General features: G+C 57.5%; 7 protein-coding genes across 18 annotated transcripts; 4 read left to right on the forward strand and 3 right to left on the reverse strand.

The window, feature by feature from the left end:
- Window positions 1-759: 759 nt before the first annotated feature.
- On the reverse strand, window positions 760-8,276 carry ERF (ETS2 repressor factor). 4 transcript variants are annotated; one of them, XM_033129102.1, is made up of 4 exons: window positions 8,098-8,276; window positions 3,478-3,712; window positions 3,010-3,125; window positions 760-2,903 (listed from the first exon to the last, which is right to left on the reverse strand). In XM_033129102.1, exons 1-4 carry the CDS (start codon window positions 8,117-8,119, stop codon window positions 1,618-1,620), a joined length of 1,659 nt encoding a protein of 552 aa, XP_032984993.1. In that variant the 5' UTR covers window positions 8,120-8,276; the 3' UTR covers window positions 760-1,617. The 4 variants fall into 4 exon arrangements, with proteins under 4 accessions (XP_032984993.1, XP_032984995.1, XP_032984997.1 ...); XM_033129104.1 differs by lacking the exon at window positions 8,098-8,276 and adding an exon at window positions 7,607-7,712 and having other exon boundaries at window positions 761-2,903; XM_033129106.1 differs by lacking the exon at window positions 8,098-8,276 and adding an exon at window positions 6,550-6,796 and having other exon boundaries at window positions 761-2,903.
- A 7,560-nt stretch (window positions 8,277-15,836) lies between these two features.
- Window positions 15,837-42,224, forward strand: CIC (capicua transcriptional repressor). Of its 6 annotated transcripts, none has more exons than XM_033127058.1 (21): window positions 16,646-16,768; window positions 19,206-22,004; window positions 33,373-33,522; window positions 33,606-33,840; window positions 33,921-34,050; window positions 34,144-34,326; window positions 34,408-34,573; window positions 35,417-35,619; window positions 35,715-35,940; window positions 36,342-36,445; window positions 36,674-37,898; window positions 37,981-38,168; window positions 38,536-38,657; window positions 38,756-38,922; window positions 39,024-39,320; window positions 39,417-39,742; window positions 39,986-40,239; window positions 40,338-40,492; window positions 40,567-40,698; window positions 41,008-41,139; window positions 41,236-42,224. In XM_033127058.1, exons 2-21 carry the CDS (start codon window positions 19,217-19,219, stop codon window positions 41,601-41,603), a joined length of 7,551 nt encoding a protein of 2,516 aa, XP_032982949.1. In that variant the 5' UTR covers window positions 16,646-16,768; window positions 19,206-19,216; the 3' UTR covers window positions 41,604-42,224. The 6 variants fall into 6 exon arrangements, with proteins under 6 accessions (XP_032982948.1, XP_032982949.1, XP_032982952.1 ...); XM_033127061.1 differs by having other exon boundaries at window positions 40,341-40,492; XM_033127060.1 differs by having other exon boundaries at window positions 39,420-39,742.
- Window positions 42,225-43,134: 910 nt separating this feature from the next.
- Window positions 43,135-45,769, reverse strand: PAFAH1B3 (platelet activating factor acetylhydrolase 1b catalytic subunit 3). Of its 2 annotated transcripts, none has more exons than XM_033127066.1 (6): window positions 45,444-45,769; window positions 45,278-45,371; window positions 44,995-45,084; window positions 44,240-44,356; window positions 44,039-44,161; window positions 43,135-43,462 (listed from the first exon to the last, which is right to left on the reverse strand). In XM_033127066.1, the coding sequence occupies exons 2-6, from the start codon at window positions 45,353-45,355 to the stop codon at window positions 43,175-43,177; spliced, it is 696 nt and encodes a 231-aa protein (XP_032982957.1). In that variant the 5' UTR covers window positions 45,356-45,371; window positions 45,444-45,769; the 3' UTR covers window positions 43,135-43,174. The 2 variants fall into 2 exon arrangements, with proteins under 2 accessions (XP_032982957.1, XP_032982956.1); XM_033127065.1 differs by having other exon boundaries at window positions 45,464-45,766.
- PRR19 (proline rich 19) lies at window positions 45,702-49,632 on the forward strand. 2 transcript variants are annotated; one of them, XM_033127063.1, is made up of 5 exons: window positions 45,702-45,840; window positions 46,268-46,438; window positions 46,535-46,602; window positions 48,391-49,015; window positions 49,103-49,632. In XM_033127063.1, exons 4-5 carry the CDS (start codon window positions 48,397-48,399, stop codon window positions 49,564-49,566), a joined length of 1,083 nt encoding a protein of 360 aa, XP_032982954.1. In that variant the 5' UTR covers window positions 45,702-45,840; window positions 46,268-46,438; window positions 46,535-46,602; window positions 48,391-48,396; the 3' UTR covers window positions 49,567-49,632. The 2 variants fall into 2 exon arrangements, with proteins under 2 accessions (XP_032982954.1, XP_032982955.1); XM_033127064.1 differs by lacking the exon at window positions 46,535-46,602.
- Window positions 49,633-51,433: 1,801 nt separating this feature from the next.
- TMEM145 (transmembrane protein 145) lies at window positions 51,434-59,919 on the forward strand. The gene is made up of 15 exons (XM_033129554.1): window positions 51,434-51,621; window positions 52,360-52,434; window positions 52,549-52,626; window positions 52,711-52,797; window positions 52,889-52,990; window positions 53,090-53,174; window positions 53,268-53,339; window positions 53,454-53,522; window positions 54,021-54,101; window positions 54,182-54,260; window positions 54,393-54,486; window positions 55,227-55,399; window positions 56,269-56,389; window positions 58,400-58,606; window positions 59,099-59,919. Exons 1-15 carry the CDS (start codon window positions 51,502-51,504, stop codon window positions 59,345-59,347), a joined length of 1,692 nt encoding a protein of 563 aa, XP_032985445.1. The 5' UTR covers window positions 51,434-51,501; the 3' UTR covers window positions 59,348-59,919.
- Window positions 59,920-60,430: 511 nt separating this feature from the next.
- MEGF8 (multiple EGF like domains 8) lies at window positions 60,431-97,433 on the forward strand. Its single transcript, XM_033127277.1, is given in 42 exon segments — window positions 60,431-61,216; window positions 61,218-61,251; window positions 65,922-66,085; window positions 66,335-66,541; window positions 67,272-67,452; window positions 67,533-67,621; window positions 68,172-68,587; window positions 69,019-69,164; window positions 69,290-69,412; window positions 71,320-71,474; window positions 71,806-71,925; window positions 72,309-72,453; window positions 72,538-72,701; window positions 74,342-74,542; window positions 74,922-75,122; window positions 75,533-75,769; window positions 76,636-76,754; window positions 76,833-76,964; window positions 77,063-77,176; window positions 77,846-78,094; window positions 78,580-78,779; window positions 79,110-79,320; window positions 79,416-79,665; window positions 80,206-80,338; window positions 81,807-82,054; window positions 82,136-82,246; window positions 82,400-82,518; window positions 82,845-83,052; window positions 83,560-83,740; window positions 84,291-84,454; window positions 85,201-85,345; window positions 86,737-86,968; window positions 87,892-88,015; window positions 88,140-88,353; window positions 88,470-88,684; window positions 92,430-92,637; window positions 92,778-92,937; window positions 93,282-93,474; window positions 93,912-94,082; window positions 94,175-94,305; window positions 94,779-94,911; window positions 96,012-97,433. Coding segments are annotated over 42 exon segments (8,370 nt in total). The 5' UTR covers window positions 60,431-61,063; the 3' UTR covers window positions 97,281-97,433.
- Window positions 97,434-102,532: 5,099 nt separating this feature from the next.
- On the reverse strand, window positions 102,533-104,802 carry CNFN (cornifelin). Of its 2 annotated transcripts, XM_033128620.1 has the most exons (5): window positions 104,749-104,786; window positions 103,977-104,098; window positions 103,420-103,530; window positions 102,843-102,979; window positions 102,533-102,749 (listed from the first exon to the last, which is right to left on the reverse strand). In XM_033128620.1, exons 2-5 carry the CDS (start codon window positions 104,011-104,013, stop codon window positions 102,660-102,662), a joined length of 375 nt encoding a protein of 124 aa, XP_032984511.1. In that variant the 5' UTR covers window positions 104,014-104,098; window positions 104,749-104,786; the 3' UTR covers window positions 102,533-102,659. The 2 variants fall into 2 exon arrangements, with proteins under 2 accessions (XP_032984511.1, XP_032984512.1); XM_033128621.1 differs by lacking the exon at window positions 103,977-104,098 and having other exon boundaries at window positions 104,749-104,802.
- Window positions 104,803-112,983: the final 8,181 nt, after the last annotated feature.

Below are 112,983 nucleotides of genomic sequence, written 5' to 3' on the forward strand. Positions count from 1 at the left end.
CTCACTTCTCAGATCCTATGATTTTGAGACCCTGGTCTAGATCCAACCATCCTAGCTTTAGGAGGAAAACTCAGGAGTCGAAAGAACACAGACTTCATTTAGTCCTGGTTGGGCTTAGGACCTTGGACATTAACTGAGTCACTTGCCCTGCTGGATGTTGGAGATAAATAACTGCAGCTCCTAACTAGGTACTTGGTATACAGTAGGTCAATCAACAGCGACTTTGATTAAGCTAGTCCCCATCTCAACTTGCTGGTGGAGGATGTTCCCATGGTTCCACAGGAAGATCACCAAGGTCCCTTGCAAGGTGTACATTCCAAGAGACTGCAGGCCTGTCCCCAAAGGACTCCCAGACTAAGTGCTCTAAGGAGAGTGATGTGTGAGAGGACACTAGAGGTAATGCAAAAGGAGCTCCAAGCCTTCTCCAGAGCCTGGGGACATGGGGAGGAATTCAGAGCCAGAGGGAAAAGTCATTTCAGGCAATAGGTGGAGTCTAAATGCTTCCAAGGACAAGTCGCCCCATGGGATAGGGAAGCAATCAGATGATGACTGGAGTATGCCTGAGACCTAAATCATTGAGCCCTGGAGGTATGTACCTCCCACCCCCACCCCCCCTTCAGGAGGTCACTTCCCTGAAACCACACATTCAGATGGGGTTAGGCCCTCTGGCCATAGATTCACTGGGGAGTCAGTCCAGGCCCCAGTCCTTCAGAATCCAACACAGGCTATGGTCCCTTGATGAGACAGATCATTCCACCCAAAGGTCCAAAGTTTTATTGTTTTGAATACATTCTCCAGCAGCCCCCAACTTCCCTCCGCCCCCCACCCTCAGTCCCCAGTACAGAATAAGGCTTAACCACAGACCCCACCCCAGGGGCCCCAGCCAAGAGGCAGAGGGTCTTCCAGTTTGGATTCAGGGTACCCCCTTCCCACCCCTGCCTACCTACGGGCTGGTCCTAGGAGCAGCTGGGGGTAAAGGGGTTGGACCGGTTCTGGGGTGGGGAGTAGGAGAGGGATAGCAGGCACTTGTAGAGATTTGTGGCCTATGGGTGGCACCCCTCACCCTCCTCTACCCCCCACCCCTCAACACAGAATTTTTGGTTCATCATAAAATGTCCCTCCCTCCCCTGTTGCAACCCTGTGGGGTGAGAAACCCAGGCACTCATGGCCCCTGGAGGGGCAGGGAAGGCTGGATTGGGGCTGAGGATGGCTGGAGGTGGACAGGGAGAGGTACAGGAGGCAGAGAATAGGGAGGGAGACAAGGCTTTACTTCCTAAGCGATTGTAATAAAAAAGTTCCTGGGCTTCGAGGCCAAAGCCTCAGTTCAAATATAAATTCCCCAGAGTGGAGGTGGCCCCCTTCACAACCCCCTCCCGCCCCCCCACCACCACTTTGCCCAGAGCTTAGAAACCCACAGAGACAGGGACAGCCCCCAGCCCTGGGCACCCACCCACCCTTCACCATTAAAAAAAAAAAAGTTAAGTTTTATACAAAACGTGGGGAGGGAAGAGGAGGCAGGGAAGAGACTAGAGCTGCCCTCACCTCCAGGGCACGGGGGACTTAAGGCAGCAAAAGAAGCACAGGGGGTGGGGCAACAGGGTCCCCTGCCCACAACCCTCAGGAATCTCGATGCTCCAGAGAGAGCTGGGCTGTGGCGTGCTGGAGGTCAGAGCTCACCCGCCTCGGGGTGAGGGGTCCCCCGGCCTCCCCAGGCCCCTCCCCACGCACCTTTTTGTCCTCACCCTCATCCTCCAGGCCCCCAGCAGGGCCCCCACCCCCCTCCAAGCGACAGTCTTCACTCCAGCGCCGTTTAAAGCGAAGCTTGAGGGGCATGCACTGCGCGGCCCCAGGTGCCTCGCCGGGCTCGGGTTTGGGGGGCGCAGGAGGGGCACGAGGCGTCTTGAACACCTCCCCATCTTCCTCATCCTCATCGCTGATGTCAGTCACCTCCACCTCCTCTGACTCGCCTTCTGAGATAGGCTCCACCTTGATCTGAGGCGGCGGTGGTGGGACCAGTGCCCCTGCCCCCTCGGCCAGCCCGCCTGCGCTGCCACCGCTGCCAATGGCACTGCTCTTGTCAGCACCCGCCGGAGCCTTCTCCCCAGCTGCCCGCTGCCGGCGTCCCAGCGGGGGCGGCTGGAGCTTAAACTTGAATGGGGAAGAAGAGGAAGAAGAAGAGGACGAGGACGAGGAGGGGACCGGTGGGGTCTCAGGTGCCATGGGTGGCAGCGGGCACTTGTCAGGGCGCTGGGGCTGCGGCACCACCAGCCCAGGGTAGTGCAGGAAGGCGCGGGGACTGAGGTGGTAGTTGTAGACGCTTTGGGTGTGGGCCTGTAGGTACCGTTTCATGTCCTCAGGGCTGAAGGAGAAGTGGGAGCCTCCCCCTGAGCCACTGGGGGCCCCGCCGCCACTGGGGTACATTGGGCTCAGCGTGGGTGAGGGCGTGTAGGCCAGATGGGTGGGCGTCATGGGCAGAGCCGGTGAGAGCTGAGGGGGTAGCAGGGATCCAGGCCCAGCAAGGGGTGACACAGGGAAGGGGCTCAGGGGCTCAGGGCCACCCCGCGGCCGGGGGTAGACACGGAAGACGCCAGGATCGTGGGGCAGGCGGGCCAGCGGGGGTCCTCGAAAGGCACCCAGTTCTGGAGGGCCTGGCGGTCGGGCCCGGGGGTCCTCTCCCAGTGGCTCCTCCAGCTCTGAAGTGCCATCACTACAGTCACTGACCGAGCCTCGGCCCAGGCGTCGGGCCACCACAGCAGAGAAGAGGGAAGATGAGGACGAAGAGCAGGCAGGTGGTGAGCGGGGGTCCTCGGTGGGAGACAGCACCTCGGAGGGTGTCGAGGGAGGGAAGCGAAAGTGGCTGCCACCCGACGGCACTGGAGGGGCACTCTGGGGCACTGCACCGCCTGGTAGGAGAGGGGAGATGTGGTATCAAGGCCCCTGGCTTAGTCCGGACATACAGACAGACCCTCTCCTCCCTCAGAGGCCATGCCTGCCAGCCCTGATACTCACCAGCCAGCCCCACATCGATGAAAGGGTAATTAACCAGCACCAGTTTGTTGAAGTTGAACTTGTAGGTGAACCGTTTCCCCTTGGTCTTGTGCAGAATTCGTTTGTTGTAATAATAGCTGTGGGTGTAGACACCATCAGATGATCAGTCACACGGGATCCAAGTCCAAACCCCATACCATGACACTCGTTAGGTGCTGCTCATGAAGGGCGACTGAGAAACCTGGGCCACACAAGGGCAATGAAATGCCCAAAGGGTGGGGACCAGCTCTCCCCTCAGGTCTGGAGAAAGGCTAGAGGCCACACCCATGACTATTCTCTCCTGGGGACACTTCTGTGTGACAAATGGGCTCAGAGAAGGGTTAGGACTTGCCCAAGGTCACACAGGTACGATTTGGAAGAGTCAGGAGTCAAACCCAAAACTTATTTCCAGGGGTCAGGGGCTCCCCAATTGGTGGGGGCTGTCCTCACCGCAGGGCCCTGCTCAGCTTGTCGTAATTCATCTGGGGCTTGCACTTGCGGACGCCCCAGAGCCGGGCCACCTCGTCGGGGTCCTTGATGACGAATTCCCCGTAGTCCCCCTGCCAGGCGATGACCCCCTGGTACTCCTCCTTCCGCAGCAGCTCCAGGATAAAGTGCCACAGCTGGATCTGCCTTGAGCCAGGGGACGACTCTGGCTTGTAGGCCCAATCCGGGAAGGCAAACCCTGGGAACAGAGGCAGGGGAGTGGCCCCAGGTCAGGGCTCCTAGTCCAAGGCTCTGGGTCCCCTCCCAGGGTCCACCTCCTACCCCACCCTCAATGCAGGGGAAAAATGTGTCTCTCCTAAGCCAAGTCAGGACCTGGGTGAGAGGGAGACAGTGTGTGTCTGTCTGAGTATGAGGGGTCTAGATGGGAGCTGGGGGGAGGGGAAGCTGGAGCCTGCTCCAGCGACACCGGGGAGAAACAGGAAACCGTCGGCGGCGGGTCCCGGGGCCAGTGCCAGGGGGCCAGGCACCAAGCCAGGCCGGCAGGCAGGGCTGCCAGTGGGGGAAGGGCAGGAAGGGGCACACGTGGCTAGACGGGTTGAGTCAAGCCCCCCCCATGTCCCCCCACTCCGAATCAGGGCCAGTCGTACCACCCCCGAACCCCGCCAGCTACTCTGGTCCCCTCCTAGGAACATATACTGTCTCCCTCCCAAGACCTACCAGAGCCCTTACTCCCACCCCAGGACCCGAGAGGAGGATTTTTTTTTTCTTAAAAGGACCAGGAGGGGTGGGGTGGCTGGTTGACGATGAGGTCAGCGCTTGCACACACAGAGGCTTCTGTCTTCCCTGGAGAGTGAAACCCAGACTGTCTGAGATTGGCCCCCCCAAGCCCGGACCCTCTGTGCTGCACTGCCCTCCCCAGACCCAGGCACACAGGCCCAACCTGACTGGAGGGCCCCAGCCCAGGCCTTGAGATTGAACAGGCACCACTGAAGCCTGTTCCATCTTCTGCCTTCTCATCCTCAGCTTCTTCCCTGCCCACCTGCCTACCCGCCCCCAGCATTAACCTTGGGTAGAGGTTGGTGGTGGGCTGGCTGGTCCCTGGAGGGGGTGGGCAGCCTGGGGGGGAGCAGGTGGGGGGGCTGCGGTTGTTGTCATTTCCCAAACCCCCGGGTAATCAGGGACCATCAATAATTCAGCACTAGGCAGCCGGTAATGGAGGGGGTGGGAGGAGGGAAGTGGAGGAAGGGAAGGAGGGGGAGGCTGGGCAGGGGCCCTGGTGCCACTAGAGGGAGAAGGCCAAGGTGGACAGCTAAAGATGGGCGGGGTCCCAAGTCTCAGTCGGGCTGCCTGGGTCAGCCTCCCTCCCCTGGCCCTGTGTCACATCTCAGCTCTAACAGGTACCAACCAAGCCTGGGGCAAAGCTGAGCCTCCCCCACACTCCACCCCAGTCTGGAATCCAACAGGGGATCTTTCCCCTTGGGGACACGGGGATCAGCAGTTCCTGCTCCCACAGGGACAACCTCCCTTTAAATCCAAAGCTGAATCTCTCCTGCACAGAGACTCAGCTCCCCACCCCTGGCCGTGGGTAGACAGGGATGACCAGCATTCGCCTGCCATTCCCGAATGAGTCCCTGCCCCATTCAGAAATCCCCGCCTCCAACCAGCCCCTCAGGGCTCCAGGGATTCGACCTCCAGCCCGCACTGACAGCCCCTGCTCCATTCAGAAGTGACAGCCCCTAACAACGCCTGCCACGCACCCCAGCATCATGGCCCCATCCTTCTCGGGAATCCAGGTGGACACCCGTTTGTCCTCACTCTGCTCGAGAACCCAGGCCCCAGAGGCCCTTGGGAACCCAAGTGACCAAACCACCAGCTCCATGTATCCTCTGACCCCCTCCAAAAAGCCCTTGGCCCTGTCAGGGCACCAAGCTCCATGCTCCTCCCACTTAAACTCCAATCTGGCTCTCAGCCCCAGGAGGGGGGCCCAAAGCCCCTGAGACATCAGTCTGGGGTTGGAGGGTGTACTGACTTCCACCCTCCCCCCCCAAATTAAAGCCACCCTTCCCAGCCCACCCGCCCCAGCCTCCTTGTCCCGGTAACCAGGCAACGTGTGTGCAGCGACAGTCCTGGGAGCGGGGGAGCAGGAGGCTAAAAATAAACTTTGCAGAAGAGGAGTGAGAGAGACTACATGCAACACAAAGGGAACTCAGAAGGGAGGTGGGGGGCTCTGGAAAGGCCCCAAGCTGCATGTTGGGGGTTGTCCCAGGCCCCCATGGGAAGCCCCCTCCCTAGGCAACCCTGCTCCAGGGCCAGGACCTTGGTTCCAGCTCCTGGCAGGGACCCACCCCACTGCCAGGCCCACCCCTACACCGGCTTTCCTCATCGGACATGGCATACATGAGGGCCTGTTCCAGGCTTTGGGGGGAGAAGGAAGAAGGGGGGGTGACGTCAGGGTGTCTCAATGGGGCTCTGTTCCCCAGGCCTTGGAGCCAGGAGCCAGGCACGGGCAAGGGGAGCGTGTGTGAGTGTGTCCTGTGTCTGAATCCACGTGCTTAAATCGGGGAACTACCGGGCCTGAACCAAGAAAGCTTGGGGGTGCAGGACCTCTGGAGCATGGGGGGACAGTTAGGCAGGGAGAGAGCAGCTGACACTGAGAGGGGTTCAGGACAGTGCGAGACAGGGTGGAGAGATGGCAGCAGACAGACAGAAAGGGCTGGGAAGGCGGAGTCCCAGAAGGCACACCTGGGTCCCACAGTGGTGGGATAGAGATTCTCCCTGACACACTGTGGAGACCTGGGGGAGCAGAACTCCTGGACAGCCCCCAAGTTCACATGACTGCCCAAACTTTTTTTAAGGGATTATAGGGGTTGGAAGGGAGGGGTGGTGGTAGAGAAAGAGCACAGCCGGCCTCCTGGGGGGCCCCACCACTTCCCCCACTCCAGGCAGCCCTCGGTGGCGCCAGAGCCGGGAAGAAAACAGGAAGTGGGAAACAGCCGCGGCAGAGGAGAGGCCGGGATGTAGGATCGGATGGAGGGGCGCACAGCGGCGGGCCAGGAGTCAGATAGACCCACTCACTGACGGAACGATCGAGAGGCCATCCCAGGTCCCCGTCTCTTCCCCCAGTCGGGGAACCCACTCGCCGTTCGGCCCCAAGACAGGGTTGGGGGAGCGGCCCAGCCGGTCCCACCAGACGAAGGCCCGTAGCAGGGAGGGAAGACGAGGCGGGGTTGTCTGGGCGCCTAGGCCCCCTCCTCCAGCGAGAGGAGGCTCCTGATGCCCCCAAGGCCCAGCGGCTCTGGAGCCCGTGGGAGCCGGAGAGTATGTGGGTCGCACGTGACTGACCCTACAGCACTCCGCACCCCTACCCCAGCCCCTCTCCTCGGCCCGGATCCCCAAGCGCCGGAGTCCCGCTCCGAGCCCTTTAAGAGCCGCCCCCACCCGCCGAGCGGGGGGGGGCGGGGTGGGTGGGCCGGTCGGGGCACACACCCGCACAGTAGAGCCCGAGCAGCGGCCGCCGCCGGGGGAAGGAAACAAGTTTGAACAGCGGCGCCCGGCCCCCTTCCCCCTCCCCCGTCCCCGCCCCGGGCCGGATTCCGACGGGGTAGACGGGCAGGGGGCGGCTGGGACCCCTCCCCCCCAGCACGCCCGGGCGCAAAGTCCAGCCCGCGCGAGCCCGGGGGCGGCGGGGGAGGGGAAGGGGGAAAGTCCGAGTGGGAGGGGGGTTAATCCCGCTGCCCCCCGCCCGCCGACCGAGCGGAGGAGGGGGAACCTTGGCCCCTTAAGGAGGAGCAACTTGGCGGGGAAGAGGGGGGCGGAGGGAAAAGACGGCCGGTTGAAAGAGAAGAGCTGGGTGAGGAAGGGGGGTCAGGGGGGAGCCTGCGCTTCCCCCCACCTTCCCCACCCTCCTCAACCCCCAGCCCCCGGCGGCGCGGGAGTAGAGTACCCAGGTCTCTACTGAGCCACCTTAAAGCCGCGCGTTCTAAGGTCGGAAACAAAAAGTTCCTTTTTCGAACGTTCGGGCTGCGCTTTGGAACTTTGCGACTCCGCGCGGGCGGGGGAGAGACAAGCCGGCGGAGACGGGCGGGGGAGGGGCGGCGTAGCCCGGACCCCGAGTCCCAGGCTCCCCACTCACGCCCTCCTCCTAGAGGCCATCCGTATCCCCCTCTAAGCCGGTACAGGGCACCCGCCGCGGTGAAGGTCACGGGCCGGATCGCGCAGCACGGAACCCGGGATAGCGGGCCCGATGGACAGGCCCCCCCACGCCCGGCACACGTCCCGGCCCCCAGAGTGCAACGTGACAGGGCGGCGGGGTGGGACCTGGCCACCCCTGATCCCGGGAATTGGGGAGAGCCCAGCTTTCCGCGTCCAGGCAGGGAGAGGACCAGGACCCGAGAGGACCAGGACCCGTAGTACCCACACCACTCCGCCCGGAGCCATAAATTGGGGGTCCCATGCAGTAGCCCCCGCTCGCGCCGTAAGAAGCAACAGGTCTCGAGTGCTCGGGGGTCCCCCGGAACTGGGGATCACTCGGGCTCCCCCGGAACCCTTCAGCCCCCCCAAAGTTTCTCCGCCTTGTTTCCCGGGGCAACAAGTCTCCCCCACACGTGCTGCCCCCGCCCCCACCTGTGTCCGCCGGGGTCTTCATGCTGGGGGTCCGGGGCGAGGCGCCCCGACTCCGGGCCGCAGGTCCCGGCGCCCGCGCTGCCCCGTCCCGTCCCGCGCCCGTCGGGCCGCCCTCGCCGCTTCACCCGGCCTCGCCTCTCAGAGCCTCTCCCCTCCCCGCCGCCGCCTCCCGGGTTAATATCGCACTCCGGGGCCGGGACGCCCACGCCCCCCGGCCGGCGACGTCACCGCCGCGTCGCCATGGAGACACTGCGCCCGCCCCCTCCCTGCTCTCACGCGCGCGCGCGCACATACACACACAAACGCACACACACACGCGCACACACACACACACACACACACACACACACACACACACTCGCCGGCTCGCAGCCACTGAGGACTGGCCGGCTCTAGGCTTAAAGGGGCCGCGCGACGGGGGAGGAAGGATGGTGGGGGCGAGGGTGGGATGGGGTCCCGGGGTCATGACCCTTCTCTGAGGCTCTAAGTCTTCAGATAACTTAAGTCCTCGACACTCGCAACCTGCCGCCCCTCCTCCTCTCCTGCCCACTGCAGGATCCAGAGTTTCTTTTGGAAGCCTGCAAGAGAGAAGGGGTAGACCTTCTGAGGGGGGTCAGAAACTTTTGTCGGGAGGAGGCCTGGACCTTTGAGGAGGAGGCAGAATCTTCTCTGCAGGGGGGCGGGGGTCAGGATCTTGGAGGATGATCAAGACCACATTTCCCAGCCTGGCTTTACCCTGCCCCCCAACCCTGAGCCTGAAGGGGGGCAGCTGTCCAGGGGTGGAGTGGAATGGGTGGGAAGAGTTTCCCAGCATCGGAAATGGGGAGGCGGCTGTGCCCTCTGCTCCTCCGGGATGGATGGGGTCTTGGCCTTCCAGATTGCCCCATTCCCAGCTGGGGAGGAAGTGACCAAAGAGAATGCATTCGGGAGCTCCCCCTCCATCCTCAGGCTGCAGCTGTCCAGGGGACAAGGCTGGCGCCGGAGGTACCCCACCTACATCCACCACGATGCCTGGGGGTTCCGGGGGTGGGTCCAGGATGCGAGGGGGCGACCAAAGTTGGAAGAAATGTGCTCCCAAGGGGTACTGGGGGGTCGCCCGGACAGAGATAGTCAGGGTTTAAGCATGAAGGCCGGTACGTAGGGCAATGTTAAGTCTCTGTTCTCGCAGCCGGGAGGAATGGATAGAGCTTGAGGATGCGGAAAACCGGAAATCAGCGCTGATCAGATGGCCAGCCCGAGCCGGCAGCGGGTAGAGGGCAAACAGAAGCAATACTCACAGACCAAGCCTGGAGACAGAGTCTCAGAAAAGACTCTGAGGTACCAGAGGATGGGCATATAGGGGGAGGGGGATGCTCAGAAAGTTTGAAACCCAGAAGACGGGCAGGGAGAGACAGACAGTCTACAGGAAGGGCAGGGTCAGCTCTGGGTTCTTAGGGCTTGAAGCCCGGCCTCCTTTGCTGGGTTCATAGCTGCATTAGAGCACTCCCTCACTGGTGCCTTGAAAGAAGTCTCAGCCCTCTTCCTTGGGGAGACCAAGGCCTCCAGAGAAGCATCATCCCCCTGGGAATTAATTATGTAACCTTGCCTACGGACAGTGCAGCTCCCCCACAGATATTGTAACCATCTGGGAGCAGTGTGGTCCGGCAATAATCATCATCGTCATTGTTGTTATAACAGCATCCGAATTCCTAGCAGTCACGATGCTTCAAACAATGGGCCAAGCACTGTCCCAGAGGTCTTCTCCCGTAATCCTCACAAAAGACCAAGGAGGCAAATTACTACTATTATCCCCATATACAGATTAAGAAAGTGAGGCTCAGAAGGTAAGTCAGTGTATCAAAGTCCTACAGGCAGGAAGTGTTGGAGCTGGAATTCAAACCCAGATCAATCCAATTTGAAACCACCACCTTTAATCACTATGCTTTACTGCCACCTTTCTTGACTGCCCCCCCCCACCCTAAAGACCATGCAAAGATTCAAAGATAGTGGATCTGTAACAGCCTCAGTGACCCCTGCACTGGATTGCAACCCTAACCCTGCTACTTCCTGTCTGTGACAGAGAGCAAGTGAGTTTACCTCTTTGAGCTTCAGCTTCCTCATCTGTAAAATGGGGATATTAACAGACCCTACATGACCAGGTTGTTGGGAGAAATCAAAGACATGAAGTAAATGCGCAATAAATACTGGTAATAATTATTGGCAGAGTAAACTATATACTCTGTGGATAATGTAAGCACCCCTTACCCTACAGACTCCAACCGTAGAAAATAAACACACAGCATCCACAGTATGAAGTTGCCTGTTAATGGCATAATCCCACCCTGACCCAGTGGGATAACTCAATCTCACTGCTTCTATGAAACACAATCATGGATGGTGGGCCTGCCTTGTGGGAGAGTCTGAACCAACCACAGAGAATGGGAGTCCCTGGTGAAAATGTCACCTGGGCAGTGTGACCTCTGGTGGTTTGTGAAAACGTCCACAGGTACTGTAACCCCTCGGGTCTGTGTGACTTCACCATAGAAGTGTAGATTCTTTTGGATAGTTCCGTTGCCTCGTGAAAACGAAGAGTCACCCCAGGAAAGGAGAACACCACCATTACCGTGTGAAACACCCAGAATTTGTGAACATGTGATAGAAAATTATTCATCACCATTGCTCATTCCTTGAAGACATACCACCCAACCAGGGCCATGTCCATTGCAGTGAACAAGGGGACTGCCGCTCCCCCCTCCCCCAGTTCACTATGGAAAGCCTCCACGACCCCCCTGGTGAAATGCTGGGGTTGGTGAAAAGCACGGCCTCTCACAGACCCAGGACAAGCTGGCGATGAACAGTATAACACTCCATGGAGAAAATTGGACGGGGAGGACACCCCCACTCTTCCCATGGACCTAGTTCTTGTTCCAGTTTATTGTCCTGACACAGAAAACATTTACCCAATGTTGTCAGGCTAAGGCATAGATAGAGGCTGCTCTCACAGAAGTCACAACCCTTCACAGACTTCACTCCTGGGAAGGAAACGGGATGATCAAAATCATAATCACAATCACAATGTGAGTAATAATGAAGTATTCTGCTCTATGAACATTGTAGTTCCCTTAGAAACAGTATCACACATCCTATAGAGAGTGTAGCCACCTAAGTGGGGCATGACCACCCCAGACAGAAAATGTAACCCCATGATGGTTTCACCCTTCCTCATCAACCTGACTTGAAATGCCAAAGGGTCCCCAGGCTCAGTGCCAGGTCCTCTTCTGTCCTCCATTACACTCATGCCCTTGACAAGCTTCACCAATTCCACAGTTTCATGTGTCATCTCTGTGCTGATTACACCCACATATCCATCTGCAGCCCAGGACTCTCCCCTGAACGCCAGGATCACACATTGAACTGCCTCACCGGCATCTTCATTTGGATTTCTCAAGTTTGCCAAGTCAAGATGGTCTTCCTGAGCTCCCCCAAACTGTCCCCACCTCCCCCCGCCCCCAGCCTTCCCCATCTCAGGAAATTGCAACTCTATTTTGCTGGTTGCTTGGGCTAAATACCTTGGTGTCATCCTTGACACCTTTCTCTCATCCGACATCCAATCTGAAGGGAGGTCTCATCAACTACGCCTGCAGCTATTTCAGAATCAGTCTTCACGGTCACCACCATACCCCTCCACACCCTGCCACCCGTCTGGGGTCTCCTCACTGGTTCTACTGCCGCCACTGGCCCCTACAGTGTTTGTTCCACCCACAGCCAGAGGGGTTCTAGTAAATCAGATGACATCCCTTTGCTGCCCCAAACCCTCTAGCAGCCCCTCTGGCCAATGAGAGTAAAAGCCAACTCCTTGCAGTGGCTGGCAAGGCCCTTCCTCCCTGACCCCACCTCTCACCTTTCCTTTCATTTCCTCTCCAGCCTCTTGGCTGTTTCTTGAACATGCCAGGCGTATTCCTGCCCCAGGAATTTTGCCCTTGCTATTCCATCTGCCTGGAAGGCTTTCCCCACAGAAGTCTGTATAGCTCTGTCCTTCATCCTCTTCGGGTTTTTACTCAAAATCCACCTTCACAATGAGAGCCTGCCTGACCTTCCTAGATCCCAGGTCCCTGCTGGGCACCATTTTTCTCCATAGTCCTTATCCTCATCTGAGGAATATTTCCGCAATGTATTTGCTTGTTGTCTACTCCCACCTCTATAGTGTCAGCTGTAAGAAGGTAGGGGTTTTTTTTTTGTTTGTTTTTTGCCTGTTTTGTTGCTTGCAGTATCCCCCGAGACTGCTAATCTGTAATAAGGGAATGAGCTCATCTTTGGATAGTGAACCCCATGTACCCAATGTGATACCACAAACGTAGTCCCAGACACACGGAGACACCTCATGGACAGCATAACCCCCTAAAAAGTCTGAACCCCGATGTGAATCCCATAACAGGAAAACCCCATAAAGAGTGTGCTTGTCCTACTGAGTGTCAGCTCCACAAAGACAGGGCTTCGGTCTGTTTTCTTAGCTGCTTTTTGAGCGGAGCATAGACCTAAGTCTACCGTAGAGCAGGCTGCTGATACGTATTTGCTGACGTGCACTGAGTACGCACACAGCTAGAATCACCCCATACCCCACAATCAGCAGAACCCATACAGTTAGTAGTGTCCATAACTGATATAAACCCCCACATACAGTGGGACGCGCATGTGGACAGTGGAAACCCCATATAGACAGCGCATGCTCAAAAACAATGCAAACCCCAATGTAGGCAGTGTGACCCTCAGAAACCTCATACAGACAGGGTGACCCTCATAAATGATATGAGTCCCATACAAACTGTGCAGCCTTCATAAACTGTTGTGAACCCTAGGGCAACCCACATAAATGGTGTGAACCCCACATAGGCAGTGTGGCCCTCATAAACAGCGTGAGCCCCAGATAGGTGGGGAGACAGCAATAAACAACGTGTGCCCCCAAACACATGGCATATTCACTCATTAGTGTGCTCTACCACACAGACAGCATAACTTCTTTGACACTGCGAATTCCTCTGTCAACAGGCTCAACTCCCATAACCTGGGGAAGCCCCCCCGCCCAAAACTGTCATATAAACAGTCACTTCCATCAGCTGTGTGACTCTTCATGTGAACAGGGAGCCCCATAATCAATGTGGCCTCAGACAGTGTAACCCATAGACATGTGCCCCCTGACTGGGTAGATCACTGCGAAGAATGGAGACTCACCACTGTGTGCAATAAACCCCAAGGTCATTATGTCCATTCTATTAAGGCATGGATAATGTAGCCCTTTCCCATAAACAGGGAGAAACCCCACGTTTCACTTAAACCCTCTGGGCCTTTATAACCTTCATATCTTCACAAAATTATTTTATCTGCTCCCCCAAAGTTTTAATTCTCCCATAAAAAGTTACCTAATACCCTTTATTTTCTTTCTTTTTTTTTTTTTTAAGGAGGGCTCAGCTCACAGTGGCCCATGCGGGGGTCGAACCAGCACAACCTTGGTGTTATTAGCACCACACTCTAACCAACTGAGCTAACCGGTCACCGCTCCCCCCACGCTCCCAATATCCTTTCAACACATACATAGTAGGACAGTATGACTCCCTGAAGGGTGGTGTAACCTGGACAATGAAGGCCATGAAAAAAGACAAAGAAATGGTGAATTCCTGAATGGCAGGGATTTCCTAGGGCCCATTAAATTCACCACTCATTTATTGAGCACTTACTATATGCAAGGCCCTGGATTCAACATCTCATGTCATCCTCACCTCAGCTCTATGAGGTAGGTATTCTAAATGATGCCCATTTCTCAAATGAGGAGAGTGAAACTGAGAGAGGTCACAGGCCCAAGGTTACACAGCTAAAAATCGTTATAGCTGGGACATCAAGCACTAGAACATAATGCCTCCTGATGGACTGATAAATGTCCCACAGATATGCTGAACCCTGGAATCCTTCCAAAAAGCATCACCACCACCACCACCACCACCACCAGTGACAGGACAAATAAGATAGGACAAGGTTATGAATAAGATTGTGACAGTATAAGCTCTTCAGGTAGAGATAAATTCCTTCTGAATGACAATAATTGTAACAATAGCTAACATTTTTGAGGATCTGTTCTGCTGGAGACACCTAAATGCTTTGCACGTTAATTCATTACATCTTTATGCATAGGGGTTTCTTGTTTGTTTTGTTTTTTTTATTATCCCCTTACAGATGTAGAAATGCAGGCACAGGATTAAGTGACTTACCCAAGATCACACAGCTGGGAAGAAGCCCAGCTGGGTTTCACCGCAGCAGCCTGGCTAAGCCTGTGTTTATCCTGCTTCCTGCAACATTACCCCCTCCCACCCCGCATGATAGTGTAATGTCAATGAACTATGTAAATTAACTACATTTTATGTAATTCTCCCAGGGACAGGGTACAGCTCCCTGTACACACCTTTTGTGGATGACAGGGGAAATAGACCTTGGACAGTGTGAACTCCCGCGGACAGGGCTCCTTCATGTATGGTGTAATTCACATAAGCAATGGGATCCCCCTGTGGACATTATAAACACACCACAGCCAGAGCAATCTGGAACGAACAGCAGAGACCCCTTTCACTAAAGCAGAGTACTCCCTCGGCGGGGTGAGTTCCTTGGTGGAGAGTACAGACCTCCCCACTGACAGTGTAACTCTCCCTCATAACTGATGCGAACTGACTGGGAAACAACACTCTAATCAATGGAAATCTCTCCCTAACACAATGTAAGCTCCCATAAGGCAACATGAACCCCAGCCAGTACGGCCTCCTTATGGACAGTCTAATGTGTTTCACACCCACAACAAAGTTAACATGAACAGTGCATATCACCACGCAGAGAACTTTCTGTGGCTATTGTGAATCCCTTTTGTGACAGCATGAACCACTCTCCAAGGGTCTACCTAAGTGGGCAGTGGGAACACTGATGAGTGTAAACTTTCCTCAGACTCAACACTACCTAATGCACACAGCACACTCTCATCGGTAGTGTGAGTGCTACAGACAGTATAAACCTGCAATAGGCTGGGTGCATTTTATTCACACGTGGTGTGAATCCCACGTCGACACTGGGAACCCAACACAGGCAGCAGAAGCCTCCCCCATGGCCAGTGTTTATTGCTCCCAATTATCCTTCATTCGGGCAAATCAAATGTGGAGAGTATGGATTTACACCTGGTATAAACTCCATATCCGGGCAGCAGGAAACTCCTACTGACAGAGCATACTCCTCTCCTCCCCACCCCCAGTGTGAACCCCCCTTAAAAAAATCTTGCTTCCCCCAGGTGTGAACACCCACAAAGTGCAGCTCTCCACGGAATGCAGTGTGAAGCCCCAGGAAGCGCTGCATTTTTCCATCTCATGTTCCCCGCCCATGCCTAGGAGGGGCTGTCAGAAAACTGCGCCGCCATAAATGTCAAAGTCTTGGAGGAAGGGAGTTGTCTCCAGGGCCCCCAAAACCCAGGCCGCGCACGTTGACTACATTGCAGCGCGCGCCACCCCACACACGCACGTTCTCTCCCCTCCTGGTGGCAACAGGGCTTTCCGCGGGGCCGCGCCAGACTTTCTGAAGCTGTTCATTGGTCGTAGTCCCGGCCACCCGACAGCCAATCAAGCGAGGGAAAGGTGACATCACTCTTTCTCCTTCCCTCCCCACCACCCCAAACTTCCCTACTCCCGGCTACCGGCAGCAACAACCACGTGGGGGAGGGGCAAGAGAGTAGAAGCCGGTGAGGTCATTGCACCGCCCCGGCCGCTGCTGATTGGCCGCGGGGCTCGCGGGTGGAGGTTGGCTGCTCCTAGCACCTCCCTCTCGTGCCGCTACCGCCGCTGCTGAGAGGAGCCACCCGCGACGACAGAGCTGGGAATCCGGGTGAGTCGGGGCCCTGGGTCTAAGATGCTCCTGGTGTCCAGTGAGACTCACGAGAAACTGCCCTTCCCGACTTTTTCTCTTCGCCGGGGTTCTTTGGTGCTCCAGGCACTCTGTCACATGGGAGTTGTAGTCTGCCTTATACTGTCGACTATGGGCGGGAGACGTAAGAAGACTACCATTCCCAGCAGGAATTGCGACTAGCCGGTCAACAAATGCTCAGGCAACGCCTTCTAAGCCTGCTCATTGGAGAGCCCGTCCCTTAGCACCTCCTTCTTGCATTTCATTGGCTACTGTCCCTCACAGAGGCTGGGTTCCGGCTTAGAGTGCAAGGCGACTGGGTACTGTATTTGTCATTCGGCACTAAGACGGCCTGCAATTGGTCAGTGCTGATGTCCATCACTTGTTGTGGGGCAGGGCCCTAGGCAGATCAGACGGTCGTAGGCTCAGGTTGGTGTCGGTCCCAGAGGGAGGCAGGTCTTGGACTTTGGCCCCGCCCCTTAGCGCTGCCGGGTGGGCGCGATTGGTCGTGGCGAGCGTCGCTCGCCGTCAAGAGGCGGAGCTGACCAGGGTGCGGATATCTATTGGTTTAGGACGGCGCCGGTCAGCGGGGTTGTGGCCGCTGATTGGCTGGCTGGTCCAGCTGTTGCAGGTCCATTCACCATTTTGTGTGTTGGAGTAAAAAAAAAAGGGAGAATCGAGAGGGAGAGCCGGAGGGGGGGCGGGGAGGGACCGGACCGGACCGAGCCGGGGCCACGGCCCCCCGCCCCGAAACCCTGCCGAGCCCGAGGTGAGGGACGGGGCCAGGGCTGACACAGCTGGGGGAATTTGGGGTGCTAGGGGCCGAGAGGGGACAGGTGGCAGGGACGGGGAGGGGGTACAGGGGAAAAAAGGTGGGTGGGATGGTGGGAAGCGGGGACAGAGTGGAGGAAGTGGTGGGGAGGAGGGGAGACAGAAGAGGGGTGAGGGGGAGAAGGTGGTGGGCAGAGAATGGGTAACAGGAATGGAGAGGTGACAGGACTAGATCAGGGTGATAGGGAGAGGGAGGGGAAAGAGTTGGAGGGGGTGACAAGGAGAGGTGATGTGGAGAGAAGGTGACAGGTCCAGAGATGGCTGACAGGAGAGTGACTGGGACGAAGAGGTGACAGACAGATGAGGATGGCAAGGAGGGGGTGACTGAGGAGGGGGCCTAGGGCCTGTGAGGAGAAAGGCAGAGGTGGTGACAGAATGGGAGAGAGAGTAGCAGAGAAGCTGGTGCCAGGAGGGCTGATGGGAGCAGAGGGCCCGAGACCCTGAAGAACCACGGCCTGGGCCACCCTGGGCTTCAGGAATTACTGCTCAGATTCTGAGGGGGGTGAGGGCCCACAGGGCCTTGGGTGGGAGTTATCCAGTGAGGAGTGGACAGGAAGAGAGTAGGCCCCAGGGGAAAGAAAGAGGCTTGGCTTCTAGGGTGGAGAAGTAGGGCTGGGCAGCAGGGTCCGGGGTGCCAGGCAGTGCTGTTGTAGGCCCTGGTAGGGTATGCAGAGGTCTGTGTTTGGGCAGGACTGGGGCGGGATTTCAGTCCCCAGGATGGTGCCCCAGCGGGTCAGTGGGGAGAAGGTGGTGGCGGCTGCCCAAACTCCTGGGCACTTGGGTGCCTGCCCCAGTGTGAGACGCCCTGGGCCCTCCAGGCTCTGCCTGTGTGGACCCTAGGATTGGCCCAGGGAAGGGGCAGCCTGGAACTGCAGGGTCCACAGGAACAGCAGGCCTCAAGTAGGAGAGCATGAGGTCAGGGGTCCCGTGGGAGCCTGAAACTTGAATCATGGGTGCCTCTGATTGTGTTTGGTTTATGGTCCTGGATCCCCCCACCCCGACACCCCAGGCTCCCTTTTAGCCTCTCAGGTTCTCTTAGTCACTTCAGAGTAAAGTTTTTTCCCTTTTCTTTTCTCAGGGCAGCTTGAAAGGGGGCGGGCAGTAATGACTGTTCAGGAAGTGGGTGAGGTTGGCTTGCTGGGCTTGTCCTGCTTTCTTTGACCTTTTCCCACTTGCCCCCACCTGGAGTCGGGGGGCATATTTGGGGGTACGAGGGACCCTCAGCCGCCCTGTCAGTGCTAGCCCAGCCAGGCCAGCCAGGGCGGGGATGCATGCAGGCCAGAAGAGGGGGGCTGGGCTTGTGGGTATCACGCTGGGTGCTATGGGGGGAGGGGCAGGCTCCTATCCAGTGGGACAGTGAAACCCTGCGGTGTAGCTCTGTGTCCCACTGTGTGATGACGTGTGTGCTTGTGTGTGTGTGTACGTGTGTGTGTGTGCATGCGCGTGCGTGCGCTCATGCACTGCCCTGTGGCAGCGCTGGGTATGAGCCCTTGCCCCAGACGTGCCCCTGCCTGCTCCCTGCCAGGATCTGGGAAGATGGCTCTACCTGGCAGGCCCTGGGTGCAGAGCAGAGTGGGCAGCCTTCCCTCGGGACTCTCAGCTGCCCACTCCTTCCCACAATGCCTGGCCATGCCAGGCTGCTCAGAGGGGTGGGGTGGGGGAGGTGGAGAGAGGCTCACATCTCAGCCCAGTCACCTCCCTTTCTGTGACTGTGCTTGTGCATGTGTGTGTGAGTGCGTGTGCATGTGCTCTCTGGACGGTGACAGTGCAAGGAAGCGTGCTCTCTGGATCATGTGACATGCGCACACTGAGATGGTTAGGAGCACAGATTCTGCAGCCGGAATGCCTGGGTTCAGACCCTGGCTCTGTGTTTTCTAGCTAGGTGAATTTGGACTAGACAAATTTGGATGAGTTGCTTGAGCTTTCTGTGCCTCGGTTTCCTCAAGTGTAAAATGGGACTGCTAGTCGCCCTTGCCCTCTTAGGGCTGTTGTGAGGATGAAATGGGTTAATAAAGGCAAATTTAGCCCCAGGGTGACACAAAGTGAGTGCTACGTAGGCATGAACCGTTACTGCTTCTTGCATCCCGTTGGAACAGTCAGAGTGTGTGTACGCCTGCTGTGTCCTCTGCAGAGGGAGCAGATGTATGTGAATGTTCCCGAGGAGCCAGAGTGAATAGCTCAGGGGACATGGGTGCCACTCTGTGTCTGGGTGCTAGCCAGGGGCACACTATGAGTTAGGGACAGCCAAGAAGGAAGCCTCGGGGATCATGGAATTGAGGCGGGGGGCCTCAGCGAGTGGGAAGTCCTGGGGGATGCTGGGTTTGGGGGATTCCTGAGTTGTGCCCAGTGACCCCCGTGTGCCCCCCACCCTGCAGGTGGACAAAAGATGAAGCCAATGAAGAAGGCGTGTGCTGGCCTCCCAGGTCCTGGCAGCGGAGGCAAGTCCCCACCAGCTACCAGGGCCAAGGCCCTGAGGCGGCGAGGGGTTGGGGAGGACGACAAGCCAGAGGAGGAGGACGACGAGGTACAGCAGCAGCCCGGCCCAGAAGAGGCTGAAGAGGGTGAGGAGGAAGAGGCCGAGAGGGGCCCCGGGGACGAGGGGGTCTCCCCGGAGCTGCGCCCCGATGACCAGGCTCCAGGCCCAGCTGAAGACCCCAAGGCAGAGGGGGAGGCAGGCCGCTGGGAGCCCCCACTCAGCCGAAAGACAGCCACGTTCAAGTCACGAGCGCCCAAGAAGAAGTACGTGGAAGAGCATGGGGCCGGCAGTGGCAGTGGTGGGGCAGCTGGGGCCCCTGAAGAGCGGGCGCGGACCCCCGAGGAAGCTGGCGCCCTGGGGGTTCCTCCCCGGCCACCGACCTCCACCCGCTCCTCCTCCACTGACACAGCCAGTGAGCACTCAGCTGACCTGGAGGATGAGCCGGCCGAACCTTGTGGGCCAGGCCCCTGGCCCCCAGGTGGCCCCAGTGGTGGCTATGACCTGCGGCAGCTGCGGTCCCAGAGGGTGCTGGCGCGGCGTGGGGATGGCCTCTTCCTGCCGGCTGTGGTGCGCCAGGTGCGCCGAAGCCAGGACTTGGGCGTGCAGTTCCCTGGAGACCGGGCCCTGACTTTCTACGAGGGGGCACCCGGTGGTGGCGTGGATGTGGTTTTGGATGCCACGCCGCCACCAGGTGCACTGGTGGTGGGCACGGCCGTCTGTACCTGTGTGGAGCCTGGTGTGGCTGCCTACCGTGAGGGTGTGGTGGTGGAGGTGGCCACCAAGCCAGCCGCCTACAAAGTGCGCCTCAGCCCTGGCCTCGGCTCCCAGCCCGGCCCACCGGCCACCCTCCCACAGCCTCCGCAGCTGCCACACCATGAGCCGGAGGAGGCCGTGTGGGTGGCCCGCTCCAGCCTGCGCCTGCTGCGGCCCCCGTGGGAACCTGAGGCCCTGCTGAGGAAGCCCCCCACGGGCCCCGAGGAGGAGCAGGCCAAGCCAGGGGCCACCCTGCCACCCTGCCCAGCTGCCCTGGACCCCAAGCAGCCTGAGGATGCTGAGGTCTCCAAGATCAGCTTTGGTGGCAACCTGGGGGCTTGCGACGAGGGCGAGGAGAAGCACCCGCCAGCCCTGGGCACCCCGGCCCTGCTCCCACTGCCCCCGCCTCAGCTCCTGTCGCCACCACCCAAGTCGCCAGCCTTCGCAGGCCCAGGCCGCCCTGGTGAGCAGCCCTCGCCCTGCCAGGAGGGGAGCCAGGGCGGCAGCCGTAGCAGCAGTGTCGCCTCTCTGGAGAAGGGGGCTGCACCAGCCGCCCGTGCCCGCACACCCCTCACAGCCGCCCAGCAGAAGTACAAGAAGGGTGATGTGGTCTGCACACCCAACGGGATCCGCAAGAAATTCAACGGCAAGCAGTGGCGGAGGCTGTGCTCCCGAGACGGCTGCATGAAAGAGTCGCAGAGGCGGGGCTACTGCTCACGCCACCTGTCCATGCGAACCAAGGAGATGGAGGGCCTGGCAGAGAGTGGCCCGGGTGGGGCCGGGCGGCCGGCAGGCGTGGCAGCCCGTGAGGGCAGCACTGAGTTCGACTGGGGTGATGAGACGTCGAGGGACAGCGAGGCCAGCAGTGTGGCGGCGCGCGGAGACTCACGCCCACGCCTGGTGGCCCCCGCTGACTTGTCACGCTTCGAGTTTGACGAGTGTGAGGCGGCGGTGATGCTGGTGTCCCTGGGCAGCTCCCGCTCAGGCACGCCCTCCTTCTCCCCGGTCTCCACGCAGTCTCCCTTCTCACCCGCGCCGTCACCCTCCCCCTCGCCGCTCTTCGGCTTCCGTCCTGCCAATTTCAGCCCCATTAATGCCTCACCCGTCATCCAACGCACTGCTGTTCGCAGTCGCCACCTGAGCGCCAGCACCCCTAAGGCAGGCGTGCTGACGCCACCAGACCTGGGTCCCCACCCGCCGCCGCCTGGCCCCCGAGAGCGCCATTCTTCTGGCATCCTGCCCACCTTCCAGACCAACCTGACCTTCACCGTGCCCATCAGCCCTGGGCGGCGCAAGACAGAGCTGCTGCCTCACCCGGGGGCACTGGGAGCCCCTGGTGCAGGGGGTGGAGCAGCTGCCCCAGACTTCCCCAAGAACGACAGCCTAGACTCTGGTGTGGACTCGGTGTCCCACACACCTACACCCTCCACACCGGCTGGCTTCCGAGCAGTGTCACCCGCTGTGCCCTTCTCTCGCTCCCGCCAGCCCTCACCATTGCTGCTGTTGCCCCCACCTGCTGGCCTGACCTCGGATCCCGGGCCCTCCGTGCGCAGGGTGCCTGCTGTGCAGAGGGACTCACCTGTCATTGTCCGCAATCCCGATGTGCCACTGCCTTCTAAATTTCCTGGGGAGGTGGGCACTGCCGGGGAGGTGCGGGCCTCAGGACCTGGACGGGGCTGCCGAGAGACCCCCGTGCCCCCCGGGGTGTCCAGTGGGAAGCCAGGCCTGCCCCCACCTCTGCCGGCTCCCGTACCCATCACCGTGCCTCCGGCCGCGCCGAGTGCTGTGGCCCAGCCGATGCCCACCTTTGGCCTGGCTTCCTCGCCCTTCCAGCCAGTGGCCTTCCACCCCTCACCCGCTGCCCTGTTGCCCGTCCTGGTGCCCAGCAGCTACACCAGCCATCCTGCCCCCAAGAAGGAAGTCATCATGGGCCGGCCTGGGACAGGTAAGAGGGGCGGGTGGATGAGCTGCGCGAGGGCTCATTTTGAACAGGGCCTCTTGATAACTGGCTCTCAAGACGGGAGCTCAAGGGGAATCTGGCCTCCTCTCTGCACAGGTGTTCAAGTGGGGATTCACATGTCAGGCAAGGGAGTGTTTTGGGAGGCTCCGAGCGGTGTTTCCAGAGGCCTCCTGGTGGGAACGCACTCTCGATGGGTTCGTCAGCCATGGAACCACTCCTGAGTCGTGCTGTTGGGGTTACAGAGGATAGTCATGATGACAGCTCCCGTATCTGGAGGCTGGCAGGGGCGATACGATAAGCGCCGCATGTGGGTTATCTTGCCGAACCCTAACACCCACCCCATGATGCAGCACTCACAGCGTATGGGCCCTGCTCTAAACGCCTTTCAGCTATTAGCTCCTTTAGGCTCCACAACAGCCCTACCAGGTGGGTGCTATGATTATGCTCCTTTAGAGGAAAACGAGGTCAGGTTAGTAACTTGCCCGGGGTCACGTGGCTAGTCAATCCTAGAGCCAGCCTTCAAACCCAGGGAGGCTAGGCCATAGTGCTGTTTATAGATGGGGAAACTGAGGCTTTCAGAGGTCCTTCTGCCGGGAGGCGTCAGGACCAGGACTGGAGTCCTCATCTTCACCATGGACCCAGTAAACATCACAGGTGGCAGTCAGTGCCCTGGAAGAGAGCTGGGGGTGTGCTGGGCGCTGTGCCCTGGTTTCAGTCCAGGTGTTAGTCTGGCTGCCCTCAGGACAGGGCGTGTAGGCCAAGAGTTGAAGGATGAGTTAGAACGAGCAACCGTGGCATGGAAGAGCCTCTTGGAGGCCAATGAGAAGGCAGCTTCAAGGCTGTAAGGAGCACAGCTGAGGAAAGCCGGTGTAGTGTGGCTGGAGGGCTGAGGCCAGGGGCGGGGAGACGGGCATTTCTGAGATGGTGCTGCAGAGCCAGGGGCCCTCAGAGCAACTCTCAGGGAGGGTGACAGACCCGTCACTGGCCTCTTCCTTAGCATAACTTTCTTATTTACTTATTTGTTAATCTACTGTTGACTGAGGGCCCCTTCTGTGCCTGGCCCTGTGCTGGTTGGTGCTGAGGACACCTTCCAAGGCTCACGGTCCTTGGCAGAGACAGACCTGTTCCCCAACAGTGGCTGCCCAGGGTGGTCAGGGTTGTGATGGGGGAAGATCATGAGGCTGTGGGAAGTCAGGGAGGGCTTCTTGGAGAAGGGGCCAAGGGCCTCGAAGTGAGTCCTAAAGGGTATGCAGAAGGGAGCCTGGCAAGGCCAACAGGAGAACCTTTAGGCAGAGGGAAGAGTTTGTGCAAAGGCCTTGAGGTGAAAGCAAGTATTTGAAGGAAGGTGAATCTGCAAAGACAAGGGCTGTAGATGGTGGGTGAGTGCTGGGATGTGCGACTGTGTTAGTGAGTGAGGGTCATATCACAGAGGGCCCCTGTGAGATCTGTGACCTCCATCCTGAGGACACCAGGGAGCCATGGAAGGTTTTGAGCCAGTCTGACCCCAGTTATACTAGAGGCAGGGAGACCAGGGAGGAAAGAGCTGCTATGGCTCAGGCTGGGGCAGAGGCCAACGTAGGAAGGAGTCCAGGCCCTGCCCTCACGGAGCTCCCGTCCAGAGCCAGGGCACAGGGACACGGGCCCTGCTTGCCCCTCATATTCATATACTGAGGTTGTGAGCTGTTTTAGCCCCACCCCTAACAGTTTTTACATTTGTTACTGTAGTCGATACGAGCAAAATTCCAAAGAAGTGGACACAGCAGGGATTTCTGTCCTTAGGCAGACAAAGAAACTAAAACAGGACTCTGACCACCCCCTCACCCCCCCACCCTCCACAAGCCTCCCGCTCCAGAGATTGCCCTCACACATAGCACCGTGTCACATGACCCTGACTGCTGCCCTATGGGGAGGGATGGCACTGATGCCGGTGGCCTGAGGCCTACTAGGGTAGGCCCATTTTCCAGATGAGGAAAAATGAGGCCCTGGCAGAACAAGAGTCACCCAGCCAGGGAGGGGCAGGATTGTACTTTGAAACAGGTCTTCCAATTTCCAGATCACAGGACTCTCACTACCAGAAGTTACAGTAATAATAATTTACCGAGCACCACCCATGCGTGTGCCTGGCTCACTGCTCAGTAAGTGCTGACGATTTACTCACTGAATCCTTACAACCTCCCAGGAGGTCAGCATGCTTATTATTTCCAGCAGACAGGAGGAAACTGCATCCCAAGAGGTTCAGTGACTTGCCCAAGCTCACCCAGCTAGGATAGGGAAGAGGCAGGATTTGAACCCAGATTGTCTGGCTCCAGAGCCCAAGCTCTTAAGGACTCTCAATAATGATTTCAAAAAATAATAATAGTAATCACTCTTTACTGAGCATTTGCCAGATGGCCAGCCTCAGGCGTGGGGCCATCTCGTCAGATCCACCCGCTGCTGTGAAGGAGGAATCCCCAGCCCTGTTGTCAAGGGGAGATCTGAGGTTTAGTGAAGGGAGGCCCCTTGCTGGAGGCTGCCTGGTCGTCAGAACTTGTCCAGTGCCTGTCCTGGCGGTTCTGAGCCGCGCCTCCCTGACAACACCCATGCTGAGGTATCCAGGTTGCCCTCAGGTTCCCAGCCAGCAGGCCCTTTTGTTCTTTTCCCAAAGGCCTCCCTAAACCCTTGGGAGGTAGGCACCTTGGGGCCTTTTTCTCTGAGGCCTAGATAGGGCAGATGGTACCCAGTGGCAAAGTGAAGGTGTAGTCTTGGACCCTGCTGCCTGTCCATGCCAGGGCCTGACTCTTGCTCAGGGTAGCAGGTGTGAGGGGGTGGCCCAGGGCCGGCTGCCTGCTCCTGCCCCCCCACCAGGCATTTGCTTCCGCTGGGGGACGTGCCGGGGCAGGCGGATGGCATTCTCCACATTCTGTGCATGGCCAGGCCAGCCAGCTGCCATTGCCACCTCCCTCTGACTCTTCCCGCCTGCTCCCCGGGAGAGGAAGCCGCCCCAGGGCCTGCAGCCCCAGCCCAGGAGGCCAGATGTCTCAGTCTCATTCCTGGCACGGCTTCCATTCCAGTTCCCAGTGTCCGCCTGGCTTCCCCGTATTGACAGGCAGTGCCCCTTCTCTTGGGCCTGTCTGCCCATCTACCTCTCTTTGAGCCACTGTATGTCTACCTGTCTCTCCCATGGGTTCCTACATCTGTCTCTGTCTAGGTTTTCATTTCTGGGGCTCTCCAGCTCTCTCTTTGGACTTCTGTCTGACTGTGAGTCTGGCTTTCTGGACCTTCCTCAGTTGGTTTTTCCCTAGACATAGTCCTCTTCTGAGCTTTCATCCCACCCTCCTGGTTTCGCCCCGTCTTGGGATTCTGTGTCTCTGGGCCAGCTTTGGCCTTTCCCCTGGCCCCCCTCCTCCCACTCTTTAGACAGACTTCCTGCCCACCCTGTGCACATTAGGTGCTCTGTTCCTTAAGCACCAGGTCCTCTACTCCCTTCTTGGGGAGTGTTGGGAGGTTGTCCAGGCCTGGGAGCCCCCTCTTGCTCCTTGACAAATGAACTGCCTACTGCTGTCCCTGAACACTGCTAAGAGGTGTCAGGAGCCATCTGCAGACCAATCCACATCCAAGCACCTGTTCCCAAGATAGGCAGGAAGGCGGGGGCTGTGCAGGCCAAGCTAGGAGATCCGGCTGTGGGAGAGCAGTAGGAAAGCAGCTCCTGTGCCCACCCACCTGCTAGAGGGCATGACCCAGATCACCCTACATCCCCCCCACCACCTTTCAGGAGACAAATTTGGTGCCAGCTCCATTTAACTGAGCCCGACATATGATCCATACCAATGTGTAGGACCTCAGAGACCAGGCAGTGCCCACCAACTGTTCTTGGGCAGGTGGGGAAATTGAGGCCCAGAGAGGGGCTGAGTCTCCTGATTTCCCAAATCCAGATTCTGCCCACCAGAATTTACGTTTTGTCTCAGTGAACTCCATCTTTACCACCAGAAGTCCCTCTTCATCCCTTCACCAGACCCAGGATGAAGTCCTGGGGTAAGTGGGTGGGGAAGGCAGCTGTGGCTGCAGGCACAGGCAAGGACGACAGAGGGAGGTACAGAGTCTGGGGAAGCCAGAGGACAGAGACAACGCTGTGGCTCAATGTGGGGTGATGAGGGAGGTTAAGGAAGGCTTCTCAGTGAAGGGGACATTTAAATTGAAGCAGGAGGAACGAGTAGGTTTCAGGGTAGTGAAAGAAAGGGAACGGCGATCCAGGCCGCGGCGGCCACGGGAGCAAAGGCCAGAAGGGTGAAAGTGCATAACCTGTGAGTGGCTAGTTGAGGCTGAAGCTGACACTAGAGCCTAGGTTTGGCAGAAGGGTGCCAAGAAGGACAGGTCCAGCCAGGCCAGGGTTGAATGCCAGCCCATGAAGAACCAAGAAAGGGTTTAGAGCAGGGGAGGGAAAAGGTTGGATCTGGGTGTCCAAGATCCCCGGGGACTGCCCTGGAAAGGAAGAAGGCCTAGGTTGGGAAGGAGACGATGACTTGGGTTTGTGAGGTAGCAGGAGTGAATCTTGGAGACTTCGTGGAAGAGCCCACCGCACAGGCGTTGCGAGGGGTCAGGCTGCCTCCTGGCGGTGGCGGGCGGCGGGGCGGCTGGTGCGCGCATGCGCAGCGGCGGGGGTAGGGGGCGCGGCGGCACGGAGTGCCGGGCGCCCCGGCATTAATGGCTCCATTAGTGGCCGGGAGGGAGGCGCATTAGCGGCTGCGACGGCGTCTGGCTCCCATTACCACCGGCGGCAGCGGCTGCACCGCAGGCGGCTGGACCCTCGCCCGCCGCGCCGCCTCCTCCGCCCGCACCCCGTCCCCTGTTCCCGCTTCCCACCGGGGCCTGGGCCAGGGAACCCTCGTGTCCATTTCGGCGGAAAAGCTGGTTGTGAAGCCAGGCAGACCTGAGTTCAGATTCCGACCGTGCTACCTCCCGACTGACTGCAACATCCTACACCCGTCTGAGTAGCGGGGAAACGGCGGACCGAGGGCTTTGTAAATCTGGACGGGCACCCCTAGAGGGCCGCGCCCAGCCCCCGCCGACGCCGTGGGGCGCAGGTTCCCGCGCCCCAGGGGTAGGCCCCCAGCGTCGGGCCTCGGTCCTTCTTATTGGCTATCGTCACGCCCGCCGGTGCCGATTGGCGGAGACCCGCTCCCCCGTCCGTGCACCATTAACCCCTGCGTGGCTGTGCCCTGGAGCTGGGTGGGGTCCCCCCCCCCCCGCAGACAGTTTGGGTGCCAGCTGGCCCGCTCCCCGCCGCGGCCCGCGTGGGTGTCAGGCCGGCCGGGTGCCCGCCCGCCCTCCCAGCACAAAGCGGCTTTGTGGGGCCCGTCGGGGGCTGGCTGAGGGCCAGGCAGCGAGTGGAAAATCTCGTGAGCGCGGGGAGGGGAGGAGAACGCAGGGCGGCGCCCCCTCCTCCGCCCGGGCTGTGGCGCCTCCCTCAGCCCGCGCCCACCGGCCTTCCCAGCCCTGGCGCCTGTATACTGCTCCCCCCCCCACCCCCCGCCTTTTCCCATCCCCAAACCCACATCCCAAGCTCCGTCCTATCCCGCCCATCTCCCAATCCCTGGAGACCCTCCCCCACACCTCTCGCTTGCCTCTCTTTCCCTCTTGGTCCCCTTGCCTACCCCAGCCCCACTCACACTGACTCACCCTGGCGCTATTTTTAGGCCCCCATCCCTCCCGAGCCGCACCAGCCCAATCCTGGGCTCGTTCCCCAGGCAACCCTGGCCCTCGCCGATGCCGCCCGGAGTGGGTGGGTGGGTGGGTGTCTATGTAGGGAGCGGGTGAGGGGATCTGGGGACATCGGGATGGTGAGCCTAGGTGGGGTCCCGGACAGGGTGGTGAGCCGTGGGAGGCGGGGGCGGGGTGCCCTCCGGGCTCAATAAACGGGCCATGAGTTCAGAGCATGTCTGACTGTCCCTCAGTCTGTCAGCATCCCTGGCTGTTTGCCCCAGGCCTCTGGGCAGGCCTCGGCCTGTGCCGCCCTGGGTGGCAATTGGTGTCTCCGTCTGGGCTCCCTGTCCCCAGGCTGTGGTGGGGTGGTGCTGTGGGGACTGTTTAGGGCCAAACCTTTTGTGGAGTTGGTTATGGAGTGGTACAGGGGGTGGCTGTACTGTAGTTCTGTTCAATACCTGCCTTGAGTGAAGGATGGCGTTGCATCCCCTCTCACATGGGGTTGGGGCCCTGGTTTGGGGAACCTCAGCATTTTTCAACTAGGGAGGCCCCAGTTAGGGTTGGGGATGGCTGGAGAGATGGAGCTGTGTACATATAGGACCTGCTCCCTCTTCTCCACTCCTAATCACCCCCACCCAGGGTTCCTCCACTCCAAACAATGGAAGCTAAGTATAGGGCTGGCCCAGTGCCCAGGGCAGAGGGGCCCTTCCTGCCCGGATTCCGGCCCCTCCCTGCCAGGCTGGGCCCCCACTTGGCTGTACCCTCCCCTGTAAGGGGCCTCTTCCCAACCCTCCTATGTGGGCACTGTGTCTTCTACCAGATGTGCAACCCTCCCAGATGTGTGGGGCCTGCTTTCTCTGCTATGCCAGGCCTAGCTTTTTCTCACCCAACAGAAACGGGGGAACATGGGGCACGGTTCCTCAGAGCTCTGTCCCTGGACTGCACTGCAGTGGGGAAGGGGTTAACTTGCCAATAGGTGACTCACCGGTGGGAAGAGGAGGGGGCAGCGGTGGGGAGATAGCAGCCACATTGATTTCAGCCTTGATTTCTGCCTCACATTGCAGTCCCTGGGGCAGTGAGGTAATGGAGGGTCTGAGTCTGGGGCTGCATACGGAGGAGGGGGCAGTCACTTAATAGTCCCTCTGGTGGCCCCTCCAGGCTCATAGCCAAGTGTCTGGCCCTGCAGTCTCTGGAGGTCAGAAGGCTGCAGACCTCCCCTTCCCCTCTGGGCTCAGGTTACCCGGTTTTTGCCCCTTTTCCATGCCTTCCCCTCTGTTAGTGGGTGGGGCAGGCTGTGATAAGGGTTTGTCTGCTCCTGTGTCTGACCCCTCCTGTGTGGGAGCCCAGGCTTGGTCCAACTGAGCCTCTACAACCTTTACCTGCCCAGGTGTAGCCCCAGGCCTCTGCCTCTACTGGGTGTGGCCCCATCCCCCTTGGGTGATCCAAGGCCTCTGCATTTCTGCCTCCTGGGCCTCAGACCCTTGCCTGTGTCTCTGTGTGTGCCCTCTGACCTTACTGTAGTTAACCATATTCCTGGACCTCTGTTTGGGACTTCTGCCTGTGTCCACCCAGAGTTTAAATTTTCAGTAGTGGGAAGAGCACTTGAGTTGGAGCACTGGGGCTGTTATGTCTGGCTGTGTGATCTTGCACAATTCAATTTCTCTGAGCCTCATTTTCTCATCTGAACAATGGGTATGACAGTGTTCCTCCCTAGGGGCTGTGAGGATTCAATGAACAAGATAACACATGTGAGCTCCCAGCCCAGCAGCCTCAGTGTTAGTTTCCTTTTGCCTCACCCTTTCCTGGAAATAGTGGCTCCCAGTCTAGGGTGGTAGGGCCAGCTCATAGTGGTGTTCTATGGCCCCGTGACTTACGCTGTGAGGTAGAGGGTCCTGGGTGGCTGCTGACTGTTAGGCAGAGTAGCTGAATAACGATGAATGGCCATGGCCTCCTGCACACCTGAAGGGCCAGGGTACTGAGGTAGTTAGTGCTCAGCAGAGTAAGTTTGTATAGTTTGTGGGGACACTATGATGATGTCTATGAGAGTTAACCTGTGTTGGGGATGGGAGTGCCACGAAGGCCGTGTAAGAGTGTGTGAAGATCAAAGAGTATGTGTGGTTGTGTGGGAGGGATATTGGGTGTGTGGGATGGACCGTGAAGAGGTGTGCAGGATCACTGTTTGACATGTTGTATGTTTTTGTATGATTCATGTGGGCCAGTGAATGTGTGATGGGGATATGCTTTGGTGACATGTATGACAAGGCATGTATGAAATGGTTCACGGGAAGATGGGTGAGAATGAGTGTGTTTGATGGTGGGTGTGGAGTGATGGACCGTGAGTGTGGGAGGTAGGACATATATGTGAGCAGGTGTACAAGGTTTGTGACTTCGTGTGTGATAGTGAATATAAGACCAAAGATACCTGTGACCGTGGGGTGTGTATGAAATAATGGGTGTGGCAGGAAAGTCTTGTCTATGAGGGGTGTGTGTGTGTGTGTGTGTGCGCGCGCGCGCGCGCGGACGCGCTGGTGTGAGAGTTGGTTTGAGGGCTCACGGGTGGCTCCTAACCCTACGTGCAGTTTGTCTGCCCTGCGGGGCTTTGGTCACCCACGCGGGCTGAGCCGCGTGTGAGCGTGTTCCTCGCGCGTACTGGACACACGGCACTACACACAACCCCGGGGCCTCCGCACCGCGGCGCCCTGAACCGCCGCCCCCCTGGCTCGGCGCCTTTACTGCAGTGCGCTCGCCCTGCCTCCCTCCTCCCGCGGTCCCGCCCGGGCCGGCTAGAGGCCAACCGGAGCCTGCCCCGCCCTGCCCTTATTTGCATATGACTGACGTTCCCCCGGGGCGGCCAATGGGGGTGGGCGCGGCGGGGACTGACCCGCGCGCGGCGGCGGCAGCCAATGGGCTCGCGCGCGGGGGGCCGGGCTTGCGCGGAAGGCCGCGGGGGAAGCGGGGAAAGGGCGGGGGGAGGCGCGGCGGGGGGAGGGGAGCGCGTAGTAGTGGCGGGGCGGGGAGGCGGCGGTGGTTCGGCGCGGGTCTCGCTCGGAGCGCACGGACGCACGCACGCTGGTCCGTTTGTCCTCCCGGGGCCGGCGTTCGACCCGGCGCTGAGCCGCGGGCCCGGGGCCCAGGAAAGCGGGGCGGCGGCGCCGGCAGCCGGGGCGCGCGGGGCCAGAGCCGTTACCCACCGGAGCTGCGAGGGAGGGAGGGAGCAAGCGAGCCAAAGAGCGGGGAGGGGAGGGGGCCGCCCCCGCGCACGCGCGCCGCGCCCCGCCCCACCTGCCCCGCCCGCTGGGCTCGGCGCGGGAGGAGGGAGAGGGAGGGGGCGGTGCCGATGGCCCCCGTGCCGCGCGCCCCGTGACGGCCCCCGCGCGCGCCGGGGGGCGGGGCGGGGCCGGCGCTCTCTGACCTCCCCCGCCCCCCGGGCGGCGGGAGGCAGGCGGCGCTGTGCGCAGGCGCGCCCGGCAAAGACCCCCCGTGTGGGGCAGCCGGAGGGGGGCGGCGGGGGGGGGCATGCGGCGACGGCCTCCAGCTCCCCCCGGGCCGGAGCGGCGGCGGCGGCCGAGGAGCCGGCGGCGGGCGGAGCGGCGGCGGCCGGTGAGGAGGCGCGAGCCCCGGCCGGTCCCTCCCGCGCCGGACCATGTACTCAGCCCACAGGCCCCTGGTGCCCGCGTCCGGCGCGGCCTCCCGTGGTCTCGGCATGTTCGGTCAGTAGTGCCTGGGCTCTGGGGCTGCAGGGGTCAAGCTGTCGGGGTGTTAAATGCGGAGTAACGGTGATGGGGGTATAGTGGGAGAATGGTAGCGGCAGAGTAAAGAGGTGATGGGAAAGTTAGATGTCTGCTGTAGTGGTGAGTGGCCGCAGGTCAAGTGGTTAGCGACGGCAGGTGGGAGTGTAGCGGAGTGATGGGTGTGGGGAGTAGCTGGGGTAGCCCTGGTATTTAGGTGATGGGGTGAAAGAGGTCCATTGTTGTTGGACGTGAACGGTGCAGAGTAACTGGCTTGGGGTATGGATTAGAATCCGTGCAGCCTGAGACCTATTGGCCCTAGGTGTGGACTAGGCAGAGGGAAGGGGCTGCTATTGAGTAGTGAGTGGGGTGGGACAGGGCTTGGGAATTGAGTGAGAGCACTTTCTTCTGAGTGAACTGAAAACAGTTGTTGGGCTGGGGTGTTTGTGGTGAGCTCTGGGAGAGAGAGACCCAAGATCCTGGAGGGTAGTGCACTGGGGAGGAATTCAGGAGGGACAGGTCCAAAGGACTGTTCCCCCATTGTCTGCTGGGCCTCTTCCCTTCCCAGCAGATGATGAGGAGGCCCTGATGAGAAAGATCTTTGTGAAGAGAGGGACAGATCCATGTCCCCGGGGACTGTTATGGGATTTGTGTCCCCAAGACCCTAGGTGTAGGAGAGGGTCATCATAGTGTCTTGATCTCCTCCAGTGCTGGTCTCCTTATTCCTCTCTAGTTGCCTTAATGTCTGCTTTTTCTTTTGTCAGCCCTTTGCAGATTCAGGTCTTGAGGCCAGTGCCTCACAGAGGGCTTCCCTCCTCCAGGCTTCTGAAGGCATGGGGGGGAACCCCAGGTCAGAGGAGTCTGGATCAGGGGGAGGCCTGGAATGATGGAGACCAGGGCTAGGGCGTTTCCCTCCTCCCTTCTCTTTTCATCATCTTCCCCTAGCAGGGGCCTCCTCTACTGGTTCCACTTCCCCCAGGGAGCTGGCAGTGAGCGGGAAGCCCACTCCTAGCCATGGCCCTCCCCAGGAGTCCAGCCAGCCACCCAGCTCCTGGGGCTAAAGGTGGGACCTCTGGGACCAGCACCTGGTGAGGGAAGTGCCTTCTTGTGCATATCTTCGAGGAAATACCTGGCACTTTTGCCTTCCCTGGGTAGAGACTTGTAACAGTTCTCTCCTCTTCCCCATTGTCTGTGTCTTTTCTTTGGAGTTTACCACACCCTCCTCTCAGGGCTTGGGGGCTGGACCGTACCCTAAAGATATACTCAGGGCTTGAGAGGGAGGGAGGCTAGGAGGTCTCTTCGTGGGCAATCATTCTCTTTGGAGTTAAGGTGAGAGATACTGGAGCCACCTGTGCCCAGCCCAGAAAGGGCAGGTCTGGGTTCCTGGGGCCTGTGGTAGGCAGAGGGAGGCAGGAAGAAAGACCTAAGACCCCAGCCTGTGGGTAATGGAGGGAGGAGGGGAGGGGAGACCGGGCCATCTGCCTCAGGAAAGAGAAAGGGAGTGTGAAGCCGAGGTGAGGGGTTATGTCAGATGGCAGCATGGGTGCTGGGAACATGGCATGGCTGGGGGAGGGTCCCCAGGTTTGCTGAAGTCTTAGGGCCTTGGGACTGCGGGATGGCAGTTGAACATGGCCTGATTTGTGACAGGAGCCATTGGTTCCTCTGGCCTGGTCTCTGGTGGCAGGGCTGGTGGAGGTGGGGGAGGGAGTGGCGCGAGAGCACTCTTTCCCTTCCCTGCTTCTGTTTTCTTTTTTATAAACCTAGAAACCTTTCAGGAAGGAGTTTTTCCCAAGTGATGCCGCATGCAGGAGCCCAAGAGGCTCAGGGTTAGGGGAAAGGGGTGTAAAGAAGGAGTGGAGCCACCTGATCCAGGGTAGAAAAAAGCTTGGGTGGGGGGTCAAGGCCACGCTTTCCTGCTGCTCAGCTCAGCTGGCTCCTTCCCACAGTGTGGACAAACGTGGAACCTCGCTCTGTGGCCGTGTTCCCCTGGCACTCCTTAGTCCCCTTCCTGGCCCCCAGCCAGCCTGACCCCTCTGTGCAGCCGAGTGAGGCCCAGCAACCTGCCAGCCACCCAGTGGCCTCCAACCAGAGCAAAGGTGAGGGGTCGGGGGCTGTGGGAAGCCATGGGGACGGGGCTGAGGTGGCCCGAGAGCCCGCTGATCTGCCTCTCTGCCCCCAGAACCTGCTGAGTCAGCGGCTGTTGCTCACGAGCAGCTACCAGGCGGGACTGGGAATGCTGACCCTGGGCGGCCCCCTGGAGCCACATGCCCTGAGAGCCCAGGGCCTGGACCCCCCCATGCTTTGGGGGGGGTGGAACCTGGAAAAGGCCCCCCTCCCACCACTGAGGAGGAGGCCCCTGGCCCTCCAGGAGAGCCCCGGCTGGACAGCGAGACAGAGAGTGACCATGACGATGCGTGAGTGCTCTGAGGCTTGGGACTGGGGGGTGGGATCGCCAGAGACATGGCCCTCACTGTCCCTGCCACTCCCTCCACAGCTTCCTCTCTATCATGTCTCCTGAGATCCAGTTGCCTCTGCCGCCTGGGAAACGCCGGACCCAGTCCCTTAGTGCCCTGCCCAAGGAACGAGACTCATCTTCAGAGAAGGATGGACGCAGCCCCAACAAGGTGCCTCATCCCCACCTGTCCCCAGCTCACCCTGTGACCACAAGCCTGTCTCCCCAATCCTAAGTGCCCCACTCGGGCCTGTGTGTGCTGTAGCGGGAGAAGGACCATATCCGGCGGCCTATGAATGCCTTCATGATCTTCAGCAAGCGGCACCGGGCCCTGGTCCACCAGCGTCACCCCAACCAGGACAACCGGACCGTCAGTAAGATCCTGGGCGAGTGGTGGTATGCCCTGGGGCCCAAGGAGAAGCAGAAGTACCACGACCTGGCCTTCCAGGTAACCCCTCCTCCTCTTGGCTCCTCCCCAGCTTTTTCTGGCAAGTGGGTGAGTAAAGGGTCTCCCTGCCCTCTGTGCTAGGTGAAAGAGGCCCACTTTAAAGCTCACCCAGACTGGAAGTGGTGCAATAAGGACCGGAAGAAGTCCAGCTCAGAGGCCAAGCCCACAAGCCTGGGGCTGGCAGGAGGCCACAAGGAGACCCGGGAGCGGAGCATGTCGGAGACGGGCACCGCTGCTGCCCCTGGAGGTTAGCTCTTTGGCTCTCCTGCCTTGCCATCTCCCTCCCTGAGAGCTGCCGGCGACACCCTTCCTTGCTCACCCCCCACCCCAGAAGATTTTTTCTCTCCCTGTCATTTTCTTTTGAGGACCCTTATCCACAAGGGAACTGGCACTTGTCTCGCATGAAGAATCCAGGGAGGTCCAGAGAGAGAAAATTCTCAATCTCATTACCAACTGTCTCTTACTGAGCATTTACTATATAGCAGGCATCAAGGAGACTATGATCTCTAGAATTTAAAACCACACTGCGTTTTCAGACCCCATTTTCCAGAGAATAAACGGACTCAGAGAGGCAAAATCACTTGCTTGAAGTCACAGAAAACTAGTAACTGGCAGAGCCAGCAGTTAAAGCCCAACTTGGTTGGCTCCAAAGACCACAGTTGGCAGTCCCTCATTGATGTTTCTATTGACTGAGGGTGGCGGGTGTGCCCAGCACTGTGCTGAAGTGCTTTCTGGAGCGATCCTGTGGGTTGGTCCACAACTCAGGGTGGGAACGTGATGTGGGAACTGAGGCTCAGACAGGCCAGTGGTTATTAGCTAGTTAACGCCATACAAACCTGTGCCCAGGCATTCTTTCTGTCAGAAGGGCTGCCTCCTGGGGAGCAATGGGCTTGCTCCTTACAGTCCCAGGGGGAGGAACCATTGGGAAGGAGATGTCGGGCTGATAGGTGGCCTCTCTTTTCTGCTGGGTGGCCCAGGAATTCCAACTTGCTTCTGCCCAGTACCTAGAAATCCCCGTGGGTGGTTTGGCCAGTCCAGGTGCAGACGACAGGCTTCGTGACTGCAGCATTTTTCCTCTTTCACTCTACAGTGTCTTCGGAGCTCCTGTCTGTGGCTGCCCAGACCCTCTTGAGCTCAGACCCCAAGGCTCCGGGGAGCAGCTCCTGTGGGGCAGACCGTCTGCACGCAGTCGGGGGCCCTGGCTCAGCCCGCCCTCGAGCCTTTTCCCACAGTGGGGTCCACAGCTTGGATGGTGGAGACGTAGACAGCCAGGCACTACAAGAACTGACTCAGGTCTGGGGTGCAGGACGTGGGGGTGGGGGAGACAGGCAGGGAGGGCTTCCCAAGGTGACAGCCCTGACTAAACTCTCCCTGCACCTGTCCTGCAGATGGTGTCTGGCCCTGCGTCGTACTCTGGCTCGAAGCCTTCCACCCAGTATGGGGCTCCAGCCCCCTTCACAGCCCCTGGGGAAGGAGGTGCCCTGACGGCCAGCGGGCGGCCTCCGTTGTTGCCCACCCGAGCCTCCCGTTCCCAGCGTGCGGCCAGTGAGGACATGACCAGTGACGAGGAACGCATGGTCATCTGTGAGGAGGAAGGGGATGATGATGTCATTGGTGAGCAGTTGCAGGGCCCAGACTCCTGCCCGGGTTTGGGGGGTGGGCAGAGACTGCATCCAGATTCTCAGGACCCCGTCTTTCCTTTCGCGTTCGTGTATGATCGCATGTTCAGTTCAGGCCTTACTGAGTAAGCCCAGCCCTGCCTTTGGGAAGGAAGCCCCTGGCCAGACAGGAAACCAGGAGGACCCAGGCATGGCCAGGCCATTGGGCACACGCAGTGTTAGGTGCTGTTACCCACATGCTCAGGCAGGTGGGCACATCCCGGGCTGAGGAATGGCCTTCTTGGACAACACTTACTGCCGGCTTGGGGCAGAGCTGAGGCCAAAGCCTGGCATCCAGACTGTTCCCCAGACCTGCACTTGACCCCTTTGCCAATGCTCTTCACTCTGCTCCCGTAGCTGATGATGGCTTTGGCACCACTGACATTGACCTCAAGTGCAAGGAGCGGGTGACCGACAGTGAGAGCGGAGACAGCTCTGGGGAGGACCCAGAGGGCAGCAAGGTGAGGGCTTGGGACTTGGCGCTGTGGTTCCACTCGGCTCCAGGAGGGGTAATATCTGTTGTGTGTGTGTTGACAGAGAGAGAGAAAGGCCTGGAGAGGGCGAACTACTTGCCCCATGGGGTATTGGGTCACAGCCTGGATGACTTTCGGCTGGCCTGGCGGGACGGGGGCAAGCAGGATGTGGGTATCCAGGCTCACTGACTCGGTCGTGTCTCTTCTTCCACCCAGAGCTTTGGCCGGAAGGTTTTCTCGCCTGTGATCCGTTCCTCCTTCACCCACTGCCGTCCGTCACTGGACCCTGAGCCCCCAGGGCCCCCAGATCCATCTGCAGCCTTCGGCAAAGGCTACGGGCCCACCCCATCTTCCTCCTCCTCCTCGCCTGCGTCTTCCTCGGCCTCCACCTCCTTCTCAGTGGGCTCAGGGACCTTCAAGGCCCAGGAGTCAGGTCAAGGCAGCACAGCAGGCCCACTACGGCCCCCACCCCCTGGGTCAGGGGGCCCAGTGACACCTTCCAAGGCCACCCGCTTCCTTCCAACAGATCCTGCCACCTTCCGGCGCAAAAGACCTGAAAGTGTGGGAGGCCTGGAGCCACCAGGCCCCTCAGTTATTGCAGCGCCTCCTGGTGGGGGAGGTAGTGTCCTGCAGACACTGGTCCTGTCTCCAAACAAGGACGAACGGGAGGGCAGCGGAGGCCGCATGCCCTCAGCTCCAGCCCCATCGCTGGCCTATGGGGCCCCAGCAGCCCCCCTGTCCCGTCCGGCCGCCACCATGGTCACCAATGTGGTGCGGCCTGTCAGCAGCACTCCTGTGCCCATCGCCTCCAAGCCCTTCCCCACCTCTGGCCGGGCAGAAGCGTCTCCAAATGACACAGCAGGTGCCAGGACTGAAACGGGCACTGGGTCCCGGGCACCTGGGGGCTCCCCGCTGGGCGTCAGCTTAGTATATTCGGACAAGAAGTCGGCAGCAGCCACTTCGCCAGCCCCACATTTGGTGGCTGGGCCCCTACTGGGCACTGTGGGGAAGGCTCCTGCCACTGTCACTAACCTGCTGGTGGGCACCCCGGGCTATGGCGCCCCGGCGCCCTCCGCTGTCCAGTTCATTGCCCAGGGTGCCCCTGGTAGTGGGGCCACTGCGGGCTCAGGAGCAGGTGCTGGAAGTGGCCCCAATGGGCCAGTGCCCCTGGGTATTCTACAGCCAGGTGCCCTGGGCAAGGCTGGGGGAATCACCCAGGTGCAGTATATCCTGCCCACGCTGCCCCAGCAGCTTCAAGTGGCGCCTGCCTCAGCACCAGCCCCTGGGACCAAGGCAGCGGCTCCTGGCCCTGCACCTACCACCAGCATCCGTTTCACCTTGCCGCCTGGCACCTCCACCAACGGCAAAGTCCTGGCTGCCACTGCACCCACTCCTGGCATCCCTATCTTGCAGTCCGTACCTTCTGCCCCACCCCCCAAAGGTGAGGCCTGGGCTGGGCAGCGTAAGGAGCGGGACACAGGCCTGTTCCGCTCCCTTGTAACCACCTCTCTCACCTCTTGCAGCCCAGTCGGTTTCTCCTGTGCAGGCCCCGCCCCCAGGTGGCTCAGCCCAGCTGCTGCCTGGGAAGGTACTAGTGCCCCTGGCCACGCCTAGCATGTCAGTTCGGGGTGGCGGGGCCAGCCAGCCACTGCCCCTGGTGAGCCCACCCTTCTCAGTACCTGTGCAGAACGGCGCCCAGCCACCCAGCAAGGTAAGGAAGGCCACCCTCGCTGGGGCCCCATCTGTTCCTCATTTCTCTCCTGGCTATTATTGGTGGCCATGGTTTCTGTCTCCCTTTCCTTTGGTTTCTCTTCCTTTTTCCTCCTTGTTGCCTGTCTGGGGGACTGTCTTGCCATCTTCCCTTCAGCATCTCTGTTCAGCTCGAGTCTGGCTTCAGTGCCTGCAACCTTGTTCCTTCTGTGTGTGACCACCACCTTTTGCTGACTTTTTTCACTTTGTTCCAATCCCAAGTTTTCTGCTGCTTGTCTTAACTGAGACCCATCCTCCAAGTTCTTGGTCCTCCCTGACCCTCTCTGGGTCTTCCGCTCATTGTAGCCTGTGGGTGCCCTTGTCCATAGATCATCCAGCTGACTCCGGTGCCTGTGAGCACGCCCAGCGGCCTGGTGCCACCCCTCAGCCCAGCCACGCTCCCCGGGCCCACCTCACAGCCTCAGAAGGTCCTGCTGCCCTCTTCTACCAGGTAATAGCAGCTGAGCCCTCACCTGGAGGCCAGCCCAGGAACGGGGGTGGGTAGAGCTGGCGTGCCTCACTCTTCCCCCTCTCCTCTCCCTGTGGCAGAATCACCTATGTGCAGTCAGCAGGTGGGCACACGCTGCCTTTGGGCACCAGCTCTGCATCCAGCCAGGCTGGAACAGTCACATCGTATGGGCCCACCAGCTCCGTAGCCCTAGGCTTCACCTCGCTGGGGCCCAGCGGCCCTGCCTTCGTGCAGCCCCTGCTTTCAGGTGAGGGGCAGCCTGGCAGGCAGTGCTGGGGACCCAGGGTGGGGCTGAGGCAACCCAGGTCCTAACTTGGACCCTTGCCTCTCCTGTCTCCTTTTCCGTAGGCCAGGCCCCGCTGCTGGCTCCTGGCCAGGTGGGTGTGTCACCTGTGCCCAGCCCCCAGCTGCCTCCTACCTGCGCAGCCCCAGGAGCTCCTGTCATCACAGCGTTTTACCCTGGCAGTCCCGCACCCACATCCTCAGCACCCCTGGCCCAGCCATCCCAGGCCCCTCCAGGCCTGGTCTACACTGTGGCCACCAGCACCACCCCTCCTGCTGCTACGATCCTGCCCAAGGGCCCACCGGCCCCTGCCACTGCCACTGCCACCCCGGCCCCTACCAGCCCTTACCCTAGTGCCACAGGTGGGTGTTGGGCCAACTCCGGGTGGGGTGAGTTGGGGGACCCAGAGGATGGGCTCCAGTCAGGCCTGGCTCAGCAAATGTTCTTCTCCTCACCAGCAGGCTCCATGACCTACAGCTTAGTGGCCCCCAAGGCCCAGCGGCCGACCCCCAAGGCCCCCCAGAAAGTGAAGGCAGCCATTGCCAACATTCCTGTGGGCTCCTTTGAGGCAGGTGCCCCTGGGCGGCCTGGCTCTGCACCCCGGCAGTCCTCGGAGCCTGGCACAGCCCGTGAGACTGCTGCCCCTGAGTCCGAGCTTGAGGGGCAGCCTACAACGCCAGCCCCTCCACCTCCCCCAGAGACGTGGGCTCCCACTGCCCGGAGCAGCCCCCCGCCACCTTTGCCTGCTGAGGAGCGGACCAGCACCAAGGCCCCTGAGACCATGGTGAGTGCCTGGCAGGCCTGGGGGCTCCTGCTGCTGCTGGGCTCGACTCCTTGGCCCACTGCCTGTTTTTCTGTCCTGCCCTTTCCTATACGCCTGTCCGAACTGTGCCCCGTTCCTCCTGTTTGTGTGATTGGGCCATCTCCAAGGCTCTGTCTGGGGCAGTCCGCATCCATCTCTGTTTCTGGGTTTGGCCCCAGCAAGTCTGAACTCAGTTCCTCCATCTCCTTGCCATCCCCACCCCAGGCCAGCAAATTTCCCAGCTCATCTTCAGATTGGCGCGTCCCTGGGCTGGGCCTCGAGAGCCGTGGGGAGCCTCCCACTCCTCCCAGCCCAGCCCCAGCCCCAGCTCCAGCCCCGGGTAGCAGCAGCAGCAGCAGTGAGGGCAGTAGTGGCAGGGCAGCCGGGGACACTCCTGAGCGCAAGGAGGCGGCTGGTACTGGCAAGAAAGTGAAGGTGCGGCCCCCGCCCCTGAAGAAGACCTTTGACTCTGTGGACAAGTGAGCATGGGCTGGGAACTGTGGCACAGCGTGTGGGGTTGGTGGCAGAGGGGGCGGCTACAGGCTGGACAGGGGAGGTGACCCTGCCCGCTCTCCAGCAGGGTCCTGTCTGAGGTAGACTTTGAAGAGCGCTTTGCAGAACTGCCTGAGTTTCGGCCGGAGGAGGTTCTGCCCTCGCCCACCCTGCAGTCTCTGGCCACCTCGCCCCGGGCCATCCTGGGCTCCTACCGCAAGAAAAGGAAGAACTCCACTGGTAGGCAAACTTGGGACCCCTGGGGTAGGTTGGGGACAGACTGGGACCACCTCTGAGCCTGCTTGTTTTGCCAGACCTGGACTCGGCCCCTGAGGACCCCACCTCGCCCAAGCGCAAGATGAGGAGACGCTCCAGCTGCAGCTCAGAGCCCAACACCCCCAAGAGTGCCAAGTGCGAGGGGGACATCTTCACCTTTGACCGCACAGGTGCCGGTGCCTTGGCGAGTGGGGCTGTGGGGGACCCAGGGCCTGTAAGAGGGATGGGGTCTTGGGAACAGGGTTAGAGATGGGAGAGGGGTGGGTGTTGCTGAGAGAAAGGACAGCAAGTCAAGGATGGATTCTAGAGTCCAACAGGCCACTATACTGCCACGTGACCTTGGGTGGGTCCCCTTTTGGAGCCCCGCTGTGAAATAGAAATCAGTGAGGGCTGGGTGGACTCTCAGACACTGGTGTGGGCGTGGGGTGGCCAGGCTTCTGCAGTAGTAGCCTTGACCGTGTTCCCTGCACTGCTCCCAGGTACAGAAGCCGAGGATGTCCTCGGGGAGCTGGAATACGAGAAGGTGCCATACTCGTCACTGCGGCGCACCCTGGACCAGCGCCGGGCCCTGGTCATGCAGCTCTTCCAGGACCATGGCTTCTTTCCATCAGGTAAGCATGTCTTAGAATCTTGGGGGGCACTTGAACAGGACCTGCCTGCCCATCTCACCCTGCCTTCCCCACCCCCCACCATCCTTCTGTGCCCAGCCCAGGCCACGGCAGCCTTCCAGGCCCGCTACGCAGACATCTTCCCCTCCAAGGTCTGTCTGCAGTTGAAGATCCGTGAGGTGCGCCAGAAGATTATGCAGGCGGCCACTCCCACGGAGCAGCCCCCTGGAGCTGAGGCGCCCCTCCCTGGACCGCCCCCCACTGGCACCACTGCTGCCCCTGTCCTCACTCCCAGCCCTGCTGGGGGCCCTGACCCCACCTCACCTGGCTCGGACTCTGGCACAGCCCCAGCTGCCCCACCATTGCCTCCACCCCCCGAGCCAGGGCCCGGACAGCCTGGCTGGGAGGGGGCCCCCCAGCCCTCCCCACCGCCCCCTGGTCCCTCCACAGCTGCCACAGGCAGGTGAGGGGCCCTGAGATCCCAGGACCCACAGTACCCCCCTCAGGACATGGATAGTATGTAGGTGGCAGGAATTGGGGGGGCAGGATGGTTACCCCCTCCCCAATAAAGCCATTTCGTCCTTTCGACTTTGGGACGGAATGAGCCTGCTCCTCTTGTCTATCCCTGTCCCCCCACAGTCCCCTCCCTGTGATGGGGGACAGCTGAGAGGAAGCAGGGGCACAGTGTCCCTCCACCGAGCCCCTGTACATAACCTGGAGTGTGTTACCTTCAGACCTTTTCACTTGTACTTTATGCAAAATGGCTCGCGTGAGGGCTGCAAGCGGAGGGTAATGAGGGCCTTGGGCCACAGGGAGGCGTCTGTGGAGTAGGGGGGAGTTCATGCACCCCTTTTTCCCCCAGAGGGGCTGGACTCAGGTTAGTTTGGGGGTGGGGGCTCCTGCACTTTGCCACAGGCACGGGGAGGTTTCTCTCCCCACCCCCCTGCCCTCCCAACTTGGGTTGTACTTTCTAAGAAGGTGATTCCCCTACCCTTGTCCCCATCCCCAGAACAAAACATGTTGATCATGTGCAATATTTCTTACTGTGCCGAGAAGCCGCAATGACGAGATTAAAGCTGTTTAACACACCTGTGTGGCTGCCCACTCTAAAGGGAGAAGGGATGGTGGTTGTACCAGCCCTGCCCCAGATGGCCATGGAGCTGTACATTTCCCCCCAGTGAGGTGGGGAGAGCAATGCCAGGACCACCCCCTCCCAACATCAGAGGGACCCCATGGGCCCAGGTCCCTGACTTAAGTGCGGACAGGGGAGCCCCTCTCCAGGCTTGGTGCTCAGGGAGTCCTGACACCTACTCTGCCTCTTTCCCAGCCATCCAACACACCCGGGCTTGGGGAAGGCCTAGGGGTGATGCTGCAACAGTTCAGAATCCTGAAGTTCCAGTTGGACCTGAGAGGTCTCAGCCCAGAGGTGGCACTAGGCTGGGAGACCAGACCCCCAAGTACTGCGGTGTCCTCGGTGACCCCCGCTGCCCCCATGTGGCCTGAGCTAGCACCACAGTCAGGCCAGGAGCTGCTGGGTTACACCCCTCTGAGCCTGTGGACAGTGCCCCTCCAGGAGACAGATGAGTACCCTCGGTGGAGGTTGCTGTGGGTGGAAGGGTCAGGAAGACTCCACAAGAAGTGGTATCTAAACTAGGATCAGCACCAGAAGTTCCAGCCAGGGAAGCAGCGTGTGCAGAGATGGGGGGCCTTCTTTGGGAGCTGGGCTTTGCCTGTTGGGCCACTGTTCCCAGAATAACGGCGTGACCCTAACCCGACAGGGTAGTGATGGCAAACTGCTTTCACCTAGTGTTACTGATTGGTAGTGATTGCCTGGGGCACTACTGTGATGGCAGAAAGCCACCGTGACTCCAAGAACCAGAGTGCCTTAATGGTTTGGTGACGCCTGCCCTGGGCAGAAACCGCACGTTGTAGAACTGCAGGGTCACACAGATCAGGGCTCAGATGGGCTTGGCCATGAAGCAGGAAATGGGACGGGAGACTGAAGAATAAGAATTTAATGTTGCAGGAAGGCAGATGTTTAGGGCGTGGGCTCTGGCAGGGGGACACCCTGACCCTGGTCTTGGGCCAGTAGGCGCAAAAGCAGGGAGTGCAGGGCCCGGCAGACAGGTGTGTAGCCCAGGCGGCTCAGGTGCAGGTAATCATACATGTCATGGTGGCTTATGGTGCCATCTGAGTGCACAAAGCCAGGGTCGGCATCTAGGAAGTGGGCACGTGGATGGCCAGCCAGTGCCTCCCGTACCAGCTCGTTCACCCGTCGGTTTTTCTCACGAAGTGGGTTAGGATGCTGGCCCCTCGGAAGTAGGCCCTGAGGAGGGGCACCAAGAGTTGTGAGAAGACATCCTACCAACATGTGGGTCTGATCAGCATCTCTGCCAAACTTTTCCAACCCCCACCATGAAGTCCCCAGCTGCAGAATACCCAAGGGATGGGAAACTGGAGCACTGGAAGGGTAGTTGTAGTGCCTGATGTCCTGTCTGAGCCAATTCAGTAACAACCTGATGCTAGCGTCTTTCTAAGTACTGCTCATAAAAATGTTGACATGATGGCGAGGGGTCAGCCCCTCTCTCAGAGAAGGAAATAACGTCCCAGGTAGAAGTGATGGAGCCTGGATTCACACCAGAAATGCCTGACAACTTGCGGTTATTCAAGAGTTTTTGACACCCCAGAATCTCCAGTGCTCCCTTGTGCAAAAGGTGCTAACTGGTCCCTGAACATCTCGTTATCCACAGCTGCTCTGATGGGTGTAGCAAGCTTCAATGTGAAATTTTGCCTGAAAGCCACTGCTCTGTGCCAAGGTGCCCAGAACTGTGCCCCCTGTGATTACACCGGAGGGGTCTCAGACCACTGCCATTCTTCTTTCCCCACCCTGCCTCCTCCTTACCAGCACCACAACTCGGGCCTGGGGCTGCCGCTCGTTCACCAGTTGCACGATGGCCTGGATGCCACCAGCCACCTGCTCTGCTGTGTGCCCATGGTTGTTGGTACCCACCCAGACCACCACAATCTGTGGAAAGAGAGGCGTGAAGCAGTAGTGAGGGGGCAGGCTAAGGGGGCTTTAGTTGTCCACCCAAGCCCTGCTCACCTTGGGCCGGATGTGTTCCAGCTCCCCATTCTCCAGCCGCCATAGCACATGCTGTGTGCCATCACCACCAATGCCAAAGTTAAGTGCATGCAGAGGAGAGAAAAGCTCCCGCCAGATCTGTAGGCAAGAAGTGGTGTGGGCACAGGGGCACTGTCAAGCATGGACCAGCACCCAGGGTCCAAATGTTAACAAAATGTCATTATGGAAGAGCCTCGTTTCATGGAAGCAGTCTGGTTAAATTTCACCTTGAGCAAATCCCAGTATGGTCAAACCTCACTTTATGCAAATTATAGTCTCCCATTCACAGAACCCCGAAGAAGACAGACTCACTTTATAGAAACCCATTCAGCTTGAGCGATGCATTGAATCAACAGCTGAACATCATTTTGAGGAAATCCATTACGGTTTAACCTTGCTTAGTGGAAAGATATTATAATCAAGCCCCCTTTGTGAAGAGCTATTACAGTTGGCCTTCACTTCGTGGAAAGGACAATAGCTTTGGAAATCCAAATCCATTAAGCAAACAATAAAGAGCCTCCTCACCTTAGCTCACTATACACAACCCCAGCCTGACATAGCCAGGGCACACATTTCCTTCTCAGTAGAATATTGTACCTTACACGGAGATTCTGGGTTCTGGGCGCTATCTGAGGATACTTCAGGTACCCCAGATCCCGCCTGGCCTGCGGTTTCATCCAAGCGCGTCAGTGAGAACCCAGGCCTGGGTGGGGCAGGAGGAGGAAGACGGGCCTCACCTCGCAGTGATGCATTAGCTGGACCAAAGAGTCCCCGATGAAGACGACTTCGGGTTCCTTATCTTTGTTGTCTGCCACGAACCGATGGTGCTGCGGGGACGAACAGGGGGGAGTCAGTGACACGCGCGCGCTCCTGGGCCCGCCCCGCCCTGCTTCCTTAGGCAGCACCACCCCAACTGCCCTCAGTTTTCCAATCAGGTAGTGACAGCCGCGGGAACCAGCTGAATTCCTGAGCCCTCCACCCCCACCCCGATTCCTGAGTGTCGCGGGTGGGTTCGCTCACCAGGGACATCCAGCGCCCGTCGCCCTGCACGTCCTGCACTGGCGTGGGCTTGCTGGCTGGGTTGCCCTCTTCGCTCATCTTGGCGCCGCAGCTCCTGCAGAAAGAGCGAGCGAGGTCGGCCCTGGAGTGTTCTCGAAATAGGTGGCTCCGCCACGCCCACCCTTACCCCTTCAGGCAACAATGGACCTTCCGGACGCCCTCAGTCCCGCGGTGGACGACTGCCGGTCCCGGGCGCCGCCTCCTCTCCAGGGGCGGAAGTCTTCACTTAGGAGGGGAGGTGGATCAGGAACGGTTGCTTCCCCCGCCGCGGCCGCGCAGTGAGCTCGTCCGGTGCTTCCCGCTTGGGCGCGTCCCACTCTCTGGCCTGGGCCGGGGCATCTAGCCTACCCCGGCACCTGGGGATGGGGGGAGGCGAGACCATCCACCACCCGTGGGGGGAGGAGGAAGAAACCATTCCACTGGAGTCACCAGTTGGAGTGAACTACCTGAAAGGCCGAGAGTGGGCGGGGAAAACCTAGTGCCCTGCCTCATGGGAAGAAACCATTTGCTGAAGGGCTAGAAATGTGAGGAAGGAACTACTTACTGTGTGTGTGTGTGTGTGTGTGTCCCATTCACGTATTGGGGGAAGGGGAGTGAGTGGACTACCTAGCGCGCGCGTGCGTGCGTGCGTGCGTGCGTGTGTGTGTGTGTGTGTGTGTGTGTGTGTCCCATTCACGTGTTGGGGGTGGGGAGTGAGTGGACAAGTCCATTCTTGGATCCCTTGAAGGGGTGGCTCGTATGCACCTGGCTAGGAGGGGACGCTCCCAGTTTTTACTGATGTGGAAGAGACTAAAGGAAGATGGCAAAATGTGAAAATTAGAGGCTCAGTTGTACGGAGACACTCTAAGGCGGCTCCAGGACTTTAGTGAGCTTAACTGCTCAAGGGCCTCCCCTGCTCAAAAACAGCAGTTTTGTGGCATAAAATCTAAACTACACGTTTTTGCATTACAGACATCACTGGCCCTGCAAGGAGGGCAGAAGAAGGTGCAAAAAACGAAAGGAAATTAGAGACGCTGCAAGGCCCAGGTCCAGCCTGGCGAACCTCCCGCAGCAGCTCATCTTGCAGATCTGTGGCCTGTGCTCCCCTTCCTAAACCTACTGCAGACCAACAACTTCAGCTGGGTGTGTCTGGGCTCTGAAACCTACATGCACAGCCAAGGCCACCTAAGGTTGAAGACTTGAGGAAGACCTTAAGTCTTCCCAATCTCCCTGTTCTAGGGGACCACACACTGCTAGACCTGGCTATATTCCCAGATGGGACCTTCCTTTCTATTCATTCCTTCTAGGTAGGTTGATACTGAGATAGATTAGTCTTATTTATGTTTTGCCTCAATCCACTTGCCTGGAAAAGGGCCTAACTCATAGTACCAAGTACTGTGCCTGCTCACAAGTACTTGTTAAATCAATATTAAATTAATGGGTTAGATCCTGGCCTTGTCCCAGTGTGTTGGGGGAGACAGATTCAGACACAGAGCTGAGAGAAGGATCAAGGTTGTGATTAAGGGAGGAAGTGGGGACCTCTAGGGAGGAGGCAGAGAAGGACTCTGACGGTGTGGGGTATCCTAGGAGTAGTATCTGAATTAGGTTTTGAAAGATCATGAAGGTTGGGCAAGCAGTATTACACAAGTAACGTAGTTTATTGGGCATGGGGAATACTCTGGCATAGCCTGCTTTTAAAGTCTACTGGGACAAGTGCAGAAAGATAAGTTGGAGAGGTAGAGAGGCAGTTCCTGAAGCAAGGCTTAGTGAGAAACAAAGCTTCGAGATATTCATTCACCAAGCGCTGTTTTAAGTTAGGTGTTAGCTCATTTCATACTTTCAGCAACCGAATGAAGGAGATACTATTACAAAATCCATTTTACAGATTAGAAAAGTAAGGCTTGGAGCAGTTACACAATTCTCCAAGGTCACACAGCTCAAATGTGGCAATCTGGGCGTTTGAACCTAGGTAGTATAACTCCAGAGCCTAGCTCTGAATGACGATGTTATACTGATTCTCTAGGTACGGAGTCCATCTTTGAGCACTGGGGACTGCCTGTGCACCGGGTGTACCATAGTCCTTCACGCCAGGCCTTCTCTCATGTTCCAGACAGAAAGTCCGCCCATAGATCTCTAAACCAATCAGCATTCAGGAAGGGGCGGGCCTAGTGGTCCTCACAGCCAATTGGTGGCTGGGAGGTGCCTAAGGACAAATGAGAGGTTTCCGAAAGTGAGGCTGGGAGGGATAGGGGTATAACCGGCACTCTAGGCCTGTGGCACGTGCCCCTGAGCCTCGAGCCTCGGAGACGCAGCGAAGCGAAAGGGCGTGGGAGGGGCACGCGCATGCGCAGGAAACCTGGCCTGAGGAAGCCCGGAAGAGTGCCGGGCTCAGTAAGCGAGGGTCGCCACCGAAAAGAAGCCATTGAGCCCCCACAGCCACGTGGGGTGGGCAGGGCGCTGGGTTCTTTGGGCAGGAGAAGGTGAAGTGCCCCTCCCCCACCTTCCCCCCACCAACCGTAACCCCCCCTTTATCTACCTCAAGTGCCCCACTTTTGCCTCTTCTCCAGCCTCACTCCCCCAACCCCCGTGACCAGGTCCCAGTCTGTGATAGCTCCTCTGTCACCCTTTCTGTGTCCTTCAGGCTTTCTCTGTCACCTTCTCTTTCGCTGTCACTCTCTCCTGTCTTTCTTTTTTTCTTGACCATATCTCTCCACTTTCTGCGTTCTCCAGCACCTCCTCAGTCCCAGGATTTCTCTTCTGTCCAGAATCCCTTTTTGGTTCACCAGATCCCTCCAGTCTCATGAGCCCTTTCTCGTCCCCATCCGTCAGCTATTTTCCTCACGTTCCTATTTCTTATTACTCTTTCTGTATTCCCTAACAAATCTTCCCCCTCACCGTGGCTCCCTTGACTACACCCTACCCCTATGACTCCTTCCCTGACCAAGCCTTTTCCCATCCCTCTTCGCACACTTCTTTCTCTCATCTTATTTCTCTAAATAGTACTCCCACTTCGCCCCAAGCCATCTCTTCTCACTACTCACTTTTAGGTCCCTGATTTATCTGCATGCATGCTGATGACTGTCTTTATCTTCCAGGACACCATGGACACCCGGGCACCAGCCACCCAGCCTTTCCAGAGGGCTGAGAAACCTGGTCGGGTCCGCCGTCGGAAGACCAGGCGGGAGCGTAACGAGGCCTTGGTGGGCAGCCGCCGGCCATTGGCCCGTCAGGATCCTCCTGTGGCCAGTCGGAACCCGCCTTTGGCCCTCCGGGATCCCGTGGCCCCTACTGCCCCCAAGCTGGTGGTCATAACCCAGGGCCGGCTGAGCAGGGAGCACCGGGGCCTCTTCAACCACGAGGTGAAATCTCTGGACGTGGCACGGCTGCTGAGCAGTGGGTCCCTGGATCCAGTCACCCCCACACTGACTACCAAGCCTTCCCCAAGCCCAGACAGGGCCAGAGAACCAGCCTTACAGTCAAGAGGCAAGGAGAACCAGGTGCCTGGAGGCTCGGGCCCAGGCCCACCTAGTCCTCCCAAGCTCCCTGGCTTGGGGCAGCTGCTGGCGGAGCTGCAGTGTCATCTGATTCTGCCACAGGCCTTCCCCAGGAGGAACCTAGTGCAAGAGGCCAGGGACACCATCGTGGGTACCTTACAGGCCTGCCATGGCTGTGTGCCTGACCTTATGGTGGTGCTCCGGGGCAGCCAGCCACCCTTGTCAGGTGAGCCCACCTCCTGTTCCTTGTGTTCCCCTTCCCCTTGTCTGTTCTAGCTCAGCTGCCACACCATGCTTCTTTTCTTTCTGCCAGGGACCAAGCCTGGGGGCCCTGAGAGACGAAGAATGACACCCTCTTGGGTCAACAGCCCTGAGCAGGCCCCAGGGGAGAGGAGGCGACAGGGGACAAAGGCATTCACCTTTACCATGCCTCACACCTCCAGCACTCCCGCTACACACAGGGTGAGCGTGGCACCACCAAAAAGTCCCTGGCTACCCCCATTGCCCTCAATGTCTTCGCCATCCGGGGTGGCCTGGGGCCCCCCAACTGCCTTTGACCTGCTGAAAAGCATCTGGCTGGTAGCCACACCGCCCCCTCCCCGGCCCTGGGAGGTTCGCTCACAACAGCCCCTGCCTCACCTGCCATCACCCTTGTTGCCCCGAAACTCTGCCCTGGACTGGAGTCCCAACCCCCCCGTCCTGCAGCCCAGCCTCTCCTGGTTGGTGACTCAGAGCAGCCCAGAGGCCTGGTCCTTTCCACCCATGAGATTGTACTGAGAAGGCTAATGCTGGGATGGGGGCAGGAATCCTGCACTTCTAATCACCTCAATAAAGTATCTTCTTCCTGGCCCGCTTGATTTTTAGCGAATGGCTGACTCAGGAGAGCAGCTTACCTTAGCTCTGAGTTCTGGGTCCAAAATAGAGGGGAAGGTGCTGTCACTTATCACCTTCCTAGGGCCTGAGGGGCCAGCAGGCTGGAGAAACCTGGGGCTTCAGTCAGTCCAAAACGTTCACCCACGGAAGGCAACAATGTGCTAGACTCTTGGCTCTGGCGATGCTGGGGTCCCAGAGTGAGTGAGATAGGCTCTGTCCCCAGGAGATTCCCAGTCCAGTGGTGGGTACAGACAGTCCCAGCCCCAGTGGTTGCAACTGGGAGAGAGAGAGAGGTGCAGGGGCTTGGGGAGTCCAAGGATGGAGTATAGGCTCTGCCCCAGGGATGAGGAAGGTCTTAATAAAAGAGCTGACACAGACCCTTGTATTTCTCAAGATTGGTAGAAACTTGCTAGTACAGGAGGAAAAGAACATTTCAGGCAAGGGGAACAGGATATGCAAGGCCTGGAGGAGGGTGAATAGGGGATGTGGGACCATTTTCATTCAGCCTATATCTGTAGACCATGCCGAGATCTAGAGGGTCACATCGGGGTCCTGCCCTTGAGGGGCTCCTGGTCTGCTGAGCACAAGAACAGTGTGTGAGCACGGTTAGGGCAGGAACAGCAGATGGCCTGAATCTGGCCCACGGGCTTTTTGATTTGGCCCATGATATATTTTAAATTTTTGAAATCAATTGCCTATTGTTATAAATCAGACAGTTTGCTTTTAAAAAAGAATCGCATTTCTGGCTTCTAAAAACAAAAATAGAAAGAAAAAAGGAAAATGATTTGGCACCCCACCTGTTATCCCCCCAGCAACAACTGGCTCAAGCCAAGGAGCAGAGGCCCCCTTTCATTGGGACCCACACTCTCCCTTGAAAGTGTATCACTCTCTTATAAGTTTCCTGCTTGGCCCCCTGGCTTAGAGAATTTAAAAATGGTATTTTGAAGAGCAGTAAATTTTTTGCAGTGGAGGGGGAGGGATGAAACTAGAAATATGTTGGAATCTGATCAGGAAAATCCAACCCAGGGCCTTGGAAGCTACACTGTAAAGCTTTTCCAGGGTTCCCCATTGCCACTGGGAAACTAGGTGGGTACCACCTTAGTTTGGAAGGGACTGGACTGGGAGATAACAGGGCTGTGACTTGGCTGAGGTCTTATGGCGAGAAAGAGGCAACGCTGTGATTTGAACCCAGGCAACTTATTTGAGTCTGATTAATGAGCTTCTTAACAACACCTCTGTCTCAGCAACCCAGTCGCACAACCTCCTAAGCAGTGACAGGACAGGGTCAGGCAGGGGGTGCAGTGGTTGAGGCGGAGGGCTCTCTGCCACCTCAGTGTTGTGTGACCCAGAATAAGTGGTTTTCCCTCTCTGTCTCTCTCTTGGCACATAACAGTGCAAGGGGTCTGGAATGCTGGCACCTCAGGTGGACCCAGCAGGGGATGGATGGCTTGGGGGAGTGGATGAGCAGTTTGTGGACTAAATTGCGGGGAGGTCAGGACAGAGTTGGGGTCTGGCAGTTGTGGGCCCTTTAGAGACGGCAGTCTGGAGGAGGCACAGCTTGGGGGAAGGTGAGTTTAGTTTAGGACACAGGGAGCCGGAGACTCCCAGAGGGGAGACTGCAGCTGGGCCTGGGTGGACAGGATGGGAAAGGGGCGTCCTCTCCCACGGGGATTAAAAAGGGGCCTGACTGGGCCACCTCGGAGGAGGGGGCGGGGAGCGCGGCGCCCAGCGGCCCCTTTAATCGGGGGCGCGCGCCTGCCGGTCCGCGCGCTCTCGCTGCCGTCGCCGGGCCGGAGCGGGAGCCGGAGCGGAGCCGGGGCCGGGGCCGGAGCGGGCGGAATGGAGCCCCCGCGCGCACCCGCTCTGCGCCGCCTGCTGCCGCCGCTGCTGCTCCTGCTGCTGCCACTGCCCCCCCGCGCCCGGGCCAAGTACGTGCGGGGCAACCTCAGCTCCAAGGAGGTGAGCTCGCCGAGCCCTCCCCTCCCACCCGTCGGGCCCCCCGGGGAAGGGAGAGAGGGAGGGGCGGGGGAGAGGGCCGCCAGGCCCCAAGCCGCCCCTCCTGGGCGGACCTGGAGAGCCGCTGGGGTGGGGGTCGGGGTTGATGGGGGACTGGGTCAGGGTTGAGGCCGAGGGGAGCCGTGTGGTCGAGAGGAGACTCGGCGGTTGTAGGAGGGACATGGAGGTCAGAGCTGGGTGGGGAGCAGGGCCGGCTTGGTAGAGTCGGAGTTTGGGGTGGGGGTGAAGGGACGCCGACGTGGTGCTGAAGGGACAGCACTTTTCACTCCGCAGTGAGTCCAAGCTCCTGCTCAGGACCAGGAGAGGGCCTGGAATATTTCACAGCGCAGGGTGGTCACTGGGACCATCGTGGGGTGGTGTGTGGATTACGGGGGATACCAGTCGGAGGGTGTCTGGGACACAAAGTGGCGGGGATGGGGATCTGGGCCTCCAGGTCTTTCTCAGAGAGCCTGGGATATGGGAAAGTGTTTGAGGGAAGGGGAGGAAACTTGGGGGGCATCTGAGGCAGGAATCCTGGACCGCAGGTGAAGGGATCACAGAAGAATTTTGGAGGTGACTTGTTCCCCTTATGCTTCTTGGGAAACTAGGTACTGAGGGTAGGGAAGAAAAGTTGGGGGTCTGTGGAGTCAAGGAGAGTTCTCAAAGGACTCGGAAGAGGGTCTGACTGGGCCCCTTTTTCAGGACTGGATGTTCCTGACGAGATTTTGCTTCCTCTCGGATTACGGCCGATTAGACTTCCGTTTCCGATACCCTGAGGTGAGCCTTTTCCAACCACTCCCACACTGAAGCTGGACACTCCCTTGGCCTCCTGAGGCAAGGGCTCCCCCCGCTCCCCACCTCCTCCAAACCCTGAAATCTCTGGGTCTGCAGGCCAAGTGCTGTCAGAACATCCTCCTCTATTTTGACGACCCATCCCAGTGGCCAGCCGTGTACAAGGCTGGGGACAAGGTGAGGGCTGTGAGCAGGGCATACAAGAAGGGGAGAAGGAAGGTCACAGCTGGTCAGGGAGTGACCATGTCCCTGCCTCCCCAGGACTGCCTGGCCAAGGAGTCAGTGATCAGGCCCGAGAACAACCAGGTCATCAACCTCACAACCCAGTATGCTTGGTCAGGCTGTCAGGTATGGGCCGAGCCTGGGGGACTGGGCAGGTGCTGAAGGTCAGGGGCCCGGGGGTGGCAGACACGGCCTTCAGCTTCTCACTCCTCCCCAGGTGGTGTCGGAGGAGGGAACACGCTACCTGAGCTGCTCCAGTGGCCGCAGCTTCCGCTCAGTGCGTGAAAGGTGGTGGTACATTGCACTCAGCAAGTGTGGGGTAAGGGGCTGAGCTGGCCACCTGGACTTTCTCCTCCTTGCCCTTCTGCGGACCCCCTATCTGCCCAGAGCCCCCCTTAGGCTTCCACATTCCTCACAGGGAGATGGGCTGCAGCTGGAGTACGAGATGGTTCTCACCAATGGCAAGTCCTTCTGGACGAGGCATTTCTCGGCTGATGAGTTTGGTGAGCATAGGGGGACCCAGAGCCCAGAGCTGGGTGCCTGCTGAGGGACACCCAGCCCAAATGAACTGTTTCCTCCTTCTACCACATGTACAGGGATCCTGGAGACAGATATGACTTTCCTCCTCATCTTCATCTTCATCTTCTTCCTCTCCTGTTACTTTGGATGTGAGTCCAGCACATGGTGTGGGGAGGCTAGGAGACACGGCCGGTGAGGGGGAGAGGAGCTGCTTTCCCATTCTGTCTGTGAACAGCCACAGCCTATCCCTACCCCTGTTCTAGATTTGCTGAAAGGTCGTCAGTTGCTCCACACAACTTATAAAATGTTTATGGCCGCAGCAGGAGTGGAGGGTGAGGTTTAGAGTATCTCAACTTTTGAGTTCTGTGAAAGTAGGGACTTGGGGCCCAGATACCCAGGCCTGAGGGAAGAAGGGCTGGGAACCTGGACTCCTGGGTCCTGGGAGAGGAGGGCTGAGGGCTTGGACTCCTGGGTCTGAGGGAGGAGGGGCCGGGGGCCTGGGCTCCTGGGTCTGAGGGAGGAGGGGGCTGAGGGCTTGGACTCCTGGGTCTGAGGGAGGAGGGGCGGAGGCCAGGACTCCTGGGTCTGAGGGAGGAGGGGGCTGGGGGCCTGGGCTCCTGGGTCTGAGGGAGGAGGGGCTGGGGGCCAGGACTCCTGGGTTCTGGGAGAGGAGGACTGAGGGCTTGACTTCTAGGTCAGTGGGAGTAAATGGTCTAGAATCCTGATGGGGACAGAGAAGGGTTCTGGTCACCTGGATCACAGTGCTAGGGATCAGGGATGCCCCAAAGACGGTTTCTGTCCTTTCCTCTCTCTGCCCATCCTCCCCTCAGTCCTAAGCCTCCTGTTTTTCTGCATCTACTGGGGCCAGTATGCCACTGATGGCATTGGCAACGAGAGTCTGAAGATCTTGGGTGAGAATGACGGGGGCCAGGGTGGGCACTCGGGATCCTCTCCGACTGTGTCTGAGCCGCCCTCTCCTCCCTTCTCCCAGCCAAGCTGCTCTTCTCCTCCAGCTTCCTCATCTTCCTGCTGATGCTCATCCTTCTGGGGAAGGGATTCACGGTGACACGGTGCCCAGGCTGGGTTGGGAGGGAGTGCTGGGGATGGGAGGTGGCTGGGCTGGGAAGAGGGTCTGGGGGGTAGTCGCCCGCTCCTCCCTGACGGCTCCACCCCTGCCATCTCCTCTCATGGCCTGCCGCCAGGGGCCGCATCAGCCACTCGGGCTCTGTGAAGTTATCTGTCTACATGACCCTGTACACCCTTACCCATGTGGTGCTGCTCATCTATGAGGCCAAGGTGAGTGTCACCTGCCACTGCCCAGGCCCTGCTTGTTCCCGCAAAGCTTTCGTGGCTTCCCTCCTCCAGCTGTCTGCGAGCCCTTCCTCACATCCCACTCCTGGCGCCTGCATCCTCTCTTTCGATTTCCCGCCTTCCCATCTGTCTAAGTGCATTCCTCCCCTTTTCGCTGTCTCTGAGTAGCTTCTTCCTCCTCCCTCTGTCTCTCACTGTCTGTCACATTTATGCTCAATGTCGTGACCAAGATTTCAGGAGTCACACAGACATGGATTCCACTCAGACTCTCCCACTTCCCAGCTGGCTAACCTCGGGTGATGGCCCCCCTCTCTGGACCTGTTTGCTCCTCTAAAATTAGGAGGGTCTTACCCACACCAGGGACTCCTCTAAGGCTTTATAGCACCTTGACTTTGGCTTTAGCCAAAAAGCTTCTCTCTTAGCCTCAGTTCCCCTCTCTGTGAAGTGGGGTGACCCTAAGACCTACCTCATAAGAGTTGACACAAATGGAAAGCTTCCACATAGTGTATACTCCCTGTTGGGCTCATGGTAGCAGAGGTATTCTCTTTCTATCTTTGTCATCTTCTCTCTCTACCTCTGTATGCTTCTGTCTCCATCCTTTGCTCTCCTGCTACTTCTGTCCTGAGCAAGAACTCTGCTCCCTGGGTGCGAAGGGGTGGGGTTTTGGGTCCCTGTGTAGAGGGCAGGAGTCCAAAGCTATGAAGAACCCTTTCCCTCGGGTCCAGTTCTTTGACCCGGGCCAGGTACTATATACGTACGAGTCGCCAGCGGGCTACGGGCTCATCGGGCTGCAGGTGGCAGCTTACGTGTGGTTCTGCTACGCCGTGCTCGTCTCCTTGCGTCACTTCCCAGAGAAGCAGCCCTTTTACGTGCCCTTCTTTGCTGCCTACACCCTCTGGTGAGATGTGCTGGGCCCCCAACCTGTCCCTGCCTCCTGTCCGGGGCTCCCCAAAAGTGGCTATCCCCAACTCAGACCCTTCTCAGTGAGGCAGATGGGCTTTCAGGTCAGGAAGCTGTCACCAGAATCGGCCACTACTCCCTGAGTGACCTGGAAAAAATTACTTTCCCAAAGTAAAAAAAAATAAAAAAAAAAATAGTGTGCCTCTGGCTGCTTACCTATAGTTTGTCAAGAGTATATCCCTCAAAGGGTTACCTTGAGCATGCATAGGACAATATATTAGGGCTTCGTGTCTGGCCTATAGTAAATGTTCAATAAAAACTAGTTGTAATTTTTATTGTTCAACATAATATAGCAGTAGGCAGATTCTAAGCCAGATTGCCTGGGTTCAGATCACATTTCTAAAGCTTCTAAACTGTGACCTCACACAAGTCAATTAACTTCTCAGCCTCAGTTTCTTCATCTGTTTAATGGACATGGAAATTGTACCTGCCTCATAGTCACTGTGAGCATTAAATGAGTTTATATACATGAAATGCGTAGAAACGGGTCTGACATGTAGTAAGTCATTAGTTGTTATTATCATATGTTAATCCATTCATCAAGCATATATTGATTTCCTATCAGGGCCAAGATGTGGGGTGGGGCAGAACTGAATTCAATTCAACCTAGTCCTTGCTCCCCAGAATTTCCCAGGCCAGTGGGATTCTTGCCTCCTTTTAACCTCTGGCTTCTGAAGATCACACTGGCTTCCCTCCCGTTTGGGACCCACGTGGGGCCTGTGTGCATGCATGGCAAGGGAGTTGGGACCACAGGGTGGGGTGGAGGGCAGGGGCAGTGCCTCTACCAACCCAACTCATCCCCTTCAGGTTCTTTGCGGTTCCTGTCATGGCGCTGATCGCCAACTTTGGGATCCCCAAGTGGGCCCGGGAGAAGATTGTCAATGGCATCCAGCTGGGAATCCATTTGTATGCCCATGGCGTGTTCCTGGTGAGGACGGGCATCTGGTGGGGTGGGAAACCTATGGAGGAAGCATGCATGAGGCTTCGCACCATTCATCTGCCTGAACCTTCTCTTCTGAGCTCCTGATCCATTTCCTTCACTTCATCCCTTCAGTCATTAAACAGACACTTATTGAGAGCCTGTTGGGTTCCTGCAGGCTACCCTGTGTTCCCCAGACTGCACCCTCTTCTATTCCTCTCTCCCACCTTGTGTCCTGGACTCTTTGCCCCTCTCCACATTCCCATTTTTGACCCTGTGTCCCCAGTCTCTCCTATCTCCCTTCTGTATCCCCACTGCCTTCCACAAGCCCCTTAGTCTCTATTCCACCCTTCCCCCACACATTCTCCTATCTCTGCTGCTCCATCACAGGCCATTGTTCAGGAAGAAGCAGCTGGGGTGGGCCAGGCTGGGGCTCCAGAGGCATAGAGCTGAATGGCATCAGGAGGGTACCAGCAGCAAACCTCTTCTTTGCCCTGGTTTACATCCTGTCTGGTCTTCCGGGTGACAGATCTTATATTTATTCATCCATCCATCCATCCATCCATCAACCATTCAGTGGGCACCTATCTCAAACTAGCCTCTGTTTCATGTTAGGAACACGCATATGTGTTTATTCCTGCCCTCTTTTTAAATGCTCAGAGCAGCTCCATGACAGAATGGATAATAGTCATTGGACCCACTACATAGAGAGGAGAAGCTAAGAGAGGGGAAGTGACCTGCCAGGACTCCATGGCCTTTGGTGGCAGGGCAGGGACTTTGAACCCAGTCCTTCTCCAGCAGACCACAAGATCTGGCATGAAAGGGAACCAGACAGGAAATAGGGATCACTGAGGGCCCCAGCTCCTGTTGCCAGGGGTCCACCATGTGCTCTGAGAAGGGAAGGTACTCATCCATGCAGGGGGTTCCCTCATCTGCTACCCCAGAGCCTGACTTAGATACAGACTGTCTTCCAGGGTCGGTCCATCTTGAGGCTTTGCAGAAGTCAGAAAGGGACAGAGGAGAAACGCTGAGCACCCACCATGTGCCAGGCTCTGCACCAGGGGTTTTCATGTCCACCTTCTCCTCATCTTTCCAAGTAGGCACTGTCATCCCTTTTTCCCAGTTAGGCTCAGAGAGTTTAATCAACAGGCCCCAGATCCCATACTCAGTAAGCTGTGGGGCTGAGAGGTGGGGTGCAGGCTCAGAACACCAAGCGCTGTGCGTACCCTTTCTGCTGTATTTCACCTTCAGCCAGTTTCCTTCCTAAAAACGCTCCCGTTATCTCAGCACAGCTGCACTGCTGACATTCCACTGCTCATTGATTTCAGCTCCTTATTCATTTATTTAGCGCAGCCTCAGAGGGGCTGTGCTGGGCTTCCTGGGTGCAATGCTAGCGTCATACCCAGTCCCTGTCTTTCTAACTGACTAATTGGGGAGACATCTCTACGTTCAATCAATATTCATTGAGAGTTTGTATGTGCCAGGTACTGTTCTAGAAGGTATTGGGGATTCAGCAGGGAACAGAGCAGTCAAGTTCCTGCCCTCATGGAGCTAACATTCTGGAGACTATCAGTTGCTGTGCAATTTAACTTTATGTGTTTATGAGACTATTCTATGGTTTTGCTGTCCAACATGATAGCTATTCTCCACATGTGGCCATTGAACACTTAAATGTGGCTAGTGTGACTGAGAAACAAAAATTTTTGGTTAACTTAAATTTAAATAGCCATATATGGCTAGTGACTATCATACTAGACAGCGCAGGACGCTGTAGCTTAACTAGTCAATGATAATTCAGTGATCAGGGCTCTGATGGAGGAAAGCACGGACAGCAGAGCAAGAGTTGTGACGGAAGGAAAAGGTCAGAGAACCCAGGGGAGGCGCCTAATCCCGTTTGAAGCGTTGCAGGGAAGCGTGGGGGATGTCAAATGAAGGGGAATCTGTAGGATCCCATGTTTATGGAGATAGCCTGAGGCCTGGACAGCGCTTCTCCAAGCTGTACTTGGTCCCTCATCCCAGATCATGACACGCCCGTCGGCGGCCAACAAGAACTTCCCGTATCACGTGCGCACGTCGCAGATCGCCTCGGCCGGGGCCCCGGGGCCCGGAGGGAGCGAATCGGCGGACAAGGCCTTCCCGCAGCATGTCTATGGGAACGTGACGTTCATCAGCGACTCGGTGCCCAACTTCACGGAGCTCTTCTCCATCCCCCCGCCCGCCTCCTCCGTAAGCCCCGCGCCCCCGGCGCCCGAGGAGCTGCTGGCGCCGCCCCTGGAGTACCTGACCCCGCTCCCGGCCCCGCCGCCGCCCCCCGCGCCCAGGCGCCTGAGCCCACCCCTGCCTTTCCGCACGCCCCGCGCCCCCATGCCGCGCCGCGACCGTCCCCCGGCGCCCGCGCCCACCCTGCCTGACTGGGTCCTGGCGCTGTTGCGTACACCTCCGCAGACGCCACGCGCCGTGCCCCCGCCGCCCGCCCTTCCGCGGCTCTCCCCGCCTCCCCCGCCGCCGGCGGAGTTCGCCCCGCGCGTCCCGACGCCCGCCCCTTGAGTACCTGCCCCCGCTGCCCAGGCGCCCCACCACCCGCTCCTTCCTGACTGACACAGGCGCCCACACCTCGGGAGGGGGGGTCCCTCCGGGGGGAGGGGGACGGGCATTCGGGGCCGCATCTGCCCCCCCATGGGGTCCCGGATGGCCTCTGACCCTGACCCCCCATCCCAGGCCGGGAAGCAGGTGGAGGAGACGGCGGTGGCGGCGGCGGTGGCCCCGAGGGGCCGCGTGGTGACCATGGCCGAGTCGGGCGCGGCCTCCCCGCCCCCTCCCACTCGGTTCCCCAAGGCGGCCGACCCAAGCTGGGATGGCCCGACGCCACCCTACCAGCCGCTTGTGCCCCAGACGGCGGCGCCCCACACCGGCTTCACCGAATACTTCAGCATGCACACGGCCGGGGGCACTGCACCCCCGGTCTGAGCAGCCCTGCCCGCCCCTGCCCCATGGGCCGCGCGCCGGGCCCCCGCCGGGCTCCGGACGCCCGCTCTATCCCGGCCCCAGGCCTGGGCCATCCCAAGCCTTCCCGACCCTCCCCACCCCGCGCGCCCAGGTAGGGGTGCGCAGTGTCCCGCTCTCCCCTTACCTACCCTGACTCTTGTGCCAAACGGTCCCGCGGGAGCCGCTCTCCCCGTCCCCTCCCTCAGCCCCTGCCCCGAGCAGCGCCGGATTCTGGGCTCCCGCTGTTCCGTGACCTCCGGCCCCCTGGCCCCCTCCGAGACCTCTGACCCCGCCGGACCCAGGAACACCAGTGACGATCGCCAGGACCCTGCCCGTGACGCTCCAGGATTCCACGACCCCGAGCTACTGCCCCCGGGACGGATATTGTGAAGCTGGTCTCGACTCTGAAACCTTCCCTTGGATCTCTGTGACCTCGGACCCGTGCTCTGTCCACCCGCATCTCTATCCCGAGGACCCTCCCTCAGGTCCCCGGCAGAAAGACTTTTTTCCCTTCTTGCCAAAATAAAGAGGATTCATTGAGTTTTTATCTATAAGATGGCCTCTTTTACATTTTGATGGTGCTCAGAGACGCGGCTGAACAAGAACCGTTCCAGGCTCAGGACCTCTGTGAAACGGAATTTTGGGAAAGGCCGGCAGTAAGCTGACCTTTATGTTGACCCAGAATCTGGGAACACTGAAGAAAGCGTCATCTAGCCCTTACTGCAACGCTCCTTTATTTTTTACCTTCTCTTACCCACTCAGAGGTAGAGGCGCCCTCCAGTGGCACATGCTTCGCTCAGCCACCCGCACCCGGAGTTTGGGTTACGATTTTAGCATTGCGCATGTGCAACTCTCTAGGCGCAGACCAAGGCGGTCACTGCTGCGCATGCGTCCTGGGAACAAATAGGCGGGATGTTCCCGGAAGTCTCCGTTTGTGGAGGGATGGGGTTGGGTGCTCTGTAGTCCTCCCAGGGCCGCTCTGACCTGCGGCTCCGCGACTTCTCGCCTCCTCTTCGTCCTCCCTCCCACAGCGGCCGCTCGGCCCCGCCCCCCCGCCCACCCAGCGGTCTTCCCAGGGCCGCTCTGGCCCCGAGTGTCCCCCTCGTCTCTTTGATCTGGCCTATCCGACTCCGGAGGGAGGCGCGGGTGGGTGAACGAGGGAGTGAGTCTATGGGGTCCGGGCTCGAGCCCCTGAGGACGGGCTCCGCCCCCGGCCCCCGGTTGCGCCCCGCCCCCGGCTGGAGTCTCTCCTGGACCATCCGGGCCTGGCCCGGTCCGGCCCGCACCCTTTATGGAGTTCCCCGCCCGGCTATAGGGCTCTTCGCCCCCTGGAGACCCACCCGTCTCTAAGGTCCGTTTCGGCCTGCAAAGGTCCGCGTCTATAATTGCTGGACACCATTTATGGAGTCAGCCAGCCTATGGGGGCCTGTGTCTATAAGGGACTCCCACGGTCCCTAGGGGTCGGCCCTGTCCATAGCGACCCCATTTACAGGGCCTATCATGGGTCTATAGAGCCCACCCCTCGACTTCTAGAGCCCGTCAACAGCGGCAGTTCCCTTAGCGGCGTTTGCGACTCCTGGACCTCCCCGGTCTACAAGGCCATGTCCCGTCCATAGAGGTCGCATTTGCAGGGCCTCACGCCAGTGGAGGGTCCACCCGGGTCCGTGCCTTCTGTAAGGGTCAGTGCTGGAGGCGGCGATGGCCCTGGGCCGGGCTCTGGCCGTTGCGCTGGCTCTATCTTTGGCGGTGTTGGGGCCGCTGTCCCCTGGGGCCTGGGCGGGGGACTGTAAGGGGCAGCGGCAAGTGTTGCGGGAGGCGCCAGGCTTCGTGACGGATGGTGCTGGCAACTACCAGCGTCAATGGCAATTGCGAGTGGCTCATCGAGGGTGAGTGGGGCCGCGTGGGTCACACACCCATTCACTAATAATTCATTTGTGCACTCATTCATCCACTCACCACATTCCCAGAGCCTGGGTCTGGTCCAGGCCCTTTGCTCTAAGCAGCAGCCAACCCTGCAAGGCCCTGAGATCTGGTGGGGGAGTTCCACCCTACCCGGATGGACAGTTACAAACCAGGAGCATCAGTGAGGGGTATTCTGAGTAATTGATAAGAACTGGGGCTCTGAATAGGAACTGGCTTTGAATTTGGGTTTCACTTCTTACACTAGCTTTGTGAATTTGGGCAGGTGGCTTCCTGTCTCAGAGGTTTAGTTTCCCCTCCCCCCAAGTGGGGATAATAATACCTACCACACAGGGTTGTTGAAATGAAATGAGAACAGGTATTTAACGTGCCTGGCAGATAGTAAATGCTCAATACATGGTATTAGGATTATTACTGTTATTATTTTTAAAGTACTTCAATGACAGCTCCCCGGGTTCCCCCCCCCCCCCCCCCCCCGTCATCTATGTGCCACTGGGACGCCACTGGGACATAGCAGAGACCAAGGCAGTTCTAGAGTTCTAGCAATTCCCAATGACTTGGGGCTTGGAATCCAGTGGGGGAGACAAACACATTAATAGACAGTGATAGCCCAGAGTGGTTGGGACTGTGATGGAGGAACCCTACAGGCCTGGGGGAGCCCAGAGGAGGTGCCTGACCTGGGAGTGGGAGAAAGGTCTTCCTGGAGGAGGACATGTCTGAGATGAGACCTAAAGGGACAATAGGAATGAGCTAGGAGGATGAGGAGGGTTACAGGGCAAGGGAACAGCCCTGCAAAGGCACCAGCCCTATTCTCATGGGTTCCCAGTCCAGTGGGGGAAACAAACCCACCCCCAGGGAGTGGGAAGGCCAGAGAAGATGTCTGATAGCCTGGGTGATAGCTGAGACCCGAGGCATGTGTAGGAGGGAGCAAAGGGGTATTGCAGGCAAGGAGAATAGCCCGTGCAAAGGACTGGATGCAGGAGGGTGTGCTGCTTTTGAGGAACTGGAAATGCAGTGTGCTAGAACACAGAATACAAGAAGATAAACCATGAGCCAGAGGCTGGAGATGGGTGGGAGGCCGAGGGTGTATTTTGAGCTGTATTGTCGTTTTGAGCTGTGTCCTGAGGGCAATAGGGAGGTAGAAGTCCAAAGGCAGTAGTGGCCAGAGAAGTCCAGGAAGGCCTCTCTTAGCAGTGGATGTAGGAGCTGGCCTCCAAGGAGAGGTGGGGATCCCCCAGAGGAGGTCCTGGGCAAAGGCCAGACGTGTGACAGGGCCTAGATCATGCAGGGCCTCCTTTTGTAGGCTGTGGCGCTTGGTTTTTATCCGGGGGCAATGGAGAGCCATGCAAGGATTTTGAACAGGGAAAGGACATGGTCTATGTTTTATGTATTATTTATCTATGGCTGTTATGTGGGGTATGGATGAAGCATGTTTCTTGGGAATGTGTGTCTGTGCCCAGCTTGGGAACCATTCCTGTCTGGCGGTTGAGAACAGAATGGAAGTTTGTGTATGTGTTGGGGGTATAAATTATCCTCCGGCTTTGAAGAGCCCCAGTGTGCTCAGGGCTGAGACAGAAGGAGGTGTAGGGTTGGATAGATGGGCCTGGGAGAGTGCGAAGACTCTTCTGGGGGTCACATAGGAGGAGGCACTGGAGTAGGGTTCTGAAGCATGCATAGGAGTTTACTGGGTGAGAAAGGGGAACAGCCTCTGTGAAGACAAAAGAGAGGCTGGTGTGTCTCAGGAGCCATGTCTGTTTGGCTGGACTGTTGGCTGGGAGGTGAGGAGGGCGCCACACGCAGGGGAAGAAGGGCCTTGGATTTCATGTAGAGCAGTTTGGCTTTTTTCTTGGGATTGAAGGGGAGCCACAGAAGGATTTTGAGCAGGAGTGGGGCTTTGCTCTCAGGCTAGGTGGAGGGCAGACTGGGATCGTGGCATGCTAATCTTGCAGGAGAGGGTGAGTTCTAACTGGGGTGGTCACTAAGGAGGTGGAGAGGCACGGAGAGCACTGAGAGATGTTTGTGGCATTTCACTAATGAGACTTGGGGACCAACTAGCTGGATGTTGGGATAGGAGGAGTCTGGGAGACTTTCAGACTCTCCTTGATCTCTCATCCTTGCCAATGCCTATCACCTATAAGAACCAATATGTTCTCTTATCTATAAGAAATAAGCCACTGACCACGTTCACACTTTATTGTACCCAGTCCTCATACATCGTCGTGAATAAGAGGCATCTGCTTTTGAAAAGCAGGGGGTTTTGTGGTTGGATCTCTGTTCAGGATAGCATGGATGCTGGGCCCATGTTGGGTGGACACAGGAGACCTTGAACTTAGGGAAAGCAGATGGTGAGCTGGCCTCTAGCAGGCACTTAACAAAAATGTACTTGTGTGAGCTTTATAGTTTGGTTGAATCTGGTAGGACTCTGGGAGGTCTGGTTGCCTGGTCTGACTGAATGGTTCTTCTGAATTCCCCAGACCATGGCTCGGGGTCTGTTATGTTCTCTAGGACTCTGGTCAGAGCTGAGGGCGAGCTGCCAACTTCAATATTCTGTCTTTTGTGCATTTCCTCCTTCCTTCATCCAGCATTCCTCAGCCCCTTGCCCAGCAGCAGGCTCTGTGCTGGGCAATGTCGGGGGGGGGGGACCCTAAAATGAGGTAGGCCCAGGCCCTACCCTGTGGGCCTCCTAGGCTGCAGGGATAACAGACCTGGACACAGCTGGTCCTGGCCCAGAGAAATGAAGATTATAATGGAAAGTGATAGTCTCTAAGAGGGGCACCTAACTCAGGCAGGGGGCATCAGGGGAGGCTTCCTGGAGGAGGAGATAGGGAAATTTGCTGGTGGGAAGAGAGAATGTGCTACAGACAGAGGGAGAAGCTTGTGCAAAGGCCCAGCTTCTGATAGAACTGCAAGCAACAGGGTGATGTGAGACAAGGTGAGACTTCAAGTGCCAGGTTAAGGAGCTGGATTTTCTCTTGGGGATGGTGGGAGCCATGGAAGGCTTTTGAGAGGAGGGCCAGGGCCAGATGTGGAGTTGGGAAGATCCCTCAAGGACCCATATCAGGGCAAGATGGGAAGCCAGGAGGCCAGGAAGAAGGCTGGATCAGGGGTCCTGGTGAGAGAAAATGAGACCTGGGCTGGCATGTTAGAGTCGCCATCTCGAATCTTCACACTAGTCTTAGTGGGTGGGGAGAATTATCCCCATTTTGCATCAAGGAAACAGGCTCGGAGAGCCCATGGCACTGGTCCAAGATCACACAGCTAGTGAGTTGTGGTCGAGTCTACAGATGCGTCTACTGAAGGGCATGAGGGAAGAGGCTGGCCTAGGGTCCTCCAGCAGGTCAGGAGCAGAGCTCGAATCCAGGTCTCCTAGTGTGAGATGTGGGATGAGAGAATCTTCTGGAATCAGGATCTGGCAGAGAGCAAGAATTGTCACAGTGCTAGGAGTGGTGGCCTTAGGAAGAGCTAGGCCCCATTGAGCACTTTACACGCGTTATTGCCTTTCATGTGGGCCCAGCCAGTTATCAGCTGGGGCTGCAGTCATCTGAACACTCACTTGGGCCAGATGTCCAAGACGGCCACCTCTCAGGGCTGGCAATTGATGTTGGCTGTCAGCTGGAAGCCCAGCTGGGGTTGTCAGCTGGGATGCCTACATGTCACCCCTCCATGTGGCTTTGGCTTTTCATAGCATGACAGCTGTGTTCTGAGAAGGAGCATTCTATGAGGCCCAGGTAAAAGCTTCTAGGCTTCCTTTGATTTAGCCTCAGAAGTCCCAGAATGCCACTTCTGCTGCTTTGTGTTGGTCAAGCTAGTATCTGAGGCTCTTCCCAGATACAAGGGCAGGGCATCGGCCTTCACCTTTTGATGGGAGGAGTGGCCAAGAAATGGTGGTCTGGGGAATTCAGAAGAAACATTCAGTCAGACCAGGCAACCAGACCTCCTTCACTTTACAGATGAAGAAACCAATCCAGAGAGGTTAGGTGACTTGCTCAAGGTCATGCAGCTAGTAGCTAGTAAGTGGCAGAGCCAAGATTTGAGCCTAGGCAGTCCGGCTCCAGAGTCTGTGCCCTTAGCTACCACAATAAACAGAGATGAGAACCTGGGTTGGGAGGTTCTCCAACCCAGGGAGGAGGTGGTGCTCCAAGTTTCGGCCTTTGTCCAGGGGAAAGAAACGGGCCTCTTCCCTCGGAGCTCTGTTTGGCCTGGAACAGGGGACCCTCACAGAGGCCCTTTTCCATCTGGGATATGCCTCTCTGCTCGGGCCTTGGCCCTAACCCCCAGGCCTGGGCATGTCTGCGGCTCAAGAGTAAACGGGAACAGCTCTGTGTGAGCACTGGGATGGGCTTCCTCTCTCGGCACGTCAGTTTTCCCGTGGGAACAGGGAGGGGTGCTCAGCCTGATCTCAGGAGCCATTTCCAGGGCTGATACTGCAGTTCTTTCTCTGAACTTCTGTCCTCTTGCTGTCACCGCTCTGACCTCCCTGGGCTATGAGATCAGGCGCCCATCCACGGCAGGGCCCAGGTCTAACTCATCTTTGGGCCCCCCAAATCACGTGGAGCAGGGCTTGTGTTACTGAGTGCACGGAGGTGTGTGGAGAGGGTCCACGTCTGAGCCCGGCCCCTCTGTTCTCATTGCCCAGCGCCGAGTCCCCAGCACCGAATCCTTCTGGACTTCCTTTTCTTGGACACGGAGTGCACATATGACTACCTGTTCGTGTACGATGGCGACTCCCCCCGTGCGCCCCTGCTTGCCAGTCTGAGTGGCAGCACCCGGCCCCCGCCCATCGAGGCTTCCTCAGGCAAGGTGGGTGGGGCCGGGCTGTGGGCAGTGTTTGGACGATGTCCATGCAGTGTGGGGGTGAGGGGGTGCATCTATACAGGGAGGGGCAGAGAAACAGCAGGAGAGACTTGACATCAGACAGGACACAGGCACTGAGAAAGGTGGAGAGAGACAAAGGAGGTGGGCACCCCTTTGGGGGCATGGGGTGGGGATGGGGCAGGGGTGGCCAGCCTCCCAGTTCAGTCCCGCAGCCCTGCCCACCTGTGCCCACAGATGCTGCTGCATCTCTTCAGCGACGCCAACTACAACCTGCTGGGCTTCAACGCCTCCTTCCGCTTCTCCCTGTGCCCGGGGGGCTGCCGCAGCCACGGGCAGTGTCGGCTCCCAGGGGTGTGTGCCTGCGAGCCTGGCTGGGGGGGCCCTGACTGCGGCCTACAGGAGTGCTCAGCCTACTGTGGTAGCCATGGCACCTGCGCCTCGGTGAGCCTGTCTCCAGCTGTGTCCTCCTGGGGCTCTGATCTGTGACCACATCTGCTGCTCCCATCTCCTGGATCCAACTCTGCCCCTGCCTGAAGCTCCTTCCACCAGCCCACCCTCTGCCATGACACTGACCCCGCCAGGGACCCTGATCTCGCCCACAGTACTGCCTTTCCTTTCCAGATCCCACCTCACCTAGTACTCCAACCCAACCCCACCTTCATCTGGGGCCCCTCCTTTACGTGAGCCCACTCCTGTCCTCATGTACAACCCACCTTTCACCTGGGAACCCGCCCTCTTTCCTCTTGCCAGGCCCCACTCCATCCTCCCACCCAGCCACTCTGTCTGGCCTTGGGCGCCCAGCCATGACTTGGACTTACAACCACTGACCTTGGCCCTGAGCCATGCGTATCCATCTTTGGACCTGGATCATGCCTTGTGCCCTCCTGCCTTGCCCTCCCCAGATGTGAGCGCTTCCAGCTCAGGCTGACACTGACCTTACCACTGTCTCCCTTGGCCAACCTGTCTTCTATCTGTCCTCATTTTTCTCTCTGGGTCTCTCTTTTTCTCTTGGTCTCCACCTCCTCTTTTCTCCACCTCTCTCTTCTGGTTGTGTCTATGTCCCTTTCTTCCCCTGTCTGTTGGCCTGTTTTCTTCCTGTCTCTGTCTGTCTCTCTTTGCCTCTGTCTCTTTCTCTCTCTCTATCCCTGCCTTTGTGTCACCTTCTCCCCAGCCCCTGGGACCGTGTCGCTGTGAGCCTGGCTTCCTGGGACGTGCCTGTGACCTGCACCTGTGGGAGAACCAGGGGGCGGGCTGGTGGCACAACGTGAGTGCTGGGGACCCCGCCTTCTCTGCGCGTGTCGGGGCAGCTGGTGCCTTCCTGTCCCCGCCGGGGCTGTTGGCCGTTTTTGGAGGTGAGCACATGTGGTGTGCATCTGGGGACTGGAGACCTGACAGCCTGTGGCCAGGGCTTGAAACCGTCTACCTTCCACAGGCCAGAACCTCAACAGCGCCCTGGGTGACCTCGTGCTGTACAACTTCTCTGCCAACACCTGGGAACGCTGGGACCTGAGTCCTGCCCCGGTATGGACCCTACTTCCGCCCTGCCTGGATGCACCTGTCCACTCTGTCAGTCCCAGCCAGGGCCCCCCAGAGCACCTCTTCACCCCACAGTCCCCACAGCCCACAGCTTGATATGGGAACATCTACTCATCCATGTCTGCTTTCTATTGTATTTTCTTGTTTTGCTTTTTCTCCCTTTCTGCATCTTTTCCTTCTGTGTGTCTCCTGTCTCTCTCTCGGTCCATCTCTCTGTTTTTGTCTCGGATTCTTGGTTTTTGTGTCTTCTTCTCTCTGGGTTGTACCTCTATTTCTCTGTGCTTTTCTGTGTCATTCCTGTGTCTCTGACTCCACCTCTCTTACTGTGTTTCTGTCTCCCCACTGTTTTTATTTGCATGTATCTGTCTTTCTGGGTCTGTCTCTTTTCTCTTTGCATATGTCTGTCTCTGTCTCACCTCTGTCTGTCTTTCTCTCAGTGTCTGCATCTCTTTGTCTATGTCTGGCTCTCTTTGTCATTCTCTGTGTTACCATCTGTTCCCCTCTCCATCTCTATCTTCTGGTCTCTTCCTCACAGGCTGCCCGTCACTCCCATGTGGCTGTGGCCTGGGCCGGCTCCCTGGTATTGATGGGAGGTGAGCTGGCCGATGGCTCCCTCACTAGCGATGTGTGGGCCTTTAGCCCCCTGGGCAGGGGCCACTGGGAGCTCCTGGCACCACCTGCTTCCAGTTCCTCGGGGCCACCAGGCCTGGCAGGTCACGCAGCCGCCCTAGTGGACGACATCTGGCTCTATGTGTCTGGTGGCCGCACCCAGCACGACCTCTTCTCCTCCGGCCTCTTCCGTTTCCACCTTGACAGCATCAGTGGGGGCTATTGGGAGCAGGTGATTCCGGCAGGTGGGCGGCCCCCTGCTGCCACCGGCCACTCCATGGTGTTCCACGCCCCATCTCGTGCCCTGCTGGTTCACGGTGGACATCGGCCCTCCACTGCCCGGTGAGTGACCTGCCCCACAACCCCTGCCCTGCAGGGCCAGGCCTGGCCCAACACCTGGGCCTTTAGTCTTTTCTGTTCTTTGCCCACTGATAGACGCCTGCAGTCATGTACTCCTTCCTTCACTCACTCACTCACTCATTCACTCGCTCTCTAATCTTTCATTCAATCAGGTGGTCACTTGCTTCTCCACACACTCCCACCATCTGTCCTTCCCACCATCCTCTGTTTGGTATCCAACCCTGGCTAGGTTATGGGGGGAACCCAGACATGAGTCCAACCTGGGCCCTGCCCATGGGAGCCTCTAGTTCTGAGGGGACATAAACCCAGTCATAGCACGTCTCAATCCTGGATGATCACTCAACTCTTACTAGCGCAGAGGAGGGAGAGGGGCGCCTCCTGGCCTGAACCCCTCCTCTGCCCCACCCCTGTAGTTTCTCTGTGCGGGTGAACTCCACTGAGCTCTTCCACGTGGATCGGCGCGTGTGGACAACGCTGAAGGGCCGGGATGGGCTTCAGGGTCCGCGGGAGCGAGCCTTCCACACGGCCAGTGTCCTGGGCAACTACATGGTGGTCTATGGTGAGGAGGCTTCCCCGATCCCGCTTGCCTGCAGGGACCCTGGCCAACCATGAGCTGAGGCTCCTTGAGTGAGTGTCCCCCATGCCCCCCGGCTTGCCAGTTATGCCTCTTTCCTACTTTCCCAGGGGGCAATGTGCACACCCATTACCAGGAGGAAAAGTGCTATGAAGATGGAATCTTCTTCTACCACCTCGGCTGCCATCAGTGGGTGTCAGGGGCTGAGCTTGCTCCACCAGGAACCCCTGAGGGTGAGTGGCCCCTCTATTCCCTGATGGGCTCCTGACGGTCACTCTTACCCCCCCACAGCGAATCTGGGTTTGGACAGGAGCCTCTGCAGTCCTTGTAAGGGTGAGCAAGACATCCTGTTAGAGCTGGCTCAGGAGGCAAGCCTGTACCGCAGACAGGACTACGGCATTGTTGCCATGGAGATGGGAGCCAGTTATGGCAGCATCAGATCTAGGTTCCAATCCAGGTTTTGGCAGTTTCCAGCTGCCCCAGGGAACTGCCCATGAAGAAGCAACTTTTTCATGGATACACAATGGGCAAGTGGCAGAACCAGGATGACTGGCCCCAAACAACTATCTGTACAAAAACCATCATTTAATCTCTCTGTGCCTCAATTTCCCCATCTGTAAATGGGGATTATAATAACACTGAAGCCACTGGGCTGTTGTGAGAATAAATTGAGATGATGCATGAAGCGTGAAGACAGCCTAGGGAAGGGCTCAGCACGTTGTTTTTCCATTAGCAGCTGGAGTCCTTGGGCAGGGCCAGGTGACTCACCTGGAAGGGGGTGTGGAGAACCTTTCAAACTCATTAGATCAGAGGCTGCTTTGAGAACTGGAAGAAAGCCACAGGCCCTCTCCTCAGAAAGGCATTTATATGCAAAAAGTGGGCATATCATTTCAGGGGACTGTGGACTTCCCAGAGGCCTGTGTGTTCTCGCATCCCACTGAACAGAAGAGTAAGCACAGAAAACAAGCATAAGGAAGGGACATTAACACTTAAAGGGTGGACAGGAGGAAGGGTCCCCAAGGAACCTGATGTGACCGTCAGGGATAAAACTCAGGCTTGGTCTGCAAGACCTCTGATCCAGGGCTCCTCTGCCTGTCCCTGTCCCTCTTTTAGGCCCCTTCACTGGGCAGGCGAGAGTGTGAGGTTTCTGCAGGCCTCTTCCTCCTCTATAGTTTGTGATTCCTTGAGCCGAGTCCCATGTGCTTACAGAGCGCACAATGTTATTAAGAGGGTGGGGGAGTCACCAATCACTGACCTGTCAGTCAGGACTCTTGATTGTAAGTGATAGAAATCCAACCCAACCAGCTTAAGCAAAAAGAATTTCTTGGCTCACTTGAGTGAAAACTCTTGGCTTCAGGTTGGGCTGGATCCAGGTGCTCACATGGTGGCATTAGCCATTTCTCTCTCCAGTTCTCAGCTGGGTTTGCTTCATTCTCTAGCAGCCTTGCCTTTTATAGGTGGTCACCAGCAGCTCTGGGGTTATATTTTACCCCTTTAAAATGCCCAGAGGGGAGAGAGTGCCTTTTTCCCCAAGAATTGTAGGAATTGAGTCCCATTCCTGAACTGATAGGTTTGGCTAAAGCCCCATTTCTGCCAGAAGCAGGGATAGCTCAACTTGAGCCTTGTGGACTGGGAGTGGGAGAGGGTGGTTTTCCAGAGGAAAATCAGAGGCTGTCACCAAAAGGGAGGCTGGTGCCTGGGCAAACAAAAACAGGTGAGAGCCAGGCAGCCTGCTTCACAGCTCCCCAAGGGCGGGATGATGGTTCCATTTATAGAGGAGGAAACCCAGACTCAGAGAAGTCAAGTCTCTTGCCCAAGGCCACACAGCTAGTCAACAGCATGATTTGAACCCAATTAAGTGTCATACCCAGGATTTGAACCCAAATTTTTCTGACCCCAAAGATCATGCTCTGTTTGAAAGCTGACATGGGCAGGGGTGTGGGAACCCCAGGGGAGAGAGGACTAGAGCTGGTGCAGGGCCAGGCAGGCCAGGAGGGTTTCCTTGGGCAGGTGGGTTGAAGCAGGAGCTAGGAGACTGGGCCGAGGCACAGGAGAGTCAGGGTTAGTCCTCTGGGCAGGGGAGCCATGAAGATCGGAGGAGGTTCGGGGTCTTATGTCCTTGCGGTTTATATTCTCCTAGGCCGAGCAGCGCCTCCCAGCGGTCGCTACTCACATGTGGCCGCTGTGCTTGGTGGCAGTGTCCTGTTGGTGGCTGGTGGGTACAGTGGCCGGCCCCGCGGGGACTTGATGGCCTACAAGGTTCCCCCCTTCGTGTTCCAAGCACCTGCCCCAGATGTGAGCACTGGGGTTATAGGGAAATGGTGGTTGGGGAGGAGGTAGCATGGTTCCCACAGAGGAGGGAGAAAGTTGGGGGTCCCTGGGAGAAAGGGTGGGGATTCCTAGGGCCATGAGAATAATGAGGTCAGCCCCCAGGTTCAATGGAGGAGGAATGGAGGTCCCGGGGCTGAGGACAGAAGGGTAGTGGTCCTTGGGACTGGGAGAAGATTGGACGGGGGGCCTCCAGCTGCTGAGCAGTCGGGGTTCCCTGGGATGATCAAAGTGAGTGGGGCCATGGGAGCAGGCCCCCGTCTGAGGAGCCCCCTCCGCCACCCCCATCTCTCTACAGTACCACTTGGACTACTGCTCCATGTACACAGACCACAGCGTCTGCTCCCGAGATCCTGAATGCAGTTGGTGTCAGGGGGCCTGCCAAGCTGCACCGCCTCCTGGGACCCCCTCTGGGGCGGTGAGTGACTGTCCTGGCACTCTGTCCCCTAGCACAGAGACAAGCCCTCAGTGTATCCCTCTGCTGAAAGCAAGTGGAGAGGGACTACTCCCCTCCAACACCCCCCTTCCTTATGCTTGTTTTCACACCTAAGTTGAGCATCCCTGATTTCTGATTGCTGACCCCTAAACTTTGACCCCCTCCGCAATCCTTTTGAACATATCTGTCCCCAGATCCCCAGCCCCTGTCTTCTTGATATTTTGCATTCTAACCCAGCTTTCAATTCCCTTCTCTAATTTCCTGACCCCTTCTACCCTCCAAACTCCTGAATCCACAGCCCTTCCCAGATCCCTTAAGCCCCAGTGGACAATAACAATAACGCCTGTCCCCGTCCTTCCCTGCAGTGTCCGGCTGCCAGCTGCCTAGGCCTGGGCCGCCTCCTAGGTGACTGCCAGGCCTGCCTTGCATTCAGCGGCCCTGCAGCTCCTCCCCGGGGACCTGGCGCCCTAGGCTGGTGTGTGCACAACGAGAGCTGCCTCCCTCGGCCTGGTGAGTGACCACCAGTGGCAATGTGGAAGGGGGCAGTGCTGCACCCCACACTGACCCCCAACGCCTACCCTCCTGTCCTCACAGAGCAGGCCCGCTGCCGAGGGGAGCAGATCTCAGGCACTGTGGGCTGGTGGGGGCCCACACCTGTCTTCGTTACATCCCTGGAGGCCTGTGTCACCCAGAGTTTCCTTCCTGGCCTGCACCTGCTCACCTTCCAGCAGCCACCCAACGCCTCCCAGCCCGATAAGGTGGGGAGCTGGGGATGGGACCTAGTGTGCAGTGTTGAAGGGCTGGTCCTAGGGTTTTTGTTTTCCAAACGGATCTTTATCTCTCTTGTGTTTACCCTGTAAGTCTTTACATTCAAGCGTCTGATTTTTCTTATCGATTTAAAAACATTTTTTAAAATTGTGGTAAAAGACACACAACATGAAATTTACCATTAGTGACATTCAGCACATTCACAATGTTGTGCAACTGTCACCACCATCTAGTTCCAAAACATTTTCCTCAGCTCCAAAGGAAACCCCGATCCATTAAGGAATCACTCTCCATTCTCCTCTTCCCGGCCCCTGGCAACCACTAACCTTTTTCTGTCTCTGGATTTGCCATCTCGGCTTATGTCATATAAAGAGAATCATATAATATGTGGCCTTTTGTGACTGGCTTCTTTCATCTAGCATGTTTTCAAGGCTCACCCATGTTGTCACATGCATCAAAACTTCATTCCTTTTTGGGGCCGAATCATCATATGTTGTATGGTTATGCTACATCCAGTCATGAGCTGAAGAATATTTGGGTTGTCTCCACCCTTTTGCTGTTGTGAATAGTGGTACTAAGAACATTCATGTGCAAGTTTTTGTTAAACACCTGTTTTCAACTCTTTTGGCTCTATATCTAGGAGCAGAATTGCTGGGTCGTGTGGTAATTATATGTTGAACTTATTGAAGAGCTACCAGCTCCTTATTGATTTTAAAATAGGTAATATAGTCCCATGGTTTAAAAATCAAAATGGTGTAAAAAGTTGTTGAGTGAAAAGATTTCTCCCATCTGCCCCACTCCCCTACCTCTCAGTGTGGGAAGCTGGATCCTGTATCCCTGCAACTCAAGACTACCCTAACTCTCTCCAGAAGATCTATTTGGATTTCATTTTTATGTCCTTCCAGAGTCTACCTGTTCCAATGCAAGTAGATGTGACTTTTAATCATTTTTCTTTCTTGCACAAAAAGTAGTATACCACTACTTACATCCCAGCACCTTCCCCATAAGAAAACTTAAGAAACACCTTCATTTTTTTCACAGCTGCATAATATTCCATTTATTTCTAATGCTATAGTACTGTAGTTTATTTAAACAGTTTCCCATGATGAACGCTTGGGTTGTTCCATTTATTTGCAGTTGCAAAAACACCTACTAGCAATAAATCGTGTCATATGCCTGTCACTTTGAATGTTGGATCTGGGCTCTTTTTAAAAAAACACTTACGTACTGGTTAATTATATAACAGAGGTCATGATACATAGAGTGAGGTCCAGAAGGGTCCTGAGCACAGGAGCTTTCATTCCCATGGAGCTGGGGTGTGGTGCCCTCCTGGCACATGGATGTGTTCACTAACCTGGAAGTTCTTCAAACCATGTAGTTAAGGGATTTTTAAATTTTTTAAATTTTTAAAAATTTTGATCTGGACTCCCGAGGGCTTAGGTGGAGAGGTGGGGCACTAGGGAAGAGGACTCTGAAGTTTCAGGAGAGGTGGGGATGAGTGGGTGCTGGGACCGTGTTATCCATTGGTTGAGTTGGCTTCCCGACTCTTCTCCCAGAGTGATTGAGGAGTGCGGGTGCTGTGTGCCATTCAGAGAGGCACTCACAGACACCCCCTCCCTGGCTGGCACAGGTCTTGATTGTCCGCAGCACAACCATCACTCTGACACCCAGTCCAGAGACCGACGTATCCCTAGTCTACCGCGGCTTCATCCACCCACTGCTGCCGGGAGGGCCCGGCGGGCCAGGGGCCGAGGACGTGGCCGTGTGGGCCCGGGCCCAGCGCCTGCACGTCCTGGCCAGGATGGCCCGTGGCCCCGACACAGAGAACATGGTGAGGGTGCCTGGGACACCCAGCGGACTGTTTATGGTTCAGACGGGGGCTGGGTTATGTGTGCAGGGAGGACTGAGGAGAAATCAGAAGCTGGAGATGTATCATTTGTAGGGGAAGGGCCCTGGGGTTTTCAGTTGTGAACAGAATTTGGGGGGAATTTTGAAGCAGGTAGGGAAGGTCTGTGTTATCAAGTCAGACTCCCCTGAGGAGAAGGAGGATTGCTGGTGGATTTGGGGGCACTTGAGGTTTCTTGGGGGGGTCTAAGGAACCCTGAGATGTCCTTCTTCTTCCCAGGAGGAGGTGGCTGCTAGGTGGGTTTCAGGGGTTGGGGAGGTGTGGAAAGTGCTGAGGTCCTTCTCTGTCCTCACCCCCACCCCAGGAGGAGGTGGGACGCTGGGTGGCTCAGCAGGAGAAGGAGACAAGGCGGCTACAGCGCCCAGGGTCTGCTCGTCTCTTCCCGCTGCCTGGCCGGGGCCACAAATACGCAGTAGAGATCCGGGGCCAGCTCAACGGCTCGGCGGGCCCTGGGCACAGCGAGCTCACCCTGCTGTGGGACCGTACCGGCGTGCCAGGAGGCAGCGTGAGTACCCAGGCCTGGGTCTCAGATCCCCTGGGCTTTCTGAACGACACACCTTGGCCTCTGAATGCCAGCTTCACCTTGCACCCTCCAGACTCCACTCTCTGACCCCAGACTCTGACCTGTTTTCATATTCTGACCCCTGCCCACATCTCTTCTTCCTCCTGGCCTGACCCCGCTGCCCCTGACTTCTGCCCTCCGTACTTTGACCTCTAATCTCTAGATTGTCTCCAACCCTCATCCCCTTTTGTCTGCGGATGTCGTAAATCCTGACTTTCTATACACCTGAGTTCTCAACCTTGTTTCTGAACACTTAAGCTTTTAGCTCCAAACTCTGACCCCTACCCCAAACCTCAGCTCCTGACCCTTGACCCAGAACATGGACCCCTGACCTCCTATGCCTCCTCCCCCAGGAGATCTCCTTCTTCTTCCTGGAGCCCTACCGTTCGGCGGCCTGCGCCTCCTACTCCTCTTGCCTGGGCTGCCTGGCCGACCAGGGCTGCGGCTGGTGCCTGACCAGTGCCACCTGCCACCTGCGTCAGAGTGGGGCCCACTGTGGGGATGACGGGGCCGGTGGGTCCCTGCTGGTACTGGTGCCCGCCCTCTGCCCACTCTGTGAGGAGCATCGCGACTGCCACGCCTGCACCCAGGTGCCCACCAGGCCACAAAGGGCCTGTCTCGAGATGGACGCAACCCAAGCAGGCGACTAGGAAAGGGGGAGGGCCTCCCAGGGCTGATGTGGGTAGCTGACGGGGGGGAGGGGGCATGATGGCTGATGGCTGTTGGGGGAGACAGCTGGGGCCATTGTCTTTGATTTGCAGGCAAGAGCCAGGTGGGGCACAGAGAAGAGGGGCTGAAGAGTGGGTTTCAGTCAGTCAGGACTTTCCCTGTCATAAGGGCCAAAATCCCAACTCAGTGCCTTTTCACTAGAGGATCGTTTAGGGGTTAGGCTGCAGAGTCCAAGAGCAGGTCTTCAGGCTGGGACCTCCAGCAGTTCAGACCATGTGGTCAGGCATCCCCCTCCCACCATTCCACATCCTCGTTTTCCGTGGACGGTCATTCCTTGGGAGTAGCAGGGAGCCACGGCGCTCTGGACTTTGATGCCCCACTCAGCCAAGGGGACAGCACCTTTCTGTCCCTACCCTACTGTCACCCCTCAGGTCAACAGACATCCCAGAAGTACATTTCACTGGCTGTGGTTGGGTCTGTGCCGACCGGCCCTGGGACTAGTTGATGAGGGCAGTGTGTGTATGTGTGTGTGTGGGGGGTGGCCCCTTGCTCACCCCTTGATTCCCACCTCAATCACACAAAGGGGTGTAGTACCCAAAAAGAAAGTAGGTGCTGGGCAGGCAGAAGCCATGGCTGTCGTTGGCTGAAGGGGAAAGTCTGCAGAGTCAGGCAGTTGGGGAGAGGGGGACCTGCAGGGGTGGTCTGTGGGGGAAGCCGGTTAGGAAAGCAGGGCGCTGCGAAGCCAAGGGAGGGGGCCAAGCTGGCTGTTACTCTTCCAACCCCTCAGGACGCCTTCTGTGAGTGGCATCAGAGCACCAACCGCAAAGGGGACGCGGCGTGCAGCCGGCGGGGCCGGGGTCGGGGTGCCCTGAAGAGCCCAAAGGAATGTCCCCCTCTCTGCAGCCAGTGAGTCCCAGTGGGCCCAGGGAGGGGGTATGTGTTGGCCAGCCCTGGTGTGACCCTGGCTCCACTCCTCACCCCCAGGCGCCTGACCTGTGACGACTGCCTGGCCAACTCGAGCCAGTGTGCCTGGTGCCAGTCTACTCACACCTGCTTCCTGTTTGCCGCCTACCTGGCCCGGTACCCACATGGGGGCTGCCGAGGCTGGGATGACAGGTGCGATCCTGGTGGCCTGGCTCATAGAGGGCTGGGTGAAGACCAGTGGAGGGGGCTGGGCTCTGACACCCCGTCCCCCGTCACCTGTCACCCTGTAGTGTGCACTCAGAGCCAAGGTGTCGGAGCTGTGACGGCTTCCTGACCTGCCATGAGTGTCTGCAGAGTCACGAGTGCGGCTGGTGTGGCAATGAGGACAACCCCACACTGGGACGGTGAGGCCTGGACAGGGGCGGGGGCCGGGCAGGATGGGGGGGCCGGGCAGGATGGTGGGGCTAGGCAGGATGGGGGGCGGGCAGGATGGGAGGGCCGGGCAGGATGGGGGGGCGGGCAGGATGGGGGGGCCGGGCAGGATGGGGGGCCCCGGGCAGGGTGGGGGGCAGGCAGGGTGGGGGGGCGGGCAGGATGGGGGCCCCGGGCAGGATGGGGGGCTCTCCACAGCCCGAGTTCTAACGGCTGCTCTGTTTCTCTGCCCCTCTGCCTGATTCCCTACCATCATTTTTTCTCTCTTCATCATCTTTTTCTCTCCTTTCCCTTTTCTCTCCATTTCAATTTCTGTTTTCTCCCTCTCCACTTTTTCTTTGTCTCTGTGACTTGTTTTCTGTCATCTTTCTTTCTCCTTGGCTTTCTGTTTCTGTCGCTCCTCTCCCTTTCACTGTAGTCCTGTCTCTGTCTCTCTTCTGTTTGTCTTTTAAAATATTTTTTGTCTGACTTCTCTTGGTTTCTGTCTCTTCTGTTTCTCCTGTTTCTTTCTCCATATTCATATTTCTGTTTTTCTCTCTCTATTGGCCTCCTCTCTCTGTCACTGTTTCCTTGTCCCTTGTCTCTTGTTTCTTTATCATCTTCCCTCATCCCACCCTCTTCTTCAATCTCTCACCCACCAGGTGCCTCCAGGGGGACTTCTCAGGGCCCCTGGGTGGGGGTAACTGTTCCCTGTGGGTGGGGGAGGGCCTGGGGCTGTCTGTGGCCCTCCCTGCCCGCTGGGCATATGCCCGTTGTCCAGATGTGGATGAGTGTCGCCTGGGCCTGGCACGGTGCCACCTGCGGGCAACCTGCCTGAACACGCCCCTCAGCTATGAATGTCACTGCCAGCGGGGCTATCAAGGCGATGGTATCACCTACTGCAACCGCACGTGAGTGGGGCATGGGTTTCCATGGAGATGTTGCCCCATGGCTGGGGCACGTGGAGGTGGAGGGAGTAAGTGATTATGGTGCTGAGATCCCGCCTATGGAAACAGTATCCCCAGTGAGCGTCGGGTTTTTACCTTGCAGACTAGGCCCTCATTAGAGTGACAGGGTCCCCAATGTCACACTAGTTATTGTGGATATAGGTCACTCGCAGACTGCGGGCTGCAGTCTTCAGCTGTAGAGATGGACAAGGACCAAGGTGAAACGGTTTTCACAAAGAACCTGTCACCAGTGGTCATGTGTTGTTACTATAGAGACGAGTTGCCACGTGTGATGGGGTTACCTTGGAGACAGGGCCAGCAATGTAGTCCAGGGCAGTGGAACAGGCAATAGCTTGTGCTGGTGTTGCCATGGAGATGATGGGGTGGAGTGGGGTGACGGGGGGGGCTGCCTTGAAGACTTTTCCCCCACCCCTGCCACGGCCCCTCAGGTGCCTGGAGGACTGCGGCCATGGTGTGTGCAGTGGCCCCCCTGACTTCACCTGCATGTGTGACCTGGGCTGGACATCTGACCTGCCCCTGCCCACGCCTGCTCCGGGACCCCCTGCCCCCCGCTGTTCCCGAGACTGTGGCTGCAACTTCCACAGCCACTGCCGCAAGCGGGGGCCTGGCTTCTGCGATGAGTGCCAGGGTGAGCTGCCCTCCTCCCGAACTCCCCCGGATTGGCTTCAAGGGAGCTTCATTAGGGCTCCAGTTTCTTTTTCTCTACGTGGGCTTCAGTGTCTCCTCACTCAGCTCTGGGTCCTCCTGCCCCATTGCCTGCTCATGACCCCAGACAGGCTTCAGTGCCACCCATCTCTTTGATGGGGCCTCCTTTTGGGACTTGCTATTACCCCAATCTGGGCCCTGGTAACCCTCCTTTGAAGCAGCCAGGTTGGGTCAGGGATCAGCTGAGCCAGATGGTCAGGCCCTTCCTGCCCTTGCCCCTGACTCTGCGTCCTGCCTGCTGGGGCCTCCACAGACTGGACGTGGGGGGAGCACTGCGAACGGTGCCGGCCTGGCAGCTTTGGCAACGCCACGGGCTCGGGCGGCTGCCGGCCCTGCCAGTGCAACGGGCACGGGGACCCACGCCGCGGCCACTGCGACAACCTCAGCGGGCTCTGCTTCTGCCAGGACCACACTGAGGGTGCCCACTGCCAGCTTTGCTCCCCTGGCTACTACGGGGACCCCCGGTGAGCCAGGGGCCAGCCACGTGGGGTGGGGGGCTTAGGGGCGAGGTGGGATGGGGCGGGCCTGATCTGACACTGGCTCTCCTCCATTTCCTCAGGGCCGGTGGCTCCTGCTTCCGGGAGTGTGGGGGTCGTGCCCTCCTCACCAACGTGTCCTCAGTGGCACTGGGCTCACGCCGGGTTGGGGGGCTGCTGCCTCCAGGTGGTGCAGCGGCAAAAGCCGGGCCAGGCCTGTCCTATTGCGTGTGGGTCGTCTCGGCCACAGAGGTCCTGGAGCCCTGTGCCCCAGGGACACTCTGCCCGCCACTCACCCTCACCTTCTCCCCTGACAGCAGCACCCCCTGCACGGTGAGCTCTGAGAGCACAAGGGCTCGGACCCATGTCTCCCCCACCCTTTTTGACTCCTCAGAGAGACCCTGACCCCCATGTTTCCATTTTTTTATTCTTCAAACCCCAAACTCTATTTCTGTTTCAGACCCCCAGCCCTTCATTCCTACACCCACAGACCTTCCCGTTCCCCAGATCACCTCCTGTTTTCTGGACTCCGAGTCCCCATTCCCCAGGTCCTCAAACTTCCTTGCCCCAGTCCAGGATGGCAAACATTTACACTGTGTGTGCCAATTCTGATCAATCAGTAGTGGCCACCAGGAGTTGTGGAGTGAGAAAAAGGCTCCAGGTGACAGTGCCTGATTGATTAGCCATGTCTGCTGTCAACACACCAGGGAAATGGTGGCCGCCGTGCCAGTTTGACAATCTGCCCAGGATGTTCAAACAGCCCGTTTCCCCGTCTCACATTGCCCTCTCCTCTTAAACTCCTCCTTCCGGACCCCAAGCGTCCCTCTTTCTCATCCTCATCAACCCCTAATCCTCCGCTTTGTACCCCTGCAGCTGAGCTATGTGCTGGCCTTTGATGGCTTCCCCCGCTTCCTGGACACTGGTGTCGTGCAGTCGGACCGTAGCCTCATTGCTGCCTTTTGTGGCCAGCGGCGAGACAGACCCCTCACTGTGCAGGCCCTGTCTGGTATGGGGACTGGGGAAGGGGGGACCTCTGTCCTGTGCTGTGTATCCCTTGACCCTGCACCTTGCCAACTGAGGTGGGCTCAAGACCCGGCCCAACTCTGCCACGGACTTGCTGGGTGATGCTGTCCCTTGCCACCTCTGGGCCTCAGTTTCTTCAGCTGAGAAGCAAGTAGAGAGGATTGCGCTGGCTGCCTCTGGAGATAGGGCCAAGCAAGACATGTCTGGGGCACACAGAATGGGGCTGGTGTGAGGGTCCCTGAGTGTCCACACAGTCCATGGTTCTCAACCAGGGCTGATCATACCCTTGGGACATTTGGCAATGTCTGGAGACGGTCTGATTGTCATGATTGGGGTGCTACTGGCATCTCCTGGGTGGGGCCGGAGGTGCTGCTCCTACAGTGCACAGGAGCCTTCACCGCCAGCGTTCCCTAGACCCCAAACATCACCAGGGCTGAGAGAAACCCAGCTTAGTCCCACGGAGATACACTAGAAATAATTTGTTATCCATGGCGATTGAAGGGCCCAGGTTTGGAAATGCTGTAAATCAGAGTGGCTCCAAGCTTGGGGAAAGGGCAGAATTGTAGCTGGTGGACTGTAGACCCCTTGCAGTTGAGGGGCCCTCATTTCATTTCACTTGGTAAGTGTTTACTTAGCACCTGCAGTGAGCCAGGCCTGCGCTAGATTCTGGAGGTGCAGTAGTGAACAGGGGACAGAGGTGCTGTCTGCATGGATTCACAGTGTGTGTGTGGTGGGGGCGGCAAACAAAACGGCTCAGAGTAGTGAGGGACCTAAGGAAGTGGAAGAGAGTGGCGCCTGGCCTGTCTGGGGAGTCGGGAGAGGTGAAGTTTCCCTTGAGGCCTGAAGGGGGTGGTGTGGGCGAGGGTGACTTCTCCAGGAGGAGGAATGGCAGGTGCCCTGGCCCTGAGAAGCGGGCGGGGGAGGTGGTGCTGGGGCTGGAGGGCCGGAGAATGGGAGGTGATGATGTCAGGGCCTGTAGGGCCTTTCTGTTTAAAAAACACAACTGTCCTGAGGCAGTGTTTTACATATCATTAATTCCCTTACGTTCTACCCAGTCTACTTTCTAAGGACACTAGGTTTTACATAAGAGCAGGAGGGAGCTACGGAAGGTTTGGAGGTTGTGAGTGACAGGATCGGATTCATGGGCTGCTATAAGAGGCAGAGTGTAGGGGACCCAGGGAGACCAGTGGTGCGGGTGGGGTGGGGGAACTGGTGCTGGTGGCTAGGCCGGATGGGTGAATATGAGAGACTGAAGTTTTAAAACCAATGGAACTTGATGGGCTGATGAAGGAGAGTGTGTGCGGTGTGCAGGACAGTAAATCATGGCAGTGATCCGGGATGACCGAGGTGCCTTGCTTCCCTACCCAATTACACGGGGTCTTCTCAAAACCTGGGGTGGAGCAGCGCCTGGACTGTGACCTTGCTACATGTTTGTGGCCTCTCCCCCACAGGGCTACTTGTGCTGCACTGGGAGGCGAACGGCTCCTCGTCCTGGGGCTTCAATGCCTCGGTGGGCTCTGCCCGCTGCGGCTCAGGGGGCCCTGGGAGCTGCCCTGTCCCTCAGGAGTGTGTGCCCCATGATGGGGATGCAGGTGCTGGACTCTGCCGCTGTCCCCAGGGCTGGGCTGGCCCACACTGCCGCATGGCTCTGTGTCCTGAAAACTGCAATGCCCACAATGGGGCAGGGACCTGTAACCAGGTACAGGTGGGACAGGTCAAGCCGGGTGGGACAGGAGTGGTGCTCAGGGTTCCTTCTGAGCCTCCTTCTGTTGTCCCCCAGAGCCTGGGCGTGTGCATCTGTGCTGAGGGCTTCGGGGGCCCCGACTGTGCCACGAAGCTGGGCGGTGGACAGCTGGTCTGGGAAACCCTCATGGATAGCCGCCTCTCAGCTGTGAGTTGTGGCCACCTACTGTCTGGGGAGGTGCCACACCACCGGGATCATTCTCTCTCCTCCACTCCTGGGACCACCCCCAGACCCTATACTCAGCCTGACACTTTGTCATGACCTTAGCCTGACCCCTCACTTCCTTGTCCCCACTCCCAGGACACTGCTAGCCGCTTCCTGCATCGCCTGGGGCACACCATGGTGGAGGGACCTGATGCCACCCTGTGGATGTTTGGGGGCCTAGGCCTGCCCCAGGGACTGCTGGGAAACCTGTACAGGTGAGGACTGCCTGGGGAGGTGGGATACCTAAATAAGAGAAGGTCACCTCAGGGGATGCTGAGATGTCTGTCACACAAGAGTCCTTTCAGGGCGGTGCAGGCAAACCTTTACAGATGAAGGACACCCCAAAGGTTGCTGGGACACTTGTCATAGAAGGCTTACCTCAGGGGTGGGATACTTTTTGGATGCTGCTACCCCAGGGTATAGTAAGGTGACTGTTGTAGGAAGGTCACCCTAGGGGATGTTGGGAGACCTGTCGGGGGTCACCTCAAGGGATGCTGGGATGACTGCACAGTGAGGCTGCTTATTTGCATCTCGGCCCCAGGTACTCAGTGAGTGAGCGTCGGTGGACACAGATGCTGGCAGGAGCCGAGGACGGGGGCCCAGGTCCCTCACCCCGCTCCTTCCACGCGGCTGCCTATGTGCCCGCTGGTCGTGGTGCCATGTACCTGCTGGGGGGGCTCACAGCTGGGGGCGTCACCCGAGACTTCTGGGTCCTCAACCTCACCACCCTGCAGTGGCGGCAGGAGAAGGTGAGCATCTCTCCCACCTCCAACCCCCGCATCCGGGCTCTGGCAAAGATGGCCAGAGCAGCTTCTGCCAACTTTGCCCCCAGAGGAAATGGCTTCCTCTCTGAGGCTCTAGCACAAGTCCCAGAATTGAATTTCATTGGCCATCTGGGTCACATTATATTTCCCAGCCATTCTCTGGCCAAAGGGATGTGATATTCTGGTTAGCCAGGCTGGGATACAGCCTGTGGCGTGGATACAGTCAGCCCTACGCAGCTAGAGTGAGAGGAGAGGGGCAGGGCTTCCTAAAGGTGGCTCCTGAGGAAGTGACACTGAGGCAGAAATGGCAGGAGGTCTACTGCAAGCCTGCTGAGACAGGCCTAGTTGGAAGGTCTAGGGTCTGACCGGCCCTGGGCAGCTCACTACCTCCTGAGTGGTTCAAGGCGAGTGTGGGAGCTCTGAGCCTTGCTTCTATCCATAAGATGACCCCTGACCTCTGGCCACCTGTGACCTCCGCCCTCTGTCCATCAGGCCCCTCAGACTGTGGAACTTCCAGCCGTTGCTGGTCATACGCTTACCGCCCGCCGAGGCCTGTCTCTGTTCCTGGTGGGTGGTTACTCCCCGGAAAATGGCTTCAACCAGCAGCTGCTCGAGTACCAGCTAGCAACCGGCACCTGGGTATCTGGAGCTCAGAGCGGGACACCCCCAACAGGTGGGTGGGGCTGGGGAAAGGAGGCCACAGCACCTTTGACTGTTCCACCGTCCAGGGCTTCATGTAGGCTCTCTATTCACTGCACTACTCTATGGTCATTGCCCCCCATATCTTGTTATCTCCATGTCTTCCCCCAGCCCCCACCCAGATTCTCAGGGAACCATCTCTTGAGAAGTTCGGTTTCTCTGTTTGCCCCTCCCAGACTCCCTGATAAGCTGCCCACCTCCTGCCCAGTAGCAGTGGGTCACCATCTCCCTCCCTCAGGGCCTAGATCACCACCCGTCAGGTGTTCTTTCTCTACGTCATCTACATTTTTTTGGTCATTGTCCCCAGGATATTCTGGCCACGGCATCTCCCTCTCTTCTCTTTCCCTGAGTCTCTGTTAAGATTGTCCTTTGACTTGACGGGAGAGGGAGGGGTTGGGATCCTAGGTCTGGCCTCAGGGTCTGGGAGGATGTTGTGGTCACAAGACGGGGAGCCCAGGAAGGCGGGCAAGTTCTTGATCACCAGCCTTGCCCAGTGTCTGCTCACTCTGCCCCCACCCTGCCAGGTCTCTATGGTCATTCTGCGGTATATCACGAGGCCACCGACTCCCTCTACGTGTTTGGGGGTTTCCGTTTCCACGTGGAGCTGGCAGCCCCATCCCCTGAGCTCTACTCCCTGCACTGTCCTGACCGCACCTGGAGCCTTCTGGCCCCTTCTCAGGGGGCAAAGGTCAGAAAAAGGAAGTCCAGACAGATGGATGTAGGGCATGGAAGAGGGAGGGGTCGCCCATCCCAGTGACCCAGGGACTGCTCGACCCTGGATTCCTACTGCCCCTCCTTTCCAGTCCCCTAAACTAAACTGAAGGGCACCCCAAGTCTTCCCTTCTTCTATCCCTGGCTTGGAGGAAAGATTCCTCGCCCAGGAAGTCAGAGGCCTGGGTTCTGCCCCAGCTGCACCCCACTCTTGGTGCAGCCCTGGCAGGCCCCTCCTCTTCCTCGCCCCCGCATCTATAAAAGGGTGCTTCTTGCCTTCAGGGCCAAAGGAGAGGGCATGTGGGAGATGGCGAAACCTCGGATGTGCTGGTCAGAGACAATTGGATTTTCTGTCCTCCAGCATTTTTCCAAGCTCTTTATGGGGCTGGACTGAGGGAAGTGAAAGTGAGAGACCCAAGCCTCACTGCAGACACCCCCAGCCCAGCTGGCGAAGTCACAGGAGAATGTGGGGTTCTTCCTAAGCAGTCTGGGCTAGGTTCCTAAGGATGTAGGGGCTCAGGGGGGAAGAGATCGTTCTGGGGTCTGCTCTGAGGAATGAGGGAGGTTTCCTAGAGGAAGGAGATAAGATCTGAGGAAAGATAGGATGGGCTGTGCTGGTGGGGGGCTAGGGTACGAGGAGATTTGGGGTGGCAGGTGAGCTGAGAGAGTGAGGAGAGGACTGTGGGCCTTGACAGGCCATCTCACCACCTGTCTCCCCGACAGCCGCAGCCCCGACTTTTCCATGCCTCAGCTCTGCTAGGGGATACCATGGTGGTCCTTGGGGGGCGCTCGGACCCTGATGAGTTCAGCAGTGATGTGCTGCTTTACCAGGTCAACTGCAACGCCTGGCTCCTGCCTGGCCTCACCCGTAAGTCCGTTGCTGTCCCTGGGAGCCCTGTCGTGGGACCCCCTCTCATTTGGAGTCAGTTGGGCCCCTGTAGACCCACTGGCAAAGCTCCTGCTGTCCCCTTCATGCTATCTGAGCACCCACGGGGATGCCCTCCTTTTTTTTTCTCTTCGAAAAGTTTATTTTTTTATTAAAAATTTTGTTTAAAAATCTGATTATAAAAGTAATAATATTCATTGTATGTAATTTGTGAAATAGGAAGAAAAAAATCCCCATAATCCCACTCTCTAGAGACAACCACTATTACATGTGGGGTGTTTCCAGTCTCTCCTGTTTGCTTATAGGTTCGACAGGGGTTTGTATCTTGCCTTGTTATTTCACATAACCCTGTAAGTGACTGACTGTGTATGTTTCCTGGGCCTGTCTCCTTTTCTTTTTGCTTCTCTCTCTAACTCTCTGTCTCTAATTCCCTTTTTCTCTTAATCTAGTTTTTTCCACCACTCTGTGATTCTGTTTTTTTAGGATTTAAAAAATTGAGGTAAAAGTCACATAACGTAACATTAACAATTCAGCAGCATTTTGTCCCTTCACAATGTTGTGCAACCACCACCTCTGTCTGGTTCCAAAACGTTTGTTGTGTGACAATCTCAGCCCATCAATAATCAGTGTTGTGACTGGACCAGCTCTCCTCGCTCTTATTATGATTGCAAGACGCCCTTTAGCAGTAACTGTCAGGAAACTTGGAAAAGATACAGGTTCAGTACTTACAAGACCTGGAAACTACAGAGCGCACCTGGCTGTGGGCCACATGGTGAGGTCACGGGTAGAGAGGGAGACTGCACAGGCCCGGGGTGCTGCTTTTCTTGGGGTTGAGGGTAGGAGCCTAAGGTTTCAAGGTCTCACTCTTTACTGGTGACTTTAAAATGTATGAACAGGGATTTGAAAAGGAAGAGAAAACAAACTAGCCCAAAAGGTCTAAAATCAACCAAGATCTCTAAAACAAAGGAGCCTCTGTGGCGGGAGGTGGCTGGCCCTGTGTTTTTTGGTGACATCCATCCTTGAAGCAGGTGCCTCTTTGAAATGGATGCCTCCGCAGTCAAAGGTTAAGCCAGGCACCTGCATCACAAAAAGAAAAAAAACCACAATAGATGTGAGGGCTTAATACTACATTTGTCTCCATTCTTAATTTCACTCTTCAGTTCCTTTTTTGCTCTGTTGCTGTCTCTCTCCCTCTCTTTTGTTTTGCTATCTGTGTCTCAGGCCCTGTCTGGCCTTATTTCTCTCTGTCCTGCCGTTTCTGGCTCTGCTCTCCAGACATCTCTCCACTCAGGTTCCTCTCTGACTGGCATCTTACTGGCCTCTTTGTGTGGGTCTCCTATCTGCTCTTTCTGAACACTGCCTTCTTTCCCCAGGTCAGGCCTCTGTGGGGCCCCCAATGGAGGAGTCTGTGGCCCACGCTGTGGCAGCGGTGGGGGACCGCCTATACATCTCTGGGGGCTTTGGGGGAGTGGCCCTGGGCCGCCTGCTGGCCTTGACCCTGCCCCCTGACCCCTGTCGCCTGCTGCCCTCACCTGAAGCTTGTAACCAGTCTGGTTCCTGCAGCTGGTGCCATGGGGCCTGTTTGTCCGGGGCCCAGGCCCACAGGTAACCATGCTGACCGACAGCTGCAGGGGAGGGAGATACTGGTGCCCTTCCGAGGAGGTTCTGTGTTTGGCCAAGCTGGGAGAGGCCTCGGGAGGGTACTGTGGTCGAGATACAGCTCATATGGGAAAATGGCCCGTTTATCACAGGCAGGGGTGGGCTGGGGGCCCCCAAGGGGGAAGCCCTGCTTATGGGCTGGAGAATCATTCAAGAATGCTTCCTGGAGGAGCTGGGTCTGAACTGGGCCCTAAATGACCAGGAGACTTGACACCAGCAAAGGTTCAGAAATGGAGCTGCGCCTGGTGTATTTGAGAGATCTTCTGAGTTTGGGGAAAACGAGACTGGAAAGTTGGATGAGGTCAGCTCAGGAAGGGCTTCTAGAGCCTGGCCGAGGTTCTGGGCTCTGTCGAGGTTCACAGACCCCTCATCTGTAGTTTGGGAAGCTGATTGTCTCAGGAAGCTGAAAGTGCTGTCCTAGGTTTAGCACAGACTCATTTGGCTGCATGATTGTCCTGAGGTGATGTGAGGTACTAACGACTTTATTTGTCCCATTAAATGTGTCACCATGTTTAGTACAGAAATACTAAAGGGCGAGAGGAAGAGGCCTGAATTGGGCAAAGGGCTGCAGAGGTGGAGAGGGGGCACAGTCAGGGAGAAATTCGGGAGGCTGAAGGCCTCAGTCGCTGGAGGGGTAGGGGATATGGAGTATTGTCCTGTGTCTCTGCCCTGAATGACAAGTGGGTATGGGACCTTCACCAAGTGGGATGGGGGAGGAGCAGGTTCGTGAATCCTGTGCTGAATCCGGTTTGGGACACACCTGGGGGTCTGCAGGAAGGTGTCCAGGAGGCACCAGGACGAGGCGAGGGCGGGAGGAGGAAGGATGGGGCCTGGCTGGGTGTGATGAGCCAAGCCTCATGCTTCTGCAGGCTGGGCTGTGGGGTCCCCCCCTGCTCCCCAATGCCTCGCTCCCCTGAGGAATGTCGACGTCTCCGGACCTGCAGTGAGTGCCTGGCCCGCCATCCCCGGACCCTGCAGCCTGGAGATGGAGAGGTGAGTGGTGGGAGGTGGGGCTCGGGAACCACTGCGCTCTTCAGCTGTGATTGGGTGGGAGGAGCTGGGCCAGGAGGTGTGCTGGGGGCCCTGAGGACCCCACAGAGCCTGTCTTCCCCACCAGGCATCCGTCCCCCGTTGTAAGTGGTGTACCAATTGTCCCGAGGGCGCCTGCATCGGGCGCAACGGGTCCTGCACCTCAGAGAATGATTGTCGGATCAATCAGAGAGAGGTCTTCTGGGCAGGGAACTGCTCGGAGGCTGCGTGTGGGGCTGCTGATTGCGAGCAGTGCACCAGGGAGGGCAAGTGCATGTGGACGCGGCAGTTTAAGAGGACAGGTGAGGACAGAGGCTTGGTCCCTCAGAGGACAGTTTGGGGGCCTGGGCTCCTGGGTGTGAGGGAGGAGGGCCTGGGGGCCCAGACCCAGTTCTAATCACTGTGCCCACAACCCCAGGAGAGACCCGCCGCATCCTGTCCGTGCAGCCTACCTATGACTGGACGTGCTTCAGCCACTCTCTGCTGAATGTGTCCCCAATGCCAGTGGAATCATCGCCCCCACTGCCCTGCCCCACCCCCTGTCATCTCCTGCCCAACTGTACCTCCTGCCTGGACTCCAAGGGTGCGGATGGGGGCTGGCAGCACTGTGTCTGGAGCAGCAGCCTCCAACAGGTACTGCACACTGGGGTCCCAGTGTCCCTGTCTGCTCCACACTGACTTTCTCCGCCACTTCCCCCTCTGTCCTACTTCCTCCTCCATCTCCCTAGCTCTGGTGCCACCATCACGCTTTTGCTTTGCTCCTACTTTCTCTTCTCTCCTCCCAGCAACTCTTTCTTCCCTCCTTGCCTTGTGAGTCTCCCTGGTGCGTCTTTTCGCCACACTCTGTGCCACCTCCAAACACCGCAGCCCTGCATGTCTCCAGCTCTCGTTCATGCTCTCTGCGCCCCATCCTTCCATGACTCCTCCCTCCCTCCCAAACCCTTCCTCCTCTCTCCTCCATCTCTTTCTCTCTCTGCTTTTAGAACTCTTGGTTGTAGGAAACAGAAACCCACTGGAGCTGGTTTTATTATAAGGAACTGGGGGTATTTGATGGAATCTGAGGACAGGACATACTGTTGTGCTGAGGTTCTCAGGCCACATGGTCTTTAATCTCAGCTGTTCTTTGCACGTCTCCATCCTCCTGTTTCTCTCAACTTGATCATCAACACACATTGCCTAAAATGGCAGCCCTTGACCCTTGGTCTAGGTGGCTTTCTAATTCCAGAGACTATAGTCACCTCCGTTTGTCACTTCACTCACATTCTCAAGGGAAGACTTCAGCTCAGCTCACAAGTTAGGTGTCCAGCCTTGGTCCAAGGAGACATAGCCGGCGGGGCAGGGATAGGTGCCCATGGTTCTAACACAGCAGTTCAGACCCACCCCTCCTCTGTGGCTGGAGAGATGATTCTTGAAGGTCTGGGGAGGTGCTGTATGTGCCAGAGACAGTCCTCCCCTTGGCTGCTCTGCACATGCTCCCTCATGAAGTCCCAGCATGGTTTAGATGTCCCGGTAGCAGACATTGAAGGCATTTACCGCTCCCCGCAAACCTATCCCAGTGGAAGACAAGAAAGGTTCACATCCTGCTGTCACATTCAAAAGCAGTGTCACTGGGCCAGAGTTCTGAGGCTCCAATTCCGCCGATGTTCGATCCCCATTCGTATCTTTATTGTACAAGACCCCATTGAGGTGCGACCACTCACCATCTCAACCCATGAGCCTACATGAATCTTTGGTAAAATAGGAGTGATATCAACAGACCCGATCTGGGGTGTTTCCAACACCAACGACCGATTCACCAACTCTCCAGACACCAGCTGGGTGTTCCACAATTCAGTTCACTCCTGACACCATTTACCTGGCATTAGCGTCAGATCCCACAAGTTAAAAGGCTCAGTCCTGCAAGACTGTCCCTGCTTCACTCACTACTCACGCATCCAGGCCACCTGTATTCTGACCAGCCAGCTATAAATCCGGGCTTCCACCACTCCCTCCGCAAGTTCGATAATTTGCTAGCAGGGCTCACAGAACCCAGAGAAACATTTACTTACTAATACCAGTTTATTATAGAGGAGAAAACTCCGGAAGAGCCAATTGGAAGAGATAAATGGGGCCAAGTAAGGTGGGGAAGTGGAGTTCCCCTGCCCTTTCTGGGCACGCCACCCTCAGTGGATGTGTTCACCAGCTCTGAACCTCCTGGAGAGTTCTTATAGAGCTTGATCTCCAGCTCCACCCCAGGTCAGTGGGAGAGGCTGAAAGTTACACCCCTCTAATGACTTGGGCTTTCTGGGGACCCCTTCCTAAGTCACCTCATTGGCCATAAACTCAGGTGAAAGGGGCACCTTGTGAATAACAAAAGACAGTCCCATCACTGAGGAAATTCCAGGCATTTTAGTACCTTGGTGCCAGGAATTGGGACAATAAAACAAATATATTTTTGTGTTGCAGCACACCGTCCTTTAGGCAGGTTGTACAAATTAAATGGGAGGACGTATTGAGAGTATGGGGAAAGCCTTCCTTGTGGTAAAAACTCGGTAACGCCCCAGGTTCCACCCACAGGGAAGATTCCCAGTCTCCACAGTCTGGGACACACCTAGAGGATCACTGCAGCTGGGTGGGGAGGGGTTGTCCCTGTGGGGGCGCTCAGTGTGACCCTGCAGGGTCGGTCTTAACAGGCAGAGGCCTCTCCTCCCCAAGCCTGGGGTCCTTCTGGTGCCGCATGTTCTCTCCAGATATTATTGAGAGTGTCATGACTTGTCTCTGTGGGGATTCCAGGGACCAGATAGCACGTGCTGTTCCCCCAGCCCCTCAGAGCTGCTCTGGAAGTGAGGGACCTGCCAGGTGAGAGGCGGGAGGCAGTGGTCTGGCTGCTGATGTGGAGAGCACAAAGTTGATGCTGCATGTGAATGTGAGATGACTTCCGCCAGATCTTCTGAAGGTTTCTATGAAGTCAAGTTGAAGTGTTGGCTCAGGTTTTTTAAAAAGCACCACAGCACAGCTCAAACATAACAGTTGTGCTGGCCAGGCCTGTTATGATTTGGCTCAAGGGCAGCTGTATCTCAGCCAGCCAGCTATGTTCTTTTGAATGATTTTGACCTCAGAGCCTGGAACAGGCAACAGAGTGCTCCCTTCCCTGGCTGGCTGGCTTCTTTCCTCCTTTCCCTGCTCTTTGACCAAGTACCTTATTGAGCACCTTCCTTGTGCCTCGTACTTTGCTAGGTTGTGGGCATATGTCCGCAGACGAGCTGGGATCCTGCTCTCGGAACTTACGTTCATCTGTCGCTGCCAGGAGCACAAGAAATAGTTACAGTGTTGGGCAGCCGTGCATTTGGCCATTAGGGAGGTCACAGCAGAAAGCACTGTGCAGACTGGGGCCTCGGGCTTCTCTCCGCTCCCTTACAGATTGCCTCACTGTCTGTCAATGAACCAAATTTAGATCTGGAGGCCTAGCCTGGCAGTGACTTCAGCAGTTGAGCAAGGCTCAGCTCATCGCTGGCCGTAACCCTCAATGTGCTCAGAGCTCTGGCCACAGCAGTCAGGGTTTTCTATTTCAGGATTGCGTGGTGGCTTTGCTTTGTCCTAAGTGCTTTCAGCCTGCCAGCCCAGACTAATCGCTTTCCTCTTATACTTCATATAAGGCCTGAGCAGTAAATAAAATGCTCTTATACACTGCGGTAAGTTCCCAAGGGTCTGACCCTCACTGTGCTGCTTGTCTGGGTCCCGGGACATTATGAGTGACGGTGTGTGGGCTGCTGCTCGGCCCCTGACTGCGGACTCCTCAGCTTCCCGGCCTAAGGTCGGAGCATCCTATAGCCCCGGTAGCCAGGTCCCTGTTTTTCTAAGCAACTGTGGCTTGCAACCTCCCTCCTGATCCTGGCTTCTGTCTCTACCTGGGATCACTGCCTGCCTTTGATTGTAAGAAGCAGCTGTGCCCCGAGCCAGGTGGATTAAGGGGACTCATTACACCAACACAGTGGCACCGCTCAGGAGCCAGGGTGGAGAGTGCGGCCAGGCGGCACCAGGGACTGGATATGGAGCGAGAAAGCTGCCTTTCCACCTGTGTTCTGGGTGTGGTTCTCATGTGCTTCTTTCTGCCTCTGATCTTTTCCTGCCTCCCTCCTCTTCATTGTTGTCATTTGCTCATCCAAACCGCCTGCCAGCCCTAGTTTGCATAATCTTTTAGTTTCAAGGATGTCTCTAGTCTGACTTATAGATGCTTGAGAGGGAAAATGTGATGACTCCAGCTGGGGTCCACTTTGGTTCACTGGGCTGTGGCCAGGGAGGGTGAGTTATCCGATAAGAGGGTGCAGTCCAGGAAGATGCACAGGATGCGATGTGTTCGTCTGACCCTCTTTCTCTGCATTTCCTCTCCCCTGGACAGTGTCTGAGCCCCTCCTACCTGCCCCTGCGATGTATGGCCGGCGGCTGCGGGCGGCTGCTCCGAGGGCCCGAGAGCTGCTCCCTGGGCTGTGCTCAGGCAACCCAGTGCGCTCTGTGCCTGCGGCGCCCCCACTGTGGCTGGTGTGCCTGGGGGGGCCAGGATGGGGGCGGCCGCTGCCTGGAGGGTGGACTCAGCGGCCCCCGTGATGGTGAGAGGGGCTGTGCAAAGAACATGGGGGGCGCTGGGGGTGGTCTCAGGTGGGGCTCAGGGGAAGTAGGAGCAAGGGCCTAGGAGGCTGGGTGGGTGGTACAGAGGCCCCCCAGGTGAAGTCCTATCTCCCCATGCCAGGGCTGACGTGTGGCCATACTGGGGCCTCCTGGGCCTTCCTGTCCTGCCCCCCTGAGGATGAGTGTGCAAATGGACACCACGACTGCAATGAGACACAGAACTGCCACGACCGGCCCCATGGTTATGAGTGCAGCTGCAAGACCGGCTATACCATGGACAAGTGAGGCTGCAGCCAGACTGGAGGCAGGGGAGGGATTGAGGGGAGTGGGGCTGGGCAGACTGTGGGGTGGGAGACTGGGGAGCAGTAAAGGATGAGGTGTGGACCAAAGCAGGATGAAAGGAAACAGCCTAAGGCGTGAAGGTAGTGCGATTGATCCAGGAGGGCGTGCGCGTAGGGGGTTCAGTAGTGGAGGGGCAAGGCTGGTGAGTTTGTTAGGGTACCCCAGGAAGAGGGGGCGTGGGCTGGCTCCTGGAGCGGGGAGAGTGATGGAACAGAGCAGGGGTGAGGATGGTGGGTGGTGGGCTCGCCGTTGTCCTGCCCTGACACCTGCCCCCGCCTTGCAGTGTCACGGGTCTGTGCCGCCCGGTGTGTGCCCAGGGCTGCGTGAACGGCTCGTGTGTGGAACCCGACCACTGCCGCTGCCACTTTGGCTTTGTCGGCCGCAACTGCTCCACAGAGTGTCGCTGCAACCGCCACAGCGAGTGTGCCGGTGTGGGGGCCCGAGACCACTGCCTGCTCTGCCGCAATCACACCAAGGTGGGTGCCTGGGCCTCCGCCCCTCCTCGCCTTCAGCCGAGCCCCAATAAGCCAGGCACGGGGGTGGTGGCATGACCCATTCCAAGAGATATGAGAAGACTTTGGGGATACCCTCCAAGTTTGTGTCACAGAGGGGCGCCCTGGAATAGTGGACAGTCAGCAGTGGGTCTGGTAGGGTGGTCATGTGGAGGAAGACGTGAGATAGTTTAGGGAAGGGCTTTCTGAGCTCTGCATTTCTGGCTGGAGGGAAGTAAATCCCCCATCATGGGAGGTGTGCCGGCGAAGGCAGACGGCTGCAACGCAGACAGGCCGGGGTCGCCCAAGCCGAGTGCCAAGCCCACTGCCCTCCTATGGCACTCTCAGAACCTGTGCCTTCTCCACTGTCACGTGCCACCATGATTCCCCAACCCTGCTGACTGCCTGCTCCTGGTTCCCAGGGCAGCCACTGTGAGCAGTGCCTCCCGCTGTTTGTGGGTTCCGCAGTGGGAGGCGGAATCTGCCGACCCTGCCATGCCTTCTGTCGAGGCAACAGCCACGTGTGTGTCTCCAGGAAGGAGCTCGAAATGGCCAGGAGGGAGCCAGAAAAGTACTCGCTGGATCCAGAGGAGGTGAAAGGGGCTGGAGGCCCGAACTCCTGGGTCTGAGGGAGGAGAGGACTGGTCCATGCCTTTGTGTGACCACCCTGTCCTTCCTTGGCCAGATTGAAAACTGGGTGACAGAGGGTCCCAGTGAAGATGAGGCCGTGTGTGTAAACTGCCAGAATAACAGCTACGGGGACAAATGTGAGAGCTGCCTCCATGGCTACTTCCTCCTGGATGGGAAATGCACCAAGTAAGTAGAAGGGAGTCCTTGCCCTGTTCACTGGGCACAACTCTGGGAGCCAGACACCCCTCCACAGTCCTCGGCCGTCAGCCAGGAAAGCATGAAACCGCAGGGAGCCCCCTGGCTGGAGCAGAGGTTGGGGGAAGGAGCTGGACTTAGATGGGAGACCCCCGACCTCAGAGGTAGTACTGAAACTCGGGCTACAGAGCAGCCCCAGTGGAGATACCAGTGGGCAAAAGAGGTCCACTGAGGAAGAGGCGTGAGACAGTCCCCGTTCTACCCGCTTCCTTCTGAAGGGTTTGTCCACGCTGGTTTCTCGTCCTCCTCTGCCACTCAGCACCTCTGGCCTGGGGCAAAGGCCTGCTCCTCGTGAGCCCCACTTTCCTCTTCTGTCCTAGATTGGAGCTCACGGAGGCAGCATCCAGCCAGGGCCCCTGGAGGTCATGGGAGCACTATAAGCCCTGTCCTTCTCCCCTCCTCAGGTGCCAGTGTAATGGCCATGCGGATACATGTAATGAGCAGGATGGGACCGGCTGCCCGTGTCAGAACAACACAGAGACGGGCACCTGCCAGGGCAGCTCCCCCAGTGACCGCCGAGACTGCTACAAGTACCAGGTGCGGCTACAGAAATGAGTGATGGGCCAAAAGCACCACATTCCCATGGGGTCAGAGCTGGGAGGAGGCAGCGGCCCAAGCCAGAGCGGCAGTATAGTTCTGATCTTTGTGGTCATGGATCAAAGTCAGATTGATAGACTGTTCCCGCGCCTCAGTCAGTTTTAGGACCCAGGCAGTGGTGCTGAGCAGTTTGCACTGGACTGCAGGAATCAAAATAGCTGTGATCCACTCATCCATTCAGCCCATATTTACTGAGTACCTACTGTACGCAGGCCATGTGTGAGGTGCTGGGACACCGTAGGGAACAAAACAGGCAAATGTTCTGTCCTCAAGGAACTTACATTCTCACGGAGGAGTCCAGCAACAAACAAACCAGTAAGGCAGATATACAGTGTGGTAGTGATGAACAGTAAGGAGGGAAATTAAGCAGAAAGGACGGCTAGGAAGTGTTGGGGAGTGGCAATGGTGGGTACTGTGGCCGAGGAAGGCCGCAGTGAGAAGGACACACGAGTAAAAACCTGATGTAAGTGAGAATGCCAGACAAGCGGACGTAGGGGTGGGACAGGGCCGGGTGGAGAGTGGTCCAGGGAGCATCAGCCAGTGCAGAAGCCCTGAAGTGGGATGTGCCTAACACAGTCCAGAAACAGCAAGGCTGGTGGGCAAGGCTGGCCCACCCTGTGCTGTGCCTGTGCTTTCAGCAGTCCTGTGAGCCAGCTGTGTTACCACCTCTGTACAGGGGAAGAATCTCAAGTTCAACGGGGTTCCGTCAATCTTCCAAGGCCACACACATAGCTAGTGAGGAAGTAGAACCAGGATTCAGCAGAGTTCTTCATCGCTTTGCCTCAGAGTTCCAGAGGCCTCAGCTTCAAGGTGTTGTGGCCACTGGGGTGACACCAGGGACAGCAGTGCTGGAATAGGGTCCTAGCAGCATCCATACTGTCAGGGAGGTTCCGCGGGCTCCCAGGAAGCTGCTGGGGGCACCGGAGGAACCCGGCCTTGGCTCCTTACCAATAGGTACAGAGTGTCAGCCCTGCTCCGAGCAGGGCTAGGCCCTGAGCTCAGCCCTGACGGCTGCCTCCACCCACTTCCCCTTCCCACAGTGTGCCAAGTGCCGGGAGTCCTTCCATGGGAGCCCACTGGGTGGCCAGCAGTGCTACCGCCTCATCTCCGTGGAGCAGGAGTGCTGCCTGGACCCGACGTCCCAGACCAACTGCTTCCATGAGCCCAAGCGCAGGGCGCTGGGCCCTGGCCGCACGGTCCTCTTTGGCGTGCAGCCGAAGTTCACCAATGTGGACATCCGCCTGACGCTGGACGTGACCTTTGGTGCTGTGGACCTCTACGTCTCCACCTCCTACGACACCTTTGTGGTCCGCGTGGCCCCCGACACAGGCGTCCACACAGTCCATATCCAGCCTCCCCCGCCCCCGCCCCCACCCCCACCCCCTGCAGATGGCGGGCCTCGGGGCGCTGGGGATCTGGGGGGACCAGGAGCAGGGAGCGGGCCAGCTACTCCAGCAGAGCCACGGGTGCGGGAGGTGTGGCCACGGGGCCTGATCACCTATGTGACAGTGACGGAGCCATCAGCAGTGCTGGTGGTCCACAGCGTGCGGGACCGGCTGGTCATCACCTACCCGCATGAGCACCACGCCCTCAAGTCCAGCCGCTTCTACCTGCTGCTACTGGGCGTGGGAGACCCAAGTGGGCCCGGCGCCAACGGCTCCGCGGACTCGCAGGGCCTGCTTTTCTTCCGGCAGGACCAGGCCCACATCGACCTGTTTGTCTTCTTCTCCGTCTTCTTCTCCTGCTTCTTCCTCTTCCTCTCGCTCTGTGTGCTCCTCTGGAAAGCTAAGCAGGCCCTGGACCAGCGGCAGGAGCAGCGCCGGCACCTGCAAGAGATGACCAAGATGGCCAGCCGCCCCTTCGCCAAGGTCACCGTCTGCTTCCCCCCGGACCCTGCTGCCCCAGTCCCCGCCTGGAAGCCGGCCGGGCTCCCACCACCCACATTCCGCCGCTCAGAGCCCTTCTTGGCACCCCTGCTGCTGACAGGGGCTGGTGGGCCCTGGGGACCTGTGGGAGGGGGCTGCTGCCCACCCGCCATCCCCACCACCACTGCTGGCCTGCGAGCTGGGCCTATCACCCTCGAGCCCACCGAAGATGGAATGGCCGGTGTGGCCACACTGCTACTCCAGCTGCCTGGCGGGCCACATGCACCCAACGGCGCCTGCCTGGGGTCAGCCCTTGTTACACTGAGACACAGGCTGCATGAGTACTGTGGGGGCGGTGGGGGTCCTGGGGGCAGTGGGCATGGGTCTGGTGTAGGCCGGAAGGGACTGTTGAGCCAGGACAATCTCACCAGCATGTCCCTCTGACCCACGCTGGGTCACCTGATGGGGCTGCCCTGAACTTGGGGCCCCTGCATGTGGGGGCCCCTGGACATTATCCTCAGAGACCTCTGGTTCCCTGCCCCCGGGGGCCTCAGGGCCTTCTTTGTTCTTCATTCAACAATTATTTATTGAATACCTACTATGTGTCAGGCACTGTTGACGGCACCAGGCAAACAGGAACCAAGACAGAAGGTTCCCTGATCCCCTGGGACTGATGTGGCTGTAGGGACCCCAGGGTAAAGTCAGCTGGGCAGTCAAGAAGCTAGACAAAGACATGCAGGGAACTGGCTGTGGGAAGAGCTGTGGGAAGTGAGTTCCAGGCAGAGGGAACGAAGGCGCTGACGTGGGAACCAGCTGGTTTTATTGGAAAGATCGAAAGCTGGCCAGTGTGATTCCAACCGAGTGTGAAGAGGAAATAGGGTCGGGGTCAGGCAGGGGCTGGATCACCCAGGGCCTGTGGGCTTTGGCTCTCGGGGCAATGAGAAGCAGTGGGACAGTTTTATGAGGGGGAATGACAGGAGACAATGTATCGATTCAAGAGGTCACTCAGCTGTGGTGTGGAGAATGGGGGTGGGGGTGAGAGGCAGCAGAAGGATGAGAGATGATGCGCCAGGTCAGGGCGGTGGCCCTGGGAGGGGGTCCAGGACAGATGCAGGACGTGGCGGAAGCATGTAGTGATGGTGTCGATGTGGAGGTGAGGGAGGAAGGAATCCAGGATGATCCCAATGTTGTGGCCCCAACCGGGTGGATGCTGGGAACCTTTATGAAGATGGGCAGACCGGGCCTGTGGGGAAGACGAGTCCAGTTTTAGACCTAAGATGCCCTTTAGACCTCTTAATTCGGGTCCAGCCGAAGAAACAGAAACCATTCTGAGCATTTCAGAGGAAGGAACTGAGTGCAGGGGACTGGCTGGACTGGTGAGGGACACTGTGGAGAAGACGCAGCCCGGGGGCTCCAGCAAGAGCAGGAAACTGCTGCTGCCACCCCGAGGCTGGAGAGATCAAGCTCAGACGGTGTTACCTGACCCCAGGAACGGGGTCCCCCAGCTCAGAGGGAGCGCTAATGCTGCCTGAGATGCTGCCCCAGACATGGGGAGGAGGGGCGGGGGTGGATACCAAGGTTGGAGATAAAAATGGTGGAGACCTCAACATACAGCTCTCTTCCCAGACAAAGCTGCCTGGATGACTTCTGGGCTCTCTCCTGGGGCTGCCTCTGCCCCCAGCTATCACCTTGGACTTCTGAGCTCCTCTACCCCTTGAAGACAACCCCTTCCATCCTAGCCACCTTGAACTTGAAACTCTCCTTTTCCAAGACTCCCATCTCCCAGGTGCTTTTTTGGACCTTGGGGAGCTGGGCCTTGTGTCTTCCCTTCTGGGGGCTTCAGTCTAAGAGGCCTGTGCACGTGTGCCATTGGAGGCCAGCTGAGAGACTGGGGAGTGATTGAATCGACAAAGAATGTGGGGAAGACTGGTGTCCCAGCACTGTCTGCAAGCAGGAGACGGGTGTCTTGGCTCTTTGAGCCAACACGTGAGCTCTGGATAAATCGGATAAATGCCCTTATCTTGGTGCCCCCTCCAAGCCACGCTACCTGGGCCTGACTCCTTGCTTCCCGTTCTAGACAGGAGTCAGGGTGGTGCCACTACAGAAGCTCTTGTTCCCAGAAGGGACAAACCGAGGGGACATGAGGGCTGTGAGGCCTTCCACCCTATCCCGGTGCCTGTCGCAGGGAGACCCCAGGTTGTTTCAGGAGGGAAAACAGACTGCCTTGGTCCCAGTACAGTGCTACCTCGGTTTTCGCACGTAATCCGTTCCGGAAGGCCGTTCGAGTTCTGGAACCTGGAACGTTGGAAAATAGCCGACAGCGAGGCCTCAGGATCTTGCGCTCATCGGAAGCCACGTGACATGTTCGACTTCCGAGGCGTGTTCGAAAACCCACGAAGCATTTACTTCCGGGTTTACAGTGTTCGTAAACCGAAATGTTCGTCGACGGAGACATTCAAAAACCGAGGTACTACTGTATCAGATTTACTTCTGGTTCCTGACATGAGAGACAGGAGTTCAGGCAGTGCGGAGACTGGAAGGAGGCCCTAGCCCCAGCATGGGGAGCTTTCCCTGATTCAGGTAGACTCACAACCAAAAGTGTCCTGGGAGCCGTTAGCTGCCAGTGGCCTGGCAGGCAAGAGCTCGGAGGCAAGAGGAGTCAGGAGCGGGAGCTCTCTGTCCCCTTGGCCGGCCTCTCTGACCATGGAAATCTTGCTGGGAATGTTCAACTATGTACTTTCTGTGCAAATGAGCCTCTAGGTACAAGCTGGCCGCTTCATCTGATGTTCAGCCCAGGACACAGTGACGTGTGGGACTTAGGGGCATGTGGGTCTCCAGTGTAGTCTGTGAATATCAGTATTTTCCAACTTTCTGGGCAATTCAAGGGATTTTCAGGAATTCCTCTGCCCACACATGCGTTTTGGCTTTTATGAGCTGATGGTAGAACCTAAGCTCCAAGACGTGACTGTGAACTTGTATTTACTGAGCATAAATGCTAGACAGTTTGCTTGGCTTGTTACTGCTGTGCTTTTATTTGATCTTTCCAACAACTGTATGAGGTAGGTACCATGTAATCCCTATTTTGCAGATGAGAAAACAAATAGGCTTTATTTAGCTGTTGAGTGATAGCTGTCATTTGAACCCAGACCTTTTGACTTTCAAATCCATGAGCGCTGATGACAGCCCACCAACTGCCAGCTTCTTCTGCCTCCGGAGAGAGGAAGGCACAGGTCGACCTGAGAGCTGGCCCAGCACAGAGTGGGCACTCGGGGCAGAGTGTTCAAAATGGCCAATTTCTGCTGGGGACAAGGTAAATTTCCCAACTGGGAAGCTAACCAGCAGCGGGACATGCTGCCTCAGGGAGTCCCCAGGCCAGTGGAGAGGTCATTGGGTGACCAGGAAGGAGCTAAGGTGGTTGGTTCTTCAAGACTGCTCCGTGCTGTGCGTGGCCCCTATGGTAAGGTCTCTTCCTAACTGGCACCTGTGTCTTTTCCTTCCTAAGTAGAGTGTTTGTACTGTCACTGGAACTTTTCTCTGGAATGCAGAGCCACCCTTCTTCCAACTCCTGTCATTGTCATGCAGATACCCATGTACAAATGCCCCACAGTGTGTGTTCCTCCTCTCTCCATTGTCAGCCCCTCAGCTGTCACCTCTCCCTGGTATCCATGCACCTAAATGCGTGAGACTCATGGAGTGTGAGAAAAAGCCTGGGTGTGGGAGGCTAGAGGCCTGGATTCCAGCCTGTGTGTGGCCACAACGCCCTAGCGATTGGCAACGATCAGGAAAGGGGGTGGGGGGCGGAATGTTTCCAAGGGCCAGCCGCACTCCGTGCACTGTGTGGGGTGCTCGGCATGAGCCTTAACCTTCCTAGCAGGGATGCTGGGAAGATTAAGTCTGTGCCCCCCAATTTGCAGATGTGGAAACTAAGTCCCTTGCCTAAGAACTCAGAGCTAATTAATAGGTGCGCCCAGATTCTGATACCAGCCTGACTGAGTTTCCATCAGCTGTCCTCCCATTACCTCTAAAATCACTTCTCTTTGCTATGCCAGTGTCTCCCACTTGTGATAACTTATTATTTCCACCTACAATGGGTCCCACACTGTCCTAGGTGCAGGGGACACAGCAGTGAACAAGGTCCCTACCCTCATGGAGCTGACAAACCAGTGGGAAGCCTGATAATAAGTAAATGATGAGGTATATTGGACGATGACTAGGAAAATAAGGCAGTGAAGGAAGGGGTAGGAGGCTGGTACTTGCTGTGTAATGTAAGCTGGCAAGGGAAGGCCTCGCTCATAAGATGACATGTGAGCAGAAGAGGAGCGAGCCATAGAGATGTCTGAGGGAAGAGAATGCCAAATCGAGGGAACAGCCAGTGCAAAGGCCCTGAGGTGGGAGCATGCCTAGCAGTCTAGAGAAACAACAAAGATGTGGTTGGAGTGGACAGAGATGGGCATATGGGGAACCAGTGGTAGATCGTGCAGGTCCTTGGGCCAGGTGAGGACTCCAGCTTTTACTCAGTGCAGGAGGAGCTGTGCGAGGGTTCTGAGCAGAGGAGGAATGTATGATCTGACTCAGATGTTCACAGGGCTTCTCTGGGGAAGCAACTAAAGGACCAGTGGGGGTGGGTCAGGGAGTCCAGTGAGGAGCTACTGCATTAGTTCAGGCTGAAGCAGAGGGTGGCTGGAACAAGGTGGGGGCCGTGGAGGGGGAAGTGAGATTCTGGATATATTCTGAAAGTGGTACCCACCGTTTGTTCACAGATTGGATGCTGGGTGAGAGAGAAAGTGACTGAGCAACTGAAAGGTTGGGGCTTGCTAGTTTCTGAGACGGGGAAGACTGTGGGAGGAGCAGGCTTGGGAAGGAAATCAGGAGTTAGGTTTTGGACATGTCAAATTTGAGATGTCTATTGGATATTCCAAGTGAAGATGTCACTCGGTGGTTGGATCCACAGATTGAGAAGAATAACAGCAAATAATACAAATAATATATTATTAGAATAGTTATAGTAGTATTCATAAAATAGTAATAACAGTTTATTAAGTTCCGTCTTTGCCCTTTCCATCTGTTTCATCTCTTGCTCTCAAGAGTAGCCATAAGACATATTGGGGTTTATCCTCAGAGGGGGAACAGGCTTAGAAAGGATTACATAGTACGTGGATCCCAAGATTGGATCCCAGGTCTGTCCAGTTTTGAGGCAAGAACAAAATCTGCTTGTCGCTTTTGCAATAGAGTGGATTGAATTGGCTGATCCTTAAGGATTCCTTCCTGTTCCAGAGAGCCTCAAACCTGGCAATTCTCTGCTTTGGAAACAAAGTCCCCCCAGCCTGTTAGAACTGTGTGTGGGGTAAGAGTCCATAGGTAGTGAATGAGCAGGAGGGCTTTCCTAAATATTTTCTTTGAACTTGAGTGCCTGGACTCTACCAAGCGGGCCTTTCTGGTTTTGCTTATTTTCAGAATCTGGACAGAGCTTCAGGTAGGCAGCCAAGGGGGGAGGAGTTCGTTTTCCTTTTGAGGACACCCTGACTTAGGGAGAAAAGAGACTTGCCAATTTCATCCTTAGAAGGTGGGGGTCAAAGGTCTGCCTGGACTGCAACTCCTCCTTCCACACCTAGGCAGCGTCCCTGTGTCCTCACCTTCCTCACCAAACCTCCTTCTCCACCCAGATTCCTTCTCTGGGACGCAAGACGTAGGCGGAGTTGGTTTTCAGGTTTTTATTGTGGGTGTATTTCTTGTGGCAGGATGGGGTGGTGGGGCAGGCCCTCCCAGGAGGGGGCAGAGGAGGCCAGGCAAGACAGGTGGGAGAAGAGGGTCGGGGACACTTCTTTACTCTCGGATCTTCAGTTCCCGCGCCATCTGACAGAGGGCGCAGGGCAAACAAAAGGTGAGGGACGCCCAGTCGTGCCCGACAGAGCCCTAGAGGGTGGGAGAGAGAGGTTAGGATCCCTGCGGGTCCCAGGAGGCCTGTCCCCAGTCTCCCGTCTCCGCGGCTCACGGCCCCGCGCGCACCTGGATGCGATAGCGCTCGCGCATGCCGGTGCGCAGGGAGTGCAGGCCTCCAGGCAGGTAGGGCGCGCAGCAGCACTCGCCGAAGTCATCGGAGATGCGGCAGGCGAGGCACAGAGGAGCGAAAGTGCCGCACAGACCTGCGGCGGAGGCGGGGCGGTCAGAGCCGAGAATGGTGGGGGCTGGGGAGCCCACCCGGTGCCTCCTGCCGGCTCCGCCTCGCCTCGGGGAGGGCCGAGGCTGTCCCCGGAGCAGGTCGAGGGTCCCAGAGGGAATTGAGTGTTGGGGGAAAGCAAAGTGAAGGTCCCAGAGGGAATGAGGAGGGCTTAGAGGTTGGGAAACAGGGTTTGAGGGTGCAAGAAGGAGGTTGAGGGTCCGAGGGGAAGCTGGAAGGTGTGAGGTCAGGATCCTAGGAAGTGTTAGGGGACCGAGGAGGGTGTGAGGGTTAGAGAGTGGGAATTCGGAGTCCAAAGAAGGGAGCGGGGAGTGGGATTAGTGGGATGTGGAGGAGGGGGTAGGAGGTGACCCTCCCTCCCCTTTTGCTCTCCCGCCGGCCTGGAGGGGAGGGGCGCGCACTCACAGATGGGCATGTCGTTGCAGCAGTCCGTGAGACCGGTGTGCCAGTCACTGAGCTGGGTCTGGTAGCAGGTGCTGGCACATTGGGGCTGGCTGGTCACTGGGTAGGACATGGCTGCGGAGGTGGGAGACTGAGGTCAGAGGGCAGCCTTGCAGCTCTTCCAGGGTCCGCGCACCCTTGCCGTTCCTCCCTCTGCCGGGCAGGCTGGGCGGGGCCACCAGGCCGCCCACTGAGGGGACACCACTGCGCCCCCTTCCCTTCTGCTACATCTGAGCACCGACACCCCAGTCTGTCCCATTGGAGCTGCCTCCTGCACGTCTGGCTGAGCTGGGGGTGGGGAGCTCCTGCACATCTGGGGAAGGGTGGGCGCCACATGTGGGCGGGGCCAAGACGTGCTGCTGTCTCCTCCACTTCTGGGCCTGGGGTGCTGGGTTCCCGCATTTCAGGGGCCTCTGGGGTGCAAGCAGGTGCCGTCTGTCTTCGAAGCCAAGGTGCCCAGGGGAGGGAAGCGGCCAGATTCCAGGGACTGGAAGGGTTGCCGGTCCATCCAGTGGTCCCACCTTTGCCTTTCACGTTGTCGTGCATCTCAAACTGCATCTTGCTGGCCCTGAGGAAGTGGCGTTGGGGACGGCAGAGGTGGCAGCGGTGACAGCGGTGTAGTCTGTCCAAGGGACACTGGATACTGGGGGAGGGGAGGGCAAGGGGCAGGGGCACTGGGGGCTGGGTTCTCAGGGGGAAGGGTGCTGAAGAGAAAGAGGCCAAGTTAGCCTGCCATCTAGGAGAGGCGTGGAATAGGGATGTATGGGGTGGGGGCGAGAAATTCGCCCGACTCTGTGCAGCTGCCCGACAGACCCCAGAGGACCCTCCTCATTCCAGAGGCAGAGCTGAGGAGACCAAGAGACAGAGACAGGTAACGTCAGAGACAAGGGGAGAAAGAGATCAGAGCCAGGTGCCCATAGAGATGCCACCAGTAACACACCTGCCCAGCAGTGTCACTTCTCTGCAAACCCATTTCACAGACAGAGCACTGAGGCTCAGAGAGGTGAAGAGAAATGCCCCACCTCTGATAACCCAGGCCAAGGAGGTTAGTAGAGGGGGTGCTGGGCCCCATGGTTTCCAAATTCAACCTTGCGCCACTCAGGGTGACAAGGGGGCACAGGGGCCATTGAGAAAGACAGGGATGTCCAGAGAGAGAGAGAGAGAGAGAGAGAGAGAGAGACAGTCAGAGATCTGCAAGGGGACAGAGAGCTGTGAGTGGAGTGGGGTGAGGGGAGAACAGAGCAGACAGAGGTGCTGGCCTCCGAGCAGAAGGCTTAGAGGGGGTGCTCCTACCTGCAGGAAGTTGATGGCGATGATGGAGACAGAGGTGTGGGTGACACGGGCACTGAGTTCTCAGTCTCAGGCCAGGAGCTGCTTATATTTGGGCGGGCCATGAGGCCCTGGGCGGGGCTCTGACAGAGGTGGCTAGGGAGCCAAGCCGGTTGGGCTGACCCTCTTCCCCCCACCACTGGGACTTCCCCTCCCTCCCTCTCCATCTCCCATCCCCCCACTTCCCCCTCCTGCTGTGCCTCAGAGGACGGTGGAAATTGTGGGGAGGGGTCCAGGGATGAGTAGCTGGGAGTGGAGATAGACAGGAGAGTGGGCAGAACTGGGGAGAGAAGGTGGAGGGGAAGCGCAAGAGGTAAAGCTGGGTCAAAGTAGGGACCGAAAGAGGGAGAGACAGAGAGATGGGGAAGGAATGGGGGACACAGAGACAGAAGGGGAGGTCTGTTGAGATTGGAGAGAGAGAAATAAGGAGATTCAGAGATGGAGGGAGAAGAGAAGACCTAGAGGGATGGAGAAATAGATGCCTAGACAGAGGCACAAAGATCTGGGGAGAAATAACAAGAAGGGGGAGACAGACTTGGAGCAGAGAGATGCAAAGATGGAAAGGTGGAGGGGCAGGTAGGTGGAGGCCATGGCCACCACAGGGCTTAGAGGGAAGGGAAGGGGGGAGAGGAGAAAGGTCTGCAGGGTGGTAGAGAGTGCAGTGTGGGCTTCCTTTGAGGGGCTCTCCCATCATCCTTAGTGAGGATGTCCCCTGGGAGAGGGGGGTCATTGTCCTCCCATTCTGGACCATGAGGCACATGGGGGGGCAGTGTGTTTTGGGGGTGACTCATGCTGGAACCAAAGTAAATAAACACACCTCACTCCACCTCTACATGGGGAGAGAGGAGGCTGGGAACTGAGAAGTCTGGTTCCTGAAGGAGGTGCCCGTGGCCAAGGCCACCTGAGTCCTAGCAGAGCAGAGGACTAGGGACCTGGATTCCTGGGTCTGAGGGAAGAGGAGGCTGGGGGCCTGATCTCTGGATCCTAATAGAGGAGGGAGGGGGGGGCTCAGATTCCTGGGTCTGAGGGAGGAGGGGTCTGGGGTCCAGATTCTTGGGTTAGGCCAGGCTGCATCCCTGAGTGGGGGAGGGGGTCCTGGGATTCCAGACCTGCTGGGTTCTTGAGAGGTGAGAGACCTGGGGGCCTGGATGCCTGAATTACCAATGTCTCCCCCCACAGGCCTGGCGGGGTTAGAGGTGACTCAATGAAGGAAGCAGCATTATAGCCGGGTGGGGTTTCCAGCACGGGTGTTACCCCAAAAATGTAGGAGGCACTGGAAAACTGGGGTGTCAACTGCAGAGAAGGTGGTGTCGTCACCCCACTGGGTATGGGTATGGGGTGACGGCAGGTGGATCACCATGTTGGCTTGAGATCCCAGCTTTCCCCCCACCCCCTGGTCCAACACATCAGGTCCCAAGCCTTGGTCTCCTGGTATCACCCAGCTGGTTTGCTAGCTTTGTCCCCAGACCTGTGGGCAGCACGCAGTGTCTGGCCTGTGTGTGTCCATCACTTGGTCCGGGATCGTGAATGTCTGCTGAACGTCTCTCCACTTCTGTTCGTATCCCTGTCCCCCCATCTCTCCATCTTTGTCTCTCCAGCTCTAAATCTCTCCACTTTCTTTCCTCAGTCTCGGCGAATCTGTTTCCAAATTTCTCTGTCTCCCCATCTCTGAGTCTCCCTCCTGCCAAGCTCTGTGTCTCTTTCCCTTCTCCTGGGCCCCCTGTCTATCTCAGCACCTTTCCCCTCTCCAAAGGGCCCTATCCCCCAGCTATTCAGACCATGGACTGCAGGTGACTCAGGATTAGTCATCTCTGAGGACCCTGGGGCTCCCGGTGTGACAACCTGAGTTCTCTTCCAGTTTCTTTCCTCACTCTGACACAGCTTGGGGGCCGCAATTAGATACAGCAACTCATGTAGATGAGGAAATCGGGACTGGGGAAGCTGTGAGGTGGCCTGCTTAGGGGTGAGGAGGAGGGCGGAGGGCAGGAAGAGGAGAGGCCTGGGGGCTGAGGAGTGACCATGGCAGAGTCTCCAGCATCTGGCCTCCTCCCCCTCAAATAGGTTTGCCAGATAAAATACAGGACGCCCAGTTAAATACCTTTTTTTTATATGTATGTGTTGTTCATCTGAAATTTAAATTTAACTGGGCATCCTGTATTTTATCTGCTAAATCTAGAATGCTACCTTCAAAAAAAAGAGGAATACAAGTACCTGGCTCCCCCTTTTTGCCGAACCCAGGATCTAGGCCCCCAGCCCTTAGGACCTGAGAGCCCAGGCCTCCAGCCCCTCTACCCGAAGACGCGAGTCCAGGCTCCCAGCCCCTCGCTCCCCAGAACCCAGGAGTCCAGGTCAGGCCTGGGTCCAGTTGCCCAACATGGGTTTCACAAGGCAGGTGGTGCCATCCGTGGCCCTCGTGGAACCGGTCCGGCCGAGCGGACAAGTGAGGTGGCCCCCCTTCCCATCCTAAGCCTGCTGCTTCCTCGAGGGCCAGCCCAGTGGGGCTGGGAGCAGAACAGAGAGCTCTGGGTGGGTCCCTGTGTCTGGGTTTGGGTGTGTTGTTGTCTCTGTGTGGTGTGTGCCTCTGGGTGCTGTGTTTCTGTGTGGAGTCTGTCATGATATGTCACTTTGCGTGTCCCTGTGTTATGGGGTGTGACATGTGAAGGAGTCTTTTTTATTTGTGTGTCTCTATTGCCCTCCTGTTAGTCTACCCACTGTGTGCCTGAGTTTGGGTGTGGTTTCAGTCATTCAGGTTCTGTAATTCTGACTGGATTAAGGCAGGAATTATTTATTGAGTGTTAGACTTGTGTGATGGCCTTGAGAGCCAGAAAGCCGGAGTTACAATCCTGATGGCCTCTTCACTGGCGGTGAAACCTTGGGCAAATCACGGAACTTCCCTGGACTTCAATTTTTCCACCTGTAAAATGGGTTGTTGTGAATAGAGTTATGGAGAGGATTCGATGAGTTAATTCATGTAAACGGAGTCTAGCACATGGGAAACATTTTGTGTTTATGGTGATGACAACGATGGTGATCGGTACTAATTGCTCGGGATACAATAGTAAATGGAACCGAGTCTTTGCTCTTGGTCCTAGTCGGGAATTGAATGCCTTTCAGTAGCCGGGCATATAGAACTGCATAAGGGGGTTTCTCTGTTCTGCATGTGCAATAGGATGGTTCTGTGTGTGTTGTCAGTGCAGCGATTCTGTGATTGTGTGCCTATGTTTGTGTTTGTAGGTGATTGCATCTATGTGATTCTCTGTGTGTGATTCTCTGATTGTGTGGGTGTAAATGCAAGATCACCCTAAGGATATGTTGTAAAGGCACGTGTTTGGGGCGATCTTGCATTTCTGACTCCGAGGTGCGGGGAATGTGTCTGTATCTGGGGCCTGGGGAATCTTTCTCAGCTACTCCTTTACATGTCCCACAGGAGGCCCTGGGAGCGTGACTCTTTCCAAAATGAGCCTCAGTTTCTCCCTAATGGGGATGATGGCCCTGTGGCTTCAGGAGAAACACCAGGGTGAAAGGGAGGGTGGGAGAAGACGGATGAGGCCAGGGAGAGGCTGAGAAAGGAAATGATGGGGACACGAGAGAGGGTGTGATGGGGCCAGAGGAAGAGCTGCACAGAGAAACATGGGTGTTTATTTATTTACTCCGTTAGCATTGGCTGAGCCCCTGCAATGAGCCAGGACCTCCGGTGGGCATTGATTCAAGGTCTGGGGGAAAGGAGAGACCCAGAGAGTCAAGACCCACCAGCAAAGCTGTTGCTGCCCTAGGGTGGCCCACCTGTCTCCACAAGGGGCCCAGTGACAGTTCTGAGTGATGGAGACCCAGTGATGGAGAGCGACAGAGAGAGCCCTGCCCTACCCTGGTCGTCCCTGAAGTCTGATCTGTCCAGATCAAATAACAGAGGCTGTGGGGGAAAGGCCCCTCCCTCTGGGGCTCGGGGTATCCCCATGAATCATTATCTTATCAGCTTCTGATAGGATAATGACATACCTGCTTCCTCCTAATCATTATTTTTGACCTCAACCAGGCCCAACGCCCACAGCAAGAAGGGCTGGACAGCGTGGTATGTGGGAGTCAGGGTAGGAAATACCTAAGGGTCCCCATCCTTGGTCCTTCCTCCCTTAGGATCCAGGCATCTGGCCCCCAGCCTACCCTCCACCCCCTAGGAGTGACAGATCTCAGCCCCTCTCTTTTTTACCCTTGTCTGCCTTTTCTTTTCTTTGGGCCTATCCTTATCTCTTTGTTTATCTCCATCTGTGTTTTGTGTCTCTCCTGTCTCTTTACATCTTGATTTCTTTCTCCCTGGGTGTCAATTTTCTCACTTGTAAAATGGGGATAATAATAATAATCCAATCTTTTACAGCTGTTATGAGGAAGACATGAGATAATTACATAAAACGCTTAGGACAGAACCTGGGCCACAGTAAACTCCATACAAGAGAGCTCTATTATTATTGTTGTGTTCAATATTTTAATCTCTCCATTGGTATCTATGTTTTTGTCTCCACGTGAGTTTCAAGTCTCCTCCCACTCTGGATTCCTTTTGCAGACAGCACTCTTCCCCTGGCTTCCCTTTAGCGATGAGGAAAGGGCACATAGAGGCCAGAACTTCTAAGCTTCTTCCTCTTCATCTCTATTCCAAGCCCCACCTCAGGACCCAGAACTCTTGCCTGAGGACAAGACCTGGCTCCAATACCATAAATAACCACATAAAATCCTGAACCTCAAATATGTCATCCCTGGGCAGGCCAGTGACTCTTGGGACCCAGAAGTCCCCGTCCCTAGACCCTGACCTTTCTGGTTCCCAGCGCTCTCCTCCCTCGGACCTGGAAGTCTAGGCCCCCAGTCCCTCCTTCCATCGGTCCTCAGTCCCCTTCTTCCTCAGGCCCAGAGCCTCCTACCTCGGGACCAAGGAGTCAGAACTCTCAAGTCCCCATCCTTCCTCAGGACACAAGGATCAGGCCAGCGTACGTGCAACCCAGAAACCCAATTCCTGGTTCTTTTGCAGTCAACCACGCCCTCAACTACCTCCCGGTTTAGTCTTTCCAGAAGCGGGTCTGACACAGGAGGGAGAGCAACTCCGGAGTCTAGCTGTGATAAGCTATGCTTGACGTCAGTCACTATCATCTAGCCAATAAACATTCCTCCACCTCTTTCTCAACTACCACCCTGGGCCACTCAGGGCGCGTTCCCCAGTAGGCGGAGCCCATGACCCAAGTCGGACAGCAATAGGCTTTCGAAGACGCCAGTCTCCGCCTGTCACGCCAGTCGGCCAATAGGCGGGGCACCTCGTGGGTGGGCGTCCTGCTGGGCTCCGCAAGGGCTGGAGCCCGCCGGTGACAGGACAGGCTCTGCGGGTCCGGCCCGGTAAGCTCTTTCCAGCATGCTCAGGGTTGGGATTCTGGACATAGCTCGGACGGGAGACGGTGAACTTGGTGGGGCTCGAGGCGGAGGGAAGAGCTTAGCCTGGGCGACTAAGCTCTATTTTGCTTTGTTGGAGAAACTGAATCCGGGATGCACAGTCTCAGATATTCATCCATCCATTCCATTCCTCCCACCCTAAACCTGATTCCCGTCTGCACCTACCTGTTCTGCCCACCCGTCCGTTCGGTCCTTCCTGCCCTCATTAATTCCCTCACTCACTGATTTCCTCATATAACCACTCACTCACACTCGCTCATTCACACCTTCACCCACCCATTACTTAAATATTTCCTGAGGCTTCTGGTGTGCCGAGCTGAGCTTCGTGCTGGGCGATGATGGTGACCAAGATGAGTCAGGCCTGGGCCCTGCCCTCAAGGAGCCCGGGGTCAGATGGGGGGACAGACCCACACGTTGATGGTCAGGGGTGTGCAGAGGCGGGGAGTCCAGGAGAGTCTTTTTTTGGTTTGGCGGGTCAGGAAAAGGGTTTCCAGAGGAGGGGCCATTGAAGCTGGATTTTGGAGGAGCAGGAGGTGCCAAACAAGGGTGGAGAAGAGCTTGTGGGGAGGGCTTTTCAGGAGGAGCAAAGACAGGGAGGTGTGCAGGAGTATGACTGTCTATAGATGTCCGGGCAGAAGGCCAGTCAGACTGGAAGATGATGAAAAGGTGGGCAGAGGCCAAGATGAGGAGCTTGGACTTTGTTTTGGGGATGGAGGGTGGTAGTAGGAGCCATGGAAGGATTTAGAGCAGGGGAGGATCTGGTCAGAGCTGGAGCCAAGAACTGGAGGAATGAGACTGGAAGCCAGTAAGTAGCCCAGAAGGTAGATTGAACAGGGACTCAGGAAGGAAAGGATGGAGCCTGAATTAGGCCAGAGGCTGAGGGGATAAGACAGAGATTCAGGAGGCAGAAAGAACAGAATATGGGGCTCGATGAGCTATGGAGTATAGGGGTGTCCAGGACAGGACCCAGTGCTCCGGCCTGGGGGATGATAAAACCATCATTGAGGTGGGGTCAGGAAAGAGGAGCAGGTTGGTGGTGGTGACTGGACAGAGATGAACAAGGGGTCCTGTGTGCTGGACAAAGGGAGCTGACTCAGGCCAGTGGCTCTGGACCTTCTATGACAGTTCTGGGCTATGGTTCCCTCTCCCATCGTAGGCCCTGACTTAGAAGTCACTTGTTGGGTGAATGAAGGCCTGAGTAAAGGTCCCCCTCTCCCCACCTCCTCAGGAAACTGCTTTCTTGTGCTTCTCTATCTTCCTTCTCTCCTTCCCTGGCAGCATTAAAACATGTTTCATGATCTCTACACACACACACACACACACACACACACACACACAGTGCGCGCACGCATGCACCCTGCATCAAGCTCCCTTGAATTCTCATCCCTTTTACAGGTGAAGTTTTGTGGTGCATCCACTGGTTCAGTCCCTTATCTTCCATTTCCTTCTTAACCCTCTTCATCTGGCTGCCCACCTCCCATGCCATGGCCCTGCAGTGGTTCTGAACAAGGTCACTGAGGACCCACTCATTCATTGCTGAGGCCTGAGGATAACATTTGGGTTCTCATCTGACACAGACCATTCCTTCCCATATGACATTCCCTTTCCTTTACATCTTTCCTGGTCAGCTTCTTCCCTCTCCAGCTGCTTCTTAGAACCCTCCAGGGTTCACCTTTCACTGCCCACCCTTTACTGGGGGCCACTGTCCTCGGGGTTCTCTGTGTCCTGGCCCTCTACTTGTCCCACCTGCCCTGTCTTCCTGTAGAGGTTCTAGTCCCTCAGCTCCAGTCAGAAGTGAGCACCCAACCCATTCTTCTGCTTCCTGGATGTCCCCCTGGATTCTCACTAAGACCTTCTGATCTTTCCGTGTGCAAAACAGCCCTCAGCACCCCTCCCACACACCTGAGCCTCCTTCTACTAAAGAGACAGCCTCACTGTTCATCTACTCCCCTGGCGAGACCTGAGTGACATCCTACTCTTCTTGTTCTGTCCATTCCTGTCCCCTGTGTTCCACTCAGTAAGTCCTATTCATCCAACCTGAGTTATGGCTCCGGGATCTGCTCTACCTCTACTCCTACTCCCCACCCTCATGGCCTCTGCCCCTGCTCAGGCCTTCTCTTCACCTCCAGGGCTCCAGTCTTGCCCTCTCAGTGTCCCAGGAGGTTCTTCAGTGCATGAGCTGATCCCGTGCCTCTCCTGCTCCAAGCCCTTCTGTGGCTCCCACTGCCCTCGTTACAAGCCAAATCACACTCCAGGCCTCTCATGCCATTCCTACTTTGCACCTAACCTTTTGGCCAGAGGCCTCAATCACTGTCCTCTGGCTCTCACAAACTTGCATATTTCTTTTGCTTAGCAAACTTGTGCTCATCTGTTGAGGTCAAGTTTGGATCACCTCCTCTGTGAAGCCCTTCCTGATTACCACTGAAGGAGCCCGTGACAGCCTGTGTCTGCATCTTTCCCCCCATCCTCCTCGAGTCCCTTGAGGGCAGGCCCTGGATAGAAACCATCTCTGCTCCAAACCCAGGGCCTACAAAAGGGCAAGGCCAGAGTCTTGGTTGAGGGACTGAGTGACTGTCACAGCTGAGCTGGGGCCTCCACAATTTTGGGTGACCAGTTTGTTTCTGGTGTCCTGTTAGCTTTGCTCTACTTCTCTAGGTTTGGGTTTCCTTCTGGTGGGTGCTGGGATTGGGTTGGTAAAGGGAAGCAGCTGAGAACCCAGAGTTCCCTGGAGCCCTACCTGGATTAAATCTGCAGGGGGCGTGGGGCTGTCAC

This window comes from Rhinolophus ferrumequinum, chromosome 15, assembly GCF_004115265.2.
Source record: "Rhinolophus ferrumequinum isolate MPI-CBG mRhiFer1 chromosome 15, mRhiFer1_v1.p, whole genome shotgun sequence".
NCBI classification, from domain to species: Eukaryota; Metazoa; Chordata; class Mammalia; order Chiroptera; family Rhinolophidae; genus Rhinolophus; species Rhinolophus ferrumequinum.

What these genes read in the sequence shown, in the direction of transcription:
- ERF (XM_033129102.1), bottom strand. Translation starts at nt 8,119, where the DNA reads ATGAAGACCCCGGCGGACACAG. An exon ending in GAAGACCCCGGCGGACACAG is followed by an intron (nt 3,713 to 8,097) that starts GTGGGGGCGGGG and finishes CTCTGTTCCCAG; the next exon opens with GGTTTGCCTTCCCGGATTGG. An exon ending in CATCGATGTGGGGCTGGCTG is followed by an intron (nt 2,904 to 3,009) that starts GTGAGTATCAGG and finishes CTCTCCTACCAG; the next exon opens with GCGGTGCAGTGCCCCAGAGT.
- CNFN (XM_033128620.1), bottom strand. Translation starts at nt 104,013, where the DNA reads ATGCAGTTTGAGATGCACGACAACGTGAAAGGCAAAG. An exon ending in CTGCAACGACATGCCCATCT is followed by an intron (nt 102,980 to 103,419) that starts GTGAGTGCGCGC and finishes CCTCCGCCGCAG; the next exon opens with GTCTGTGCGGCACTTTCGCT. An exon ending in GCGAGCGCTATCGCATCCAG is followed by an intron (nt 102,750 to 102,842) that starts GTGCGCGCGGGG and finishes CCCACCCTCTAG; the next exon opens with GGCTCTGTCGGGCACGACTG.
- PAFAH1B3 (XM_033127066.1), bottom strand. Translation starts at nt 45,355, where the DNA reads ATGAGCGAAGAGGGCAACCCAGCCAGCAAGCCCACGCCAGTGCAGGAC. An exon ending in ACGGGCGCTGGATGTCCCTG is followed by an intron (nt 45,085 to 45,277) that starts GTGAGCGAACCC and finishes TCGTCCCCGCAG; the next exon opens with CACCATCGGTTCGTGGCAGA. An exon ending in AGCTAATGCATCACTGCGAG is followed by an intron (nt 44,357 to 44,994) that starts GTGAGGCCCGTC and finishes TCTTGCCTACAG; the next exon opens with ATCTGGCGGGAGCTTTTCTC.
- TMEM145 (XM_033129554.1), top strand. Translation starts at nt 51,502, where the DNA reads ATGGAGCCCCCGCGCGCACCCGCTCTGCGCCGCCTGCTGCCGCCGCTG. An exon ending in TTTCTCGGCTGATGAGTTTG is followed by an intron (nt 53,175 to 53,267) that starts GTGAGCATAGGG and finishes CCACATGTACAG; the next exon opens with GGATCCTGGAGACAGATATG. An exon ending in TCCCCCCGCCCGCCTCCTCC is followed by an intron (nt 58,607 to 59,098) that starts GTAAGCCCCGCG and finishes CCCCCATCCCAG; the next exon opens with GCCGGGAAGCAGGTGGAGGA.
- PRR19 (XM_033127063.1), top strand. Translation starts at nt 48,397, where the DNA reads ATGGACACCCGGGCACCAGCCACCCAGCCTTTCCAGAGGGCTGAGAAA. An exon ending in CAGCCAGCCACCCTTGTCAG is followed by an intron (nt 49,016 to 49,102) that starts GTGAGCCCACCT and finishes TCTTTCTGCCAG; the next exon opens with GGACCAAGCCTGGGGGCCCT.
- CIC (XM_033127057.1), top strand. Translation starts at nt 19,217, where the DNA reads ATGAAGCCAATGAAGAAGGCGTGTGCTGGCCTCCCAGGTCCTGGCAGC. An exon ending in GGCCTCCAACCAGAGCAAAG is followed by an intron (nt 33,523 to 33,605) that starts GTGAGGGGTCGG and finishes CTCTGCCCCCAG; the next exon opens with AACCTGCTGAGTCAGCGGCT. An exon ending in CTTCACCTTTGACCGCACAG is followed by an intron (nt 40,699 to 41,007) that starts GTGCCGGTGCCT and finishes CACTGCTCCCAG; the next exon opens with GTACAGAAGCCGAGGATGTC.